This window comes from Lutra lutra, chromosome 4 (assembly GCF_902655055.1).
Source record: "Lutra lutra chromosome 4, mLutLut1.2, whole genome shotgun sequence".
In the NCBI taxonomy this organism is placed as follows: Eukaryota; Metazoa; Chordata; class Mammalia; order Carnivora; family Mustelidae; genus Lutra; species Lutra lutra.
This window is the reverse complement of record NC_062281.1, coordinates 186,615,229-186,754,863: the sequence shown is the minus strand read 5'-3', so window position 1 is coordinate 186,754,863 and position 139,635 is coordinate 186,615,229. Positions and strand designations below refer to the sequence as shown.

The 139,635-nt window shown below is 46.6% G+C and overlaps 4 protein-coding genes across 10 annotated transcripts; 2 read left to right on the top strand and 2 right to left on the bottom strand.

The window, feature by feature from the left end:
* Positions 1-3,304: 3,304 nt before the first annotated feature.
* CASP9 (caspase 9) lies at positions 3,305-18,710 on the bottom strand. 3 transcript variants are annotated; one of them, XM_047727781.1, is made up of 9 exons: positions 18,469-18,710; positions 15,522-15,919; positions 13,176-13,206; positions 12,087-12,263; positions 11,564-11,653; positions 10,219-10,366; positions 6,704-6,883; positions 5,970-6,079; positions 3,305-4,397 (listed from the first exon to the last, which is right to left on the bottom strand). In XM_047727781.1, exons 1-9 carry the CDS (start codon positions 18,598-18,600, stop codon positions 4,308-4,310), a joined length of 1,356 nt encoding a protein of 451 aa, XP_047583737.1. In that variant the 5' UTR covers positions 18,601-18,710; the 3' UTR covers positions 3,305-4,307. The 3 variants fall into 3 exon arrangements, with proteins under 3 accessions (XP_047583737.1, XP_047583736.1, XP_047583739.1); XM_047727780.1 differs by having other exon boundaries at positions 13,176-13,210; positions 15,526-15,919; XM_047727783.1 differs by having other exon boundaries at positions 13,176-13,210; positions 15,670-15,919.
* Positions 18,711-20,516: 1,806 nt separating this feature from the next.
* On the top strand, positions 20,517-62,458 carry DNAJC16 (DnaJ heat shock protein family (Hsp40) member C16). 3 transcript variants are annotated; one of them, XM_047726503.1, is made up of 15 exons: positions 20,517-20,631; positions 22,617-22,801; positions 26,734-26,800; positions 28,239-28,578; positions 39,077-39,261; positions 41,204-41,308; positions 41,980-42,138; positions 53,116-53,246; positions 54,630-54,813; positions 55,674-55,856; positions 56,011-56,087; positions 57,512-57,592; positions 57,698-57,796; positions 58,367-58,537; positions 59,027-62,458. In XM_047726503.1, exons 2-15 carry the CDS (start codon positions 22,635-22,637, stop codon positions 59,424-59,426), a joined length of 2,349 nt encoding a protein of 782 aa, XP_047582459.1. In that variant the 5' UTR covers positions 20,517-20,631; positions 22,617-22,634; the 3' UTR covers positions 59,427-62,458. The 3 variants fall into 3 exon arrangements, with proteins under 3 accessions (XP_047582459.1, XP_047582458.1, XP_047582460.1); XM_047726502.1 differs by lacking the exon at positions 20,517-20,631 and adding an exon at positions 20,684-20,791; XM_047726504.1 differs by lacking the exons at positions 20,517-20,631; positions 22,617-22,801 and adding an exon at positions 20,685-20,791.
* A 713-nt stretch (positions 62,459-63,171) lies between these two features.
* AGMAT (agmatinase) lies at positions 63,172-73,231 on the bottom strand. Its single transcript, XM_047726505.1, has 7 exons — positions 72,846-73,231; positions 71,161-71,363; positions 67,825-67,873; positions 66,580-66,775; positions 65,698-65,877; positions 64,223-64,307; positions 63,172-63,459 (listed from the first exon to the last, which is right to left on the bottom strand). The coding sequence occupies exons 1-7, from the start codon at positions 73,115-73,117 to the stop codon at positions 63,386-63,388; spliced, it is 1,059 nt and encodes a 352-aa protein (XP_047582461.1). The 5' UTR covers positions 73,118-73,231; the 3' UTR covers positions 63,172-63,385.
* An 18,898-nt stretch (positions 73,232-92,129) lies between these two features.
* DDI2 (DNA damage inducible 1 homolog 2) lies at positions 92,130-136,787 on the top strand. Of its 3 annotated transcripts, none has more exons than XM_047724312.1 (9): positions 92,130-92,476; positions 100,090-100,219; positions 102,866-103,099; positions 105,207-105,333; positions 109,546-109,673; positions 112,860-112,988; positions 120,341-120,444; positions 122,833-123,022; positions 128,251-136,787. In XM_047724312.1, exons 1-9 carry the CDS (start codon positions 92,339-92,341, stop codon positions 130,125-130,127), a joined length of 3,057 nt encoding a protein of 1,018 aa, XP_047580268.1. In that variant the 5' UTR covers positions 92,130-92,338; the 3' UTR covers positions 130,128-136,787. The 3 variants fall into 3 exon arrangements, with proteins under 3 accessions (XP_047580268.1, XP_047580271.1, XP_047580270.1); XM_047724315.1 differs by lacking the exon at positions 128,251-136,787 and adding an exon at positions 125,702-125,764 and having other exon boundaries at positions 92,132-92,476; XM_047724314.1 differs by lacking the exons at positions 92,130-92,476; positions 100,090-100,219; positions 102,866-103,099; ... (2 more) ...; positions 112,860-112,988; positions 120,341-120,444 and adding an exon at positions 125,702-125,764 and having other exon boundaries at positions 122,944-123,022.
* The last annotated feature ends 2,848 nt before the right edge of the window (positions 136,788-139,635 follow it).

The following is a 139,635-nucleotide window of genomic DNA, read 5'->3' as shown; positions in this document are numbered from 1 at the left end:
GAGGAAGCAGGCTCCCTGCCGAGCAGAGAACCCAATGCGGCACTCGATCCCAGGACCCTGGGATCATGACCTGAGCCAAAGGCAGAGGCTTAAGCCACTGAGCCACCCAGGCACCCTAGAAATTACTCCCTTTACAGGGTCCGCCAGCTACTCTGCAGTTTGCCCTGGGCTGAGAGGTTTCCCAGGATGCAGGACTTTCCATTTTAGACGGGGAGAGACCAGGCAAACCAGGACTGAGTTGGTCCCACTGCTATTATGAATGTGTCCCCAAAGAGTGGTCTCCTGTAAGCTCCACGCCAGCTGTTTCTATTTTTGTAAACAACGGACACACATTTGTGTGTAAAGAAAACCATAAAAATTATTAAAAAAAATAAAACCGCAAAACCTGGCACCAATCTGGGGAGCAGCCACAGATATAATCAGCAGCAGATGGAAGCAGCCAGAGCAGGGAGACCTCACGGGAAAGGCCGGCCTGGGAGGGGTGCCTGGGGGGGCCCGGGGAGGAAGAGCGGGCATGGGGTCTGGTGATGGCTCCTGGGAGGGACCAGGAGGGCTCCACGCTGATCAGGGCCATTTTTTTCCACCTACCTCCTGGCACGTCTACTGCCTCAGTTTGCTCTTCTGTAAAATGGACTTGAACCAGACCGGGACCCCCTCTACAATTTTACAGAAGCCTAGAACATGAAGCGAGGGAAAGCTGGCACGTGATTTCAGCCTTTTAAGTTTATTTTGCAGAGAACTGTTCAACTGAATCAAACTGATACTCTTGTTTTAAAATCCAGTGTGAGGGGCGCCTGGGTGGCTCAGTGGGTTAAGGCCTCTGCCTTCGGCTTGGGTCGTGATCCCAGGGTTCTGTGATCGAGCCCCGCGTCGGGCTCTCTGCTCAGCGAGGAGCCTGCTTCCACCTCTCTCTGCCTGCCTCTCTGCCTACTTGTGATCTCTGTCTGTCAAATAAATAAAATCTTAAAAAAAAAAAAATCCAGTGTGAAACCACAGCCATGAGCACGTGGTCGCAGGAGGGACACCGCACTGTCAAAGGAGCAGGTGCCCTCTCTGGGACTCATCACCGCACACAGGCTCTCTGTCCATTTGTCTGTCTGCTGGTGACCCTTTGCCATCAAGGGGTCACGGGCACCGGAGATTCCAGAGAAGATTGCTGGAGAAAAACGTAAAAAAAAAAGAAGGGTGTGGCTGTTAAATTTTTTGTGTGTGTTTGTGTTTGTGTTTGCTCAGTTCGGGGGGTGGGGGGGTGGGGGGATTAGGGGTGCTGGAGCCGTGATTCCCTTGGGGCAAAGCAAAATCCAAGCCCTGGACTGCAGGCTTCCACCAGGATTTCAAAGGAGCCCAGCCCAAGACCGCCTGGCGGGAAGGTGAGCTTAGGGATGCTTCCCCAGCCAAACCCGGGGGCCCTTTCCAGCACAGCTGCTGCGTGAGTCACCACCAAACAGCTGATCCTGGCAGCACCTTGGGGACCCAAAGAAGGGGCTGGGGGGCAACTGTCCTTTTTTATCCCAGCATCAGCTGTCCTGAGCCAGACAGAGGCACCACAGAGCAGGCCACAGCCGAAAGCATAGCCAGATGTCAGAGGAGATCAACGGGGAAGGCAAGCTTGGGGAGGCTGGGCAGAGGCCCCCCGAAGCTCTCGGGACAGCAGCGGGAGCAGGTACACGTGTCCAGTAATGGGCTCCAGGACTGGCACATTCGAGCAGGCAGCTGTCTTCTGGTGGAGGCGGCCCCAGCAGCTGCAGAGGCCTCGCTGAAACCTTGTCGTTCTCCCAGCCTGGGGCGTGCCATGTGCAGCCGGGAGCACCTGCCACGCACGAGCAGGGTGGGGACAGGGGACAGGTGGCCAAGGGCATTCATCCTTTCAACAGATGTTTGTGGAATGACAGCAACACTCGCATTCTCAGCAGCCACCAGCTGAATGTTTATTTTTATTTGAGAAGGTAATACACAGTCTTTGTCAGAATATTAGAATACAGGAGTGTACCCAGTAAAAGAGGAAAGTCCCCCTCATTTTACGTCTCCGATCCCATCTTCCAGAGATAATCACTGTTAAGAGCATGGTGGATGGTCTTCCGGACTTTATGTACATGCCTGTATCATATACCTGTGTACGTTCATACAGAATATCTTCCAGCCAAAAATAGCATCTCGCTCTTCACGCCGTCCCTGAACACGGTATCACATTTCACTTCTCAGTCCATCCCTCCACGTCATCCTTTGGGACAGCTTAGTAATATTCTTTATTATGACCATAACGAGTGGCGTTGTCATCTGTCCCCTATCGTCCCCTCTCCCGTGGCTGCCATGAACCCACCGGACACACACTCTCGCACGAGAGCCGAGTCCCTGCGCTGTGGAGCTCCAGCAGCAACACTGAGGCAGGGCTGGCCTGGTGAAGGGTTCCACGGACACCGCTAACCGGACACCGCTAACCGGCCTCTGAAAGCAACGCAGCACAGTGCCTTGCAAATATGTCACCGCTGGTTTAACCCTTTCGGGGCTCCCGATCCCCCTGAGAAACAAATGAAATCGAAACACCTGCCCATGCACACATTCGGCTCCTGGTGTTTGGGTGTTCATAGGCCCATGGCCCTGAGCCCCAAACAGCAACTTGGGCTAAGAAACCCCCCAGGTCTGTGAAGAGCTGTGGTAACATCCCGTTCTCCTGAAGGTCACCAGGGATCCCCAGGAGAGGGCCACCTGATTCGCCTGAATTTCAGGAGGGAGAAAGCCAGAAACTGCCAAGCCCCGCTCTGCTCTGCTGGGTCAACCGGGTTATCTGCTTGGATGTGGCCCGCAGGTGACTGCAAATAATGAACTACCACAAGTCCCGGCGACTAGTGCAGACTTGGAAGGGTCAAGGAGCTAAATAATAATGAGGTGACAACTACATGAATCCCTATCTTGGTGAGTTTCAGCAAACAAGACTCACACCCATGCCCTGAGAGCTACAAACTGGCCACGGTCTGGAGAGCTGGCAAGACCTCAGGGATGGTGCCTTACCTGTGACCTCACTGCCCTGAGGACACAGCTCCCAGCCCAGTCACCTTCCTGAGATGGGGTGGGGTTCAAATAAAGTAAGAGATGGGGAGACTTTTTTTTTAAAGATTTTATTTATTTATTTATATGACAGAGAGATCACAAGTAGGCAGACAGGCAGGTGGTGTGGGGGGTGGGGAGCAGGCTCCCTGCTGAGCAGAGAGCCCGATGCGGGGCTCGATCCCAGGACCCTGAGATCATGACCTGAGCCGAAGGTGGAAGCTTAATCCACTGAGCCACCCAGGCGCCCCGGGAGACGTTTTTTAAAAAAAGCCAAAATCTGGGGCACCTGGGTGGCACAGTCAGTTGAGAATCTGACTCCTGGTTTCGGCTCGTGATCTCAGGGTCATAGGATTGAGCCTGGAGTTGGGCTCTGCACTCAGGATGGAGTCTGTTGGGGACTTTCTCTCCGTCTGCTCTTCCCCTCTCTCTCTCTCTCACTCAAATAAATCTTTAAAAAAAATAGAAATAAAAAGGCAAAAAACTCCTTTATAAGGAAAAACAAACAGTTGGAACAAAATGAGGGGGGAAATAGGCCAAAAAAAAAAAAAAAGCTGTCCATATTCACCTAAAATTTTTTTTTAAGAATACTGGAACATAAGAAAAATTGGTAACTTAGAATTTCATTTAGGATTCACAGACTCCAGCTGTCCAGACTCCAGTAGCCCCAAACTTGCTGATCTAAGAGATGCTGGTTTGTTTGTAGCCAAAATTTCCTACAGATCAGTGGTTCTCAAGCGGGGTCCCACCAGGGGACACCTGGCAATGTCTGAAGACATTTTTGGTTGTCGCTACTCAGGGAGAGGCGTACCGGCGTCTGTGGGCAGAGACCAGGGACACCACTAAACTCCCTCCAGCACCCAGGATGGCCCCACAACAGAGGATTATCTGGCCCCAAATGTCAATAGTACTGAGGCTGAGAAGCTGTCCTCTAGTGACGACAGTGGAGTGACAGGCCCCAGCCACTGGTTGGAGAAAGGGCCGCTGGGAAGAGCCCTGTGGTGTCCTTGGCCATCTTCCGCTCCTCTTCCTCTGTCTCCCGTCATTTGTCTCCAACATGGAAGCTGCTAAGAGCCTGTCGGCCACCAGTGAGGAAAGAGTAGACCCACAACAGGCCACAAACCCCTTTAAAGAATGACAGCCGTGGCTGTAGGATAGATGCGGCCTCGGCTGCCGTGGGCCCAGGCCACTTCCTCTGTGGGCAGGAAGGTTTTGGGGTGAACGGTAAAGCAAGGTGAGCAGGGGAGGGGCCCTGGCCCTCATCACACTTTAAAAAAGAGTTTTTTCCGGAGGAAATTGAAACAACCGGGAATCTGTTTGTAAAACCCTTTCTGCGAAACAGCATTAGCGACCTGTGAAAACATGAGCACGGGAGGTCTGTGAGCGCTCTCGATGGAAGTAACATGGCCCATGGGTGGGAATGGCCACTGACCCAGCCCCGTCTCCGTGCCAGCTTGTACTCTGTGTCTAGTCTGTTTCTGTCTGTTGGTTTTATCTTTTAGATTCTATACACGAGTGAAACTATACTGTTTGTCTTTCTCTAACTTATGTCACGTTGGGGGCCTAATACCCTCTAGCTCCATCCATGCTGTCCCAAACGGAGAGCGCGCGTCCTTTTTTACGGCTGAGTAATATTCCGTTGTGTATCTATACCTCGTCTTCTTTATCCACCCATCTGTGGATGGACGCTTGGGCTGCTTCCATATCTTGGCTGTTGTAAATGATGCTCCAGGACCGGGCAGTAGGGGGATGGGCAAAATAGGCGAAGGGGATTAAGAGGTAGAAACTTCTGGGCATGAAAAGTACGGCATAGAGAATATGTCGATAATATTGTAATAACTTTGTATGATGACAGAGGGCGACTACACTTATCATGGTACACACAGCATGACATACAGAATGGCCAGCTCCTATGTTGTACGCCTGAAAACTCACAGAACATCGCTACATGTGTCAACGACACTTCAATAAATACATACGTCCATACATAAAAGCTTAAGAACTACTTAAAAAACCTGCAGTCTCCTCAAGTTGGGAGGGAAGGTGTTTAAAGAAAAATATCTCCACTGTAAGTTTAGAAAACTCAAAATTCAAAATTTCAAACTTCAAAGATTCACATAGTTCCAATCAGATCGAGGGGTTCGCTTAAGGACGAGTTGAGAGAAGGGATCAGGCCCCGAGGGACTCCAGCCTGACCCCGCACGGCCCCCCACTGCCTCTGAGGTCACCGGCCCAGAGCCACGGCACATGGGGCCCCCTCAAGTCCTTCACTTGCTTTTCCTTTGTCCTTGGCTCTGCTCTGCAAAGCATAGAGCCACAGCCTCCCCAGGAGGAAGGCATGACCCCAGCCCTTCTAGAACCTTCTCATGACACAAAACAGCTGAGCAAGTGGGAGAGGCCCACGTGAGCTCTGAGACCCGTGGAGGAGGCAGCTGTTCTGAGCAGGATTCCACGGAGGGAGGCTGGAGACCCATCAGGCCATGCTTCTGCTCTCTCACCAGGCCCCCTGCCCTGAGAAGGGCATATATTGAGGAAATCATAATTCTTGAGCGTCAAGCCTGAAAGAGTACATGGTGGGGCGAAGGGTGCAGGCCCCATGACCGCCTTCAGGAATGCCATGCTCTGGCCGCTGCGCCATCCTGCCCTGCCCTGAGGACTGGCCCTGCCATCGGGGATCCCAGCGTCAGCCTGGGACCTCTGAGGAGCCAGGAAGGCAGCCCTCTGAACGGGCGAATGTCACCATAACAGTAACACCTTGCAATTCAAAAGAAGCAGAAGCACCAACTCTCCCGGCAAGCCAAGGTGCACGAGGACCCTCTGGTGTGGGCCCGGGGCCCTGCTGGACCCTCCCGCCTGCCCCGAGGACGACTCACACGCCTCCCAGCCACCTTCCCTCTCCTCCCCCAGAGGGAGGCCACACTCACCCTGAGCAGGAGGGTCTGCAAATCTTCAGAGTGAGCCCACTGCTCAAAAACACCATCCAACGTCTCCACGTACCAGGAGCCGCTCTTGGTATCCCTCCAGGAAACAAAGCCTGCAGAAGCAGACAGGCTGAGCTTTACTGGGGAGCCCTACCCCCCCCACCATGTGCGGCCTCTGGGCTTGGGCCCATTCACACGGCCCGCAGGAGCGGCCCACATCTCTGCCTGCGGTCCGGGTCAGGACCTAACCTCACCCTCACTGCCACCTTGGGACTCTGGTCGTGATTCCTGCTTTCCTGGCAAGGAGAACAAGGCTCTGAGAAGTCACATGACTCACCCAAGGGCTGAGAAAGGAAGGAGACTAATGTGTTCACACCTGCTACATCCCAGTCACCATTCTTAGCGAGGCACTACCCACCTCGAGAATCCCCAGGACGCCCATTGAAGTGCAACTGCTATTCCCATTTTAAAGATGAGAAGACCAAGACAGGACCAAGACAAGAGAGAGGCAAGTGAGGCCTACAAATCCAAGAGCAGGTCCCCCCTTAAATTCTGCCTCCTCAGCGCCTTGCCTGCGCTGAGCTGAGGCTCAGAGAGGCCAAGGAACTTTCTTAGGGTCTCTCAGCAAGAGGGAGAGCCAAGACTCACACCCATGTCTTTCCTTCACAGCACAGCTACTTCGAGGGCAAAGCAGGGGACCCACCAGCTGGGAGGAGGTACTCTCCTGATGCACTTACCTGGGAAGGTGGAGTAAGACACAAAGATGTCACTGGGTGTGGGCAAACTAGACACGGCATCCAGCTGGTCAAAGGGGCCTGGGCCTTCCTGGAATGGGACAGCGTCTGACTCGGGGTCAGTGCCTAGGGTCCTGTCTTCGGGGGAAGCAGAGGCCACCTCAAACCCATGATCTTTCCGCTCTGCAGGAACCAAAGACAGACACACCACTCATCACTGACATCCACAGGCCAAAGCTCCTGCTCCTCGCTTCCTGGTGACATCCGGCCTGCCCCAGCCTGAGACCACCGGATCCCCTCTGGAACCAGGGTTCCAGGGCTGAGCAAACCTCAGCAAGAAACAAAAACAGAAGCTTTGCCTTTCTTTTAATTTGGGGAGGGGTAGAGGGAATGGGAGGGAATCTCAAGCAGACTCCTCACTGAGTGTGGAGCCCTATGCAGGGCTCGATCTCATGACCCTAAGATCATGACCTGAGCCAAAATCAAGAGTCAGATCTTAACTGACTGAGCCACCCGGGTGTCCCCCAACCTTTACTTTTTACTATGACAAAAGTTGTACACATTCATTAGGAAAAATGGGGGGGGGATGCAGAAACTTTTTTAAAAAGCTTTAAAAACAAGTTACAAGAGTTACACCCAAGAGAACTGAAAACGGTATTCCAACAAAACCTTGCACAGCAACCGCATTATTCACTCACTTCCCCCGTAAGAATAAACACACAGCGGGCACCTGGGTGGCTCAGTGGGTTAAAGCCTCTGCCTTTGGCTCAGGTCATCTCAGGGTCCTGGGTGCGAGCCCCACATGGGGCTCTCTGCTCAGCAGGGAGCCTGCTTCCCCCTCCCACTCTTGGCCTGCCTTTCTGCCTACTTGTGATCTCTGTCAAATAAATAAATAAAATCTTAAAAAAAAAAAAAAAAGAAAGACACACAGTGGGAGGAGGAGCTAAACCCTCCGCACGGAAAATCCACAACCCGCAGCACACTGCTCCCTTCTGCCTTCTCAGCATGAGCCCTGGAAGTCTGAAGAGGGGCGGCCCCAAAATGAACAGCTCGGCCCTGCAGAGGCCGCTTGGCTCCAGCCAAGTGCATGGGGCCAGATCAGGCTGTATCACACTACCCCCTCCTGACAGGCCACACCAGCGCCACCAACTTCGAGGCGCGTGTCTCTGCCTTGGGGCATGCGCCGAAGGGGCGCGGGACTTGTCAAAGGATTTTAAAACTCTTTGAAATTGTAACAACAGTGAATTTTGCAAAAGCAACCCAAGATTCACCAAAATCCAGGGCAGATGTTCAAATGCCTGTAAACAAGGAGACTCCCGATTGTGTCCCCAGATTGTGGGCGGGTCAGCTTTTCTGTTCTCGGTCTCCCTACCGCCCCCATGTGGCCACCGCGTTGCACACAAGGTCCACGGCCACCTGGGCAGAGAGGGACCGCAGTTCCAAAGGCAGCCTCGCAATCACGCATTCCAGCTCTGAAACCTTGCTGTTTCCACGGAGTTGGGTTTTCTTTTGTTTTTGGGGGGTTTTGTTTTTAGTGAAGGGAATCGATATTATTTAAAATTTTGCTCAAAATTTTGCTATTTCAAAATCAAATAATCAGGATCCACAGAAGATGCAACCATGCTGTGTGGGCTTTGTGCCAGGCTGGGGGGACCCGGCTGAGGGGCAGACAGGCCTGGTCCTGCCCCCAGGAGAGCTGACCAGGGGGCGAGGCCATCTCAGTACAAGGACAAAGTGCTGTGAGGGCAGAACAGAGGCTGCAGACCTCGCGGGCCGGCTAAGGAGTCCGGAGAGTGACCCTGCTGCTGAGAGGGGACAATGAGGACGCAACGAGCCTGGAGACCAGCTACCTGTGACCTTCCCAGCAAGCTGTGTCCCAGCTCAGCCTTGTCCATGGTTCCCTTGCCCACCTCACCTTTCCCTCTCTTCGGACAAGAAGGAAGAACCATTTGCTTCAGAGCAAGAACATCGGCTGACTACCTTTGGGATCGTAATAAAAACGATGAGTGGGAGCGGATTTCTACAACCCCAAGAGCAGCAGCCTTTCCACCTTCCTCTTACCATAACTCTGAGGTAACTGTGCTGGGGATAGGGGGCAGGGGGCTCCTAGGCGACACAGGGTCCTCTGGGGCCAGGGGGACGGGGAGAGTCCAGGTCTGCAGCTACAAGAATGAACCAGGGGGGCGCCTGGGTGGCTCAGTGGGTTAAGCCGCTGCCTTCGGCTCAGGTCATGATCTCGGAGTCCTGGGATCAAGCCCCCGCATCGGGCTCTCTGCTCAGCAGGGAGCCTGCTTCCTCCTCTCTCTCTGCCTGCCTCTCTGCCTGCTTGTGATCTCTCTGTCAAATAAATAAATAAAATCTATAAAAAAAATTAAAAAAAAAAAAAAAAAAAGAATGAACCAGGCACCGTGTTAAGTGCTGTAATATGCAAGATATTTCATAGCGACGCTAGGAGGTTCTGTTCTTATCCCCAGTTGCCAAGGCTTCTAGAGATAAACCAGCCCATGTTTGTGTAGGAAGCAAGGAACCACCAAGACGGAACCTGGCGTTCCCAGTCACTCATGGTCAAGTTACGAGCATGGGTCACGACCGTGACCTGATGCAATTCCAGTCAAATTATAAATTCCAGGGGGCAGAGACCCTGTCTACCCTGTATCCCCAGCACCTAACGCACAGCCGGGTATCACAGCTCACAGTAATTTTTACTCAGTAAACACTTACCAGATGTCATGTGACCAGAGCCTGCTCTCCTAGACAACCCATGCCCCATCACCTGACCCCACCAACGTGGAACAATATGGGACAGATGAAGACATTCAGAAGAATATGCTGCTGGGGCGCCCGGGGGCTCAGAGAGCTAAGCAAGCGTCCATCTCTAGGTTTCGGCTCAGGTTGTGCTCTCAGGGCCCTAGGATAGAGCCCCACGTCCAGCTCCCCATTCAGCAGGGAGTTTGCTTGTCTCCCTCTCCCTCTGCCCCTCCCCACCCCCTGCTCATGTGCTCTCTTTCTAAAAAAAAAATATATATATATATATATATATATATATATATATATTTACATATGTTCATATATATGTGTATATATGTTTATGTGTATATATATATATATACACATAATATCATGAATCTCCAATACCTGGGCCCTTGGGAATTCTAGTAATTTGGCTCTGGCCTCCCTTTCTCTGGGACAGTAGAAAGAGGGTCTAGTTGAGGCAGGTTGAAGGAATGATAAGGAAAATGAAAGAGGTTTTTTTTCTCTCCCCTGCTTTGTCATTGCCAAGTCTCTGGAATTGAAGCTGCCAGCGCTGAAGGAGCCCCAGAGGCTCTAACCTCCACAGGCCAGACAAAGCTGAGGCCTACTCGAGACAAAGGCAGGTGCAGCCGTTCGGGCAAAGGGGCCATGTCTGGGACCCTCTGACCGCCCGGATAGACCCCTTGGGCATCAGGAGGGGCTGGAGAGGAGGCGGAGGCGGCTCCTCCCACTGGAGTCATCGGCGGGGAGACTGAGGACCTGCTTACCCCCACCGCAGGCCTGGATGAAGAAGAGCTTGGGCTTCCCTCCCAAGCTGGGGCAGCCGGCTCCATTGAAGATGTTCACAATTCTCTCGATGGCCACAGGACATCCGTCCGTGCCATAAACAGCCCCTGGGAACTGGCGGTGGCTGGCCTAGGAGACCAAGAATCCTGGTTACAAAACCAAAAAGCCGGGGTAAGAATCCAACACACCTCCAGTGGCTTTGTGGGGCCAAGCGTTTAGAAGGTCCCAGCCAGGGGCACAAGCCTAACTCAGACAGAGGTTGGTTCTGGATGGGTCCAGCCAGTCTACATTCTGGAGGTCTCAGACTCACGTGCCTAAAACCGCCAAACTGGAGAGTGCAGCCCGCTTCTTCTAGATCGGTGGTTCTCAAACTGTGGTCCCTGGACCAGCGGCATCAGCATCACCCGGGAACCCATAAGGCTTCCTGAGTCCTGGGCTCCCCTGGACCAAACTCAAAACGTTGGTGGTGGGGACCAGCAACATGGTCTTTCAGGAGCCTCTGATGCAGCTAAGCATTGAGAACCACTGTTCTGTTCTTCTCAGACTTTCTGCATGTGGGGCCCTGTCAAAGTACAGGCTCTCCATGAAGAGATCTGGGGCAAGGCCTGAGAGTCTGATTTCTCGTGAGTTCCTGGTGAAGACCGCGCTGTTGGTCTGGGGGTCACACCACAAATGAAAAGGGGGCAGTCCCTGCCCAGCTACAGGCTGGAGTTTCGCTCTGTGAGGATGTGGCCTAGTAAGGCCAGACCACCGTGGTTTTCCAAGAGAGGCTGGAAAACCCTGATTTCTATGACAAAGTTCCCAATTTTGAAAACACTATGCAACCCCCTGCAGGACTACAGGCCTCCTTTCTGATCTGTCCAACCCTCACATGGAAAGATGAGTGAGGGACCTGAGGCCCAGGCACGGAGAGGGGCTGGGCCACAATGACCCAGCACATTAATGGCCAAGCCCAGAGTGGATCCCAGTGTCCTGACACCCAGCAAAGGACCTGGGACCACGGCGAGCAGGACAGAGGGAGGAGCTGGGAGCTCCTGTGTGCTATACCCGGCTCTGAACGAAATCCAGGGTGGGAGCTCTGGTGAGCTGAACCTCCTTCCCTCTCTCTCCCTGATGGCTTCTCCCAGGAACACGGCGCCCTCCCAAAGGAGATTCCAACTCCTCAGAGGGCCAGATGGCTCCCAGGAAGCCAACAGGGGAAAGACAGGGCCCCATGGCTCTTCCCACAAAGCCAGGACCCAGGAAAGACCGGGGCTCTGTCATGGCCTCTCAGCTCAGCCTCCCTCTCAGCTTGGGGGCCGCTGCCCAAGGAGCCAGCTCCTCTACCTGACAGCCGTGGGAGAGGATGACCACCACACAGCAGTCCAGGGCGCTGTGGTCCCGCCGCGCCAGCTCCACCAAAGCCTGGACCATTTGCTACGAGAGAAGGTGGCAGATAAGGCAGAGCACGGACGGATCGGGTCCCCACACCAGGTCCACCTGGGCAGAGCACTTCCCCTGCTCCCGCGGCCAACACTGCCGTAAGGACCGCCCTGACAGTCACAAGAGCCACCGTTCCTGGCGACAAGGTGCTGGGCTCGGGCATGGCTCATTCACTCCTCACAGTGACCCGAGGAGGGGATCCCCTTCCTGCTATCTGGATGAGGAAGCTAAAGTCCAGGAGACAGAGGGGAGGACCCGTCTTCAACCAGGTTGCCCGGAGGCTGTGACCCGACCTGGGACCCCCCGGAGCCACACTGCCTCTGCTGGTGCTCCAGTCTTCAGGGCTCATCTCGCTGGGCTTCGTCGGGTAGGTCGTGGGACCCTGCCCCACCCCGCCCCCACCACTCCCCATGGACCGCGACCCTACCTTGGCCGTCAGGTCGCACTTCACCTCCACCATGAAATGCAGCAAGTGGAAGCGTTGACGCAGCTTCTCACAGTCGATGTTGGAGCCGGTGCGGGCCGTGAGCCTCGAATCGAGGCAGAAGTTCACGTTGTTGATGATCAGGCAGTGGCCACAGGGGTCTGCGTTCAGGGCGTAGGCCTGCCCAAGCACAGGGACTAGTGTCAGCAGGGCGCTCGCTGACCCCCCTCAGGAGAGAAGGCGAGCCCCTGGCTTTCATGCGTGCAGCTGGCAGTCTGGAGAGAGGGGAGAGAAGAGGGGTCTGCCTGCCCTCTGACAGGGCAGCGGCATCTACACCGGGCATTCTGGGGCAAAAGCACACAGACTGCAACCCAGACGGGCGTGAGCGTGTGCAGGAGGGCACATAGAGAGCGAACCTGGGAGAGAAGACCAGTTCCCACAACGGCCCTCAGCTTAGAAATCCAACACCCAGAGGCATTCACCCTAAAAGGACCGGATAGATTGTCCATCCAGGGGAGCCCCCGAGAACTGTGTGGGTAGCCCCTGCAGCAGACAGACCCGTGGCCCGGCCTACCCTCAGGATGGACACCACTTCCCAGCCAGGCTCCCCGGGTCCTCAGGAATCCTCCCTCACAGCAGCCCGTCCTTTTTGTCACAGTTTAACACTATTTAGACAGAGGTTATTTCTTTGTGTACGTGGCCTCTGCTAGGCTGTCAGTCTAGCACGAGGACTAGAAACACAAGGGGTCCACTCCCAAGATCACGGCATGGAGCCCAGGACCGGCATGCAGGACTCACACAACAAGTGTTATGAGTGAGAGTGACTCGGTCCCACAGCCGATTATGACAGCCGCCTCACGTGAGGTCTGAGCCCCCAACTTCACAGTCAAGGGAAGAGCAGGGAGGCTTGGACAGTCGGCTCTGGGAAGAGCTGTGCCAGTGTCAGGGAGCTGTAGAGGGCCTGGGACCCTCCCGCCAGCTGGGCTCGGTTCCCTGGGCTCTCGGGACAGCTGCAGAGGGAAAGACCTGGGATGTGTAGAGCAGAAGAGCCCAAAGCCAAGGCAGCTGGCCCCAGGTCACAAGAAGACTCACCAAATCAGCATTTTGCTTGGAAATCTCCTGAGCGCCTGGAGAGAGAGAGAGAAGACATGAATGGCTGGCCCAACAGGGGCGGAGCAAGGGTCTTTGAGTATAAAAGAGCAAGAATTTGGGGAACATCAGGCAGTGCTAGTGGGAGACCAGGAGCATGGCCACCCTGCAGAACGGCTCAGAAGTCTCCAGTGAGGTTGAACACACACCTACCCTCTGACCAGCAATTCCATTCCCAGGTACAGACACAAGAGAAATGAGTGCGTGAGCAGAAAACAAATGGGCTGTGGATGATCGCCGAAGCCTCATTCCTTTTTTTCCTTAAAGATTCTATTTATTTATTGGAGAGAAAGAGGGCACGCGTGCACAGCGGGAAGGAGGAACAGCGGGAGAGGGAAAGGGAGGAGCAGACTCCCTGCCGAGTGCAGAGCCCAACACAGGGCTCGATCCCAGAACCCCAAGATCATTACCGAAGCTGAAGTAAGATGCTTAACCGACGGAGCTACCCAGGCAACCCCACTGAAGCATTACTCTTTTTTTTTTTTTTAAGATTTTATTTATTTGACAGAGAGAGAGAGAGATCACAAGTAAGCAGAGAGGCAAGCAGAGGGAGAGGGAGACGCAGGCTCCCCACTGAGCAGAGAGCCCAATGCAAGATTCGATCCCAGGACTCTGGGATCATGACCTGAGCCGAAAGCAGATGTTTGATGTTTAACTAACTGAGCCACCCAGGCGCCCCTAAAGCCTGATAGTCTTAATGCCCAGAACTAGAAATAATCCAAATGTTCCTCAACAAGTTGATGGATAGACAATTTAGGAAAAAAGCCATACACGGGAATGCTCCACAGCCTGAAAAGGAACAAGGTACAGACACATACGACGCTGTGTTGTTATGCCAAGGAAAGGAGTCAGAAGAGTATACATGACGTGATTCCATTCACATGAAATTCTAAAACAGAAAGGCATAAGGGAAGCTCTAGGAGAGTGGACACTTCCTTCTGTAGAACCCATGGAGCCCAGCACCCAGAAAGTCCTCAACAAGTATTTGCAGAATGAATATATGAGTAAAGGTGATCATTTTTCCTTCAGTGTCAAATGAGTTTTCATTTTGATTAGCAAGAAGAGCACTGACCACCAGCCTGTAAGGTAGTAGAATTTTTCTTCTTAAACAAAGAGAACTTGGTGGCTATCTCTGAGTTGCCATGCAAGGTGAGCGGTACTGGAGCCTATTCTCGTGATCCCACAGTTGTGCCATTCATTGCTCACAGAGGGCTGGGACTCCTCACTGGGAACTATTCTCTCAAGAGTTTTAAAGCCATGCCAGAAAAGCATTCACGTCCCATTTTTTTTAACTGGAAGTGGTTTTACCTGCCTGAAGAATCCTATAGTTCACAGCCTTAAATCTGGATCTATCACTCATTTCCAAATTACTGTGGCACCCCGACAATATAACTAGTAAGTATCCACAACTGAAGAATTCTCTCATTCCCCAAATTAGTAGTATCGATCCATAAAGCAAGAGAGGGACATCATCAAAATGGCACAAATAAGGGTGTTCTACTATCTTCCCCGACAATGAACACCAATTTGACTACCATCCACAAGTGAGACTGCCTTTGTGTAAGTCCGGGAATCAAGCAGAGATGTTCCAAAACACCGCTGGTACAAAATAATCCAAGATTGGGTGCACTGAAGAAGCCAGTCAGCAAGGACTCCTTCAAATGACTCCTCCTTCAAGTGCAAAGCCAACACATGACTTCAAGAAACATGAGAAATCAAGGAAATAGGACACCACCAAAGGAGCACAATAATTTTCCAGAAACTGACCCCTGAGAATAGAAACCTGCAATGTGCCTGACAAAGAATTCAAAATCACAGTCTCAAGGAAGCTCACTAAGCTACAAGAGTACACACAAAGACAATTCAACATCATCAGGAAAATAACACATGAACAAAAGAGATAGAAATCATAAAAAAGAACCAAACAGAAATTCTAGAGCTGAAGGATGCCATAAATCAAATTAAAAATGCAACAGAGCATCAATATCAGACTCGATCCTGCAGAAGAAAGAATCTGCGAAGTAGAAGACAAGTCTTTTGAAATTATCGGCAGAGAACAAAGAGAAAAGAACAGAGAAGATGAAGAAAGCCTACATGAACTATGGGTTATCTTGAAAAGAAACGTCTATGCAGTATTGGGGTCCCAGAAGAAGGAAGAGAGGGAGAAAGGGGCAATAAGCTTATTTAGAAAAATAATGGCTGAGAACTTCCCACACCTGGGGAGAGATCTGGATATCCAAGGTCACTAACCTCATAGGTCCAACTACCCACCAACCACTCTCTTGGTACTCACATACATCACTGAATCGTCCAGAGCCACTGTCCACTGGCCTGGGCATCTCTGGTCTGAGAACCTCTGGCCTGAGCTTGGCTGACCAGAGCTGCTCAGGCCCCAGCACCACTGGAGCGAGTTTTCCGGGAGTCGCCTTTGATGGGCCTTGCTTCCCTCTGAGATCCTCTGGTGTGAGGCCCATTGCTCCAACCACCACAGGCATGGGGTTCCGGGGTCTGACGACCTCTGGATTCTGCTTTTCTGCTTGTCGACGCGCTCTCAGGACTGAAGCCAGTTTGTTCTGGTCTGTGTCCTCTAAGCAGGAGATGAACAAAGGAAGGGCCTGACTCCCTCGGGTCTCTAGATCTATGACGAGCTGCCTGGCCTGATCGCTCCGAGACCCTGAGCCTGCATGCTGTTTGGAAAGAAAGACATGGCACTATTATCCACACAATGTCCTGTGACTCTCACTTTGTCCCCCCCATTTCCCATCTAGCATAAGTCTAAACAATCGGGCACGTGTACAAAACTTGTGCGTGCAATTACACTGAGTGTGTGCCACCTGCCAGCCTTTGCTCATCTATTCATTCAGTATTTTGGAGGCATCTCTGATGAGCCCAACACTGTGCTAAGTGCTGAAAATACAGCAGTGGACAGTATCAGTCCTCAAGAAGCAGACATCTAGCGGGGGTTGCAAACACATGAATCAACGGTGACACGCCAAAGAGAGAAGTGTCAGGTGGGAAAGCACGTGAGCCTAGTAGGGTCCAGGGGAATCCAACTCAGACTTGGGAAGCCAGGGAGGCCTCCACCATGGGATGTAAAGCTTTGCTGAGACCCCAGAGAACATTAGGAAGTGAAGAGTGAATTCAGAGAAATAAGAAATGTAAGCTGGAATGGGAGACAGTGGTGCGGGGTGAGGCCTTTGTGTGCGCACGCCAAGAAAGCTGTGAGGAGCCACTGGTGGCTCAGTGGGTTGAGCCTCTGCCTTCGGCTCAGGTCATGATCTCAGGGTCCTGGGATCGAGCCCCGCATCTGCTCAAGCTTATCAGACCCAGCTCTGGCCAAGTTCCTCAGGATCCACAGGAATGAGACCCACCCTGGGCTCCAATGTCCTACAGCAGCACTGTCCAAGGGAACTTTCTATGATGATGGAAATATTCTTCACCTGTGCTGACCAAGATGGCCGGCATTAACCAACATGGCTCTTAAGCACTGGGGTCCAATAACTGAGGAACAGAATTTTCTATTCTATTTAGTATTAATTACTTCAGACTTACACTTAAATAGCCACATGTGGCTAACGGCTACTATACTGAACAGCACAGACCGATAATGTCACTGAAAAAATAATCCTCACTAACAAAACAGATAGCTATGGGCCTTTCTCTCAACATTTACAGAACACTCACAGTAAGACAGATGCTGTGTTAAATGCATCATTTCATCGTCCCCCTCAACAACCTTAAGGGGTAAAATTACAATTATCCCCACTTTAAGGATGAGGGAAACTGAGTCCCAGAAAGGCACTGCAACTTGCTAATATGTGACAAAGCCAGGATGAGGACCTAGATCCATGTGGCTCAGCCAAACCAGGTGTGGCAAAATGGTGGCCTTGTCGTTCATGTGATGTTCTTTTAAAAATCTGAATTTAGGGCGCCTGGGTGGCTCAGTGGGTTAAGCCTCTGCCTTCGGCTCAGGTCATGATCTCAGGGTCCTGGGATCGAGGCCCGCATCAGGCTCTCTGCTCAGCTGGGAGCCTGCTTCCCCCCTCTCTCTCTGTCTGCCTCTCTGCCTACTTGTGATTTCTCTCTCTGTCAAATAAATAAAATCTTTTTAAAATAAATAAAATAAAAATCTAAATTTGTCGCTAACATTTAAAATCAGGGAATTTAATATCAAAATCAGGATTTTCAGCTTCTCTTTAAAAACCTGGCCACACAGGGCCAGCATTCTGGAATGACCACACTGAGCTGGAGCTGGGGGGCTGCCCACCGCAATGCCCACCCATTGGGCCTCTGTGGGCATTTGAATTTGTATCTGAAGGCACAGAGATGGTCTTCAACCATTTCCACTCTTTAATACAGGCCACAGAGCAGATGCCCATAAGACTTCTTTTAATTATTATTCACTGATAATTTTGCATATGACCCTTATCCTATTAAAGACTTCCTCACTAGGTCAGGTCAAGGTCCTGGATGATGATGGAGGAAACCAACACCCGGTCTGCAAGCAGCCCCCAGGCCAGGGGCCTCCGGAAAGCCACTCACACCTCCTGGTAGGAAATACCTCCTGGACTCCCCCTGCTTTTAAAGAGAACCTCGCATATTTATTTTCTCCATTCCCTGCATCAGGCCCCTCACCTCCAAAACCCCTTAGGAAACAAACTTAGCACAGGAGAGCCTGGCCAAAGTGGGCAGGGCACAGACAGCTAGGCCCTGGCTCTGCACCTGACCTTAGAGTTCCACATCCATTAGCTCATTTGGTTCGCACGCTACTACCGTTGTAACCCAGTTCAGAGTCCAGGAAACTAACGTTCAAAGACGATCAGTGACTTAGCCAGGGACCCAGGCAGTGTGACTCCACCCCTCCAGCTGGGTGCCCTGAACCTCCACGAAAAGGAACAACACAGGCCTCCTTCCGGGGCAGAAACACAGTGCTGCTGCAGCCGACAGGACCTGCTGGCGGGGCGGGGCGGGGAATCACTCTCTCCAACCCTGGAAAAGGCGTTTGGGATGGCACGGTTCCGCTGGACGAACCAGTGGGCTCAACGCCGCGAGGTAAAAGGGGGTTCCCACAGGATGATTCCCCAAAGGGGAATGGGTCCTGGGGGCACAAATCGGAAGGAAAGAGTGGGAGCTTGGCCTTAAAGTCATCCTGAGGTTTCAGCAACCCTCTCCGCGCGGCCCCCCTGACCCCAGCTGGGACGTGAAGTCTGCGCGCGGAGCGGGAAACTGGGCGCACCTGAATGTCCTCGATCATGGCGGGCGTGAAGAGCTGGTGGGTCAGAAGAACGTCCCAGAGCGGGGCCACCTGCAGCTCGTTGACCAGCTGCACCCGGCACCGCCGCAGGACCTGCCGGTCCGCCTCGTCCATGGCAGCCAGACGGCGGGAACCCGGGCGACCTCGGTCCGCTTCCGGGCCTCCGCCGCCGCGCCCCGCCCGCAGCCCAGGACCCGCCTTCGGACCGGCCCCCGCGTTGAGCCCCGCCCCCTCATTCCCTCGGCCCCGTGGGTCCCGCCCCCAGGCCCCGCCACCGCACCACCTCCGCCCCAGCGGCCCAGCCTCCGCGCCCCGCCCCCAGGACACACCCCCGTGCCGCCGCCCCGCCCCGAAGGCGTACCCTGCGTCTCTGCCCCGCCCCCAGAGCGCACCCCTAGTCCGCGCCGCCCACCCCCAGCCAGAAGGCACCACCACTCCGCTTTTACAAAAACTCGGGAGGCAATCACACTGCTGGTAAGCGGGACACCCATACCTGGAGCCATGGTCTGTCCCGCCCCATTCAAGCCCCTCGCGGGTACGGTGTCCTCTAGCCCCCTCCCCACCTGTGATAAAACTAATTCTCCTGCCCCAGTCCCGTGCCCAGATGTCGTCGTTTACTGTTCCAAACTCGCCTGTCTCATCCAACCAAGGTCTTAAATTCCCCCTCTGCCCTCCGTCCCACCCTAGTACCGCCTACAAAGAAAAAAAAAATTAAAAAACACCCAAAACTGGCAGAAATCTACTCTCCGAACTCCCAGTTTGTACAGCTCACTTCCACATTTCAAAAATAATTGCTCCTGTTTGGGGCGCCTGGGTGGCTCAGTGGGTCAAGCCTCTGCCTTAGGCTCAGGTCATGATCTCAGGGTCCTGGGATGGAGCCTTGCATCGGGCTCTCTGCTCAACAGGGAGCCCGCTTCCCCCACTCTCTTTGCCTGCCTCTCTACTTGTGATCTCTGTCTGTCAAACAAACAAATAAATAAATAAATAAATGCTCCTGTTTATTGAGCATTTGCTAAGTCTCAGCCACTGTGCTAGTCACTTGACGTTGCGTTATCTCACTTGACTACAATCCTACCAAAGGAATATACCAAAAAGTGTTCCTTTCACCCATCTTATAGACCAGACTCAGGGAAGTGGTCTCCGTTCAAGGTCCCAGAGGTAGTAAGAGGCATAAGGCAGTCAAAATTCAGACCTGAACCCGACTCAAGTCCGGACACCTTAGAATCCATTCTCTGAGTCTCAAAACCTCAGCCCCATTCATTCGTTTATTCCACAAATATTTGTTAAGATTTGTTAAGATGCTGTCTATGCAGGCACCGAGAAGATCTAGGTGAACACAATAAAAGGCCCTACCCTTAGAAGCTTACATTCCAGTGGGAGGAGACAGACGATGACAATATGAACAAATATAAGAAATATAAAAGATAACATAAAGAAATAAAAGATACAGTGTATTGGTGATAAACGCAAAGAAAAATGTTTTTAAATAACAGAAACAGGGCGGGGGTATATGAAATCTCTATCTTTATATCCCCAAGGAACTTATATCATTGGCTCAATGAAAGTGTACCTAATTCACCTGTGACTTCACCTCTCCCTCCCCGCCACACACACACACACATCCCTTTCCCTTGCTGAGGCCAGTCCCTGGTACATTCTAAGGCGGAGCTCGCTTTGGTAGGTAAATTTGGGAGTCCTGGATTCTAGGCGTTGGGCAAGTCCCTGCCTCTCTCTGGGCCTCAGTCTCCCCATCAGTATAAGGAGGAGTCGGACTAGAAAGGCTCCCCAAGGTCCCGTCCAACTCTGACGCTCTAGGATTCTATGAATAGGGTTAAAGAGAACAGGGACCAGCTATTGCTTCCCCACCCTAGCAACTGTTGCCAGAAGAGGGCCATCTCCTGGTAGGAGGGGAAAACTCCTCCCTGACTCGGGGATGCTTTGGGGCATCCCATCATGCATCGCGACTTTGCCTCTCTAGGAGGCACGTTTTGGCCTCTTTGGTCACGATCATCCCTTTGGATCCAGCCAAAGAGCGCGCCTCGTTTCTATGGCAACCGCGCCCGGTCCACGCGCAGACGGCGGGTAGCAAGGGTCAAAACAGATTCGCAAAGTAGAAGCCGTCGACCCGTTCAGTCCGCGCCTTCGGTGAGCCGAGCCTTTAAGTGTCACGTGACCCCTCCCGCTCGTTCCCGCCCCCCTCCCCTCCCCAGGTCCCGGCCAGCGCTGGTGCGTACCGGAGGCTCCCGGCCCGGCGGACTAACTGGAGCACCGACGCCGCAGCCGGTTGGGCCGGTGCCCTTTCCCGGTAACTCCTTCCCGGCGTGACGCGCGGAGCCGCGGACGCGGCGGGGCCGGGCAGGCTCGGGGATCTCCCGTCAGTTCCTCCTCGTTCCCGGTTCCCCCGGGCCCGGGGGAAACTGGGAGCCGACAGGGCCCTGCCCAGGGCTCTCGGTGGGCGGCGGGGGAGGCGGCCGTCTCCTGGAGGGTTGCGACCTCCGGCGGGAGCTCAGACCTGGAGCGTGCCTCCTGGAGCCGCTACCTGGACCGGGGGATACTGCCTCGGGCGGTAGCCTACCTGTTGGGCAGGTGGTTTCTGCCCCGAGGCGGGCACAGTCAGTGGAGCTCGAGACTGCCAGCCAAAGAACTTCACAGCCCCCCGCCTCGGGCTGCTCACTGGAGGCGACTGACACGGTGGAATAAGGCAGCGATTGCACTGCGTGATAGGAAAAATAATAAGTATCACTTTCTGACTGTTGACCCTATGTTCAGTAAATCCTTTACATACATTTAACTCCCTTGTTGATCCTTTCAAGGTGGTATTAATTCACCTCCGTTTATGAATGACACTGAGGCTTTGCAAGTTTAAGTAAATTGCCCAAGGTCATAAAGTGGTGGAGGACAGATCCCAATATGAGTCTGTTCCAGAGCCTGTGTGCCTAACCAATAGCTACCTCACCTTCCCGAGTTTCAGCGCTCTGTGCGGGGTTTTATAGGACAGAATCGGTTATAGGTTGCCTTAACAAGAAAGAGACTAATTTGGTTTAGGGTTTTTGCTCAGTATGCATGCAGTCCTAAAAATTGGCCATCAAATGGGTCAATTTTGTGAGCACTCCCAGGCACTATTGAGACTTCCGCTTGTCAAAATGCACCGCTGTTAACAGCTTTGCCTTCCTTAAGTCAGGTGTCACATTAGACACTTGAACCATAAAACTTGAGTAATTCATGAGAAGTCAAGATAAATATGACCCTTGAAAACTCAACGTATGATAGAACAAAGATCATACTTCTGAAGTGTAAATGTCCGTGCAATACAGCACTACCTTGTTCATTAACCAACCAGGATTCTTTCTGAACCCACAGTGAATTCAGTTATGGCACGCCCCAGACATGGATCTTTAACATTTGAAGACCCTGCCTGGTCTACAGCTTTTGCCATTAACCTCCCTTCACATGGAAAACTAAATTTTTTCTCACCAGCTTTTCCTCATCTTTGGTCTCTCTTTTTTTTTTTTTTTTTTTTGGTCCAGTGGGTGTGGTGAGAAAGAATAGATTTGGGGTACACAATGTCATAACCGTCGTCTTTTTTTAAGAGTATCTCACTTTCCTACTTGTACTTATTTAACCCCATGAATGTCACAGCTATTGAGTTTCATAGTTTTGCACCTGGCAAATCTTACGATCTCATGAATTTATTTAGCATGTACTCAGTGAAGTGTTCTTAAGCCACTTACTTTTTAAATTTAAAGTATTATTGTCAGACTAAGTGAAACAGTGTGTTTGAGATGTAGTTGCCTTGATTTTCCTATGTATGTTTTCCCACATTGGCTTATCAGTTCTTCATCTCATTCATTTTCAGTCATTTCTAAAGCTTTTCTAACCCAAGGAGTCTGGAAAGTTGCTGTTAATTCTTACTGCTCATCTTTCCATCTATAATAGTTCTTATGTATGGTATGTTCAAAAGTAGCAAGATGATTGATTTTAAAAGACCTGGTCAAACAGATTGACACGTTTCCTGCCGAAGAGCTTTTGTTGGTTTTGTTTTTCATCTCTATATCTTATTCCTTTACCTAAAAAAGCAAGACTGTCCAGGTTTCTACCACTGAAACTTATTGCCTCTTCAATCATTTCAGCTCTGGAAAGGAAGAGAAATGGAAGTGAAAAAGTTGAGCATTTCCTGGCAGTTCTTGATAGTTCTGGTTCTGATCCTGCAAATTCTGTCTGCGTTGGATTTTGACCCATACAGAGTCCTAGGGGTCAGCCGAACAGCCAGTCAGGCTGATATTAAAAAGGCTTATAAGAAGCTCGCCCGGGAATGGTAGGTGAAACAAAGAAATAGCAGTTTAATATAAACTAAGCAGTTTTAGCAGGGGAATGAAGCCGAAATTATGGCTAGCTTTTATTTGTCTCTGTTTCTATGTTCAGTAAATATGTATCTGTCTAAAATATTTTACTGGGGAGAACTAATGTTCATGTTATTCTATAATTTTTAGTGATGAGATCCAAAGCCTGTGTTGCTGGGAAACCCCCCTTTAAAAATTCTTTGGCATAAAAGATTACCCTAGATGCTGCTAGCATATTGATGTTAATGTAGAAGGGAGCTTTAGTTTTAAAATATATATGTAATCAACCATAGGTCAGGTAACCATCCCCACGCTGTGTTATTCACAAAGTAACTCTTTGTAAGTGTCATTGCGGAAGGGAACATCCTCCAATCCTGTTTTCTAAACTACTTATGTTAAGCTTTCAAGAAAATTTAGAGTAAGAGCTTTTTGCCCTCAGTTTTACAATATTCAGGAACCGAGTACGTTACTCTTAAAAATCATCATTTTGTAGAAATGTAGAAAAATCATCATTTTGCCTAGGTAGGTTTTGTATTTGCTAAAGAATATATGTATAATATGTGTATATATATGTATATATATATAAGCAATAAATTTAAAACCTACAGACAGATGTCAGCAGTTTTTTCCACCAATGCTTTGGATGTGCAAAAGGAATAGAAGTATCTGGATTGTGTAGCTGGAGGGGAACAGCAGGAGGGGAGAGGATGGGAAGGGCACAAGTGACTAGAAGCTGGGGGAGCCAGTCATAGATATAAAAGCAGGTTTGGGATGGGAATGATCATCGCATACCTACTGCATGCTAGGCTCCCAGTTCTATGTTATTTATCTAAATTATACCTTATAATTACGCTATGAGAGAGGTATGCTGTCCCTCTTACCTGGGGGTAAATCTAGGCTCACTGTTACAAAGTCTTTATTGCCTCTGGGCCCCATAGCTTGACCTGTGCCAATAGGTAGTTGATTGCTTTTTTTACTTTTTAATCCCTTACCCATCTGAGTAGACGGAAGAGTGAGTGGGTTAGTGTTGGGGCGGGCGGGAAGTTATGCGGGAGCAAAGCTGCCACGTGCAGATGACATTGCATTCTGTGTGTGCCTCTGCCTGACACCATTATTCTTCAGTGAAAGAAGGAGCTTAGTTTTAAACGGGTTGCGATAAAGGTAAAATGTAGTTTAAAATACAGTGTTTTGAATACATAAATATTTTAAACCAAACTCCAATCACAGAGAATCCAGAATTCAGTACTAAAAACACAGTCTGATTATGTGTGGCCTCTTTCCAGGGACTCTCTTTGCAACAAAATTGCTTTCCACGTTGTTTCAGACTCTCGCCTCTTTATATTTAAAGCAAAATACCTAAATCTGCAATAAATTCGAAAGGTAGCCACATTCTTTTGGACAGGGTACGGGCCTTTGGCAACATTTTAAAAGCAGAAATGATCGCTTGAGTGTGTGGGATTTATTAAAATGTACAACTTTGACTTTTCTGTCTTCCAGAGCTGAAAAGGGTGTTATGCTATTAATTAAAGGAGTCATATGCTTCTCTTCCTTAATTACATTCTCTCTAGGAGTCATTCATCACCTCAGAAGTATAGGGAGTATCATCCAGGGAAAGTCTAGCATTTTACTTCACCTTTGTATTTTCACTGTGTTACTCCTTGTTGCTGTTTTGGCAACAGCACTGTTTTATCCCTATAACCTTTGGTTTCATTTCATGACGGCTTCATGGGCACTGAAATGAGCCATTTCCCTTTCCTTGGTGAAATCATTTCAAGTCACTTTTTCCTCTCAGAAAAACTATGTTTCTCTCCTAATAATTAAGTTTTCACATAGGTGCTTTTCCTTTTATCATCTACACTGGCCCAATAAACACCCTGACACCCCAGGAAAAAGGCGTCCTAAAGTTTGATCGGAAGCAAATGAGTATTAACATGGTCAGTCACTGGAACAGTAAAACGATTTGTCTACGACTTTTCTGTATTACTTTTTCTACAGCCAGTAGATACCAAGTGCAGTATTTTCTTCACTCCCAGGTTTAAGGAACGGGTATCATATTGCGGTTGGTGACATGTTTCCTACATACTGAAAATAGTATTGGGTAGTTTCTTTCCTTCCCTACATGTTTGCCACCTTGTGGTAGTGTCCTGCAATTAGGAAAATATTCCTTATGACCTGAAACTGTCTTGTGGTTTCCTCCCTGTTCTCTGGCCTTGGTTTTGTCTGCGTCAGGATCTGTGATTCTAACCCAGCTGCCCTCACAGCCCTCTCTTTGGTTTGGTCTCCTCAAAAGCCCCTTCCAATCCTTCTTCCCCTACCACATTCTATATGTTCAATCTTCGTTTGTGTGATTGCATCATTTTTCTCTTTTCAGCCTTCAGCTTAAGTCTGAATATTTAAAACATTTTTTTTTTTTTTTATCATCCAGAAACATGCTTTGGAACCACCATCTTGTTTCCTTAAGTCATACTATTTTCATTATACCCAGCTGACATTTTTTTCCCACTAATAACCATAATAAGAACTAGATAGTTAAGGGAGGAATGATGTCTAAATTCAACAGCCAGCCATTTGCAGTTTATTTTTAGAGAAATCAGAATATGTGGTTTAATTCATTCAAACATGTTCCTGCCAGAATTAAGTTGATCAAGTTATAAGTTTTCTTTATTCCAATGTACTTGGTGCTGTTTTTAGTAGTCATTTGCTTCCCGGTGGATGGTTTCTCTTTCCTGAACCTTTGCTAGAGGAAATTTACTAAAAGTTAGCCAAAGTGATTACGTAAAGAATACACTCTGTATTAAAGTCTCTTAACAAAAAGAACATTGAAAAATCAGTTGGTATAAAACGCTGACTTAGGTCTTGGGGGATCCTAAGGAAGTAAAACCTAGCCCCTAGTTTCAGGACTTTAAAAATCTCTAAAACTGAAATTGGCATAAACACGGGTATATTACAGAATAACAGAATAATCAATGACCGCAAATGGATACAGTTGATTGCTGGCTATGGAAAATAGCAAACATTATTTCTAACAGAAATTTAAATCACCTTGCATAAACTACAGATTTTTCTCACCTCTTAAAACAGGGGGCCTGGCTGGGGCGCCTGGGTGGCTCAGTGGGTTAAGCCGCTGCCTTCAGCTCAGGTCATGATCCCAGGTCCTGGGTTCGAGCCCCACATCGGGCTTTCTGCTCAGCAGGGAGCCTGCTTCCTCCTCTCTCTCTGCCTGCCTCTCTGCCTACTTGTGATTTCTCTCTGTCAAATAAATAAATAAAATCTTTAAAAAAAAAAAAAAAAAAAAACAGGGGGCCTGGAAATCATTATCCATTTATAGGCAAAAGGCCACCTTAGGCAAAAAGGGACAAGCAGGGCAATAACGAAACTGAAACACTCTCATTTGAACATCAGGAGCCAAATGCTATTTGGAACATGGTTGTCACTAAATGAGTTCACGGTGTGTCAGAAGAGCTGTTTCCTATGTCTCCCTGACTGGTCAGAAGAAATCCCTTCCTAGATGACATTCTAACGTTGGAATGAACTGCCCCCATCCTAGGAAGAGAAGTCAGCTCTTGGGGCTCAGTGACATTAGCCTGGAGCCAGCGTCAGCAGTGTGTAGGAACCAGGTAAAGACATGCCCACAGCACACCTTTCCTCTGTGGGACGCTGCCGAACTCCCTGGCGCTTTGAAATTGTGCCCCGCTGAAGCGTTTTGGGTAGAAACAGCCGGTTCCAAAGTTTCACTTAATTATGATGGTCATGGGAAGCAACTGATTGCTTCTACCATTTATTTTTAAGAAACCGTCTTACAAAATGGCCTTGCATTCGCCTCTGATGTGGTGAACTGTGTGTACAGGATGTTAATTGTGTGTAAAACGTTGAATCCACGCTCACTGCCTGCCCATTTTTGTTTCAGGCATCCTGACAAAAACAAAAATCCTGGAGCAGAAGACAAGTTCATCCAAATTAGCAAGGCTTATGAGGTATCGTGTCAAACTTGTGATGCATCCATTAGCTTTGATAAAATACTCTTTAACTGGCCAGTTTTGTAATGACCTCTCCGAGAGGGCACACACCCCCAGTGTCCTTGACCTTGTTTCTAGATGATGGTAAAGAAAGCCTATTTAGGGGCGCCTGGGTGGCTCAGTGGGTTAAGCCTCTGCCTTCGGCTCAGGTCATGATCTCAGGGTCCTGGGATCTAGTCCCGCATCGGGCTCTCTGCTCAGCAGGGAGCCTGCTTCTTCCTCTCTCTCTCTCTGCCTGCCTCTCTGCCTACTTGTGATCTCTGTCTGTCAAATAAATAAATAAAAATCTTAAAAAAAAAAGAAAGAAAGAAAGAAAGCCTATTTAGCCACATCCAATATGTTGAAATCGGTGCCTGAATACTTCTTCAGCTCTTTAAAAAAAAAACGTGGCCTATTTTAAAGGCTTTAATTGGAATTGCAGAATTCTCAGAATTCCTCAACGTAGGTCTCTACTTCCTTTGTCGAAACTTTTTTTTTTTAAGATTTTATTTATTTGACAGAGATCACAAGTCGGCAGAGAGGCAGGCAGAGAGAGAGGAAGAGAAGCAGTCTCCCTGCTGAGCAGAGAGCCCGACGTGGGGCTGGATCCCAGGACCCTGGGATCGTGACCTAAACCAAAGGCAGAGGCTTTAACCCACTGAGCCACCCAGGCGCCCCGAAACTTTTTTATCACGTGCTCATCTCAGCAGCGTATGTACTAGAGCTTACATTAAAGAAAGACTGATGGGCCCGCATTTATTAAAGCGGCACAAGCTTCCAGGTACGCGGAAACACAAGATCTTCAACCATTTTCCAACACATCAGCTTAAGTAGCTTGGTCTGGAATGTGCACAAAAGCCAAATCCGCGGCTCCCTTGATTTGTGTCAGGTGATACTCTTCGAGATACAGCGCTTGGCTCATAGAATAGAACCTCATCCTGAAACAGCTTCTCGAATTTTAGACTTCGAAGTTGTTTCTGAGTTAAAACAAAGGTCACGTGCAAGACCCTGCACTCGGTGCTGTGGCAATGTTTTGGTGTTCGCAGCTTGTCCTGTCCTGGTTGGAGTTACTCCAACTTAAGTGGCATGACCTAGTCCATTTTTTTATGGTCAACATTATGTTAAGTTTTATTTGCTTTACTGATGTGTCGATACTTTGATAACACAAAATCTCTAAAGGCAAGACGAACACAAGGACTGAAGTCTTTTGGTCTTGAAATACTGGATGTTTCTATTGAGAGAAAAGTTTCCTGGTATGTTGGCGACTGCTCTCGGAATGTCTAACCATGCTATAGCTTTACGTTTCTTTTCTTCCCGTGTCTTCTGTGCTGCTCACAGGATAGTCCTTTGGGTGAAAATTTTTCCATTTCATAGATTTCCTTTTTTTTTTTTTTTTTTTTTTTTGCTTTCCTTATAGATTCTTTCCAATGAAGAAAAGAGATCCAACTATGATCACTATGGAGATGCCGGAGAGAACCAGGGCTACCAGAAACAGCAGCAACAGCGAGAGTATCGCTTCCGCCATTTCCATGAGAATTTTTACTTCGATGAATCCTTTTTTCATTTCCCTTTTAATTCTGAGCGGCGGGACTCCATCGACGAGAAGTATTTATTGCACTTCTCACACTACGTGAATGAAGTGGTTCCAGACAGCTTCAGGAAACCTTACCTCATCAAGATCACCTCAGACTGGTGCTTCAGCTGTATCCACATCGAGCCTGTTTGGAAAGAGGTAGTTCAAGAACTGGAAGGATTGGGTAAGATCATTTTATTGGCTGGAAGGTGTCTGTACAGAAGAAGGTAACATTTATATCTTGAATTGTATGGGCTCCTGGGAAGAAGGAACAGTGAGATTTCTCCTCAAAAGTTCACATGACTGGCGGTTTTTCCAAGGACACATTTTCAGAGAAAGAAATGTGTCCGCCATTCTCATTTTGTACTACTAATTTGAAGCCTTGACCTAGCCTTGAAGCCTCTGTATAGTTTCCTAACATCAAGTTGGGGGAGACTAATACATAGGAGAAGTTAAAGAATTATTGGTTGAACAAAGCAGCCCTCAAACATCAGTTTTGATGCTTGGAGTTGCTAGGGCTGCCTTAACAAAATACCACGAACCAACAGAAATGTATTTTCTCACAGTTCTCAAGGTTAGAAGTCCAAGATCAAGGTGTTGGCAGGTTTGTTTTTTCTCTGAGGCCTCTCTCCACGGCTTGCGGGTGGCCACCTTCTCCCTGCCTGCCCACGTGCTCCTGTCTCTCTGTGCACATTTCTCGTGTCTCTCTCTTTCTGTGTCCTCATCTCTTCTTACAAGGACACCAGTCGTACTGGATCGGGGCCCAAGCTGACTACCTCATTTTAACTTAATTACTTCCTTAAAGGCCCTATCTCTAAATACAGTCACATACCAAAGTACTGGGGGTTAGGACTTCAACAGATGGATTTGGGCAAAGAGCCACAGTTCCATCTATGACCATAATGGTCATGCCTTACCAGTCTGGATCATAGATTAGCCCTTCCTGTGTTCATAGTTACCACTTGTTCCGGGAAAATGCCAGCAATCCAGGCTGGGTATTTATTTTAATGACTCTCAAAAGTTGGAATTAAAAGTGTGTGTGTGTGTGTGTGTGTGTGTGTGTGTGTTGTGTTATAGGCATTAGCAGACCTCTTCTTGAGTAGCTAAGAAAGGCCAAACTCAATCATAGGGACCAAGGGCCGAGATGTCTCTGGAGAGAATGTACCCATGAAAACCATCAGTTCATTTATCCTAAAACAGAAATTTTCAACCTGTGGTTCAGAAGCACTCCAATTTGCCAAAATGCCTTCATGAGATTGAGTAAAGAGGAAGAGAAATCTTGGAAGAAGATGAGGAAATAAGTTTAGCACAGTGTCACGCACATGGTGGGCAGTCAGCAGATGCTTGTTGGTGGTACATAATGAGAGAACAAGAGGCTGAGATCAGCCGGAAGCCCCTGGGTTGAACAGCTTCTTCATCAGAAAGCGTAATGGCATTTTATGCCACACTAGGTGGTATACTGAAACCTCTTTAACCTCGTTCGTCTAGGCACCGACTTTCAGACCCAGGAGCAGAACAGAAACATTAAACCAAGTGCGTAAGTTAGGACGGCAGTGTGCCTACACCAAACTCAGGTCAGAGCCAACATTCTATTTTTTTTTCTAAGATTTTATTCATTTATTTGACAGACAGAGATCACAAGTAGGCAGAGAGGCAGCCATAGAGAGAGAGGGGGAAGCAGGCTCCCCGCTGAGCAGAGAGCCCGATGTAGGGCTCGATCCCAGGACCCTGAGATCATGACCTGAGCTGAAGGCAGAAGCTTAACCCACTGAGCCACCCACACGTCCCCAACGTTCTATGTTAAACGTGCCCGGTGAACAGTGTGAGGGAGCGAAGCACAGGGCTTACCTGTGTCCCATCCGTGGACTTCGGACTCACACAGACCAGCGTCAGCATACGTCCTGCTCCAGCGGGCCCCCGGCTGTGTTCATGTCCGAGCTCTGTCATTTACTGTCTTTGTGTCCTTGGACAAATTACTTGACACACGTTTCCTCATCTCTAAAACGGATATAATAATGTAATAATGTCAAACCAGATTTGATACAAAGATTAAATGAGAAAAATATCTATTAATTTCTAATTTATATTAAACACAAATATAAAGTAAGCCTTAGGGAATGGCTGACAAACCAGGTTTTCTGGTTTACCAAAGTAAAATTGTTTTAAACACTATTTTATAATTTTTTAAAAATCATTTTCAAATACATGAGTCTGCTTTCTTCAACTCACTGACTAGCAGGCACCAACTTCTGACTTATGTTTAGCGAAGTCCCACAAGGTACTTCGAAGCTGGATGGGAAACAGAGGGAACAAGGCAGCCAAAGAAACAGTGTCCATGGGAAAGGCAGTTGCAGGATGTGACTCGGGTGTAGCTGAGGGGGAGGAAGCAGGAAGAGCTCGCTGGGACCAGGGAGTAAGGAGCCTTAAAGTCCAGGCTCGAGAAGCTGGACTTTATTTTACAGTATGTAATAAGCCAAGAAAAATTGTCACATGGCGGCGTGATTTAATCACATCCATGGTTTAGGAAGCTGTTAGAGCTGCTTGAAGGATGGATTGAAGAGGGTCAGAAGAGGAGCCAGGGAGGTCACCGGCCCTGGCAGGACAGCAACCACTGGCCCAGAGTAGAAGCAGAGGCAATAGAGAGGTGGACAAGTGTAAGATACTTGAGAGGTAGGATCGTGGAAGTTGAAGGACCTGGCTCCTGGAAACCATCTGAATGTGAGAAATGAAGAAAAAGGGAGAGAGGGGGTCAAGATGGACGCTGCATTCTGACTTGAGCCAGTGGACGGGCAGACAATTCAGGGAAGAGCTGGATTTGAGAAATTGTTCTAAATAGTAACTCTGGTTGGACTGTGCGTGATGACATGAAAATAATATTAGCTCATATTTACGGAGAATTTAATGTACGCCAAGCACAATTACAAGTATCAACTCCTATGAAACAACAGCTGTTTAAGGCAGGTGCTATTGTCATCCCTCTTTTACAGACATGTAGCTCATGTTGGGGACTTTGTCAGGGTCCCACAGTTGGCGTTCAGCAAATCTGGGCTTTGAGCCCCAGTAGTCTGACTGTAAGTCCATGCATTGTGTACCATGCTGTACCTGTACCGCCTTTTAATGACCTTAAATCTTCGATGATGGAAGATCTTGCTATTCTTTTGGGTCATCGTGCTGTTTGATTGTAGTAGGTCAGGACTCAAGTGACAAGGATGGAAGAAGCTGAATTTAGATTCACAGAAGTGACATTTACGGAGGGTTCAGTCCGTTCCCCCGCTCCACCCCCAAAGTTCCCTGGAAGGCTGGTTTTGACCAAATGTATCAGATAAATTTTGTTTATAAACCACTTTCCTCTTTGGAACATTTGGATTAGTGGAAGATTCCCAACAGTCAAAGTCCACTTGGTTACAGCTGGATGGCAGCACGGTGAGATCCTTACGGCCCATGTGGCCATTTCCCTGTCCCGGTGAGGCAGCACTTCCCTTTCAGACAGATACTGCCTGAAATATTTCTTTCTTTCTTTCTTTTTTTTTTTTAAGATTTATTTATTTGAGAGAGTGAGCAGGGGAAGGGGCAGAGGAAGAGAGAGAATCTGAAGCAGACTCCACGCTGAGCCCAGAGCCCGATGCGGGGCTCAGTCTCACGACCCTGAGATCATGACCTGAGCCGAAACCAAGAGTCCGATGCTTCGCCAACTGAGCCATCCCCTGCCAAAAATGTTCCTATTCTGAGTTAATAGGAAGAGTAGACTAGGGCACCTGATGGGCCCAGTCAGTAGAGTGGGTGACTCTTGATCTCCGGGATGTGAGCTGGAGTCCCATGTTTTGTGTAGAGATTACTTTAAAATAAAATCTCTCAAAAAAAAAAAAAAAAGAGAGAGAGAAGAACAGACCATTTTAAAGATCAGCCTAGGGGTCTGGGGAAGCTCGGACCTTCTCTGAGAACAGCGTAAAGTGCCTGGATTGCCGTGGATGGATGAAATAGAACAATTCTACCCCGGGGGAAATGTGGCAGCTAGTTAGGTGGAATCCACGGCCACGCAGAGTGGTAAAGGCTAGTCTGCAGATGTAGCCCACGTGTCTGGACAGCCACCCTGGGGAGGAGGAGCAGAGTAGTCAGTGCTGCCTTCAACCTCAAGGAGTTTACTGTCTAGCTGAAGAGAAAATATGTACCCAGAGAATGCACACTTGGCATTTGCAAGTACAGAATCACATTTGCAATTACAGAATAATGGAGCGCTGCTGGAGTGAGTGGGGGATAAGAAAGAAAGCATGTTCTCATTGTACACTCTCTTCCTGATGGACCAAGTAGTGTGTTGGCTGTTAATGTATAACTTATAGTAGTTTTTATTGAGCTTCAGTTGTTCGGCATTGTGCTAGGTGCGTCGTAAGGATTGTCTCTATCCCCAGAGCAACTCAGTGTGGGAGAGACTGTTACTATCCCTGTTTTCCAGATGAGCACACCGAGGCCCAGGAAGGTTAAGGAACTAATCAAGGCCACACTATCCACAAGTAGGCGTGCTGGGATACAGACCCAAGAGCACGGCTCTAGGGGTCACAGTTAACCACCATGCCTGCACGGCTTCAGAAATCAGTAAAATGTGGCCCTTGCACCAGCAGACTCAGGTGGGAGACACAGGTGAATCATTGCAGTGCTCTACGTGCTCACCGGGAGGGGTACAGACAGCGACCAGGGTGTCAGGGAGGTTGCGAGTCTTAAAAAATCAAATACCACTTTTGGGCAACCCAGTTTGAACAACCCTGCAACATATTCACCATGACTTCTCATTGATTTTTTATAAAGATTTATTTATTTATTTTAGAGAGATAGAGAGTGTAAGTGTGAACAGGGGAAGAGGGAGGGAGAGAGTACCTCATGCAGACACCTCGCTCTGCGTGGATCCCAATATGGAGCTCGATCTCACAACCCTGAGATCATGACCTGAGCCGAAACCAAGAATCAGGTGCTCAACCGACTAAGCCACCCAGATGCCCCAGGACGACTTTTTTTTTTTGACAGAGACAGACACGGCAAGAGAGGGAAGACAAGCACAGGGAGTGGTAGAGGGAGAAGCAGGCTCCCCACTGAGCAGAGAGACTGATGTGGGGCTCAATCCCAGGACCCTGGGATCATGACCTGAGCCGAAGGCAGATGCTTAACCCACTGAGCCACCCAGGCGCCCTACGACTTCTTATTTTAAAAGAAGGAGCAATTCCTCTCTTTTTAAGGAATTGTTAAGTATGCAATGATGTTACACTGCCTAGGAAAAGGATCTACCTAGATACTAGTTTTTTAAAAACTTGCTTTAGCTTATTGTCCTTGATTTCTTTCCATTTCACATTTTTTGCCTCTTAATAATTTCTTTATCGATGGGTTTGTGTTTAGTCAGATTGAACGCTGGCCTGTTCCTCCGGTTGGCTCTGTACCACTCCTTAAGACACATGCAAAACTTGAAATAAAGATGAACGTGTCTAGAGGCACCTGGGTGGCTTGGTGGGTTAAGCGTCTGCCTTTGGCTCAGGTCATGATCCCAGGGTCCTGGGATCAAGCCCCATATCGGGCTCCCTGCTCAGCAGGGAGCCTGCTTCTTCTTCTCCCACTGCTGCTCCCCCTGCTTGTGCTCTCTCTCTCTCAGATAAATAAATAGCATCTTAAAAAAAAAAAAAAGAATGTGTCTACGTTATAGAGGAAAAAAGAAAGAATTTCCCTAAAAGGTGTGATACACATTTAGGATCATCTCATGGAAGTTAGTACAATTGGTACCTCAAAATAGAGGTGCGACGTGGACATGTTTAGTGCTGTACAGAAGGAAGACTTCTTACAACCTCAAAAAGAGAAGGAAATGCTAGAGTTTTTAATTACCCAGGATCTGCAAATTAGCCAGAAATATCAATCCGTATCAAAATCAAATGTTTCTGAAAAAGGTCCCATCTGCTTTTCCTTTCTTTTCAATTCACTGCTCATGTTTTCTGGGTCTAGGGCTTGTCCCTCTGTCCTCTAGCCAGGCTGTGCTCAATCAAGATAAGGATACGTGGACTTGACTCGCTGTCGACCTAGCGGAGCTTGCTTTATGGACCCTGAACTGTGAAGTGTAGAAAATTCGAAGGCAAAGGACAGTGGAGACTGTGTTGGTCTCTGTGACTCAGAGACCCCAAGTCGCCAGCCGTTACTGGTTACTTCCGAACCAGAGTCTCCATGGGATAACAGTGCTGCCCACTTTTCTCACTCTTCCTTCCCAGCTTGGGTGGCAAAGGTGGAGGGTTTGATCTGGATTCTTTTTTCTTAAGATTTTATTAATTTATTTTTATTAATTAATTTAGTATTTATAAATAAAATCTTAAGACTTTATTTATCATGAGAGAGAGAGTGCACGTGTGTGTGCAGCAGTGGTGGGAAGAGGCGGAAGGAGAGGGAGAAGCAGATTCTGTGCTGAGCACAGAGCCTGATGCGGGACTCTGTCTCAGGACTCTGGGATCATGACCTGAGCCCAAGGCAGATGCTTAACCAGCTGAGCCACCCAGTGCCCCGAGATCTGAATTCTTATTAAATCTTCTCAGGGGGAAGATACCACCAATTGAAACACCAAGTATTTATCATTCTTTATTCTATTCTAATCCATATGCTAGTTCACCTATAGAAGAGAGGTAAAATTCCTCCGGAATTTAGAAGTGGGATTATGATAGTAACAGTCAAAGTCCTTTGCAGAAATGATCCAAGAAAATGGCCTTTATAGATTTGGAAACACATTTAACAACGCGGTTGTATGTAAGGAGTTGACAGTAATTTAAGTAAAAGAAACGAAGCCTAACCGCTTGTATTCTGTTCTAAGCAGGAAAGAAGCTATACTGATTGGGGGCGGGGTGGGGGAGGTGGCAGGAGGACGCCAGAGAGAGTGAGGGTTTGCTGAGTGTATCCCACTGTGCAGGAGGAGATCAGCCCCTCAAGGCAAAAATCCCACCCCCACAGACACGGTCTTGGTCTCAGGTTTCACCATGGTCTGGATGAAATAATACTTAATAATAACATTTGTAATTAGTTAGGTCACTACTATATTCCAGGCTTGGGGTTTAGGTTCTGTTTTACGTTACATGATTTAGTCCCAACAGAACAACTTAACCTTCATTTTACAAATGAGGAAACAGACACAGGGAGGGGAAACGACATGCCTGAAGTCTCACAGCTCATGGGGAGCAGAACTGGGCTTGAATCTGGATCTGAGTGTGAATACTGATTTGTAATTCATTGTGGGTTTTTTTTTTTTCTAACTGAGCGCCTGCTAAGTGCCACGAACTGTTCTAGATATTAGGGATGCAGCAGTAAACAAAATAAGCAAAACTCCCCACGCTCCGAGAGCTTCTGTTCTCGTGAGTACACACCACTAAGTAAATCACAGAGCACAACAACGGGAGCTGTAGCCTGGTAAGGCAGGAAGGGCACCAGAGAATGCCAGGCCCAGGTGACAGGCTAGAGCTGGGCAGACAAGGAGGGCCTGGCTGAGGAGGCAGGGAGCCCCAGGGATATCTGGGAGAAGAGCAGCGGGAACAGCAGATCTTTTCAGTTTCCCTTGCTCTCAGGACTGCCTTCATCTCTCGATCCAACTCCAGACCCACCAGCCACCTTTCTGATTACTAATTCTGGTCTGTGTATGTCCCGAAACCTGGCAGAGGGCACCCTGAATGGCGCAGTTACTAGAAAGGTGTATGCCTGGGATCGGATAATGAATTGGCGTCAGGTCTGTGTAAGATCATTTAGGGTGAGTCAGTCTCCAAGAAATCGATCTCTCCAGTGTCCGGAACCTAGGGTGGAAGAGGTCAGTCTCTCAATCCAGGAAGGAGCCAGGCCTCGCCCTCAGATGGGCCTGGATTCAGACCTCGGTCCCACTGCGCGCTAACTGTGATGCCGGCTCAGTTGGCCTCTGCTCCCCGGCCCGGGGATCATGAAGGTAACAGCATGACCACTGGGGATGTTGGCGAGTATGAAAAGTGATCATGTCTGTAAAGCTCTTGCCGCGCTGCCTCACTTAGAAGGGGTTCGAGATGTGGTCGTTCCACCCTTGGGCCTTTGCTGTGGGGCCGCTCGACGTCCCTAGGTGATGTTCTTCTGACTTTACATAAGACCAAACCTCTCAGTGTATGTGGCTGCTCTATTGTTCTCGCCAAATTTTCACACGCACTTGCGTTCGTTGAATGGAACTATTCGTAGTTACTGGTAATACCTGTAGTGTGGTGTGATGTCATGTACTAGATCTGGCACATCCTCCAGCTTGGGTTCTGGTTCTGCAGTGCTGTTGGCTCCATGAACTGGGATCGCGTCATCTCTCCGAAGCTCACTCTTTGTCTGCAGCAGGGTGGGGTGGACCATGTGACATCCAGGGTTCCTCCTTACCTGCCCTCGAGATCCTCCAAGGGTCATAGTCGGTGCCCTGTAGATAGAATTGTTTCATCTTTCATTAATGCATTAAGCTCGTGATCCCTGCCAATTCCATTTTTGGAATTTTTTAATTTTTTTAAAGATTTTATCTATTTGACAGACAGAGATCACAAGTAGGCAGAGAGGGAGAGGAGGAAGCAGGCTCCCTGACGAGCAGAGAGCCTGATGCGGGGCTTGATTCCAGGACCCTGTGATCATGACCCGAGCCGAAGGCAGAGGCTTTAACCCACTGAGCCACCCAGGTGCCCCCATGTTTGGAATTTAATTAGGAAATCACACATGTGCACAAAGATTTGTACACAAAGATATACAAGGGTACCCATTAAAATATTCCTTGTAATTGTGAAAGCCAAAAGCGACTTCAGTATTCAGACAGACTGATGGCGCGGTTTCCGTGAGCTCCCGCTGCGTGCCACGCTCTGGCCTGGTGCTTGGGATACATCCGTGAACCGAACCAGGCTCCCTGCCTTACGTCCTAGCAGGGGCAGACAGACAACAAGCAAATGACAGAAAAAAGCAAAGTATGTGGTTTGTTAGAAGGTGGGAAGTGCTGTGGAAAAAGGGAAAGTGATCAGGTTGAGGGGGATCCCGTGGTGGTGGGGGGGGGTTTCAAACATGGGAGCCGGGTGGGCCTCATGGAGAAGGGCTTGGAGTTGGCAAAGGAGGGACTCAGCTCAAGAGATGTTGGGGAGGCACGAACTCCAGGCGGAAGGAACAGCCAGTGCCAGGCCCTGAGGCAGGAACATGCCAGCGTGTTTACAGAAGAGAAGGATGCTGGGTGCTGAAGCAGTGTAAACGAGGAGGAGGAGGAGAGGGAGGTCAGCAGGGGACCAGGGACCAAATTACAAAGGGCCTGTTGCCCTTCACGTAGATCAGCCTTTACCCTGAGTGAAATGGGAAGTCTTTTCAGGGTTTGGACAGAGGCGTCCCATGATCTGCGTTTGTGTGTTAGAGGAGACAGTGTGCTTAGTATGTTGAGAACAGGCCACGGGGAGACCAGGAGAGACAGTAACGTTGCGCGGGTGTTGCACAACCAGGGAAGAAAGATGGTGACTCAGAGAAGAATCTAAAGAAAGTGGAGACAAACAGATTCCTGGCGCGTTTTGGAAACGAAGCCAACAGCACTTGCTGACAGATTGGACGTGGGGTGTGAGCAGCGAGAGGTAGAAGATGACTCGGGTCTTCTGTGCAAGTGATAGGAGGGAAGGAGCCCTGTGGGTGACCAGGGGAGGCCTGCGTGGGGTGGGCCTGGGGGAGGAGAGCAGGAGTGGGGTTTGGGAAATGTTAAGCTTGAGAAGTCTGTTGGGCATCCAAGAGAGGACTCGTCCTTGCTGGCTAAGAATATTTCATATACCTCGGTGTTTGGCAGAGGACCTGGCTTGCCAGATACCATGGTTGGAGGAAGGAACAAGGAAGTTACTCAAGCATTAAATGAGTATCAGATGCCCCTGTTTTGTAAAGTGTGTGTGTCCACACTCGTGTTAGTGTAAGAAAAAGTGCAGGTAGATACCAAATTATTAACAGTATTATATGGGATTTGACTTCTGAGTGATTTAAATTTCTTTCTCTTTTTGAGAATGTGTACTTTCTAATATCTGTCTCTACAAATTAATTTATATAAAATGGAGAATTTCTCTGAAGAGTGAGAAGACTGACTTCTCTTCATAAATCATAGTTATTTTTCCAACCATTGCCAAACCCTTGGATTGTTTACCGGTCTTTTTCCTTGTGAGTAGACGCACCATGAGCAGATTGCTTTCTTTTCTTTTGAGGTATTTTATCACGATCTCCAAAAATTTGAAATAACAGGACTGAAGGATACAAAGATTTGTAGCTCTTTTTTTTTTTTTTTTTTTTTTTAAGATTTTATTTATTTATTTGACAGAGAGAGATCACAAGCAGGCAGAGAGAGAGGAGGAAGCAGGCTCCCTGCTGAGCAGAGAGCCCGATGCGGGGCTCGATCCCAGGACCCTGAGGTCATGACCTGAGCCGAAGGCAGCGGCTTAACCCACTGAGCCACCCAGGCGCCCCAAGATTTGTAGCTCTTAAATATTGTCAGATTATTCTGCAGTAATACAACTGAACCGATTTAGAATATCAGCAGTGAAAAAAAGATGCTCATCGGTCTCTTAGGAAAGATACCCTCCCTTCCTAGGTCAGGATTTCAACTGCACGCCAAAAAATCCCTTAGCAGCATTCCTTCGTCTACCACGGGGGCATAAAAAAGCCTCATGTAGGTCTTCCACACTTTGCAGGTGTAGGAATCGGCGTGGTCCATGCTGGGTTCGAGAGACGCCTGGCCCATCACCTGGGAGCGCACAGCACTCCCTCCATCCTGGGAATCATAAATGGGAAAATCTCCTTCTTCCATAACGCGGTCGTCCGCGAGAACCTGCGACAGTTTGTAGAGAATCTTCTTCCAGGGAACTTGGTGGAGAAAGTAAGTACCTGGCAGAGCAGTAGGTTACCAGGTGCCTGGGACCGCTGGCGGCCCTGACCTCTGTCTGTGGTCATCTCAGACCTGAGGGCAAGGTCGTGTGTTAATCACTCAGCTGAAATCGTCTCAACGAAATCTGTAGGAGACTGAAAATTGAAACAGGGCAGGAAGACTGAGAGACTCCCTCCCTGTTAGTAACCACTGGACACACTTTGACAGTGGTGGGGATCTGAGCTTGAAGTGACAGCAACTCTCATTTTCTAAACCAAAAATTAGATCACAACATGGGATGAAAGATTTCTTTCTAACTCATGTGTTTTTTCATTTGAAGGTATTTGTCTTATGAAAGGATTCAAATTAGTTACATTTCACTGTATATTTAACAGTCACATCCGTGGAAAACACAAGATTCCACGAAGTCCAACATTTTTGCAACTTTTCAGAACTTAGTGTAAGGCAAGGATGAGTCAGTTTCACAAACAAAAATTGCACTAAAGAAGCCAGGCCCAAAGAGCACACACTAGTTTATCTTTATACTTAAGAAGCATTTTTCCTCCAGGATCTCAGATTAGGGATCAAAGGAGCTAGAACAGGATTCTTGTTTGCTTTAGCAATTCATTCCTTTAACTATACCACAGAGAGCGAACATACCAACAATTCCATCTTCTTTCCACATGCACTATGCATAGACTATCCCTCCAGGATCATTATCCACAGAAGAAATACTTGTTGGAGGCTCCTAGAACGATCACAGGTTGTCTGGATGGGTCCTCAAACATTTATGAAATACCTATTCTCCGCCAGTCACTGTAATGTTGAGGACTCTTTTCAAGGAGCTCCCAGTCTAGTGGGTGCTTATTTTCATCTGATCTGCCGAGAGGCTGCCCAAGAGAGCCGGGAGAGGCTTCTTGGCAGAAACAGTCCCGGCACTAAGTTCGCCAGGTGAGCAGAGAAAGGGAATGAGTTGCAGGCGGACAGGGGTCCAGGACGTGAAACAGTTAGCTCTGTGTGAGGTAGTCACCAGTGAGCAGGAGAGGGTTTACTGGCATCTCACTGCCAGGGCCTCTGAGAGCCCAGCCGCCCTGGTCAGGAACTCGGACCTCGTTTGCAGGTGCTGGCACCACTGAAGGGGGCTGAGCTGAGAGCAAAATGACCAGATTGAGGTTTACTAGAGATCATTGTGGAAGCAGAATGGAAAGATAAACCTTCTTTAACTATGAAAAGTTTCTAGGAAAAATTTTTATTTATCCATGTTTTTTATATTCTCAGTAGGATTATTTCAGCCATAAACAGGGAAGCACAACAGTATCAATTCACGTGGTAATAAATGAAATCGTGTAACGTATAGACTGACTGGGTCCCCTTATTCTTTTAAGTCATTTTAAAAGAGGAATCACGGCATTATCTTCCACAGGTTAATAGATGAATAAGGACAGTCTGTAACAGATTAAGAAACATGTCTATAATTCAGAAGTTTGATTTTTTAAATAACATTCCCAGTAATTATCCCAGAAAAGATTGTTGATTTCAGTCTGTAGGACTGGGAACATGAAAAGATGAAATCAGTAACTATTCTTTTAAACCGTTTTAGTCAAACAAAGACAAAAAAATGGTAGTCTGCATTTTTTATTTTTTTTTTAAGATTTTATTTATTTATTTGATAGAGATCACAAGTAGGCAGAGAGACAGGCAGGTGGCGGGGGGAGCAGGCTCCCTGCTGAGCAGAGAGCCCAATGCAGGGCTCGATCCCAGGACCCTGAGACCATGACCTGAGCTGAAGGCAGAGGTTTTAACCCACTGGGCCACCCAGGCGCCCCTGCATTTTTTATTTCTTATGAAACAGTGTTTTACACTTATTTGATTTTGTTTCATTACCTCTTGACTACATTATAATGCACTTGTTGGGAACTGACTACTGAAACCAACCTCCTTTCTTCCATTTAAGGTTACAAATAAAAATTACGTCCGATTCCTCTCTGGCTGGCAGCAGGAGAATAAGCCTCACGTGCTTCTGTTTGACCAGATGCCCGTCGTACCGCTGCTGTACAAGGTATATGAGGTGCTGGGGGAATGTTTGCTCTTTTTTTGGTGGAAGGAACTTGTGGCCTGCTTGTCCTTTTTGTGAGTAAAAGCTTACTCAGAGAAATGTGTGAAGACCAGAAATTTGCCTTAACCACCATACACTTGAGCACGTCCTGATGCCATTACCGTGCGGGTGCGTTCCACACACATACCAGCCTAGAATCCTCGGAAGAGCCCAGGGGTATAGATAGCATCCCTGTTTTATAGACCCGAGATACCGAAGGTATAACCTGTGCCCACGGTGACCCTCCACAGCACTTCTAGCTCCTCCCCCAGCCCCCGTTAGCCCCGTGACATGAGATGGGAGAGCAAAGTGTCCCGCCTAACTGTTCTCACCCTCACTGCCATCTTCCATAATTGAGGTAATTCCTCAAACACTCCATGCCTCCAACCCAGTGTGTATCTCAGGAAACTGAATATTTTTCTCCATCGGTGAAAAAAAATAAAATTCACTGTGTTTAGCTTTCTGGGTACAGTTTTCAGGCGTGAAATGCTCTAGAATTCCTCCAAGTGCACTAGCAGCCCGAGTGGAGCTGTACAAGCTAGGAGTCGTCTCCACCTGTGGTGTGAACGGGTCTCTCTTGGTTTGTGTGATCCTGCCACCAATTAAATTTCTTCCTCTCTCTTACACCCTAACAGTTGACTGCTTTTGCATACAAAGATTACTTGTCATTTGGATACGTACACGTCGGTCTGAGAGGGGCCGAAGAGATGACAAGACAGTACAATGTCAACGTCTATGCCCCCACCATCTTGATCTTTAAAGAACACATAAACAAGCCTGCAGACGTTATCCAGGTACGTGGGAGTCGCCCTGGCTTGCGGTCGCCCTCACATTGTGTCTTGGGCCTTTAGAAATAAACGGCGACACTGAACAGAGCCAGTGAGAAGGAGAAATTCGTTTTTCATTTCTTCCTTCAGAGGCACAAAATTTAAAAACAAATTTGGTTTTTATCCAATTTGGGTCTGTTTTACTCAAAAAATAATCTTTTGGCAGAAAATAGGATGGTGTTGATGCCCCGGCCTGAGGGAAGAAGATAGGGGAGTTAGTGTTTCATGAAGACAGTTTCCATTTGGGAAGATAAAAAGGTTCGGAAGGTGGATGGGGGTGATAGCCGCGGAACAGTGTGAATGTACTAAATGCCACAGAATTACGCACTTGGAAAGAGTTAAAATGGTCCATTCTTATTATATATTTTGCCACAAAAGTAAAATAAATAAGAGGGGCACCCAGTTGACTTAGAGCATGTGACTCTCCTCTGTCTCGGGGTTGTAGGTTCAAGCCCCACATTAGGTATAAAGATTACTTAAAAATAAATCTTTAGGGGTGGCTGGGTGGCTCAGTCGTTAAGCGTCTGCCTTTGGCTCAGGTCATGATTCTGGAGTCCTGGGATCGAGCCCCACATCGGGGTCCCTGCTCCGTGGAAAGCCTGCTTCTCCCTCTCTCACTCCCCTGCTTGTGTTCCCTCTCTCACTGCGTCTCACTCTGTCAAACGAATAAATAAAATCTTTAAAAAAAATTTTTTAATAAAATAAGAAACAGTCATCACCTTTTATCTCTAAAGTGATCCTGTCAGAAAATCAATAATCTTATTCTAAAATAAATTTAAAAATTAAATATAAAACAACAAAAAGGAATGAAAGAAAACCATAGTAAACTAACTCAGAGAACATATAAGTGAATATCTGATCTTTAGGTAAAGAAGGGTGCAGGGCGCCTGGGTGTCTCGGTCGTTAGGCTCGGGCCATGGTCCCAGGGTCGTGGGATGGAGCCCCACGTCAGGCTCCCTGCTCAGTGGGAAGCCTCCTTCTCCCGCTTCCACGCCCCCTGCTTGTGTTCCCTCTGTCGCTGTCTCTCTCTCTCTGTCAAATAAATAAATGAAATCTTTAAAAATAAAAAAGATAAGGGCTGAAAATCTTGTTGGAAAATCTTAATTTGTGTATTAAGTTTAAAATTTGTATGTAAATACTTCAAAAATTTTAAGTTAAACAATAAGCTAAGGGAAATACTTACAACCGATCTAAAAAAGATTATCTTTAATTTCTCATGAGCTTCTTCTAATCAAAGAGATCAACACAAAACTTCCCAAAAGTGATTGCTTAATGGGTATAGAGTTTTCTTTTGGGGTGATGGAAATGTTTGGGACTAGAGAGAGGTGATTATTACACAACACTGTGAATGTACAAAATGCCACGGAGTGATATTTTAAATAGCTAATTTTATGTTATGTAAATTTCACCTCAATTTAAAAAAATTTTAATAAAATTTCCCAAGCAGGGTAGGCTGAGAATATGAATAAAATTCTGAGAAGAGACTCAGGTGACTAATAATCACTTTTAAAAATTAAATCTGGCTAATCAAGAAAAGCCAGTTTAACATTTTCTTCTCCTCCCATCATGTTGTTAAAGATTTTCAAAGAGAAGATACTCAGTTGAGAGTAGAGAGAAACAGGCAGTCTTTTACGGAGCTGGAGGAAGCTTCAGAAGTTTTCAGAAAAGCAATTAGGTGATAATAGGCCAATTGCCTGGATTCATTCTCGGAAAGAGTACTCCTGAGTACCTCGTATGGGCCAAACACTGCCCTGCGCTGGGGACAAAGCCCTGAACAAAGTCACCTAAATTCCTTGTTCCAAGGTCTACTGTGTGTTCTAGTGGTGGGACAGAAAATGGGCATAGCATCACTCCATGGTGGCCTGTCGTAAGGGGAGAAGCGCCGAGGGGAAAAATAAAGCAGGAAAAGGGAATGGGGAGTTGGGAGAGCAGGTTCACATGTTTTAAGGCAGAATGACCGAGAAAGGCCTCACTAAGAGGCGGCTTGCGTAAAGACCTAAGGGAGATGAGATTACCTTTTAGGAATCTGTCCTCAGGAAAAAGGAATTCAGGCCAAAATTACAGAGACATTATATCATTTGTAACCAGTTTCACTGGGGGAAAAATATAAGTATCCGACAGCAGGCTAATTATTGGTGAACACCAAACAGGGACTACTATATAGCTGTTGAGCCATTAAAACAGCAGTTCTAGAATACTTATTGATGGGGACAGTTTTCCTAACATAATGTTGAAAGGAGCAAGTAGGATACAAAATTGAGGCGCAAGTCTGTAGCAGGTCTGAACCCTCTCCCTGGTCATCTCAGACCCGAGTTCCACAGTAGTTAACTAATAATGCAGACAAAATCACTTAGATGAGGTCTGTAAGAGAATGAAACTTGAAGTAGACGTAGCACAGACTGAAGGATCTCAGTAGATATCAATTCTAGACACGCCTAAACACTGATCTCGATTTTGCAACGTGTGTGTGTGTGTGACGCGCACGCGTGCACGTAGGAAAAAGCCGGAAATATCTCTTGATGGCAAAATTACATATTATCCTAATACTTGGGTTTTCAAAAATCCCTTTCATGAACATGTATTACTTTTTTTTTTTTAAAGATTTTATTTATTTGACAGAGAGAAATCACAAGCAGAGAGGCAGGCAGAGAGAGAGGAGGAAGCAGGCTCCCCGCTGAGCAGTAAGCCCGATGCGGGGCTCGAACCCAGGACCTGGGACCATGACCCGAGCCGAAGGCAGCGGCCTAACCCACTGAGCCACCCAGGCGCCCCTGTATTACTTTATTTCTTTAATGTTATTTTTAGTTTTTGTTTTGGTTTTTTTTTTTTCTAAAATTTTTTTTCCACATAATCTCTATACCCATCATGGGGCTTGAACCTGCCACCCTCAGATCAGGAGTCAGCATGTGCTACCAACTGAGCCAGCCAGACACATATATATATATATATATATATATATTTTTTTTTTTTTTTTTTTTAAAGCAGTAGGAAGCCTCTGACTCATCCTCTCTTAAAGGAAGCTAGAATGAGAAGTTCTAAAAAATCGCTTATTTCCTTCACTCCGTAAACATTTTGCTTCCTGCCTGTTGTGGAGGGAATACAGAGGAGCTCTGACATCCAGAGTTAGTCTTTGTCCTCACGACTCCATCAGAGGAGAGAGGCCTGAAGGCAATTTCCATCCACCAGCCTGGGTGACTCACTCCGATGTGAACATAGGGCAAGGGCCCTTGAGGCTGGGACTTCGGGAAGGACATGGCGTGAGGCAGAACCAGATGGGGGAAGGGGACAGTGCAGCGAGAAGGGCAGGTTTAGAAGAAGGTAACGAATTCAGCTGCGGATGTACAGAACGCGAGCGGCCTACAGGAAGTCTGCGGGATGGTGTCCACCGGACGGTGGGATGTAGGGATCCAGGTCTTAGTGGGCTGGGGAGGGAGGTCTGTAGCTCCTCAGCGAGTGGGGAGAGGCAGAAGTCCCCAGGGGGAGGCCATCTCCCAGGCATTGGTAGTAGGTGAGGGGAGGAGAGAAGGGGGCCAAGGACAGATTTCTGGGCAACCGCAGGCAGTTAAAAAGACGGTGCCCTGCCCCGTGGCCGCCGAGGAGCTGGGAGAGTCCGGAAGAAAACATGCCTGCGGTGAAGATAGGAAAAGAACTTCTCAATTCAGGATTTATCTATGAAGATTTCAGAAATCGCTTTTCAGGAATAGCTTCTCCTCTTGAGAATGATTCATTTGTCCCTTGGGGGAAGTTGTAACTCAGATACATTTACAGAATTACCCGCACAGGGGCGCCTGGGGGGCTCAGTCGGTTAAGCATCCGACTCCTGATTTCGCCTCAGGTCATGATCTCAGGGTTGTGAGATCGAGCCCCACACCCAGCTTCGGTGCTGTGGGTAGAGCCTGTTGAAGACTCGCTGTAGCCCTCTGCGCCTCCGTCCTCCTGTGCACACACACGCGCCTGGTCTCTTGCTCTCTTAAAAAAAAATTACTGGCACATGGATGCTTTTCCAGTTGGCTCCTGGGGGTCTGACACCAGCGCCGCCCCACGGCAGGTCACTTAGTAGGTGACACCGGCGGCCCTGCTTGTTCCGTGACGCACTGCTGAATGTGTTGGGTTTGGTCTGCGGGGTCTACGGCCGCGCGCTGATTTCTTGACTCTTCCCTCGATGTGCATTTTGGGGCTTTAGGAGCCGTGTTTCCATGAACATGTGCATCTCAGTCTCTCTGGGTTTCTCTAGGACAGCAGTTTGTACAGGTTCACAGACCCCGGGGTGAGGGTGAGAAGTCCGCGAGATCCAAACAGTCTTCATAATAACATAAAGACGTCATTTGTCCTTTTGCTCCGTATTGACACTTGTGCTGATGGTACATGAGCCACAGTGGGTGAAACTGCCAGAGCGCGGCCCCAGGTGCGGCCCCGTGCGCAGCCCAGTGCACCAGCCAAGTCACATCCCAGTGCATAAACCCAGGCCCAGGCCCCAGACCACCAGTAAGCAGCTGTTTTTCACTCCTAAGCACTCACCATAAACCCAAACAGAAAGGGGCATCTGGGTGGCTCAGAGGGTTAAGCCTCTGCTTTCAGCTCAGGTCATGGTCTCAGGGTCCTGAGATCGAGCCCCGCACTGGGCTCTCTGCTCAGCGGAGAGCCTGCTTCCCCCTCTCTCTCTGCCTACTTGTGATCTCTGTCAAATAAATAAATAAATCTTAAAAAAAAAAAAACAGGGAACAAAAACAACAACAACAACAAAAAAATAACTTAGCGCTTAATGCCCTTGATGAGGCAGTAACAGGGATTTATTTTATTTTATTTTTTATTTATTTGACAGACAGAGATCACAAGTAGGCAGAGAGGCAGACAGAGAGAGAGGGGGAAGCAGGCTCCCTGCTGAGCAGAGAGCCTGATGCGGGGCTCGATCCCAGGACCCTGAGACGGTGACCTGAGCCGAAGGCAGAGGCTTAACCCACGGGAGCCACCCAGGCGCCCGTGATTAATTTTATTAATAGTCTGGCCCTCGAGTACTCATCTTTGGGGTGTCTTGAACATCCTGTGTGACAAAATGGGAAGTGGACAGGAAACATGCTGCCTGGGAGAGTATGAAGGCTGTTGTTTTCTGGTGGGTAAGCGTTGGTGTGATGACTTAACTCAGGAGTTCTGGGTTTTGAGCTAGCGCCTTCTTTAACGAAACGTTATTTTTACTTGAAAGAATGACCGACAACTAGGATTATTCCGACTTGGGTTTGGGGCAGATAGTTCCTAAACAGTGAGCACAGTGAGCCTAGCACTTCAAGTGAAGCAACTCACAGTATTTGTTGCCAGTGATAAAATTCAGGCTTCCAAGAACATTCGAAATTTGAAAAATTTGTATCAGCCATTGTGAGCTTCTCAAAACTTATGAGATTGGTTCATCAGTGTGGTGTGCTTTTTTTTATATGTATAATAAAATTCATCAGCATTTGGAAGATCGGTGAACCAATATTTTCCAAATGACCAAATGAGTAAAAGATCCATTTTCAGGGCAAGGTGATCAGTGAACTTGAATTTAACAAAGTACTTAAAGTTCACTGAGTCCAGGGGTGCCCGGCTGGCTCAGTTGGTAGAGCCTGTGACCCTTGATCTCAGGGTCATGAGTTCAAGCGCTATGTTGGGCATGGAGACTAAAAAACAGAGCCTAAGTGTGTTCTGGGACCAAAACGTTTTGGGAACCATTGCTTTCTGGGTATGTCTGGTTGCAAAATCTCTAGGTCCTGGGGTCTGCACATCTCCAGCTTTTCTAGGTTATGTGTTTCCCAAAGTGATGTTACCGGTTTAGAGTTCGGCCAGTCACATGTGGAAGTCTCGTTGCTGCACCTCCTCGCCTACACTAGTTCAGTGTAATTTCCCGAGTTGACTGATTCATGGTCTCTCGTTGTGATTCTGCCCTGCGTTTCTCTTCATCACAAGGAAACTAATGATGGGCCTTTTGGGTTTCCCCTTTTGTGACAGGTCAAGCGTCTTCCCCATTTTTTCCTATGGAATTGTCTGCCTTTTTGCTAATGATGTGTAGCTAGTGATTTGTACAACTAAAATCATGCAGCGTATACCTCTTGTGTCTGGCTTTTGTCAGCTTGTTTTGTGGGGTTCAGACCTGTTGTCTGTGTCTTGGCGTGGATGGGCTACTGTGTTTCTGTCCTGGCTGCTGCCGACGGACTTTGTTCTTCCCAGTTTTTAATGATTTGACCAGCGCTGCTACGACCATATTCTTGCATTTGGTGTCTTTCTCATGAAAATATGTTCTTACTTTTTTTTTTTAAGATTTTATTTATTTATTTGACAGACAGAGATCACAAGTAGGCAGAGAGGCAGGCAGAGAGAGAGCGGGGGAAGCAGGCTCCCTACCAGCAGAGAGCCCAATGCAGGGCTCGATCCCAGGACCCTGAGATCATGACCTGAGCCGAAGGCAGAGGCTTTAACCCACTGAGCCACCCAGGTGCCCCTGTTCTTACTTTTAACATATTCACTCCTCTCAACATTTTCCTTTATGATTGATTCGTTCTGTTTGTTTACTATTTAAGAAACCTTCCCCTACATCAAAGTAATAAAGATAATCCCTTCATGGAGCATCTAAAAGCTTTGTAGTTTGGCTTTTTTACTTAGGTATTAGCCATTTGGAAAAAGTCTCGATAACTCACAGAGCAAATCCTCCCACTTTGTTTTTTGGATTTTAGGAGGATGGGGAAGTTTCTTCAAAAGCATCTCGGGCTATTCTTGGTCTTTTGTACATTTTATATACACATTACATTCTGTCAAGTTCCATCAAAGCAAACAAGTGTGTTGGGATTTTACTGGTTTTGTACTGAGTCTTGAAATCAGGGTGGGGAGGGTTGCCTGTATGGCTCAGTGGTTAAAGCATCTGCCTTTGGCTCAGGTCATGATCCCAGGGTCCTGGGATCGAGCCCCACATCAGGCTCCCCGCTCAGCAGGAAGCCTGTCTCTGCCTCTCCCACTCCCACTCCCCCTGCTTTGGTTCCTCTCTTGCTGTGTTTCTGTCTGTCAAATAAGTCAATGAAATCTTTTTTTAAAATTTAATTAAATAAATACAAATAAATTTGCGGAGAATACACATCTTGACAAAATTGAGCCTTCCCACCTATGAGTGTCGTATATATGTTTTCATTTGTTTAGTGTTCTGTAATATACCACTGTAAGCTTTTGTAATTTTCTCTGTGAAGATCGTACCTTTTTTCCAGCTTATTTCTTGATACCTTGTATTTTTTATGGTATTGAAAGGGGATCTTTTTTACTACATGTTTGCTGGTATTAAGTAATACAATTAATTTTTTTTTAAGATTTTATTTACCTATTTGAGAGGCAGTGATCACAAGTAGGCAGAGAGAGGGGGAGGCAGGCTCCCTGCTGAGCAGAGAGCCCCATGTGGGGCTCGATCCCAGGACCCTGAGATCATGACCTGAGCTGAAGGCAGAGGCTTAACCCACTGAGCCACCCAGGCGCTCCATACAATTGATTTTTTAAAGATTTATTTTTAGAGTGTGCTTATGAGTGGGGGGAGGGGCAGGGGGAGAGGGAAGAGAATCACCAGCAGACTCCTGGCTGAGCACAGAGCCCTACAGGCTGGAACCTACAACCCTGAGATCATGGCCTGGGCTGAAACCAATTGTCAGATGCTCAACCAACTGAGCTACCCAGGAACCCCAAGACAACTGATTTTTAAACACTGACTTTGTGTCCAAAAACCTTGCTAAACTCTCTTCCTGATTGAAATAATTTATCTGTACCATCTTTTGGGCTTGCTAAATACACAGTCATATCATCTGAGATTAATGGCAGTTTTATTTCTTTTTTATCCAGCCCTTATTTATTTCTTTTTCTTACTTTATTGATGACCTCTGGTGTGACATGGAATAGAAAGGTAGTAGGGGTGCCTGGGTGGTTCATCAGTTAAGCGTTTACCTTCGGCTCAGGTCATCATCCCATGTGCTTGGGATCCGGCCCCGCATCGGTCTCTGTGCTCATCGGGGAGTCTGCCTCTCCCTCTGCCTCTCCCTCTGTGCTCTCTCTCATTCTCTCTCTCAAATAAATAAAATCTTGAAAGAAAGAAAAAACGAAAGAGAGAGAGAGAAAGAAAAGAAAGAAAGAAAGAAAAGGAAGAAAGAAATGTAGTGATGGAGGGAGGGCCTGGGTAGCTCAGTCGGTTGAGCATCTGACTCTTGATTTTGGCTCAGGTCATGATCCCAGGTTCCTGGGATCGAGCCCCGTGACAGGCTCCATGCTCGGCAGGGAGTCTGCTAGAGATTCTCTCTCTCCCTCTCCTTTTACTCCCCTTCCCCATCATGTGCGAGCATGCACGTTCTCTCTCTCCCCTCACCCAAATAAATAAATCAACCAACCAACCAACCAACCAACAAATAGAATCTTTAAAAAAAAAAAAGAAATGTAGCGATGAGGGCATCCTTGTTCTTTATTTCCATCCCCAGTATGATGCTTGCAAAAGGCTTTCTGTAGCCACCCTCATCAGGTTACAGAAGTTCCCTTCTATTTACTGCTGACCTGAACGGTATTAGTGTTTATCAGATGGATTTTTCCATTTCCATTTCCAGCCATTGAGGTTATCCTGATTTTTCTTCTTTCTTTATTCTTTCCTCTTCTAAAATGTGCTAAATACATTAATTCATTTTCTAAAGTTAAACCTGAGTTCATCAAGATAAGTCCAACAAGATCACGATTCGTATTATGCTCTCAGTGTATTGCTGGGTTCAGTTTGCTAATATTTTGTTGAGGATTTTTGCCTTTGTGTTCAGAAACGAGGTTGACTTCTGACTTTTCTTTCTCCTGATGCCTGTGTGAGGCTTTGCTTCCTGAAGTGAAGTGGGAGCGTTGTCCCTTTTTCTATTCTCAGGAAGACTTTATGTAAGATTGGATTGTCCTCTTGAAAGTTTCATCAAAGCCATCTGTGACACCATCTGGGCCTTGAGTTGGTGTTTAAGGAAGGATCTCTGACTGCCGCCAGTTCACCTTCTTTAACAGTTACGCAACTATTTAAGCTTTCTATTTTTTCAGATACTGCTGTATTTTTCTAGAAATTTTTCTATCTCCTCTAAATTTTTGAATTTAGGTGACTTTTTCTTTTAACTTTTACAACATAGCTGGTGATTCCTCCTTGTCACCCTTAGTAGTGGTTTTTTGTGCTTCCTCATTTGCGTGATGGCTTTTACCAGAGTTTTGTCCATTTTATTAGCTCTTCCAAAGAGCCAGCTTTGGCTTTGTTAATTCTTTATTTCTTTTCCTTTTTCTATGTTTGTTTTGCTTTGTGGATCTCTATTTTTTTTTTAAGATTTTATTTATTTATTTGACAGATCACAAGTAGGCAGAGAGGCAGGCAGAGGGAGAGGAGGACGCAGGCCACTGCTGAGCAGAGAGCCCGATGCGGGGCTCGGTCCCAGGACCCCGGGATCATGACCCGAGCTGAAGGCAGAGGCTTAACTCACTGAGCCACCCAGGCACCCCATGGATCTCTGTTTTTATCTTTATTATGTCCTTCTTTCCCCTTTCATATTTTTGCTGTTCCTTTTTTTTTTTTTAACTTCTTGATTGGGCATCTAGGTCATTAAATTCTTTTCTGTTTTATTCGTTGTAACATTACCCTCCAAGTATGGCTTTATTTGCACCCCAGGGTTTATAAACAGTACTTTCATGAGTCATTCAGATTCACAGGGCATCTGGGTGGCACAGTTGTTTAAGTGTCCGACTCTTGGTTTTGGCTCAGCTCATAATCTCAGGGTCGTGAGATTGAGGCCTACATTGGGCTCCATGCTCAGTGGGGAATCTGCTTGAGATTCTCTCTCCCTCCCTTTGTGCCCCTCCCACTCATTCTGTTTCTCTCCCTCTCTCAAATAAATAAATAAATACTTTCTTAAAAAATTCAGAGTATTTTCGTAATATCTGGTAGGCTCTTCTTAGATAAGTAGGTTATTTGAGTGTGTTCCTTAACATGTAGAGATATTCTTGTTGACATTTTATATGGATTTCTAGGTTGTGGTCAGACAACCTGCTGGATGTATAATTTCAGTCCTCCAAAATGCACAAAAATTAGTGATAACAAAGTGGCCATGATATAGTTTTATAGTCTGCCTTTTATACTTAGTCACTTTGGAGTTTATTTTTATTTGTTCAGTTTGCTCTCCATCTTAAAGCGAAGTCAGTTTGCCTGGAATTCAGAATGACCTGTTAGGGGCACGTGGCTGGCTGAGTCGGTAGAGTGTGTGACTCTGTCTCAGGGCTGTGAGTCCAAACACTGGGTGTGGAGCCTACTTAAAAATCTTTTAAAAGGGGGCGCCTGGGTGGCTCAGTGGGTTAAAGCCTCTGCCTTCGGCTCAGGTCATGATCTCAGGGTCCTGGGATCGAGCCCTGCATCGGGCTCTCTGCTCAGTGGGGAGCCTGCCTCCCCATTCCCTCTCTGCCTGTGTCTCTGCCTACTTGTGATCTCTGTCAAATTAAAAAAAAAAAAAAAAAAGGCTCTTTAAATCTGCCAGCATATAACCATATACAAAAATACTTCACTGGAAAGTGCACTTGAATTTCCTTTGACCTGAAATAGCTCAGTCGTTGTTTCCAGCCCTGAACTGTTGAAATAGATCACCAGTGTTTATTTACTCACACAGCTCTGTCTTGTTTGATGTATAATTTAGCCTGGGTCAGTTCTTTTTTTTTTTTTTTTTAATAATTGTTTTCCTTGAGTATAGTTTACATACAGTGTGACGTTAGTTTCACATATACAAGAAAGTGATTCAGCTTCTCTGTATGCTGTGCTCAGCACGAGAGCGGCTACCGTCTGTCTCCTTACGCCGCTGTCACAGTATCATGGGTCCACCACATTTTTTTTAAGCTTTGAGTAAAGCCCATTTGCAGTGCGAAAAGGGCATAAAAATCAACTGTTTCTTGGTTTTTCTGCAGGCCCGAGGTATGAAGAAACAGGTCATTGACGACTTCATCACCCAAAACAAGTATCTGCTGGCAGCCAGGCTCACCAGCCAGAAGTTCTTCCATGAGCTCTGCCCCGTGAAGCGGTCTCACCGACAAAGGAAGTAAGGATGCCAGGCTCTGCCTCTGCTTGTCGCCGCAGGAGAGGGGACATGTCACACTTCTCTACCGGGCAATTAAACCTCTGCCTGTGATGTCAGAACTTAACTCTTTATGTTAGTAGTGGGGTGTACAAGTATCCAGGGTGCCAGCCTGGCCCCAGGGGGGGGTCAGAGAAGATCTCCCTCATTCATATCCCTTTAGCTAAGGCCAGAAGGATGAGTAGACTTTAGCCAGCTGTCAGGGAGAGCCTGGGTCCCTCTGAAGAAGTCTGGATATGAACATGTCGCTGTTTCCAGTAGAAGGTTCCATGCAGAGCGAGCCTTTGGAGGCCTAGGGTAGGGGGCTGGGAAAACACTAACTTTTGGAAAGTGTAGGACACTGAGGAAATGTCTGAGGAAATGTTGAGAGAATTAGCTGGGAATGGGAAGGCTGAGGCATACTTATTCATACAGAGTATCTAAAAAGTCTAGAAACACAAAGGAAATATTTATTAGACCCCTTTCAGATTAATCAGTCAGTGGCTTTAAATGTAGAACTTTTTCATCGTGCAACGTGTCTAGGTATGGAAGGAAGGAAAACATTCTAGTCCTCGTATTCAAAAATATAACTCCAATATTGTTTAAAATGGGAAAACTTCCCTATGTTTCCAGATATTTCTGATTCCTTTATAAGACTAAGGGAGAAGAAAGACTTGAATTCGATATAAAGAAGAATTTCATGGACTCAAAGATTGTGTACACGGCTTTCAGAAACTATCCCAGATCCATGCACTTCTCACCTTTTTTACTACCGCCACCTCTGGAGACCCCCATGCTAGCCTCCCAGCCAGGCTCTGCTTCCGTTCCGTTCTCTTCCCCCTTGTGCCGTCCAGGCGGTTCTCCACACAGCAGCCAGTGATCTTCCTGGAACTGTGTGCTGGGTCCAGTCTCTCCCCATCCAGGGCTCTTTGCACTTGAGGTTCTCTCTGCCTGGAATGCTCTGACCCCTTTTCACCATATGGCACAGCCCGTTCAGGTCTTTGCTCACCTCTGAGAGGTGACGTGTTCCTGTGCAATCCGGCTAATGGCCCAAGACAGATCTGACCAGCTCTGCCTGTTGTGGAGACACTTGAACAGCCAGCTTCTGGAAGGATTCAGAGGCCTTTGCCACAAAAGAAATTCCCAAGTGTGATAACGTTTGGTTTGGGGAAGCTGTCACCAGTCTAGAAGAGAAGCAGGTCACTGATGACTTGGAAATCGTCTCTCGTCAGAGACTTCTGACGTACAGCTTCCATTAGTAAAATGTATTCGCTTCTGTAAAACGGGCGAGCCTCTTCTTCACCTTCTCTTGTTCTAGCCTCAGCCTTGGAGATGGATTATAAAGTCTTCTCTTCTGTCGTTGTGCAGGTACTGTGTGGTTTTACTGACCCCCGAGGCTACCAAGCTGAGTAAACCCTTTGAGGCTTTCCTGTCCTTTGCCTTGGCAAACACACAAGACACAGTGAGATTCGTGCACGTCTACAGCAATCGGCAGCAGGAGTTTGCCAACACCTTACTACCAGACAGTGATATGTTTCAAGGAAAATCAGCGGTGAGTCATGGATTCTCTTCTTAGTCCAAGCTCTTGACACACTTGTGGCACCTGACCTCTGTTTCTCCCTTCTTTGACAGTTTTGAATACAGATTGCAAGAAATCCAGAAAACTCTGAACCTATTTTGAAGACCTCCTCTTGAAACAATCTTTTACCCTAGTGATTTCACCTCCTAGATTTTCAGCATTCGATCTTCCCAAAAAGCGTCTTTCTTATGAGTAAAGGTTCAAGAGCAATCAGTTCTTTTCAACAATTTTTTTTCCCCATGGCAGGTGTAGTCTTAGAATACCTAGTTTGTAAGGGACACCTGGGTATCTCAGTTGATTAAGTGTCTAACTCTTGATCTCGGGGTCTTGAGTTCAAGCCCCATGTTGGGGTCCACGTCCACTACTTGAAAAAAAAAAATAGAATACCTCATTTGTAAAATCTTCCTTAGGCTTCCTTAGGCAGTAAAATCTCCTTCCTTCTGCCTCTTTCACTTCATTTTAATTGATCTCTCTTCCCTTCCCCTCCTTTGTCATCACTCTACAGAAGCATTAAATTCTTCCCTGTCTTTGTCGTCATTTTGGTAATAATGGAAAATCGTTCTAAAAAACTCAAAGTTCCTTATTACACTTTTAAGTCAGAAGTTACAGGAAAAAGTCTACTCACAAGAAAGAGCTTTAACTTTTAGTAGAAACTTTGGAAAGTCACCATGAACATGGTGTCCTTTGTCAGAAAGAACTTAAATCTCATGCACATACTTTATACCCATCCATATTCCTGTTCGAGCTTATTGGTGCCTTCACTGGATCCTTTTTACCATCCTCCTTGAGAAAAAAAAAAAAAACTTGTAACGGTTTCCGGTCTTTTCCCCCAGGTGTCTATCTTGGAGAGGCGCACCACGGGAGGAAGGGTGGTATATAAAACGCTGGAGGCTCCCTGGACAGGGAGTGAGAGCGATAAGTTCACACTTTTGGGCTACCTCGACCAGCTGCGCAGAGACCCGGCTCTGCTGTCCTCGGAAGCTGTACTCCCGGACCTGACGGACGAACTTGCACCTGTAAGCATGTGGCCCAGGAGAGGGGGCACCGGGCAGGGCTGGCAAGCTCCCAGAGCCGGAGCAGAGGCAGGCAGCACGCTGTGCTGGGTGAGGACCTCTCTGCCCCAGGCTCCGGGGCTCAGCCCTCACCATCCCACATTTTCTCTGTCCCTAGATCTTTCTCCTCCGGTGGGTCTACTCTGCTTCTGACTACATCTCAGACTGCTGGGACAGCATATTTCACAACAACTGGTAGGAGTATTGCTAGATGGAATTTCTTTTTCTCCATCAGTAGCAGAACCACTGTTTTTCTCTTGAATCTGTCTTTCTTTGATTCCAGTGTATACTCAATACAGGCAAGTGGAAGAATGTTTACATGTTTTCAACGACTGTTCCCTTTATCTTTTTTATTTTTTTTTAAGATTTTATTTATTGGGGACGCCTGGGGGGATCAGTTATTAAGCATCTGCCTTCGGCTCACATCATGATCCCAGAGTCCTGGGATTGAGTCCCATATCCGGCTCCCACTCCCCTTGATAGTGTGCTCTCTCTCTGTCAAACAAATAAAGTCTTTTTAAAGATAAATAAAGATTTTGGAGCGGCTGGGTGGCTCAGTGGGTTAAAGCCTCTGCCTTTGGCTCAGGTCATGATCCCAGAGTCTTGGGATCGGGCCCCGCATCGGGCTCTGCTCCGCAGGGAGCCCGCTTCCCCCCTCTCTCTCTCTGCCTGCCTCTCTACCTACTTGTGATCTCTGTCTGTCAAATAAATAAATAAAATCTTAAAAAAAAAAAAGATAAAGATTTCATTTATTCATTTGACAGAGAGCAGCAAGCAGAGGGATACGTATTTGCCGATTGCCCCCTCTTATTTTTTGTGTGTGTTTGCTGATTGCCCCTTAACCACTGGGCCTGTCTTCTACATCGCTGCACCCCTGGTGCCCAGCCCAGGGCCTGACACACATGGAGGCCCGTGTAGAGATGTACATGCCAGTCAGTGAGTTAACCAGAGAACGAAGGGCTCTCCCACTCCCACCCCCAATGATACCGTGAGCTCCTGAAGGGCAGAACCGCATCTCATTCATGTTTGTGATTCCTGGCACCCGGCACAGCTCCTGAAAAATGGCAGGCCTTTGAGGAGTGTTTGTGGGTGAATAAAATTTTAGAGCACCAGTCCTAGAGAACGTCGAAAGGTCAACATTTTCTTCCTCCTCCACCCCTCTGGGCCACGGCTGAATTATTCCAGCCGGGGGGGAAAAAAATAACAATAATCAAAGTAAGGGAAACATTTCCACAGACTTTCTGGTCACCACCCTTGATATCAGAATGTTCTTCCACGTTCACAGCATAAATCCTGTCATTTCCTTCTGCAGAACTTACCAAGCACACCTTATTCTATTGAGACAAGATAATCAGACTCTTAGAATAAGCAATCTGAATTAAAACGGTGAGGGAAAATCTCGTTTTCCCCACCCCCATGCTCACCCTCCCAAAAAAAAAAAACAAAAAACAAAAAACCTTACTTGTATAAAACCATAACCGTGTTTATTGATATGAAAGCCTTTTGGTTTGGGGTTTTTTTGGTTTTGCCTGAGCCACGGAAAAGAAACCCAGTATCATTCACGGGCAGAGCTCAGCAGCCCATCTGGGGCTGACCAGAGTTTGTTAACTCCATTTCAGGCGGGAAATGATGCCTCTCCTGTCCCTGGTCTTCTCTGCCCTCTTCATCCTCTTCGGCACCGTCATCGTTCAGGCTTTCAGGTAAATGGCTCCGTGGCTTCCCAGCCCGGTTTCTCAAGGGTGGGCCCCAAACCTCGGGGTTGTGTGTACTGTTTCTTTCCTAAAACTCCTTGTTTCTTACTTTAGTGACTCGAACGATGAGCGAGAATCCAACCCTCCAGACAAAGAGGAGGCCCATGAGAAGGCCGGGAAGACCGAGCCAAGCTTCACCAAAGAAAACAGCAGGTTTCTCTTAACAGGACACTAAACCCCCCCGCCAGGCAGGAGAGCCACAGGCCGCAGAGTCCGAGAGCGCAGTGTTCGAGTACCTAGTGTCTGTCGGCTCTCTAGGTCCCCTCCTCGTGTGTGAGATGGGAATTTAGGGAAGAGTCAGCTGCTGGGTAGTGTTTACTGAAACCCCCGAGGCCTTTAGACACAGGACCTACTTAGATGCTGCTCAGTGCCTCCAGGCCCGCAATCTCAACCATGGTAATGGGGACAGGAGGCAAAGCAGGTCCGAGTTGCTAGATGACCCAAAAGCAGAGAAGCCTGTGTCACCATAACCATGCGGCTCCCCTTCACCCTGTCCTAAAGCCACTTCTCCACCAGCCACACCGCGGCATCCGAACGGCCCTCTGTAGGCCCAGCACCACCAAGAGGGGACCGTCCCCATCCTGCCGACGTGTCAGGCTCCAGAACATTAAATGACATCCCTTGTCTGGTTGGAACGTAGCATTTTCTTCCTCTTGTTTCTTTTCAAAGTAATGGCATTCCCCTGTCCTGAGACTGTCTTAATTCCTCGCTGTTTCTCCACAGCAAGATTCCTAAAAAAGGCTTCGTGGAGGTAACTGAGCTCACAGATGTAACCTACACCAGTAACCTGGTCCGCCTGAGGCCAGGCCACATGAACGTGGTCCTCATCCTGTCCAATTCCACCAAGACCAGCCTCCTGCAGAAATTCGCTTTGGAAGTCTACACGTTCACTGGGTAAGCGCGTGTGGGAGAGAGGGAGAGGCAGAGGGAGGAGGGGACCGAGGAGAAGGTCATCCTTTCCTCTTTGACCATGAGGGGCTTCATGCATGCGATGAGATGTTGGCTGTGACCTTTCGAGCCCAGAAACCAGAGCCATCACGAGGGGTCCTTTCTCCCCTCGACTTCGTGTCCTGGTGCTTCCGAACAAAGGAGGTTGACTTCTTCCCTGAGTCTTCTTCCCTGAGCATTTCAGGGAACTCTGTCCTCTAGCTCTCGTGTGTTTTCCTGAAGCCAGGCACTGAGAGTCATGCAGTGGCACCCAGCACGGGGTCCGGAGCGGACTCTGACAGCTGTCGTAGAACCCCTCAGGTCCCACAGGAATCCTCCATTCTTCCTGATTGGGGCCCCGACCCCTCCTAGTATTTGAGATCTGAAGAGATCTTTGTGTTCCCCGCGGTTCAGGGTGCCGGGCTGTGCGCTAAACGTGCTGTGTCCTTCCACCAGGAGCAGCTGCCTGCACTTCTCCTTCCTGAGTCTGGATAAACACAGAGAGTGGCTGGAGTACTTGCTCGAGTTTGCGCAGGACGCAGCCCCGATCCCCAACCAGTACGACAAGCATTTCATGGAGCGCGACTACACGGGTTACGTGCTGGCTCTGAACGGCCACAAGAAGTACTTCTGCCTCTTCAAGCCCCAGAAAGCAGTGGAAGAGGAGGAGGCCATGGGGTCCTGCAGCGACCTTGACTCTTCCCTCCACCTGGGAGAATCTCGAGGGAAATCTTCCTGTGGCCTTGGACCCAGGCCCATCAAAGGGAAATTGAGCAAGTTGTCCTTATGGATGGAGCGCCTGCTTGAAGGCTCCTTACAGAGGTTTTATATCCCATCGTGGCCTGAGCTAGACTGAGGGAGCTCAAGAGAGACTTTAACTCTTCAGGCTTTTTAATAGGCCCTTGGGAACAGGTCTTTTCAGGACTCCACCTATCACCACGGACAGAGAATAGATTCTAGATTATTCTTCCAGAACAATGGCTAGAAGAATCTTTCCTTTGTCCTGTTCTAACCTAGGAGTGAAAAAACACCTCAACTTGAATTCCCTAGATCAAAATATTTTGCTTTGGGTTTTTTTCCCCTTCATTTGAATGCCGCACTATTTAAAGTAGACTGCTCATCCCCTCTTCCTTTGTCATCCCTGTCCTGTGCTCACACCGCCCTCCCCTGTCCTGTCTCTGTGCTCGGGGAGAAGCACAGGGCTCCAGGCAGCAGCAGCGCCTGATGGAACCCCTCCAGCCTGGAGCGCTGGTCGGGTCCCCACCCCCACCCCCGCTGTGCTTCCGCCCCGGCGCATGCTGGTATCGGTGGGACCGACAGCCCACACAGCAGCTTCTAGGCCCTGCATCCTGAAAGAGGCCTGGTTCCAAGCAATCTCACATTTGGTCCTTTTTCCGGTAGTCAGTGGCTAAAAGTGTATTTGGGGGGTATCCCCCTGCAGCAGCTTGTCAGCCACGGTTTTACAAGGCTAGGGGCAATTGGGGGTCCTGCATGTGAGTTTGGTTTTCTTCCTGAGACAGGAGAAGGGAGGGCTGAGCAGTGACAGAAGTGACCCCTTGGGGTGTCCCCATCGGCCGCCTCCCCGGCACTCAGCGTAGCCAGGGAGGGATCCGCATGGCAAGAAATACTGTAATGACTTTGAGCCATTTACGTGTCTGTCTCACAAGCCTTTCTGCCTCTGTCAGTTTTAGGGTATGAATCTTAGGAGCCATAATTTGTAGTCTCGTTCTCTGGACGTAGAGATAAGCTGCTCTAAGCCAGTAGATGTTAAACTCAAGACACCTACCTTATGCCCGCCTGACAGGCGTCAGGCTCCAGGAACCTCTTCCCTCCGAGGGTGTCTCTTTAGTAAAATACCAGACATGTCTTTGTATCAAGGAACTTAAAGATTTCTCAACAATGTATTTTGAACACTGTTACCCCCAAAGTCCTGTAACTTTGAGCCCTCTTTTGTGACAAGTAAGCAAAGACTTGTTCTAGAATCCTGTTTGGCAAAAGGCTTCCTTTGAGTTTCTGGCCTATATTGTGGTTTCTCAGTTGCTTTCGCTCTTAACTCACAACTGCTTCACCGGTAACAGGGTGCGCCCTCCCGCCAGCACCCCGGCTTCCAGAGCCCCAATGTGCCGTGGACCACACCCGCCAGTTAGAGAGTTTGCATTTTGGGGGGTGTGGGGTGCCAAAACCACCAGTGGAGTTTGAACAGCCTTAGAGAGCGACCAGTTCAGATGTCAAAGCAAATTGCCCTTTTGTAAAGCGAAGTGTCAGAATCAGTGATGGAACGTTGACTCAGTTAGTATTTCTTTAATCATCAGTGCTAATTTAAACTAAGCCATTTAGATCCTTAATAGTTCAAACACTGAGCTACAGTAGCAAGTAATAAATTATTGAAGCCCAGGAATTCCTGTCGTTTCCATGGAGTCTATAGCTTTATTTTAAAAAAAAAGAAAAAGAAAAAAAATCACTGCCAGGCTTTCCCCGCCCTCCCAGATGCTTACTCTGGTCGCTGTGTCTCCTGGCACCTGGCCCAGGCAGGCATGATGAAGGGATTCATTTGGTTCCTTGATGCACCAGCCTCAAAATATTTTCTGGGTCTTTTAGGGCCAAGTCGCTGGTGTGAGTTGTGTTCTGGTTCAGTGGTGGGTTTTTAATTTCTGGTACCAATGGGAGGGATCCATGACCTTAATTTCTGAAAACCAAAATCTCCCCAGATTTGTTCCTTTTTAAAATGTTTCTCATTAAAATAAAAAGCACCTTTAGACAGAAAGCTGCACCCTCCATTTGTATGAAGAAAGGAAAGTGAGAATAGAGAGGATTAAAAATATTCGTGAATTTTGCAGTCCAAAAATTATCTCACAGGTCTGTTTGGGGTTGGAAGACACGTCCCCTGAGAGGATGCTAGGAAGGTTCTACTTTAAAGTGAATTTTGCCCTTGACCACCCAAGCCTTTCCTCATGAATGTTTCCATGAATCTTTTTACTTCTGTGTCAAATGTATGAGCCATTGACATGCTCAGCCAATGCCACCATTTCTCCTTCTCTCATGTGTAATCACACAGACGTAATTTTGGTTTTAAGTTCATTTCTTGGTCTTTGAATATCTTGAGACTGACAATTCATTGTTTTATTTTTAGAAGTAGGCTTTTCTGGTTGATATCACCTATGTATCATGTTTGGCAGCTGGGGGTGAAAACGGACCTAAAACAAGTCTTTGTAGAATATACACCTACTTAACAAATTTTTTTTATCATTCAGGTGCAGGTGGCATAATTTGTCTAAGAGATTGTCAGCTCTGAGTTAGCAGCATTTCAGTGAACAGGACTGCCCTGACTCCTGCTGGGCACCACGGTTTCTCTCTCTCTCTCTCTGCCATCACTTACTGACCATGAAAATTTGGTCGTAGTTTTCAAATCAATAGGTTGATTTCCTCCTCACTCAGTACATGAACGCTTTCCTGATTTAAAAAGAAATGAAATGTGAATTTTTTTTAAGTGATTTGCTCTGTTTGGGAAAAAGATTAGAAGCAAACAAACTTTTTTCCTAAGTAAAATTCTTTAAAAGCTGATGCAGAATATCTTTGCAGATGAAATATCGCTCCCGTCCAAATGCCTGACCTTAACCCTTGAGAACAAAGGCAGTGTGGCAGCTGCTGAATCTGTCTGTTCCGTTTGTCAAGGAGAAGGATGGAACTTCAGAGACCGATCTGAAAAGAAGGTGAATATTTTGCACTTTTGATACTCTTAGGAACAAATAACTTATTTGGCAAATGGTGTCTTTTTTTATGTTGTTTTTGTTTTGTATTGTGAACAGGCACTGAAGCTGATGTTATTTTTGTTTTGAGAATATTACAGACTGGAAAACAGAAATAAACTATTTTAATGTGTGATGATTATGTGTCGCTCTTGCATTGGGAGACGATGATCTGCTCGCGGACACATTACCGACACAAACCGAATTTGCGCGTAACTCAACCCACGCGTGAATCTTCGCAGCCAATTTTGGGAGTTACTGTCACGGCGCATCAGCTCCAAGAGTAGATAACGCAAAACTGAGGCAGGGAGAGTGTTAAGGAAATGTCCCCGAGGGCTCTCTGGACGCCACCCGATGTCTGGCTGAAAAGACATTCGGTGCATCCCATGGGCTTTTGAGCAGGAAGTTTCTTTATTAGGATCTGCATGTTACTTTCATTCAAACTTCTTGTTTATGTTCATGGTGGTCCTAAAACCCAGATACAGCCCTAAGTCCCTCAGGAGGACCACCGTGTAAGGGAAGAAACTGGAGAAATACAGGGTTGTATACAGTAATATGTCATAGGGCATTTTTTATTTCATTTATGCAATTTTTAGATCATCTTGAACCAGAGGCTCCTTGGCTCCCTTTTCCCCTTACTCCTCCAACATCTTTCATCAAAACAGTACAGTGCTTCTCTAGTTTTAGTTGTTCAAACTCCACAGAAATATTAGCTGTTGGATGAGGCCTTTACTGAATGCCCTGATCTTATAACCTCCAGGGACAAAGGTTTTTTTTTTTTTAAGATTTTTATTTCTTTATTTGACAGACAAAGATCACAAGTAGGCAGAGAGGCAGGAAGGGGTGGGGAAGCAGGCTCCCCGCTGAGCAGGAGCCCGATGCGGGACTTGATCCCAGGACCCTGAGACCATGACCCCAGCCAAAGGCAGAGGCTTTAACCCACTGAGCCACCCAGGCGCCCCAGGGACAAAGTTCTAGTGGTATGGACTCTCCAGTACTCAGATCCCTTGCGCATAAATTCTTAAGAACTGTCATCAGCACAACCGTTATATCTTGAGGAGCACAAGGTTCAGACGACTGTCACTTTGGGGAGAGCACACAGCATCTCAAAGAGCAGGTTAGCGGCCACCAGGGCCGTGTTGCCTACAAAGAGACAGAACTGAAGGTGAACATGAGGCAGGCCGCTCCCAAGGCCAAAACTCTCGGTACTCAACCCTTTTCCCTTTGCGCTGCCTTTCCAGATTCGCCCCCTCTTCCACCCTCTTCTCCGGGCTGCCCAGCCACCCTGTGGACACGCTTTCCCTGGTACTCGGCTCCATCAAGCATCATTCAGAAAGAGCCTTCTGAAATTTACACGGTTCGTTGTTTACCCTGAGAACAGAATCCCGCCACCGCCTCCCTCCAGCCCCCACCCCACCCCGCCGCCCAAGGAGAACCTGTAATAATGGTGTCTATCGTATTTATCACCTACCCTCTGAGGCTAACAAGCCTGAGTCTGGAAGCTTCTCTAAGTCAAAATTATTGGAATGGCATCTGCTTCAAATTTCTCTCCTAAGCCACCCAACCTCCCACTTCTTTAATATTAATAAATATTACTTATGCCTCGACAATTCGCTTCTCAATGAACTATCAAAGAAAGGTAGAACGGTGCTACCCTATTAATAAACTATCGGCTGGTTTCTTTCTCTTCTGCTGTCCGGGCCAGTAATAGCCACCTCCCCGGGGATTTGTTAATTAGCTCGTGTTTGTAGGGTGTGCAGTAATAGGTTTATTTTCTTCGTTGCAAAACATACTCAGCAGGTCCCCAAATTACACAAAAGGGCCCATCCATCTTCTACTTATCAAGCACATTAATATCATTTAAACCAGCAGCTGCCTACAGATCACAGTATTCTCGCTTACTCACCAAAAGGATCATAGGGTGGCGAAACTTCCACAAGATCACAACCCACCACGTTCAGGCCTTGACAACCCCGGATGATCTCCAGCGCCTGTCCCAAGACCAAGCCTGAGTTGTCCACAGCAGTAACCGCTCACAACGAAAAGCAACCACAGAGCTCCCAGTGCCTCTCTCCCAACGCACGCCCACCCTTTGACTTGGAACTATCTCTTTCTCACAATAAGCATCTATCGATGGCCAGGCACACTGCTGGGCATCACAGAGACACAAATGACCAAGACACAGCCCCCGCTCCCAAGGGGTCCACTGTGGGACAGAATACACACAAGCAGACCAATCACTTCAATGTCATGCATTAAAGGCTTCAAGAAAAGCCAGTGTAGGGACCCCTGGCAGGCTGAGTCAGTAGAGCGTGTAACCCTTGATCTTAGGGTTGAGAGTTCGAGCCCCGTATTAGGCGTAGAGATTACTTTAAAAAATTAAATTGTAAAAAAAAAAAAAAGGCAAGCATAGGAAAGTGTAACACGAAACAGCCCCAAACGCTGGGGTAAGGCATCCCCAGCAGTGGAAGCACTTAGCGCAAGGAATTGGCCAAGCAGCTAGGTAGGAGCAGTGCAGCCCAGACTGAGAGACATATGCAAAGACATGGAGATGGAAAGAAATACCAGTAGTTAGATGCAGCCAGCAGACAGGATAAGTGAGGGCAATGGTGGGAAGAGGTCGCTTTGTCTAAAAGAGTTTCCGTTCTGCCGGTGAAAAGCCCAGAATGAGAAGCTGAGGAATGAGGGTTGAGTTTTAGAAATCTCTGAGGGGAACTGATGGAGAATGGCTTTGAGAGGTAGTTGCTCACAGGCCCCCCTTTCTTAGAGGAGATAAGGTCATGGCTCAGGTGTGAGCGGTCTTCCCTCAGGAGCCCAGATATCTACGAATGCCTCCTCTTTATGTCAGGCACCGTTCTAGACTCTAAGGACAGGGGAGCACATGCAGCAAGAGCCTGATCCTCCTGGAGCTCACCTTCGAATTAAAACCACACTCCGACTCTGCCTCCATTTCCTGACACTCAGCCCACCTTCAGAGAGCTTTATTTGAGTGTTTCTAAAAGGTCTGAGCATCCATGGTAGGCGGTTAATCCCACTGTGAGCACTTCTTAAATGGAACCCCAGAAAGAGAAACTTAGCGTTTTTAAGCGGGGATACTGGCATATGTCCCCCCGAGCCAACCATACGTGGATCAGAGGCAGAAGGCTCAAGGAACAGACTATCCAATCCCAGAGAGGAAAGGAAGGCCCTTGCCAAAGTCGGTCCACTCCTCACTCAACAAGAGGGTCCAACTTTCAAGCAGCCCTGAGAACAAATGTCTAACCCCTCAGCTTTTAAAATCCTGTCCTGATCCCGAAGACTCACCCACCGAAAGTCCCAGGGAAGTGGGGAGTTAAGAACCCTCCCCCCCAGACACTGTTCCTGATGGAAGAAGCTGCTTACCTGACTCGGGGTGAGACCGGCAATCTCAGGGGTGCCTGTCCCTGGGGCATAGGCAGGGTCCAAGCTGTCAATGTCAAAGCTGATATAGATGGGTTTGCCTCCCATCTGCTGCCTCACCTCCCCCATCAGAGGAACCAGGGACTTCATCCAACAGTCTTCGGCCGGGACCACCCGGAAGCCCTGAGGAAGTCAAGAGCAGGACGTCAAGCCTCCCGCATGGCGTCATTTACTGAGCATTTCATATGTGCCAGCCCCACACGAAGCGCTTCTTACACACGACATCAGACCCCCAGTCTTCACGAAGAGGGAACTGCCATCTCCACTTTACTGGTGAGGAAGGGAGGAGCGACGCCCCTGAGGAAGCAGGAAGTAAGTCATAGCTGACCTGGGGAGATGGGATCACAGAGAGGCTGGGCTAGAGCTTGAGTGAGGGAGGAACTTAGCACCCCCTCAAGGGCTCGGTCCAGGAAAAGGGCCCTTTCACGCTCTAAAAGCAGGTGACTTGGGTCTTTCCTGTTGGCCTCTTGTCATTCGTGTTTACCTCTGGCCAGTGCGGGGGGAGGATGAGAACTAGAAAGATGGCCCCTGGCCTTGGGTTCGGACCTCCTCTGCTCTCTCTGAAGCCAGCCACAGTGCCGAGGTTGGTGTGTTTCTGCTCCTCTCCCCACCCCGGCAATGAGAGGCCCCCTGTGCCTCATGCACTCACATCCTCTCTCCTCTCTGTTCCACGTGCCCCTCTTGGTGCAAACTCGGCCTTCCTTCCTGTTTTTCTGAACTGGGTTATTAAAACCCCTGTGCAATCCAGAGCCACCACCAAATGGGCACCACAGAGCAATGTGCTCTGCAGGCTGGGGGCAGAGGAAGGGGCATTTGGTTTGTCACCTGGCTCCGGCTGTATCTGTAAGGATCCAAGGTCATGGCGGAGCCCCGGATGCCGATCTGTACCACGCGCTTACAGTCCAGGAGACCCTCGTCCACGCAGCGGCGGAAGGGCGACCCGTGATAGAGCTTCTCTCCGAGGGCCGTGTCAGCCGTGTCCATGTGAGCATCCACGTGCAGCAGCCCCACGGGGCCATGCCTGATGACAACAGGCAGCTCAGAGGCCAGGCCTCCTTCTGGGGCTAGAGCACCGCCCCCCTCCAGGCTCCCCACACTTCCACACTTGACCTTTCATAGCCACAGGCGACCTGGCATCAATGACCAGCCTTGCAGCTGGTTCCTGTCTTTAAATCACTTAGCGGCTCAGAATAATCAGCTCAGAGAAGTCCGGCAGAAGACAGACACATACACTGCTTTAGCTGTAACCAACTACCTACCTATCACCCAGAATATTCTTCACTTAGAGCCAGAGAGGCCCAGACGGATAAGAATGAAGGATGGAGGCTCAGGTGAGCTTGGCAGAGCTCATCAGAGCCACCCTTTCTCCAACCTTGGCACCAAGAAGCAGCTTCAACCCAACCCTCTCTCCATCATCTCCAACAGCCCCGCCAGCCACCGGAAAGCAACATACAACCTGAATCAATGCCAGGCAACCAGAGCTTCCAGAAAAGACTTGCACCCGCCCACCACCGACGAAGATGCTACCCACATATCCTTCCCGTGTATGAATTCTGGAGCTGCGCCGCTTTGGCCCTTCTGCCTCTTTTTCAAACTAATTAACCCAAGTTAGTTCGTCCCTGGTAGACCTGCAGGACCGGAAAATCCATTTTCTCATTCTCTGGGGAAGGGGCCCTCTCAGGGCCTCTCCTCAAAAAGCAATACCCCTGTGTATTGGGCCTTGAAGCCAAACAGAAAGTGAAGTTAACAGGGTTTGTGGATTTCACGAGGGGCCCATCTTCCAAAGACAGAGACACACGCTGAGCACGCGCACCAGAGCAGATCTAGGGCAAGCAAGGGTAGCCACAAGTGTTAATAAGAAATTGTCTTGGCTCCCAGCTGGTGACTGACAGAGACACGGGGAGCTCGACCTTCATTTTGATCCACAGAAGCAACTCAGTCGGGAATTTCCCATCACCCCAAATAACCTGAGCCAGCAGAGGTCACGTGATACCATCTAGCGGCAAAACACTCATTCCCCAGCTCCTGAATCTCGAAACCCTTGTGCGCGCCCAGACGCTCAGGACTTACTTTTTTGCCATCGCTTGCAGAATCGGATATGTGATTGTGTGATCTCCACCTGCAAAGAGGAAGAAGAAAACATCTGGAACGTGGGTAAGAGGAGAGGACCATGTATTACTGACAGCAGTCTTCCGTTTGCCCAGTTGTGCCACTCTTTTGATTAGACCAAAGAGCTATAACCTCAGCTAATGTGAGATCTTATTCAGCTGTGGGAAGATGGCCACTGGATGTTTGGGATTACATAGTCCTTTAAAAGAGGAAACGGAGAGCCTGGGTGGCTCAGTCCGTTAGACGTCTGCCTTCTGCTCCGTTCATGATCCCAGGGTCCTGGGATCGAGCCCCATGCTGGGCTCCCTTTTCAGGGGGGAGCCTGCTTCTCCCTCTCCCTCTGCCTGCCGCTCTGCTTACTTGTGCTCTCTCTCTCTGTGTGTCAAATAAATAAACAAAATCTTTAAAATTAAATTAATTAATTAATTAAAAAAATAAAATAAGGGGCACCTGGGCGGTTCAGTTGTTAAGCATCTGCCTTCGGCTCAGGTCATGATCCCAGGGTCCTGGGATCGAGCCCCGTATTGGGCTCCCTGCTTGGCGGGAAGCCTGCTTCTCCCTCTCCCACTCCCCCTGCATGTGTTCCCTGTCTCGCTGTGTCTCTGGCAAATAAATAAAAATCTTTTAAATAAATAAATAGAATAAAAGAGGAAACAGATGAAAGCATACAGGTACGATGTCTGGAACAGGTCTGTCCAATAGAACTCTGCAGCGATGGGCATGTTCTCCGTCTGCACTGGACACTGGACATGACGGTCACTAACCACAAGGGCCTACTGGAATACAGCTCATGCCAGAAGGATCCGCATTTCCTATTTTATCTCATTATAATCAACTGTAACTTGAATAACCATCTGTGGCTAGTGGTTGCTGTACAGGACAGCTCAGGCCTAGAAAAGCATCACCGTGGACCACTACTAATAACAACAATAGCTAACATTTATTGAAGCTTAAAATACGCCAGTCATGATGCCAGACACGTTGTAGGCACTTTCACTATACGCCCCTCGTGCTAAACAATGAGGAGATGCTGGTAATGTTATATTCCCGTTTTACAAGTGAGGAAATGAAGCATAAATAGCCCATGAGAGGTGAGCTGAGATTTTCAAACCGAGCCATCCAGAAACCGCACTCCGCACCACCAGGTTCTGCAGGCTCAGCCCTCTCGTCGGGCAAAAATACATTTGGAGATTTAGAAAAAGGCCTGTGTCATTTAACTACTTGTGAACTGGAGGAGAAAGAAATGTAAGTGGGAGCAGAGGGAAAGATGCTCTATAGGCTGACAGAGACCCTGATGAGAAAGAAAAACCCCCCAGCAGCATTCTCTCAAATAAAGTCATTAAAAGTATGTCCCTGAGGGGCACCAGGGTGGCTCAGTCATTAAGCAGCTGCCTTCAGCTCAGGTCGAGATCCCAGGGTCCTGGGATGGAGCCCCACATCAGGCTCCCTGCTCAGAGGGATGCCTGCTTCTCCCTCTCCCACTCCCCCTGCTTGTGGTCCCTCTCTCACTGTCTCTGTCTGTCTCTGCCAAATAAATAAATAAAATCTTTAAAAAAAAAAAAAAAAAGTATGTCCCTGAGAGGGGCCTGGGGTGGCTCCGTTGGGTCGGCGCCCGCTCCTGATTTCAGCTCAGGTTGCAATCTCAGGGCTGTGCCCTGAGTGGGGTCTGTGCTCAGTGTAGAGCCCACCGAAGAGTCTCTCTTGTTCCCCTCTGCCCCTTCCACCCCTACCCCTGCGCAGGGGCGTGCACACTCTATTGTGCTCTCCTCTCTCTTTCAAAGAAAGAAGGAAAGAGAGAGAGAAAGAAAGGAAGAAAGAAAAAGAAAGGAAAAAGAAAAGCATGTCCTTGAAATGGTTAAAAAAGCCACAGCTGAGTGAGGTTCTGTTGTGAGCCTTCCCGAGGCCTGGAATCATGGGTAGGACAAAGCTGAGGTGGGGAGAGGAACTTGCTGGGATGCAAAATTTAAGGGACACCAAAAAACTGAGTCATTAAGATAAATGCTATTTTGATGTAATTTTTTTGATGTAACTATTTTGATTTTTATAAATCAAGGTCAAGGCCAAAAAAAAAATCTAGGATAAGAAATATTTTTTAGATTTAGTTATTTATTTGAGAGAGAGCACAGATGGAGAAGGGAAGGAGCAGAGGAAGAGGGACAAGCAGACTTTGCACTGAGCCCAGAGCCAGACACGGGGCTCAGTCCCAGGACCCTGAGATCATGACTTGAACAGAAACCGAGAGTTGGACGCCCAACCGACTGAGCCACCCAGGTGCCCCTCCATGTTACATTTTTAAGGGGCGCCTGAGTGGCTCAGTGGGTTAAGGCCTCTGCCTTCGGCTCAGGTCATGACCTCAGGGTCCTGAGATTGAGCCCCGAATCAGGCTCTCTGCTCAGCAGGGAGCCTGCTTCCCTCCCACCCCTCTCTCTGCCTGCCTCTCTGCCTACTTGTGATCTCTCTCTCTCTCTGTCAAATTAAAAAAAAGAAAATCTTAAAAGAAATAAAATAAAAAAATTTTTTAAAAGACAGGATCAGGGGCGCCTGGGTGGCTCAGTGGGTTAAGCCACTGCCTTCGGCTCAGGTCATGATCCCAGGTCCTGGGTTCGAGCCCCACATCGGGCTTTCTGCTCAGCGGGGAGCCTGCTTCCTCCTCTCTCTCTGCCTGCCTCTCTGCTTACTTGTGATTTCTCTCTGTCAAATAAATAAATAAAATCTTTAACAAAAAAAAAAAAAAAAAAAAGACAGGATCAGTAACAGTGCTATTCCGAACCATATTGGAGCCTCAAAAGGGTGAAGTCGATCATATCTATTGTTGACTTTTTGCCAAGCCCCCAAGGTGAATGCCTCACTTGCCTCACCCTAGTCCATCCCTGTCAGTCATGAGTCCAAAAATGTAAACGGCCTCTCCCCAGGGGTTAAAACACATGAATCAAAAACATTCTCTTTCTGGGGCGCCTGGGTGGCTCAGTGGGTTAAAGCCTCTGCCTTCGGCTCAGGTCATGATCCCAGGGTCCTGGGATGGAGCCCCGCATCGGGCTCTCTGGTCAGTGGCAAGCCTGCTTCCCCCCACCCCCAGCCCCCCGCCTGCCTCTCTGCCTGCTTGTGATCTCTGTCTGTCAAATAAATAAATAAATAAAATCTTTAAAAAAAAAAGAAAATTAAAAAACAAAAAAACATTCTCTTTCCAGCTGTCTCCATGTTCACAGTGGCTTCCCCTGAAGGAGCAGCTACACCCAAGCCTGAGATAAATGAACTCCCAGCCCAGAGAGCTGCACTTGTCCCCACAGATGCCATTACCCAAGGTCAGGGGAATACAGCCAGCTGTTACAATTTTCTCATAGGCCTCTCGAATTAAACGGCAGCTATCCTGAAGGTTGTAAAGATTGACGTTCACGTCGCCTAGGTCTGCAACCATGAGGGACTGGAAGGGGAGGGCCCCCGTGCTAGGGTTGACTGTCCGAAGCATCACCGATTCTTCCCGGATCCGCCGGGGTCCAAATCTGGAGAAGGAAAAATCATCCTGTGAACCACCCCAGAAAGGTCAGAGGTCCTGCCTCCGCCAGGATTTCTTAACCTCTACACTGCTGACATTTGGGGCTGCATGAGTCTTTGGTGTGGGGGGGGGGGGGGCAACCAATCCTTGTAGGATGTCTCCCCTGATCTGTAACCCACTAGATGCCAGTAGCAAGTGGGATAATCAAAAAGGCCTCCCGACACTACCAAATGTCCCCTGGTTGAGAACCACTGATCCAGGCTATATACTCTTTTTTTTTAAGATTTTATTTATTTGACAGAGAGAAGCACCAAGAGAGCGAACACAAGCAGAGGAAGTGGGAAGAGAAAAGTGGGCTTCCCGCTGAGCAGGGAGCCCAATGCGGGACTCAATCTCAGGACCCTGGGATCATGACCTGAGCCTAAGGTAGATGCTTAAGGACTGAGCCACTCAGGCGCCCCCCAGGCTGCATACTTGAAGACATCAAAGGCACGAATTTAGGGACCCACCCATCAACAATTTACTAAATGACATTAGATAATTTCTTAATCTCCATGAGCCTCAATTTCCTAATCTGTAAAATCATGTACTGTGTTGTTGGAGGAATGGAGCAAGGTCATCTCTGCAAAGGGCCTTGCATTTAGGAGACATTTAATAAATGGCAGCATCCATGTTCGCGGTAAGGGGGCGAGCTGAGCAGAAATTAGCTGATGCTCACTCACTAGGAAAACAGACTTTACTTTCACTGCCTCCATCTTAGAAAAAATGCCTCGGGGTTCCTGGCTGGCTCAATTGATGGAGGTAGAGGGTGGGACTCTTGATCTCGGGGTTTCAAATTCCAGCCACACACTGTGTATAGAAATTAAAAATAATAAAATGAGGGGCACCTGGGTGGCTCAGTGGGTTAAGCCTCTGCCTTCAGCTCAGGTCATGATCTCAGGGTCCTGGGATCGAGCCCCGCATCCAACTACCTGCTCAGGAGAGAGCCTGCTTCCCCCCTCTCTCTCTGCTTACTTGTGATCTCTGTCAAATAAATAAAATCTTTTAAAATAATAAAATGGAAAAAAAATTTCATAGTAAAATGTTTTTTGTTTTTTTTTTTAAATCCTTGTATTTGAGCAATTCTTGATCAGGTGACATCTAGAGGTTTGGGGAAGGGACATTCAGTTTCCCTTCTTCTCAGAAATAATGTCCCCTGCCTCCCCCCCACCCCAACCCCCAGCCCCACAGCCACCCAGCAAGGCTCAGGAATCAGTGTGTGGAGAAGGCTCCGGTCACCAACAGATGACACCCGTGACCAGCCCTCACCATTGCTCGATGCGAGAGGAGGGAAATCAACGGTCTTTCTAACAACGATTGGGAGCTTCCCGGAGCGAGCACCAGCTTCCAACCCCACCCTGGGTGAGAGGAGGCGCCCGTCCCTTTGTCTTGCGCGCCCAGTGGCCATCGGGAGGTCCAGCCACCTGTCCCCTAATCCTTCGGACCTCACCTCGCCCCGGGCCGGTTGGAGGTCCCAATGTCCAGCGGCACCCCGACGAAGGCGGCGTCCAGCCCCTCGGGAGAGGCCTGCACCGGCAGCCGCATCATGGAGCAGACGCCCACCGTCCGGGCCACGAACTCGGAGCTAGGGGGCTGGTTTCGGGGCGCATCGGAAGACCGGCTGCTGGAGCTGCGGCCCGGGTGGCAGAGCCCCACGGCAGGATGCGCGCCCCCGCCGACCCCCAGACCCCGGGCGCCCCGGGACGCAATCCACCGAAGCATACCGCCTGCCGGGTCCGCACAGCGCCAGGCCCGCGGGCTGTGCCGGCGCCGAGCAGCGCGCGCTCAATGAGCGGGCGGCCTGGGGAACTGGGCGGGCGAGGGGCCGCTCTCTCCCCGCCCCCTCTCTGGACTCTGGCCTCTGGCTCGCTCGGTAAACAAAGCCAGGCAGGGGCCTCCCCACTCCCGGCCAGGGCACCGCCCCGGTGTCTGTGCCCCCCACCCCAAAACTGGCCCTTGGTCCCTGCTTCTCCCTATCAGAGTAATGTTTTTAAAAGTGAAAAGATTTAAAGGAAAAAAAAAAAAAAACTTTTTTCTAAAGAAGAGAAATAGGCGATGCACTTTTTAAAAGATTTATTTATTTATTTATTTTTAAGATTTATTTATTTTAGAAAGAGTTAGAAAGAGCGAGGGCGCCAACGAGGGAGGAGGGACAGAAGGAGAGAGAAGCGGGCTCTGCATTGAGCCCGGAACCCATAGCGGGGATCCTTCTCACGACCCTGAGAACGTAACAGGACCTGAGCTGAAATCAAGAGTAGGAGACTTAAGGGACTGAGCCACCAGGCACCCCTGGAAATGCATTTTTTAAAAATAATTTATTAAGAAATGTTGGGTAAGGGGCGCCTGGGTGGCTCAGTGGGTTAAGCCGCTGCCTTCGGCTCGGGTCATGATCTCAGGGTCCTGGGATCGAGCCCCGCATTGGGCTCTCTGCTCAGCGGGGAGCCTGCTTCCTCCTCTCTCTCTCTGCCTGCCTCTCTGCCTACTTGTGATCTCTCTCTCTCTCTGTCAAATAAATAAATAAAATCTTTAAAAAAAAAAAAAAAGAAAGAAATGTTGGGTAAGATTCTTAGGAAGTGGAGTCTTTCTAAATAATCTTCTTGGATTTAGAGACACACACACAGCCCCCCCCCCTCCCCCAGTGAAGGTCACACTACCGGGAAGTCCCTAATCTGCAATCCTCTTTATTTCTAAGAGGAAAGGGGGAGAAACCACCAGCAAAAGGAAAAAGTGATTTGTAATGAAGTCACGTGAGCCAGGCAGTGGAACTACACATTTTCAATCTCTGGAAGCTGAGATGGAATGGAAAAGGCCTGCGTTGGCTTTAAATTGCAAACTTCATACCCAAGTCATACCTTAAACCCCGCACCACCTACGGCCTCCACTCTGCAGGCTGGGGGCAAAGTCTTCTAAGAGCCAGTGTTGAAAGAGCCTGAAAAGTATTTTCCAGGAAAAAAAGAAGCAACAATCCCTTAACAGCCCTAGGGGCAGATTCTATCACCATTTCTTTCATCTGGTTTGTCCTGGATGTATCATTTTCTCACCCCTGGTTTATTCTTTCATTCTTCTCACAAATATTTGAGTGCCTTCTGCATGCCAGACTGTGTGATGATAACACCAACCCGGTCCCATCTTTCGCTACTGCTGAACTCGTCCTTCCTTTAAACCTCCCATCAGGTGTGCCCTCCTGCTCTCCGAATGGCTCCGTCTCTGAGGGCGGTCTCTTTCAATATCAAGGTGACATTTTTGACCTGGACGCAGGTAATTCACAGACCAAATCCCAGCCACAGGCTCCAGTTGCCTTCTTTTTGTCCTTTTTTTTTTTTTTTTAAAGATTTTATTTATTTATTTATTTGACAGAGAGACAGACAGCGAGAGATGGAACACAAGCGCAGGCAGAGGGAGAGGGAGAAGCAAGCTTCCCACTGAGCAGGGAGCCCAATGCAGGGCTCAATCCCAGGACCCTGGGATCACGACCTGAGCTGAAGGCAGCCACTTAACAACTGAGCCACCCAGGCGCCCCCCCCAGGTGCCCATTTTCTAACTCCCCACCCAGATGCTCTGACAGCAGCTCAAGTGGCCTGTGGCTCAGCAGGCGAAGTTCCACCTCCTTCTGTTGATCCTGCTATCTGTGCCATCCTTTAGTGAGTCCCCGTGGTTTCCTGCAGGCAAGCCCCCCACTCGCTCTCTCTACTGTTGCTGTGGTCCCAGCCTCCCACCTCTACCTTTCCACCTGGTGTCTCCACTCTCCCATCAGACCGATAATGCTTCCTGAAGCCAATCCACGTTTCTTTTTTTTTTTTTTTAAGATTTTATTTATTTATTTGACAGAGAGAAATCACAAGTAGGCAGAGAGGCAGGCAGAGAGAGAGGAGGAAGCAGGCTCCCTGCTGAGCAGAAAGCCCGATGTGGGGCTCGAACCCAGGACCTGGGATCATGACCTGAGCCGAAGGCAGCAGCTCAACCCACTGAGCCACCCAGGCGCCCCCCAATCCACGTTTCTAATCCGGCTTCCCATCATACCTTTGCGTGTGATTGTCCCTTGAGCCATCGTTCACCTTACACAGCCCTCACTTTCTTGCCTCCAGTCCTTTGCTCACACCATCTCCTTGCCTGGAATGTTCTCTCTCCCATGACCCCCACCTCCACCTTCCCCATGTTCTGCTGAAGCCCAGGTTCAAACTGCTCTCTCTGGAACTCTTAAAACTTAAAATTCTCACTGTTTTCATTGGGGAACAAGTAGAGGAATTGGGATCAGAATAAAAGTTAAATCCTAGCTCCACCCTCCGTGTATCTCAATGACGTATAACAGGAGAAAACCGCTGTGGGTTTGGGGCAACAGCTCAAAGTGGCTCCCCACCCAGCACAATGTCTCTTTGATGTTTCATGCCTGACTTGCAAATTTGTGACATTTCATTCTGTTTCATAACACACATTTATATTAGTATAAAAACATTTGATCTTGTTTACCAGTTTGCTCCCTTCTCCAATTTTTTTTTACGATTTTTATTTATTTATTTATTTGACAGACAGAGATCACAAGTAGGCAGAGAGGCAGGCGGGGTGGGGGGGAAGCAGGCTCCCTGCTGAGCATTGACGACCGCCCCCCCCATGCAGGCCTCAATCCCAGGACCCTGGGATCATGACCTGAGCAGAAGGCAGAGGCTTTTTAACCCACTGAGGCACCCAGGTGTCCCTGCTTCCCCCAAATTTTTAAGTGAAGCTGTCACTCCAATAACTGACATTATTGAAACCGGCACACCCATGTGTACATCCCCGAGGTATCGGGTCAGGAAAGCATGAACTTAGCATGTCAACCTGAGCAATTCACCCTTCTGAACCCATTTCCTATTCTGCCAAATGGAATGATAAACCTTTCTGATTGTTCTGATCAGGATTGAACGAGGTCCACCGTGAAGAGCTCTGTGAAACCAACAGTTGGTAAATACCAGGTCGTGTCGTCATTGTATGTTTTATTTTTTTCTACTGTTGAGTTTCCTAACTAGTGGTCATAGGGCACTAATGTTTGTAGGGGTTATGGGCAGGTGGGAAGGAGGTGTACATAACATAAAGATCCCATGGTCCTTGTGGCCACCAGCAAGGCCAGTCACCTCTGGGTACATGCAGGCCACGCAGAGCCCCTCAGAGTCTGACGTCCTGCTCTGTGACCCCCGCAAGGAGGCAGCAGGATCAGCAGCATTTGCAGCTTGCCGGGCATTACCTGGGCATCGACTTCCGAGGCCAGCTGCAGAGTGCACTGCTGTCCGTTGCAGAGGAGGGTTCATGGCCCCGCTAGAGGAGTTGGGTGTTAGGGACCCAAGGAGGACGAGCAGCAATGCTGGGTGGTTTGGGCCAGAGCAGCCCCAGACAGCTGACCCAGATCCGTCTTTACTTAACATCAGATCTCTGTCCAGTTTGGGCTGTTGTCCAAAAAGGGTCCAAGCTAACTTCGGAGCGACTGCTTGAACAATGCTGATGGCGGGGTGGTATTAAAAATATTTAACCTCTGAGATGGCACAGGCATCGACCAATCAGAACAGAGGCCAGCTAGCCACAATAACACATGCCAGCTCATACCAGGTGGATATTTTAAGTATTTGTTCTGAAGGAATGTGCTTTAAATCAGAGCTGTCATTCGTTTGAAATGCTTGCCTGGAAAGCATTTGATTGGATTAAAAACTGGTTGTTATTGCGAGAAATTTCAATCGTACAACTGTTAATGAAAGAAAAATAAGACACTTCTATAAATCTAAATTTTGTAAACATTTAATATTAAAATTTTAAATTTTTATTACTTACTTGAGTTTCCAATTGTTCATGGCTATCAAGAACTTGAAGAGATCCTTCTTTTTTTTTTTTAAGATTTATTTATTGGGGCGGCTGTGTGGCTCAGTCAGTTAAGTGTCTGCCCGCGGCTCAGGTTATGATCCCAGGGTCCTGGGATCGAGCCCCATGTCAAGCTCCCTACTCAGTGGGGAGTCTGCTTCTCCCTCTCCCTCTGTCCCCCAGCTCGTGCTCTCACTCACTCAAATAAATAAATAAAATCTTTAAAAATAAAAAAATAAAGATTTATTTATTTTTAGAGAGAGAGAGCACACGAGTGAGGGGAGGGGCAGAAGGAGACCGAGAGACTCTCAAGGAGACTCCCCGCCAGCGCCAGGCCAGCACAGGGCTCAATCTCATGACCCCAAGATCATGACCCAAGCAGAAATCAAGAGTTGGATGTTTTACTGACTGAGCCCTGCAGGGGCCCCTTGAAGGGATCCTTCTTTTTTTCTTTTTTTTTTTTTTTTTTTTTTTATTTCTTTGACAGGCAGAGATCACAAGTAGGTGGAGAGGCAGGCAGAGAGAGAGGAGGAAGCAGACTCCCTGCGGAGCAAAGAGCCAGATGCGGGGCTCGATTCCAGGACCCTGGGATCATGACCTGAGCTGAAGGCAGAGGCTTTAACCCGCTGAGCCACCCAGGTGCCCCTGAAGGGATCCATCTTGAAAAGTCTTGGTAGTTATTGCATCTAGCCAATTCAAACATAAAACCTGATCTAAAAAGTCACATTCACAGAGAGAGCTAAAATTTGAAAATATTTTATTTGGAAATTTTATGTCAGTTCAATATTTAATGCTAATACTTTCATTTTATTTTCCAAATCATAATTACATAATATATAAAATATATATATATATATATGTATATATGTGTGTGTGTATATATATATATATATATATATTTTTTTTTTTTTTACCAAATCCCATACAGATCCCTAAATCCACTCCCCACCATCAACATTTACCTCAATGCGACATACAAATTGTACAATTTTTCTGTGTGTGCCCTGACAGGAAGAAGATTCCAAAACACCATTCTAGTAAACTCTAAGTTCCAACATGAGCTTCGTCCTTTTGGCCAGCCTCTAATCGCCGTGCCTCAGAAAACAAGTAACAGGATACATGTTTGGTGGATGAGTGAATGGATCTTCTGGAAGCTGTAGAGGGCAGCTCTAGGCTGATTGCTGTTTCAGCCAAAAACTGCGACAGCCAGAGAACATGGGAAGACATTGTGTACGTTTCAGCTGTCTGCATGGATTCCCTTTGGCCTAAAGAACGGTATAAGGGTTCCACAGAAGGAGTCAACAAACTGGTCTGTGCTTGCAGATGCTTAGAAATGATCCTGCCTCAACTCCAGCCTCCCCGAGACACCTGGCCGGGGGCTTTCGGGGACACTCTACTCACTGTCACACAGTTACACTGTTACACTTCCTTGTCCCCTGGCTTTAAAGAAAAATAGATCTTTTTTAGCAGGTTCAGAATACTTTCTCCCAAGTTTGTCAGACTCCCCACTCTTTATTTTACCTACAAAGTTATACACTCAACAATGGTTCTGAGAATACTTCACACACTCACATGGAGTTACTCCCATTAATGGCATCATTTTCTTTTGAAATTGTTTATTTATTTATTTGACAGAGAGAGAGAGAGAGTACAAGCAGGGGGAGAAGCAGGTAGAGGAAGAGGGAGAAGCAGGCTCCCCACCTAGCAGGGAACCTGATGCAGGACAAGGCCTCAGGACCCTGGGATCATAACCCAAGCCAAAGGCAGACGCTTAACTGACTGAGCCACCCAGGCGCCCCATGGCATCATTTTTGAACCTCGAAAATATGTACTATTTGAACATGAGATTGTTGTTTGATGGTCTATTCGCCTGTTGGACGGACATCTGGAGCCTGATTGATCGGACCACTTTTATCCGGATGCCAAATAAGTGGCCGGCTGGGCCTCTCCCTGGTCCGAATAAGCCTCTTGGGGCAAGAGAAAGGGAGGGGAGAGCATGAATTTATGTAAGGAAAGACCCACCCGATGAAGTTTAAAGATCACCCTCATGCAGTTTCCAAGTCAAGCCAGGAGAGGGCACAGAAAACTTCTGCCTGATGGTCTCATAAGGAAGAGGAACTTCAGGAAATGGACAGAGCACTCCTTCACTCTTCCATCCGGCGACAGGCAGAGTCATTTAGTCGCCCTGATTTCAATCAGACCACAATTTTTTAAAAACGATTTTATTTATTTAGAGAGAGCACAAGTGTAGGGGAGGGGCAGACGCAGAGGGAGAGAGAACCTCCAGCCGACTCTGCGGTGAGGACACAGCTGGTCTTGGGGCTGGATCTCATAATCCCAAGACCATGACCTGAACTGAAATCAAGAGTTGGACGCTCAACCAACTGAGCCACCCAGGCGTCCAAGCCCACAATTTTATTACACAGTAAGCTAGCTTCCTGTGATCTTTGCACCATTTAATTCTTTCTTAAAGAAAATGTTGAGATTTCTTCAATCCCGAGCCAGTTTTCCCCTGAGTTTCTTTTAGATGGCAGTCCTCTTTGCCTCCCTCAGGAAGTCAGCTGCTTCTGAGTAGCTCTCCTTCGCCTGCAGAGCGGAGGCTGGAGGAGCTAACCTCTCCTGACTTCTGGTGATGACGCATAGCTAAAAGCACATGGTCAATCCAGTCCTTGGTGGGAATGGCATTAGATAAATGCAGGGGCCGATTATTAACTGTAAACTATATACTCTGGGTAATAGATCTGACTCGTTACAAGTGAAACTGAATACTCAGTAATCGAGGACCAAAGCAACTGTAGCTAAAAACCAAGGTTCCAGACTGACACAAAGCTCAGGGACACGTGGGGAAATGCTGTTTAGACAAAGCCATCTGTAAGCCAACTCATCCTGGGCAATTCAAACCAAGAAAACATCGTTATACATGCTTGGAGGATAAGGACCAATTCTTGAAGTACAGAGAAAGTTCTCATACAATAAAGCAGGTATGATACAATGTTTCCTGCAGTATCATAAAGTCAATGGGATGATAAAGTATTTGTTCTGTTTCATTATGACTTACTCTTCCATCCTAGTTTCTTTCTATATTCAACACTTGATGTATTTTACTTCATTTGTCTTTTCAACTATCCTATAAATAAAACATTAATACTTGATAAGGAAACTGGAGTGTTAAGACAGTAATGTCAATGTATCTTGCAAGGCCACTTCCTCCCCAGGATCCAGGATGAGAGATGGTCTTACCTGTTAAAGGTTTCAGTCAGAGTGGTAGGAAGGGAGTAAGTCTCATCATTTATTGGACAGTTAAGAGAATTTTTGACATCCTTCCTATAGCTGCTATCAAAATTGTTTCAGAGTTCCACTCTTGACACTTAAGATCCACACTTCAAATACTCACTTCATTACTCAAACTTGGTCTCTGGAACAATAGCCAACAGCTATATAATTTGTCTTAGCTCAGAGTTCAAAGACCAGAACGAGAACAGAATTCAGACCTTCTGCTTTCTAATCGAATATCCTGTTCACTGCCTTGTGGATGGGTCAAATCGACCTTTTTTCTCTTGGTGTCACCCTTGACTTGATTTTCTCTTTTAAATTTTGATCTTCCTTTTAAAATCTTTATTTTCTTCTGATTACAAAAGTGATACATGTGTATTGTACAAAGTGACAGTCCATTGTTGTATACCCCCACCTAATCAAGGTTGTATTTCAATGCATAGAAGGCTTTTGAAAAAAATCAAAACTCGGTTTAGCTTATATAAAGTGGTTGGCAACTTTTTCACCTTAAAATGCCTTGGAAATAGACAAACCATAAGAGACTCTTAATCTCACAAAACAGAGGGTTGTCAGGGGGAGGGTGGGAGGGAGAGGGTGGTGGGGTTATGGATATTGGGGGAGGTTATGTGCTATGGTGAGTGCTGTGAAGTGTGTAAACCTGGTGATTCACAGACCTGTACCCCTAGGGCTAATAATACATTATATGTTTATTCAAGGGGAGTTTTTTTTTTTTATTTATTTGACAGATAGAGATCACAAGTAGGCAGAGAGGCAGGCAGAGAGAGAGGAGGAAGCAGGCTCCCCGCTGAGCAGAGAGCCCGATTCGGGGCTTGATCCCAGAACCCTGAGATCATGACCTGAGCTGAAGGCAGAGGCTTAACCCACTGAGCCACCCAGGTGCCCCTTATAGGTTTATTTTAAAAATGCCTTGGAAATCTTCAAGATAAGCTTTTTTAAAAACTGATTTAGGGGTACCTGGGTGGCTCAGTGAGTTTAGCACATGACTCTTGACTTCAGCTCAGGTCATAATCTCAGGGTCATGAGATTGAGCCCTGAGTCTGGCTCTGCCCTCAGGGGAAGTCTGCTTCTCTCCTTTTCCCTCTCCTTCTGCCCCTCCCCCTGCTTGCAAACATGAGTGCTCACACACTCTCTCTCTCTAAAATAATCCTTAAAAAAATAAAATGTTTTTAAAAAAATGCTTTGTTTAGGTGTAATTTATTTACCATAAAATTCACCTATTTTTAAGTGTACAATCCAATGACTTTTTGTAAGCTTGTGAAACCATCACCACAACCCAGTTTTAGAACATATTCCTCATACCTAAAGTTTCCTCATGCCTGCAAATAAACTTTTTTAAAAGGTGCATTTTTGTGGATAATTACAGTCATGAATAAAAAGTCCCAGAAATTTCCATTCTGCCTAGCTTTCACTTGCTGCTGGCGGGCAAGAAGAAAATTGCAAAAGCCCATCAACAAATGTTGGAAGAAAACACCATAAGCTGACCGACAGCTGTTTGCTCAAAATAGTTTATTCAAGCACTCCAGCTTCCACTGAGTGTCAGCCAAGTAGAGGCTGTTGGTTAAGTCTGTAGGGATAGGAAGATAGATAATATCGGTCTTCTTCTGGAATAAATTGATTGTGAGCCCAACAGTATGCAACCTAAGAGTTTCAAGATTCAATAGTTTTTTTTGTTTTGTTTTAAAGATTTTATTTATTTATTTGACAAAGATCACAAGTAGGCAGAGAGGCAGGCAGAGGAGGGGGTGGGAAGCAGGCTCCCACTGAGCAGAGAGCCCAACTCGGGGCTTGACCCCAGGGCCCTGAGATCATGACCTGAGCTGAAGACAGAGGCTTAACCCACTGAGCCACCCAGGCACCCCAAGATTCAAATGTTTTGAGACACAAACGTTTTCCAGATGGGTGTGATATTTGGACTTCAACTTCCAGAAGTCATGATAAAGAAACAGCAACCAGATTTCCTTTCCCACCTAAAACAGCCAACAAAGGACAAAAAATATGAAACAATGGCTTTCAATACACTGGACATAAAGCCACAATGGATAAAAATCCCCAATAAAGGACAATAAACAGGGTGAGCCCTAATACTTGCCGTGGTTTACTACCTTGAGCTTACAGGCTACAGTGCAAGGAAGGAAAGCTGAGGCAGAGCTCAGTGGAGTCCCTGAGTTGTGAAGACAGAGTCCAGAGTGATCAAGGTGGCTAGAGTTTACAGGACAGAGTATCAGAGAGAACACACACAGGGAGAGAGAGAACCCCAGAGACCTATAGAGGGCCCTATTCTGCTATTTACCAAGTCCTGGATAAGGCATTCAAGTAAGAAAACTACCTGAGCCTGGGAAAAAGAACCACTTGAAAGGATTAGAGAGAAAGGTGCTTCATGCACCCGCCAGGCTGGGCGTGGTGCCTAGTCCCACTAGCCAGATTAGAAAAGCTCATAATTTATGGGGCATTGGGAAGAACGTTCATAAAGGTGTTGCATCAGGGGGAATAAGGAGCCCTACAGCTGGCACGGCTGTGGCCCTAACAAATCTTAAAAGCAAGACCCCAAAGAACCAAACTATTTCCAAGTAACTTACGGCACCTCAGAACCAAGTTCCAGATTTACAGAAGCACAAAAATATCCGGCACTAAAACGAGGTAAAAGTCACAATATCTGGCATCCCCTCATAAAATTACCAGGCAATTCTGCCTTCCGCTCGGGCTCTCTGCTCAGTAGGGAGCCTGCCTCTCTGCCTGCTTGTGATCTCTGTCAAATAAATAAATAAAATCTAAGTAAATAAATAAATAAAATACTCTTCCTTTAAAAAAAATAAAATTACCAGGCGAGTAGAGAGACACGTAAATGGGACCCAGGAGGACACAAACCAACCAGTACGAACGGACCCGGAAGTGACACAGATGGGAGAATTAGCAAAGACATTAAAACGATTATTATAACTGTATTCTCTATCTTTAAAATATTGAGTAGCGTCATGGGAAATACAGAAAAGATTACAGTTAAACTTTTAGAACCGAGCCACATACAATTTCCAAGCCCACCACAAGTATCTGCACTGAAAATGCTGAACAGCTTGACTGCCACTGTTATTAGAAATCTCAAAGACAAAGCCTTTAAAAGAAAGGCAAATGTATAAACTTTTCTTTTTATAAAAAGTAATTTCTACACCCAGTGTGGGGCTGGAAGTCAGGACCCACCCGAGATCAAGAGTTGCTTGCTCCCCGCGACCGAGCTAGTCAGGGGCCCCACAAACTTTTCTTAAATAAGTATTTGGCTCTTTTGCGATTTTTTTTTTTTCTTTTTAATGGAAATCTGTTATCCTCCGGTCTACCACTATTCAAGGCACCATCTTTTCGGTCAAGACGCATTAGCAGTGCACAGAGTCCACCGCCCATTTCCTTTCTCTGGTCCAGGACAAGCCTAAGCCCCGACAGAGGCCACCCACGCCTGGGACTTCACCAGGCACCAGTTTCTCCCAACGCCATTGCCTCAAGCACACCTCCGCCCCAGCTGGAGGCTGAGCCGGTTCTCCCGAGCGGAGCAGGCCGAGGCGGGGAGCCTGCGAGAGGACCGGGCTTAGCCCGCGCGGCCCTGCAGCCCCTCGGCCGCCCGCTCGGGCCCAGAGGACCGCGGACGCCGGGATGCCCGGGCTGGAGCCCCGAAGGGCGCACGGGACTGGACACCGCCAGCCGGCCTTCCGCCACACAGAGGGCGGAAGCCGCGAAACGCCCCCGCAGCCTGCAGCACTTCCAAAAGTCCGGACCCGCCTGCGGCGTCCGCCGTTACCTCCGTGCTAAATCCAGGTCGCGAGAGCTGGGCGGGGGTCGCCTAGCAACCAGGAGCCCCAGAGTGCGGACGCCAGGCATTGGCCTGGCTGCGTCACGTGACGACGCCCCCGCTCCCTGGAAGGTTACGCTACCGTCACGTGATACGGCGCAGGCGCGTTTCCGCCCGGCTGTGGGACAGCGGTGGTGGTGCGGCCAGAGCACTGTTTACCTGGGGTTTCGGCTGGGGCCTCAGATGGGGTGGTCAGAGGGTGACCAAAGGGGCAGCTGGGGCCTTTCCGCACTAGTGACAGTGAAGTGATAAAACGGTTCCAGAGGCGGTCGTGAGGCTTGTCTGGTCGTGCAGGAGCCTTTCCTGAAAATAAGACTTGGTCAGATGCTGAAGTCTGCCTCCTGCGGGCACAGAAAAAGTTGTGTGAAATTTGTGATATTTAATAAGGGGTGAAATTTAGGGATATTAAGGTTATTATATTCATTATCCATTATTTAAGGCTGTCATACTCAGCACTGGCTAGAAGAGAGATCCTGCATCTCGGGTAAGAGGCATCACTTCGGGAGTCGAGGGTAGAGTCTCTCCGAGATAGTTATTGGAAAGGTACAAGGCCACTGTGAGTTCAGAGAATTGAGCAGCTTCTCAGAGCCTAGTTACCTCCATGTCAGTTCATAAATCCTAGGTCCCCGCGCGCAGGCCAGGGTTCGGGGGATCCCGCGACAAGCCTGTGAGCCCTGACCGAAAAAAATGTCCCATATGAAAGGGATTTGAGGGGCGCCTGGGTGGCTCAGTGGGTTAAAGCCTCTGCCTTCAGCTCGGGTCATGGTCCCAGGATCCTGGGATCGAGCCCCGCATCGGGCTCTCTGCTCGGAGGGGAGCCTGCTTCCTCCTCTCTCTCTGCCTGCCTCTCTGCCCACTTGTGATCTCTGTCAAATAAATAAATAAAGCCTTAAAAAGAAAAAAGAAAGAAAGGGGTTTGAGATAATTGGGATGGCCCAGCTCTTTTTTAAAAACTGCCAGGAGGCTGCTGGCAATACTGTTCTTTCCTTCTAATAAATTTCACACTAGCCCGCAAAGGAGTTTAAAATACTATGTATACTCTGGAATATTGACACCTACACACCTGTGGCCATCCTTGATTCCTCTTTCTTTCCACACCTTGTGTTCAGTGCGTCAGCAAGTCATGTAGATTCTGCCTTCAAAATGAATTCAGAATCTGACAGCTTCTCACTACCTGCACCCTGGTCAGATTCCCCAAGGTCTGTAACGTGGGTTATTGCTTGTTCTATCGCTGGTTCTAACTAGCCCACCAACACCTTCCTCTGCAAGTCAGCCAAAGTGACTTTGTTTTTCTTTTCGGTAAGTTCTGCACCCAACCTGGGTCTTGAACTCAAAACACGAAGATTAACAGTCACATGCTCCGAGGGCCCTGCCAACCAGGTGCCCCAGCCAAAGTGATCTATTGACACACGCGTTACATCATGTCACTTCTCTGCTCAAAATTCTCCAGTGGCTTCCTATTTCAGTCAGTGAAAGCCAAGTCCTTAGGATCACTTGCCACATAATCTGGTCCCATGGGTTCCTATCTACTGTCCTCCTCATTCACTGATTTCCAGAAATGCTGTTCTTCATTCTCTTTCTGGAACAAGGCAGGTATAGTTCCATATTTAGGTCTATGGACCTGCTATTACCTGTGCTGAGTATTCGTGGATGTCCACATGATTTACTCCTTTGTTCTGCTTCATCCTGCTCAGATGTCACCTTATAAGACAGACTTTTTCTGACCACCCTCCGTGAAGTAACAACCACTGCATGCCCAAATTCCTCACCCTTCTCCCAACACTCCCTGTCATCTGCTTGTTCTTTTCCCCTCTCAAGCATTTATCACCCCCTGACAAATTTTGTATGTTCTCGGTGACCCCCTTACTAGAATGTAAGCTCTTACTAGAACGTAAGCTCCGTGTGGATAGGCTTTTTGTCTTGTTCCCTGTTGTGCCTAGAACAATATCTGGCATTCAGTAGATGTTAAGAATGGTTGAAGAAATTAATGAATGGTCTATGTCTAATATGGTTCTATTCCTGATTATGGCGGGTAGATCAAAGTTGTTCCAAGAGGCTAAAAGACTTTGAACATATCCCTGCTATTGTAATGATTCTCACATTGGCAGTGCCCAATGAGAATGTTTTGTTTCCACTTTATATCTTAAAAGCTGGCTCTGTACTCTCAGCCATGATACCTGAGATTTCTCCACAACTATGATGTGGTGTTCCAAGAAGAAAGACACACGTTTTTCATGGGGAAAAAAAAAAACAAACAAACAGGAGCTTCCTGAAGGGAAAAAATAGGAAAGCAATTTAACTATCAAGGTGGGTATTAAACCAGGTATATCAAGGGTAGATCAATAAAATCCTGGTCAGATGTCAACAAAATAGTGAACTAGGCTTGTGTCAATCCAGAGGTTCTTGGGAAAATTTGCCTTCCCTACCAAAAATCTCTGCTGAAGCCTAGAAATCTGTAGCTGATGATTGATACCTTTATCCCTATTAAAATGCAACTACCTAAAGAGAGACCAGACAGAGTTTCAGCAGTCATTAGTACCTTAGTGTGAGTTGGTCCAGCTCCTTTCTTGAGAGCAGGTTTTAAAAAGGCAAGTGAAGAAAGTAGGACCCATGAGAATGAAGAGGAACAGGTGGAGAGAAAGGGAGCCAAAGAAGGAGCATCACGTTGAGTTTGCCAAGGACAAAGTTTGGCCTGTTTTGTACTTTTGCCCGGGCTGACTCTGGTAATCAAAGTACATTTTGATCTCTAGCTACAAACTTCTGAGTAGGCAAATTATGGTGCTTGAAATTACAACCATAATTACCTGCGATATTTTGATAACCCAATGAGTACACGGTACACTGGAAATGAAGAGGAAGAATTGACCTAGAATTTAGTGGAACTGAAATGCTACCAGACTTTAGGAACGATAAGCAGGAAAGGGAAGAGGCATTGCATTATATATCTGCACATGATCCTGGCCTCAGAAATAGGAAACCAAATGAGAAGAGTTTTTGTGTTAAGGTAAAATGAGTAAAATGGAGCACTGTCTGCTATCAGTTGACATGCCAGGAACAGCACGGTAGGAGAGACTTCTTTGAGCAACCACAAACTGATGATAAGGGGGAAATTCAAAGAACAATATCTACCTGCTTAAAAAAAAAAAAGAAAAATGAGTACTTAGAGTGGGGATTTAGTCCCTGTTATAGGAGGTTTTTTTTTTTTTTTTAGATTTTATTTATTCATTTTTGCATGCGTGAGAGAGAGAGTGAGCATGAGAAGGGCAGGGAGGAGCAGAGGGAGAAGCAGATTCCCTGCTGAGCAGGGAGCCCAATGTGGGACTCGATTCCAGGACCCTGGGATCACGACCCAAGCCAAAGGCAGACACCTAACTAACTGAACCACCCAGGCACCCACCAACTGTAGGAGTTTTAAAAATCAAATAGGGTAAATGCCTTTACCCATCTGTTCTTCCTAGTAGAGAAGAATTAGGCAAGAACCTAGAAGTAGGCAGAAACTTTGCTGGTGGTGACCATATGGTGTTGAAAGGGTTTTGGAACACAACCAGGTGTCTTCAAGTGTAGTGTGCCAGCAGAATGCTGGTGCTCTAAAGGTTGAAAATAGATGTTTTTTGTTCTTAAAGGTTGGGTTTTTTGTTTTGTTTTGTTTTTGTTTTGTTTTGTTTTTTTACAACTTGGAGAACCTGCTATTCACTAGCTGTGTGAACCTGGGCAAGTTGGTTAAAATTCCCACACCTCAATTTCCTTATCCTTGAAATGGGAATGAATACAAATACAGGATTCCCCTTCCATCCAAAAGTTTGGTTTATGAAACTTCAGTTTTACGAAAGACCTACATTAGTACTTGTTTTCACTAACCAACAGAAATCTAAGGAGGATCTTCGGTTTGAAAATGGTAGTCACTTCTTTGTTTTGCACCATTTCAATTTACAAAAGGTTTCGTAGGAACCATCTACTTTCAGAGAGCAAGGGAAACCTGTAGTTCCTATCTCTGTGGGCTTTTAGAAGCATGAAATGAGGACTTACATGTAGCCATATAAAGTAGTGGTTAAGATTGTGGACTTGTGGGGTCACTGGCTGGCTTATCGAGAAGAGCATGCGACCCTCCATCTCTGAGTTCGAGCTCCACGGTGGGTGTACAGATTACTTAAATAAATAAGTAAACTTAAAAAAAAAAAAGTGTGGACTCAAGTCAGATTGCCTGGTTTGAATCCTAGAATGACCATTTGCTACTTGTATGTTGGAGATGCAAAGTCTACCTCATAGAGTGATGAGAGAAGTGAGAGTCCACACTCTGAACCAGATCTCAAGAAGCATTTGAGCGGAGTCCAAAAGGGGTAAGGCCCATACCTTGACATAAGAGTTGTATATGAAAAAACTATAGCCGGGGCGCCTGGGTGGCTCAGTGGGTTAAAGCCTCTGCCTTCGGCTCAGGTCATGGTCCCAGGGTCCTGGGATCCAGCCCAGCATTGGGCTCTCTGCACAGCGGGGAGCCTGCTCCCGCCCCCACCTGCCTCTCTGCCTACTTGTAATCTCTCTCTCTCTGTGTCCAATAAATAAATAAAATCTTTTTAAAAAATTATTTATTTGTTTGAGGGAACACGTGTGGAGGGAGAGCGAGAAGCAGGATCCCTGCTGAGCAGGGAGCCTGACATGGGGCTCGATCTCAGGACCCGGAGACTATAACCTGAGCCGAAGGCAGACACTTAACCGACTGAGCCGCCCAGGCACCCTTCTCTCTTATCACTTTTTTTTTTTCATTTGTGTAAGTAATGTCTGCAAATGACCTATCTGATAAAGGGTTAGTATCCAAAATATATAAAGGACTGATACAGCTCAACACCCAAAAAACAAATAACCTAATTAAAAAATGAGCAGAAGGCAAGTCTCCAAAGAAGACATACACATGGCCAATAAGACACATGAAAAGAGGCTCAACATCACTCATCATTGAGGAATTGCAAATCAAAGCTACAATGAGATACAACCTCATATTTGTCAGAATGGCTGGAAGCAAAAACCCAAGAAACAAGGGTTAGCAAGGATGTGGAGGAAAAGGAAACTTCTTGCACTGTTGGTGGGAATGCAAACTGGTGCAGCCACTGTGGAAAATGGTGAGGAGGTTTCTCAAAAAGAAAATAGAACAACCCTACAATCCAGTAATCACACACCTGGGTGTTTACCTCCAAAATACAAAAACACTAATTCAAAGGGCTACATGCCCCCTGTGTTTGTTGCACCTGGGTGGCACAGTCGGTTAAGCATCTAACTCTTGGTTTCAGCTCAGGTCATGATCGCAGGTCATGATCTCCTGGGATTAAGCCCCATGTTGGGCTCCACAGTCAGTGGGAAATCTGCTTGAGATTCTCTCCCACTTCCGCCCCTCCTGCTTATGCTCTCTTTCTCTCTCTCAAATATATAAAATCTTAAAAAAAAAAAAAACCATAACAACCAAACTATGGAAGCAGCCCACGTGTCCATTGATAGATGAATGGATAAAGAAGATGTGGTAGGTATGTGTGTGTGTGTGTGTGTGTGTGCGCACGCGTGTACATATACATATACTTGTGTGTATACATATATATGTTTATATATATATAAAGAGAGACTGTATTCAGTGTACCATTTATTGTTGCTTTGTAACAAACCACCTCAAACTTAATCAAGCAAAATAATCATTGTATTATGCTCACAGATTTGTGGGTCGGGGATTCAAAAAGAGTACAGTGGAGATGGCCCCATGGCATCTGAGACCTCTGCTGGAAAGACCCACATGGTGGAGACGGCTCAATGTCTGGGGTTGAAACCAACTGCAAGTGTCTTTGGTGGTGTTCCTAGGAATTGACTTTGATCTCAGCTGGGTTGTTGCCTGGAATATCCACACATGTTCTCTCCATGTGGTTTGGGTTTCCTCACAGCATGGTTGCTGGGTTCTAAGACCAAGTGTTCCCAGAAAACCAGGCAGGAGCTATTTGCCATTTATAACCTAGCCTCAGAAGGCACACAATGACATTTATACCAGAGTCAGTCAGCCATGATTCAAATGGGGGAACATACACCCCATCTCTTAATAGGAGGAATGTTACGGTCACATTGTAAGAACATGTAAGATGGGAGATATTATCGTCGCCATCTTTGGAAAATAAAATCTGTCACACCTGGGCACCTGAGCACCACTAGAAAAAAGATGTAACACAGAAAAATTAATCAAACCTCAGTTTGATCCTTGACACCACCTGACAATTCTACATCATTTCTCTGTTCAACTTGCTTCAATTTGCAATGGATATTTCAAATATCCTCTGTCAAAGGTCTATGTAGATAGTAGCAGACTATTTAGGTCTCACCTAACACATGTTCCAAAAACCTTTTTCTCCTGTCCATGTCCTTTAAAGAGGTGAAAGACACTAAACACCTACTTTCCTACCCTTGCTTGCATCTGTGTGGCATAATGGTGGCCAGTGAGGTGTAACAGAAACTTGCTGCAGGACTTCTGGCCAAGTTCTTGCCTTAAACAAGAAAATGCTGCATGGGGTGGAGGCCGCCAGCCATATCATGACCCTCCAGGAAAGGCCAAAATATTTACAGAAATAGAGGCCCCAATATTACTGAGTCACTGAACAGATGCAGTTTTCTACCTCCTGGCTTCCTATCCTGTGAGAAAAATAAACCTTTATTTGCTTAAATCGCTGATAGGCGTTCTGCAGCTGATACAACCACTCTTCTCCACCCCCCTGCCCCTGCAGTTTTTCTCTTTATTCTCCACAGATGAACTTCCATCCTTCACAGAGGGAAGTCTTCCGATGGTCATTGACATTCTTGCCACCAAACCTACCTACTTAACCTGCATCCACAGCCATCCTGTTTCTATCTTCCCTCCTGTTACAACAGAAGAGGGGTCCCTACTCCACAGATGGGGAATTGGGCGGTGTTAAGTAGGGAGATGCCACTGTTGGATCGGTTTTTGTGACCTTACCCTCATGTTCTGGGCCTCTATCCAGTCATCAGCCATGTGGCCATCAACAGGCCATTAAAGTAGCAAATACTTTATCGAGTAGATTCTGAGCTGTGCCCAATAAAGGCTCTGCAGTAGGCGCTGGGGGCGATGCTAGGTGTAGGAAGGAGACAGTCCCGAGTAGAGAGAAAACTTTGCCAGACAGGGGAATGGAGCCTTGGAGGAACCAAAGGTCCCAGTGTGGCTGGGTGGGCAGAGTGCAGGAAGGACTCAGTAGGCAGGTCTGGAGAAGAAGGCAGGGACCAGAGTAAGCTCGGTTCTGTACACTAGACAGGGTCATGATTTCGGTTTTAACTCTAAATCATTGGGACAGGAAGTGAATAATCTTTCTAAGCCTCAATTTCTACTTGGTAAAATACATTTTAGAACTCTCTGCTTAGTGGCGTGAGAGTTCCACAAGGGCAAAGAAAGACCTGTGTTTTTACCCATTTTTGTATCCACCTGGTCGGCGCTTAATAAATGTCTCATTTGGGTGAATGAGATCGCGGACTCCACCACCGACCTCAACTCTTTAAAAATCACTCTTCGATTTCCCTCATTCCCTTCCTTCCCGCCCCTTTTCTCGCCCTTCCTTTCCCTAGCTTCCCAAGCCTTCCCTTCCCTCCAATCCTCTCCTAGCTTCCCGCTTCCTCTTCCCGGCCCGCCCCTTCTCTGCGTCGCGAAGGCAGAGAGGGCGAGGCGGGCTTTACGGCAGCCGCGTTGCGGCGGGGCGGGGCGCCGGCGGCTGGCGCGCTTGGCGGCAGCGGTGGGAGGCAGGCCGGCAAACAGGCAGACGGAGTCGCAGGCGGGTGGCGGCGGCCGTGCTTGGTAGTGAGGGCGGGAGGGAGTGAGTCACTGAGCGTGTGTGAGGGAGGGAAGGAGCAAGCGGGCGAGCGAGCAGCTCGCGCCGTTCGCCCGCAGCACCAGCCAGGCCCCGCTGCCGCCCCGCAGCCCAGCGCCGAGGCCGGGCCGAGCCGAGCTGGGTCGGGCCCGGGCCATGCTGCTCACCGTGTACTGTGTGCGGAGGGACCTCTCCGAGGTGACCTTTTCCCTCCAGGTCGACGCAGACTTCGAGCTGCACAACTTCCGCGCGCTGTGCGAGCTCGAGTCCGGCATCCCCGCAGCGGAGAGCCAGGTATGCCGGGCAGCGAGCAGAGACTCCCTACGGGGCTAACCCTCCTGCCTCCGGGTCTCACGCCCTCCCTTTGCTACTGGTGAGAATTTGGGGGTGGCGGGAGCAGGATGGCCTCTCCCAGCCCGCCCTCGCGTCCGGGAGGGAGCTGGAATCGCTGGCTGCCCCCACACACGCCGAGCGTGGGGTGGGGTGCCATGGGAGGGAGCGGAGAACCTGACCGCAGACGCACCCACTGCAGCCCCAGGGGCGCGTGGACAGTTGGGCGGCCCGCCCCACCTTCTGGCTCTCTGGCCCTTTCTCCCCTAATAATCCCTCGTTTGGGGTGGTGTGGACCTACGTACATTATGAACAGCGTAGAATAGAAGCAGCAGCTCGAGGTTTGCAGGAATTCGTACATCCTGCCTCCCCAACCAGAAATACCAGTTTGGATCACTGTGGTAGGTTGTTGTGCATCTGCTTTTTTGGAGCGGGCTCCTGCTTAAGCAAACGTAATTTACCTTTAAATGTAGAGGTTTGCATTCTAAGTGAAGGAAAAAGTTTTGAGACTTCCATTACCTTGTTTTGAGGCATTTGGAAATGCCCTGTTCCCTTTTCCCTACCACATGGCATTTCTGGTTAAATTCTTAAAAAAAAAAAAGGCAATTTCCCCCCTTCCCCCCCCCCCCCAAAGGGAGGGCAGTTATTAGTTCAATTCAAGTTGTTTGTTGCTCTGGTTTCTTCGCTGGGAGCAGGCCAGAATCTCTCTTTATTTCAGGCCATAACTCAGAGTTTGGCTGGGTTCAAAGTTCATTGCTTTATGAGGATATTTTTGTAAAAACGGCCTAGTGTATTCTGGGTGTGATTCGCCTGTTTCATTTCCCTACCCTGCTGGAAGGAAGTTCAGCTGCTCTGACATTTCAAATAAGCAAAGTAATTTATTCTCAAAATGCCTTGAGGCTGCCCCCAAACAGAATTGGTGACGATAACTCTGGCCTTCACGCTAAAACGTTTAAATCTTAACTTGATAAGTGGACCTTGGAGGACATGGTCTGAACATTAAGAAAATTATAGAAGTCCTGCAAGGCCCCAGAATGTAAATCTTGATTTCCTACTGCAGTTATGAAATAGTTCCCAAAACTGTTGCCTAACTACAGCGTGTTCTGCCCTGTGTTATGGTAAACAGATGTGTCAGTATTTTGTTCAGAAGCGAGTATGATTCCTTTACAGTATGTGAACTTTGGAACCTTGGCATAAAACTGAGTATCAAGAAAGATTTTGTTTCAAGGTGCAAAGTGTCACTCAAATAGGCTGACTGATGAAAGTTACAAAGAACTTGGTAAAAGGGATTCTTTGAGCCTTTTTCAGTAAACAGCTAATCCACAAAAACTGAGGAACCAGTTCCTGTCAGTGAATCCCTCAAGTGGAGAGCTAGGAAAGGACAGTTTAATTAGAGAGGGACACCCAACTCTTAAAATATTTGAAGGTGGCTTTTCTCTCACCCTGGTTAAAATCACCAGCTGGTGGGGGAAATAAAAAAATTAAGATGTAAGTTGATTTTGTTGTTATTAGGACTTGGAAGAAGATGAAGGTTGGCGCTGCCTCAAATCCTGCTGGTTTTGAGTGAAGAGTGTGTCAGATTGGCACAGCGCAGGGTGGGAGGAGTACCTCAGTCACTGAACAGTTAGGCTGACTCCAGATTTCTTTCTTATCCCTTAGGTCACCTTTGGGCATTTACTTCCTTCCCAAGCCAGATTAGCATATGCAAACCTGGGATCCCAGTACTGTGAACCTTGTATTACTGAGCGGTAAACAGCTCCTGTGTTTCAAGTCCGTTCCTGTTGGCTCCATTGTAACCTAACACATCTATTTTAAGATGTCTGGTGGTCCGTTGTCTTTTCAGTTGTTTGCCCATCGGGCAGGAACAGGATCCACCCCAGACACTTGAGTCATTTCCCTTCACCAAATCATAATAGTAAGCATCGTTATAGTTCTTACCTACAAAAATGTCACTTACGCGAGGCCCCCCTCCCACCTCTTTACCTCCCAGATTCTCCCCTATTACTCATTTTCCCTTTCTTCCTTTCACAGTTCTCTTGGTCTCTTGACCTCTCTCCTCTTAGTTACCTTCTCCATTCTCATTCCTTCTCCTCCATTTTTAAAGGGATTTTTTTTCGTTTTAATGTTCCTGACTATTCCTTTCCCTTCAAGAGCTCCACCACTGACCTCCAAACTTTTTTGGTGACGTATCCCTCTGAGTGAAATGTTTTGGAACATACATCTTTGTGATATATAAAAAGTTACAAACATTATGAACTCATGTGATACGCATTGTATATATATGCACATATATATACATAACTGGACACATCGTTATGTAATACACAGGAAGGAATACCTTGTGTCCGTTATAAACAACCATAAGATAGAATTTAAGGAAGGATGAACTCAAATAAATGGAAATGAAAATTCCAATACTGTTCTGTTCCTTCATATTTAAAGAATTGCTTTGCCTTCCCTGCATTGAGGATCACTGGTTTTGAATTCAGTCTTCCACATCAGCCTCAGTAGTCCCTAAGTATGCACTTAGAAAAGGTGTTAATTTTTAACAGCTCTGGTCTGATTATAGTAGTTATAATGTGACGATAACAAATTTAGACTAGAAACGATCTCTGCTCGTACATGTGATTAAAGCTGGGCATGTTCCGTCTCTTAATACAAGTGTGGGCTTGGAAGCCCGTCATGGCTCTGTTTGATACTTTGATGCAGACTTGGCTGGGCAAACTTCAAAGAATTATCAGAACTCAGCTTCACTTTAAATTAACGTCTTTGTATTTTTGAAACATCATTATAATTTACCCCTGTAGGTGGCATGTGGTAAAGACGTGTGCGGAATGTGTAAGGACTCTCAAATGAAAGGCATATTTAAATACCAAATAATAGCAGTGACTGTATGATCCTGGAAAAGCAGCTCTGTACACAGCATGACTTGTGGTTTGTAAAACACTGTTTTAAATCTGTGGAAACTGAAATTTTCTGTTGTAGCTGATTTGGACATGTTTATTTTCGCAGGTAATTTTCATGTTTTTTTTTTTTTTCCCCCTGATAAATACTACATAGTCATTGTAGAGAATTTGTAACTTACAGGAAAAGATAAGGACAGTAAGTTACTACCTCATAACCCCCGAATAACTGCAGTTTGCTTAAGATTTTATTTATTTGAGAGAGAGGAAGCGAGAGAGAGCATGAGCATGGGGGAGAGGGGGAAGCAGGCTCCCCACTGAGCAGAGATCCCAATGTGGGACTCAATCCCAGAACCCTGGGATCATGACCTGAGCTGAAGGCAGACGGTTTACCCTCTGAGCCACCTGGGCGCCCCTGCAGTTTACTTTTTAGTGTATTTTTTTTTTTCTGTGCTTACTTCCTTTTACATATGTATCTTTTTTTTTTAACATATGTATCTTTTAAACACAATGGCCTGAACTACACTAACAGTTTCAACTTTCTTTGTTTCCTCAACACTACATTGTCAGCATTTCCCATCGCATATCAAATTCTTCAAATTTATCATTTTAATGGCTATATCATATACCATCCTATCGAAGTACCACAATTTATTTAACAATTTCCTTATTGCTGAGCATTTGAGTTGGGGAAAATTGGAAGCAGTTATGAGTATCATTTTCATGGATATCTATATACTTAAGGCTTTGTCCCCATTTCTGATTATTTTCTCAGGATATATTCTTAGATATGGAATTGCCAGGTCTTTTGAAAGGCTCTTGGTAACTGTTGCCAAATTGTTTTCCAGCAGGGCAGTAAAAGTCAAGCTGTTGCATGAAATAGTTTATGTAGATCACTTGACATACAATGGGCTTTCTGTTACTGGTAGATACTATTATGTAGCCATTCAGATGTGAGTCCAAAGATTTTGTGGCCAGTGTCTGGTCCTTACTGCTAGAAACATATTGTGATTTCTGCTGATTGAAGGCTCTCATTCAGAGATGGGGAAATATTTGATATCATGCTTACAGGTCCTAGAGTTGTTTTAATCATACTGTTGTTGGATGTTCATTGAGAGGAGAATTCCATCTCGAGGGTGACCCCGCTGGAGTAAGTCCTCGCAGGTGGGCCATTTCCACAGCTAGAGACTCGAAGCAGTATCAGTTTTCCTGTTTGATGTTCTCATTACTGGCAAAACTAGAATTTTTAGCTTTGTGGCCTTTGAGTTGAGTGTTCGGGTAGGAAGCATCACCAGTGCCATTACTGACACTCATTTTGTTTTGACTGGTAGAAATTTGAAACCATTGGTCTGATATTCTCCTATTAAGCTAGAAAATCATTCAGACTTATTCTAGGACTTAAGCTATAAAAAGATTGTCTTTCTTAGACTTTTAAACCTGTCTTAACAAAAAGAAATCAGTTCTTTGTGGCAGTTACAATTTCAACTAAGCTTTTGTTTATCTCATTTGTGTCCTTGACTCAAATGGAATACGCCTGCTGCTCTGTCAGTGTGAAGGGTCTTTGTTCCTCACCCACATTCTCCAGTCGAGTATTTTTAGGAAGTGGGGCAGATAGCATTATTCCACACTTCCTATATGTGTTTGGTGCTGGTTATTACCTGGATCTTATTGTTAGATGAGGCTGTCTTACTTTGTAAAAAAATTATATTGTCTGCTGAGCAAAGACTGTGTTAAAGGGACACTGTGGAGTGATGTACGGGGTCTATAAGGTGGGAGGCCAAAGAGGGAGGAGTTGTGAGCGGTCTTTCTTGAGTTCAGGTCAGGGGATGCAGTGAGCAGTGGACAGGGTTTAGATCCCTCTGGTGAGGATAGGCCCTTAGTGGATGGCTTGCTAGCTCTTGTTCAGGTCACCTGGTGATTCCCCAGGCCACTTTAGACTTAGGTTTGGGGAAGCTGTATGTGGTCCTTAGAGAAGATTATGGGCTCTATAGTCAGGCAGACATGATTCCAGTCCTAGTTCTCTTCTTAATAGCTGTGTAGTCTCAGGTCACTGAACTCTGTATCCGTTTCCCTGTCCATAAAATGGGACCAATAAGGCCCACCTCATAAAACGACACTTTCATGAAAGGACGTTGGTAAGTGGGAGACCTCAGGAAGCCGTTCTGATAGCAGTGCACGCGGCAGTAGTGATTGTGGTTCCTCAGGCTGAAGAGACTCCAGTGACCTGGTGGCCCGGAGCATTCTGATGCTGCTGAGTTCGATTTCCTGTTGTTGATAAATGTTCTTTTATAAGTCCAGTTAGAATGTGTCCACTGACTGTATCTCTGAATATACGGATAGTTGAGTTTCTGTACCCGGAAAATTAAGGAGTGGGCTGTGGACCACTTGGTCCCTTCCTTGTGGTGGCTTCACAGTGTCGCTGCCACCTTGTAAGAGCTGCCTGCGTGGCGTTTCTCTTGGCAAGCCTCTTCTTGCTGCACATCCTGACCCGTGACACTTGTCCCTTCAGACTTCTGGTAGTTTTCCCAGCAATCCCACACGTTACGATAGGATTTTCAGGTTATATTGCAAACAGTCTGTGTTGATTCTGTTGTACCTTTACCGTGTGGCGCTTAAATAAGGGAGAAGCAGAGAGTGTGACTGGATTGGTGGAATGATACCTGCGGTCTCTTGTAACATGTTTGAACTCTGTAGGTTGAGGGTAAGAAAGAACATTATGTTTTCTAGTCTATACCTATACATGAATTTATAAAGTATCGGCATCCCTACAAACTCTGAAATCAGTTTCTTGTGCATCCTCAGAAGTATTCGGTTTTGGAAATTTGGTTTCCCATTCGTTCTGTTCCTCACGTCAGTGCAGATTCTGTGAACAGATATGACAGCTCGTTTTTCCCTGTACAAATCCTGTACTTTTCAGGTTCCGTGTCAGGTGGTCTGACTGTGAAAGCTTTGAGGACACAAGAGGAAATGCTATAAAATGGTAATGGGACAGAAAGACCTGGAAGGGACAGCTGTAGTGATTCTCGAGCCCCACCTGCTTGCTTGACAAATGGGGACTGTGAAACCTGGACCAGCTGAGGGACGTGGCCCCTCTCAGAGCCAGGACAGGACTCGGGCTCCTCCGTTGGCCTGTGGCCTGGTGCAGAGCCAGTTGTTAGGGAGAAAGCCTTTCGAAGCCTGAATTTGCTCTGAATGCCCCTCTGGAGCATGTGACAGTGTGGGGTAGGTTTCATGTGCCTTCGTGGCGAAAGCACCCTGTGCCCTCCGTACCCGTGCTTCCTGCACGCGGTGCTTTGTCTGCGTTTCTGCTCTTAGGTTTTCTTCAGTGTTTGGTCGCACCTCATAAAAATGTTTTTATTAGTAGTACATCCCTGATCCTTTTTGCCATCTGTGTTTAGTTGTTCTTTTCTGAATTTCTTCCCCTTTCATCTTCCAGTCGTAAGTGTGACCGAGCTTTGTGAATGGTAGGAGGGATGCAGAGCAGGTGGTGTTTGGAAAACTCGTGGACGTGCCGGTGTCATGCAGGATCCTGTCATGCAGGATCATTTAGAAGTGGACACACTGGGTGTCATGTCCAGCTTGGTGACTATAATTAACAGTGCCTTATCATGTACTTGAAAGCTGCTAGGCGAGTCCATGTTTGAAATTCTCATGACACGCGCGTGCACACACACATATACACACACACGACATTTGAGATATGGCGAGCAAAACAAAATCCTGTCCTCAAGTAGCTTACGTTTTAGTGGGGGCAGAAAGACAATAAAGAAATAGATTTATAGGGGCGCCTGGGTGGCTCACTGGGTTAAAGCCTCTGCCTTCGGCTCAGGTCATGGTCCCAGGGTCTTGGGATTGAGCCCCGCATCGGGCTCTCTGCTCAGCGGGGAGCCTACTTCCCTTCCTCTCTCTCTGCCTGCTTGTGGATCTCTGTCCAATAAATAAATAAAAAATCTTTAGGAACTAGATTTATAGCATGAGAGGTGAGGGTACATTTTATTTTATTTTTATTTTTTTTAGATTTTATTTATTTATTTGACAGAGATCACAAGTAGGCAGAGGTGGGGGAAGCAGGATCCCCACCGAGTGGAGAGCCTGATGTGGGGCTCAGTGCCAGGACCCTGAGATCTGGACCTGTGCTGAAGGCAAAGGCTTAACCACTGAGCCACCCAGGCACCCTGAGGGTACTTTTTAAATAGACTGATGAATGAAGGGCTCTGAAAAGGTAATGTTTGATCAGAGACCTTAAGAGAGAATGACTGGGGAGCACCTGGCTGGCTCAGTCGGCAGAGCATGCAACTCTTGATCTCAGGGTCGTGAGTTCAATTTTCACATTGGGCATAGAGCCTACTTTAAAAGGAGATGACTGGGAAAAGAACATTCCTTAGGTAGAGAGAAGAGCAAGAGAAACAGTCCCAGAGGGAAATTGATCGTGTTATTTGGGGAACGGCAATTACAGTATGAGATGAAGTCAGAAGGAGAGCCAGGGACCAAATGGTTTGGGCCTAGTTGGTAACGGGAAGGACTTGGGCTTTTGTTCCAGGTGTGATTGGAAACCACTGGGGGGTTTTGAGCACGGACTGACGTCTGATGAAAAGGGACGCTGGACGTAGTCTTCCTGCTTTGTGCCGTGTTACTTCTCAATGCTTTCTACTGTACAATCTTTTCTGGTCGTAGATTGTCTATGCTGAAAGACCTCTCACAGACAACCACAGATCGCTGGCTTCCTACGGCTTGAAAGATGGGGACGTTGTGATTTTACGACAGAAGGAGAACGCCGACCCTCGACCTCCAGTGCAGTTCCCAAGTAAGACATCCCTGACACCAGCATCAGGAGAGAGTGTGACATGGGCCGGAGCAGTGGACTGCCTTTGGGTTCAGAGTGCAGGGTACAGGCTCTGACTGCCCCTTGGTTGCTGTGTAACCTCGGACGGGTTAACTTTCCTACGTCCGTTTCATCACCAGCTGTGAGATAGGCTGTGAGAATAGTGCACTCGCAACCTTTGGCACACAGCACGTCCGCGATAAACCTTCGCTTCTACTGTTATCAATAATAACTTTATCCTTGCAAGGGACTTAGGAGGCACCTCTGCCCGTGATTCCTGACTGACTTTTGCTACTTTGTGCCTGGCCTGCTGCTGGCAGTCAGCCAGGCACGTGGCCCTCCGTTACGTGGGCTCATCACTGTTGTGGGGGAAGAGATTCCTCTTTATAATTTGTTATCACTAGTAGATGAAGCTCTGATTTTAAGTAATGTCTTCAGTGTTACGCAGCTAATAAATGAAGACGTGGGAACAAAATGTGGTATTTTTTCCCATTATACTGACCTTTATGAGCATTAAGCCGCCAGACCACCAAATTCTGTTCCTTCCCTGCCAGCCATGTTAATCCTGTGAAGGGAAACTGTTGTCTATCTTGATGTTCCATCCAGATTAGGGGTTTATAATCTGGAGTCTGTGCATTGGGATTTAGAGTGATTCTGTGTCCCTGAAAGAGTCACAGAATTGGGTAGCTTCGAGCATGTGTGCATTTGATGGAGAAAGCGTCCGTAGCTTTCTTCAGATGCTCAAAGGGGTTCCTGATCTGTAGAAAGTTGATAGGGTTATGAGAGGGAACTGTTTGATGAAATGTAATAGTGTTTTCCATTCCCTGTTATCTTTGGATAGATTTCTTTCAACAGATTTTAGTCATTAGGATGGCTGGTTTTATAGTTTGTGGTAACAGCTGATGGGTGTCTGGGTGATGATGACAAACCCCAGCTCAGAACACAGTGCTTCCATTCAGCCTGAAACTGGGGCTGTGAGAGACCATGATGCACTGTTCTCCCGGATCGGGGTTACAGGAGTCCCTCAGGGCTACTGTTAAACTTTAGAAAGAGCTGGGATTCAAACGTGCCGGTCAACAAAAACCATGTCTGCCTTTGGTTAATTTGGTGAGATGGTTAGTTCTGGAAAGTGACTGGTTTTGTTTTTTTGTTTTTTTTTTTTTCCCCTGCACTGTCCCATGTGGACCAGACAGCCAGTAGGTGGGGGTGGGGAGAGGATCTTGGTCTATCAGGTAAACAGGTTTTTCAGAATTACTCTGAAGCGAATGGACTCTCAAGATAAGTATAACAGGGTTAGAGATAAAATTTCTTGACCCACAGAGAAGGCCCGCCCCTCTGTTTTGCCGGTTAGTATAGATTAACTCCCTCAAACGTGTACACGCACACATAAACATTTACTAGCTGCCCGCTGAGGTCTGTTTGGAGAAAGTGTCTAGTTGAACCCGTGCTAAGAGGCAGAAACTGACGCTGGAATTTAAGGATTCCCTCCTTCTGTTGATGTCCCGTACGCTTCAGGACGGCCTCAGACTTGGGACAGGAGTGACCCTCAGATACATTTTTGGGATTGAGGAGATGCAGATCCACTCAGTTCTAGCGCCCCATTCTCGCTCTGCTCTACTTTTTCTTTGCTAAGGTAAAAACTCCTTTTTAAGTAACAGCTTTATTGAGATACCATTCATATACCATAAGTTCACTCATTTAAAGGGTACAGTTCATTGATTTTGAGTATATTCCGAGTTGTGCAGCCGTCACTACAGTCAACTGTAGCACATTCTCATCACCTTAAAAATAAACTGTACCCATTAGCAGTCATTCCCCATCTGCCTCCAAGCCTCCTGGTCCTGGGCAACCATCAGTCTACCTTCCGTCTCTGTGTATTTTCCTATTCTGGACATTTCATATAAATGGAATCATATAATATGTGGGTCCTTTGTGTAAGACTCCCTTTTATTTTCCTTTCATTTTAATAAGGTCAGCCCAGCCTGGATTTTAGAACCTGGGAGTTGTAGCGTTTAACTCTGTTCTATCTTTTGGTGACCTAAGCACTGAGAGAGAACCTGAGCATGTTCCTTTTCTTATGTTTGTCTCTCCTGTAAAACAGTTGGACCTGCTCGCTCCCCAGGGTGTAAGAGTTAGCAGTGATGCACAGATGAAAGCATAAGTTCCGACGACGAATGTGTTCAGCAGAAGCTTGTCGAATTTTACATCTAAAATGGATTCAGGTCCCTTGGATTGTATAGTGTTCTTTCCCCAGGGTGTGCAGGCTCTTTGAAACATGTCAAAGCAGACTGGGATTTTTCTCAAGAATTACATTCAGAATTATGTGGTTATGTTTATTGAGGCTGGCTTTAATGTTTTAAAAGCACAAATAAGTAAAAACTTGTCATCTCTCCTGGGGGACTGTATAAGCCAAAAACCTAGGGTTACTACCACTGTCGGCACCCCCTTTTCTGTTCTTGCCTGTGGGTTCACCCAGACTGCGGTCAGTTGAGAGCGGGAGCAGGGCCAAGGTCAGATGTCTACAGTTAGCATTTACTACATGCCATGTACCAGCAAGTGCTGTTCCCTTCAAATGCTTGTTTTCATGGAGTCCCTGGAAGTAAACTTTGAACCGATTTTCCCCAACAGACTTACCCCGCATAGACTTCCGTAGTATAGCCGTGCCCGGCACGTCAGGCTCCCGTCAGCGCCAGCCATCAGCACAGCATTCCCACTCATCTCCTGGAGACATAGCTTCATCTCCTCAGGGCTTGGACAATCCGGCCTTGCTCCGAGACATGTTGCTGGCCAACCCCCATGAGCTGTCCTTGCTGAAGGAACGCAACCCGCCCTTGGCAGATGCTCTGCTCAGTGGAGACCTTGGTAAGCTTACACGTACGGAAGACTGGCAAGCTGACCCAAGCGGAAGTAGTTCCGTCGAGCACGTGTGGAGAAACTCAGGCAGCTGGTGTGTCCAAGCCTCTGCGTCATGCGATTGCTTGAACCTACCAGGTGCTCTCTGAGAGGTAGATCCGGGCTAGTGTCAAAGGCTGAGTTTACTGGCAGTAGCGAGAGAATTTGACATCTGCATGGAGTTCTGAAATCCAGCTTGACCAGCCTCCTCCGTTGACCTTTTTTTCAAATGGTTTTCGCAGCGCATGACCTAGGCGCTCCTATTTTAACCTGTTCAGTTAGACTCTCAGTTTGAGAGCACCCCGGTAACCCAGCTTGCTGCCAGGTGAAGTGCTTTTAGTTATAGAAAACATGTCTGGTGCCATCAGCCTGTATGGTAAAAGGGAACGAACCCTTTTATTTTCTCCCGCCCCAAGTTTAATGGGAGCAGGGTTGTTGCCAACAGCTTGTTTGGAACTGCATTTGATCCATTCTTATATTAAATAGAACATTTATTTTTAGTTAGCTTCATGAATAAAGTTTTTCTCTGTAAATTTCTCTAGTTTTATTCTTGGGATTATGAAACGGTACTGATTAAATTTTAAAACATGACAGACACTTAATAGCTCATTCTTCAGTTGACCATCTTTTAAATCGAGGTAATACTTAACCTAACAGAAATGCACAGATTTTTTTTTAATAGTTTTTTTTTTTTAAGATTTTATTTATTTATTTGACAGAGAGCGATCACAAGCAGGCAGAGAGGCAGGCAGAGAGAGAGGAGGAAGCAGGCTCCCCGCCGAGCAGAGAGCCCGATGCGGGGCCTGATCCCAGGACCCCGAGATCATGACCTGAGCCGAAGGCAGCGGCCCAACCCACTGAGCCACCCAGGCGCCCCTGAAATGCACAGATTTTTTTAAGTATACAGTTCATTGAGTTTTTGCAAACTCAATGTAACCACCCTAGTCAAGAAACAGAACGTTTTTCTCCAGAAGTTCCAATATATTCTCTGCGGCAAGTCAGTTTCCTCCCCTGATGGGCTGCTGCCATTCTGATAATTGTGGTTTCGATCTTCATGTAAATGGAATCGTACGCTGTGTCCCCTCTCATGTCAGGCTTCTTTTGCTCAGCTTAATGTGTTTTAGATTCATTCATGTTGTGTGTGTTAATAGTTCATATGACCATTATTCTGACCATTATTCTTTAATTTCTTATGTAGCAGATCTAGTCGCCAAAGACCATGATGATGGCAAGTTGAAGTTTATACATTTTTATGCATCCTCATTTAAGAAATAGCAAAATTAAGGTGGTTCTTGTAACATACATTTTCTAGCAAGCAATATTTCCTCTTCACTCATTTTGCTGCCTATTATTCACCAGGTCAGATAGGTAGGCTAACAGTAGTTTGCATTTAACTTACCTGGCTTAAGGCAGAGGATGCTATAAAGGGAATGAAACTAGAGGAAAAACAGGGTTGTGGCACATGGTTTTCAGTGGTGGTGGTGGTGATGGTGATGGGTTTTTTGTTTTTTAATTGAAATATAGTTGACACACAACGTTACCATAGTTCACGTGTACAACACCGTGATTCAAGTCTGTGCCTTACGTTGTGCTCACTGCAGACACACTGCTTGTCACCACACAAACACTTTTACAATACCACGGACAGTATCCCCTGTTGTCATGATGTTTTATCTCTACGTAATAGGTTCATAAGGGCAGCCGGGGAGGAAAGCAACGCAGCCATTATCTGCCACACAGATAGTCATTTCCATTCATTTCAACTGAAATATTGTTATCTCTGGGTAAAGACACTACAATGGATAACTTCTTACAGGAAGAAATGATTTTTGCAAAGATTTAATTTCTTCATATTAAATTTAGGTGACGTACTTCATATTAAATTTAGGTGACGTAGGTAGTCTTGCCTCAGAAAATAGCAATGTATTTGTAATGTAATTGCTCATTTAAAATAATTCTTAGGCATCCTTTCTGCATCTCTTTACAGTTGTATCTTGAGAAACTGTTTGATCTGGAAGAGTACTAATGAAGAATGGAAATAGAGCGGTACTCAAGATTTTCTCCCTTATTTTTGTAGAGAAATTTTCTAGGGTCCTGGTGGAGCAGCAGCAGGACCGAGCCCGGAGAGAGCAAGAAAGGATTCGTCTCTTTTCTGCTGACCCTTTTGATCTTGAAGCTCAGGCAAAAATAGAAGAAGATATAAGGTAATGACCCTTTTCCTAAAGAGCAAGCTTTAGAGAATCCAGAGTTCCCAAATCACAGGTGACCCGGTGTCAGTCGGGTATCTGCTCTGAAGCAGCCTCCTTGTTTTTGTATTTGAGAGAGCAGTTCCGCCTTTTAGGTCTTCTTTCCTCTTCCGTTTTCCTCACGCGTTGATTCAACATATGACAGTGGTACATGTACCTAACTTAATGACGTTCTCTTCTAAAAGTTGAGTGAAGACTCCGGGACTGGCCCACAGTGTGTCAGCAGAGCAGCTGCAGGTAGGTGACTCCGGGACTGAGCAGTGGTCCCTTCTTGGTGAGACTGTTTGGGCGGCTCTACGGGCTGCCTGACCGCAGTCTCCGTCCTTAGACATAATGCGTGAGCCCTAGTTAAATTAAACCCAGGCTTGGGTGCAATCTTGGATCAGAGAGCGATCTCTGGACAGATGGAACTCTGTGGTCCTAGGTCTGTTTGCCTCCTGCAGCTCTTACACTGGCCTCAGTGGGGCTCTAGCTTCCCTAATGCTGTGGTTCTCACCTGAGGCTGCATTAAAATCACATAAAAGGCTTTAAAACTGTAGGTGCTTGTGCTCTACCCTCAAATCTGATGGATCAGAATCTTAAGAGGTAGGGCCAGAGCAGGTACAGTGATGCTGATGCCAGCCTTGGTCACATTACTAGTCATGAGCTAGATGCTCTTCAGCCCCTTAGAATGGAAGGACAGCTGCCCCCCCACCCCCATTCCGTTTTTGTTGCAAACGGTGAAGGCCTTAGTATAGTCTTCCCTGCCTTTTCCGTGTTCTTGGTTTTCTGTGGTTAACTATAGTCTCCAAGCAGATAGATCAGAAGATCAGTAGGAGCTTCATACCATGTCACAAAACCTATGCCATTCATCTCACTTCATCTTACCACGTAGGCATTTTATCATCCCACATCATCGTGAGAAGCATGAGTACAGTACATTAAGGTATTTTGAGAGAAATGCATTCATAGAATGTTTACTACAGAATATAACAATTTTTCTATTTTATTATTAGTTATTGTTGCTTCTCACTGTACTTCACTGATGAACGAAGCTTTATCGTAGGTGTACGTACACAGGAAGAAACAAAGTATATGTGTAGGATTTGGTACTCTTTGTGGTATCGGGTGTCCACTGGGGGTCATGGACTCTATCCCTTGCAGACAAGGGGGGACTGCCGTATATGAAGAACTACGTTCTTTGCAGTCATAGTCTTTTGTTACTCGAATGAAGCCCAACTTGGTCATTATATTATACTGTCGGCTTGGAAGTCAAATAATGGTTATTTTATTTTTTGTTTCTCTGACTACATCTGAAATCAGGGAAATTTAAGTTATTTGTCAGAATCAGTTGACAGCCCCAAGCCATTCTTGTTCTTTTTGATGAAGTGCCCACATTAATTGCATCAGTATATTAGTATATGAATATCTTTGAAAAAAACATCTCAATAGTTAAATCTACCCAGAGAAATAGAAAGACATTTGTGTTCTCTGAACTAGACTCCATTGCAGCTCTAAGGGAACTTGACATAATTCTGAAGAACAGACCTGTTCAATCCAGGAAGCAGGAGCGGTGGGAAGGAAAGTGGGGAGGCGTCATAGCCAGACCCTGACACTGCCCTGTTGGCAGAGTAGCAGTGAGAGGGGGCATGTTTGTGTGTCTTGTGGGGGGGTGGGGGAAGATTAAGGAACTGGGGTAATGTGTACACTCTTTTTTTTTTATTATTTTTTAAAAAGATTTTATTTATTTATTTGACAGAGATCACAAGTAGGCAGAGAGGCAGGCGGGGGGTGGGGAAGCAGACTCCCCACTGAGCAGAGAGCCTGATGCAGGGCTTGATCCCAGGACCCTGAGATCATGACCTGAGCTGAAGGCAGAGGCTTAACCCACTGAGCCACCCAGGCGCCCCGTGTACACTCTTTTAAAGAATACCTTGTGCTTCTCAAGAGATTCTCCACATATAGAACCCAGAATAGCCAAAATGACTGGTATTATCTCAGAATCTGATTTTGCTGAACCTTAACTTGGTTGGAGTCAGTGCAAGGTCAGGAGTATACAACTAATTTTAGTTCATTTCTAAATTTAAGAATGTGGCATCAGAGAAGAGCTGTGTAATTCTGTCAAGTGCTTCCTGCAGTTTTCTTTGGTACGCTGCACCAGTAATTACCCAGGGCGCAACTGCACTGGGGTACGCGAGCTTGCGTATTTCCCTAGATTAAATAAGCGTGCCTTCGATTTCCTGAAAAATTTCGTGTATTATTACAGAATGGCTGATAAAATGATCAGTTCAGTTGAGGGGGAGTATTACTATGAAAAGGACAGGCACCGCAGTTTAGAGCAGAGGTTGGCAAGCTTCCCATGGAGTGCCAGGCAGGAAATACTTTAGGGTTTGCAGGCCCTGCTGTCTCTGTCGCAAGGGCTCATTTGTGCCAGTGCGGTGCCAGCGCGGACCTACCTGACATGACCGCTCGGAGACCAGCAGTGCGGCTGCGCTTCCATGGGGGTGTTTTGTTTTTTTCTTTTTTTTAAAGGTTTTTATTTATTTGACAGAGAGTACAAGTAGGCAGAGCAACAGGCGGAGGGAGAGTGAGAAGCAGGCTGTCTGCTGAGCAGGGAGCCGGATGCGGGGCTCGATCCCAGGACCCTGGGATCATGACCTGAGGTGAAGGCAGCGGCTTAACCCGCTGAGCCAGCCAGGCCCCCCATCCCATGGGGGTTTGTTCACATAAACGGATGGTGGTCCAAACTGGTATAAATTATCCCCAGTCTGGGGCCCCATTCTGTTTGTGCCTCAGTCTTCAGGTACGTGGCCCAGCCCCCGCCCTTGTTCTCATTTATGTTGGTAGCATTTGGTGTTTGTTTGTTTGTTTGTTTGTTTGTTTTTGCGTTTGGTGTTTTTAAAAGGAGGTTGGGAATGAAGGTACGGGAGGTTGGAGAAAGCTAGAACCCCCTTTTATATCCTTATGTGGGACTAGAATATGTCTGGTGTTTGGAGGAATGGTTTGACAGACAGGTGAACTGTGTGCTCTGTGTTTGTGTGTGTGTGTGTGTGGTTTTCTGAGCGATAGCAGGTAACTAGAGAGACATTTGCTCAGCATCTGCTCAGCATCTGCTCTTCTGTCAACACTGTGTTCTAGATGTTCTCCACCTCTTAGCCACACTACAATCGGAGCTGCTACGCTCACGTACAGGTAGAAAACCCAGTCTCGGGGATTAAGCAGAGACACAGTACAGACCGTTAACACCCATATATTATATTTGCTAACTATTTCTAACGCACCTGACATGGAAATGTACCCACATGTCCAGTAAATCCTCTGTTAAAATTGAAGCAGTCATGAAATTCTCACATTCTACAGAATTAAAATGTTGTGACCCTTATACTCCGGAGGTTTATTCCTGTTTCTGAGCTCAGAAAGGGAGCAGAACTGTTTGGTGTGAGAAAGCCATGTGCAGGCCTTCAGATTTGCTGCCAGCTTCATCTCACCGCCTCACCTGTTCCAAGAGAGAGCACCGGTTCCCATTTCCATGACTCAGCTACTATAATAGCGGCGAAAGAGGTGTACAGGTGTTGGGTTGTTTTTTTTTCCCCCAGTGAGTTTAGTGAAAGGAAAGCTGTGGAGGTTCCAAGGCCTTGGGGCTCGGGCAGGAGGCTGCCCTGCAGGCAAAGGAAGAGCCGGCGGGGCGGCCTTATTTGACCTCCTCCTTGGGGCGCAGGGGGCTGGCGTGGCCACAGTTCTTGCGGCGGTGGACAGCGTGGGGGCGTGGGCAGGCAACGGCTGGCGGCCGATGATCTCGCCACGGGTGTGTGTCTGGGCCAGCCGGCGGGGGGGAGGCTCGACGGCGCCGCCCCGCAGACAGAGCACCAGGCGCAGGCTGGACTCTGCGGCTGCTATCGTCAGAGCGTTCGTCCGTCAGTGCTTTGCACGTAAAATCAGACCCTGCTCTCAGGTGGGATGCTCCCCTTGACTTGGATTTTGGCTTTGATGCTCTCACTGGTGTCACTGGGCTCAATCTCGAGGGTGATGATCTTGCCCGCCAGGGTCTTCTCGAAGTTCAGCGTCTCTGCGTCTGCCGCTCAGCCACTCGTTGAAGAGAAAGCCAAGTCTGTTTTGAATGTTGTGACTTTGAAACAGATTCCCCTTCCTGGAAATAATGATCTTACTGTGCTTGGTTTTGGTGTGTTACAGGCAACAGAACATTGAGGAAAACATGACGATAGCTATGGAAGAGGCTCCTGAAAGTTTTGGCCAAGTAGTGATGCTTTATATTAACTGCAAAGTGAACGGACACCCTGTGAAAGCCTTCGTTGACTCAGGTGACATCTTGGTCTTTGTCTCTCTGCTGTCTGTCCGACATTCTGACCTGACACGGGGAGAAGGGGGGTCTGGTGCCTGTGAAAGCGGGCAGGAGCCTGGACTGCTAACGAGCCTGGGGGTCACTTCACTTGCCCACCTTTTGTTTGTAACAGGTTTATTTCTTAATCATTTCTTCATTGGTTTTGTATCATGCAGTATGTCCTTTATCTTCCTACCGCCTGGTTGGGCATCCTGAATTTTTGGGATACCTCTGTAAGAAGTTTGCGAGTACATGGGTTTAGAAGAAGGAGCCGTGAGAGGCAGCTATGTGGGGTGTAGGTCAGACCAGTACCTCAGCATGGTCTGTATGGCAGCCCTTGCTGGGAGCTGCGAGAAGTCGAAGCATGTTTGAATCAGGGCTCTTGCCCTGAGAGAACTTGACCGCTAGGTCAGCAGACAGCAGGGAGTTCCCCACCTGAGATTGTGAATAGTGCCTGTACCAGCTGGTACCTTTTCTCGCAGTAGTAACTGCTTTTCAGTCAGACCATGCAGAGCACCTCATGGGTGTGGCTCATTGGTCTCCTGTGTCTTAATCCTGGGTAGCTCGCTCAGCCTGTGAGGTGGTGGGATGAGCTCCTGGAGCAGTGAAAGGCCCTGTTCAAGTACAACTTTCCTGCATTCGTTCATCCACAGCTATCTGAGCTCATGCTAGGTGTTTGTGTCTTGAGATACATACGTTCCTGAGAGAACGTATCAGCACATTTGCTGATTAGTCAGTTTAAAAAGTGTCTGTTGAATGCCGTAGGCGGGGCACTTGCGGGGAGTGTTTGGGAGGAAGACTCACCAACTGGAGCTTCATGGGGCTCGTATGAGTGGGAGAGACAAATGCGTACATAAGAGACCCTAAGGGTAACATTCACCGTTTACTGAGCCCTTACCATGTGCCAGGCAGCACACTCGGTGCTTAAAATAGATCATCTTAATTTCACTTAACCTTCAGGTTATCCCAGGGAGCTGTGTTCAGCTATTAACCCTGTTTTGTAGATGAGAAAACTTAGGTGATGTCGCTCTTCAGGTAGACAGAGCCCGTGAGTCGTGGACTTCGGATTCAGCCCCAGATCTGTTTGATACCACAGCTCAGTGACCACAAAAATCAGATGCATGTTGGCTAGCCGTCTGGGCCGCTCAGGAGTGGCTTCCCCCCAGAGCGGGCATCGGAACTGCCTTGTGTCCACGGGCAGAGGAAGGGGCTTGGGGCCGAGGCTTGAGAAAAGGCAGGAGAGTGTTGAAAGGGGCCCTTCTTGTCTTGGGCTCGCTTACTCTACAACAGTAAGTAGCTTTTGTGCAGTAGAAAGGGGAGAGAGGAAGAAAAGAGAGATCGCTTTCTCCAGTTTTCTTTTCCTTCCTTTTTGCTGGACCTTCTTGACTCTAACCTTCCTTAAATGCCAAGAGCTTTTAGTGCCCATAAAGTGTCAGGTGCCTGGTGAATAAAGTGAGTGAGAAGTGATGGGATTGAGTGAGAGGGGAGAGCACTGGGCAAGGCCGGTCAGCTGCAGAGGAGGCGCGGTTTGACCTGGGCCTTGAGCATGAGTGGGATTCAGAGAAAGTGGGGGGGGGGGGGCACTCTCTGTAGGAGGGTCAGCGGGAGTGAGAGGCAGAGGGAACAGCTGGCTCCTGTCGAAGTGAGGGGTTTAGGACAGAGTGAAAGGCTGATAGCTGCATCTTTTTGGACTGCTATAAAAAAATACCATCAACTTGGGGGCGGGGGGGCTTATACACAACAGATTTCCTTCTTATAGTTCTGGAGGCTGGGGAGTTCCGGACGAAGGTACAGGCAGGTTCAGTGTCTGCTGAGGACCCACTTCAAGGTCGCAGACGTTCACCTTCTCGCTGTGTCCTCACATGGCAAAAGGGTGAGGGCGCTCTCTGGGGTCTCTTGCACAAGGACTCATCGAATTCCGGAGAGTTTCACCTCCATGACCTGATCCCCTCCCACACGCCCCACCTGCTAATGCAGTCACATTAGGAACGTGATGGTTTCAACGTAGGAGTTTTGGGGGGGACACAGACATCGGTCTGTAGCAGCCAGAAGCACTTCGGCCGGGATGAGGTGGACTGTGCAGCTGTGGCGAGGGGGTGTGAGGCTGATCTCACAAAGAGGAGGAGCCGTTGAGGATTTTTTAAGACTAAAAACAGTGACAGATCTGGAAATTCTGTATCCCTGAGGGTCAGCTTTAAATTTTACCTCTGCAGAGTGGTTTGGAAACCAGAGAAATTGTCCACTAGTGAGGGGAATAGGGGGTGAGCTGCGCTGGTTGCTATAATTAGAAGAAGGAAGGTCAGAAATAGAAATTGCATAAAACTTACTCACAGGGTTGGAGCAGAGTCTGAGAGTGGGGAGAAGGCTGAAAGACAGGGAGTCACACGTGAACAGTGCCGAGTTTTATGTTGCAGGAAAGTAATTTCATTGGTAAGAGAAATCCGAGGTGAACACTACTTGGGGGAGAAAGGGCTTTATACCTGTTAGCTTCGAGAAGGAAATGTCCAGCACACGGCGATAGACTAGAGTCCGTGGGAGACTAGGACTACATGTAGGGGAAACAGAGACTGTCTGTCTCCTGCCCAGTCCCCTCTGGCCGCACCGGTGAACACACTCAGGAAAGGACCCTGACTGCCCTCTTGCCCTGGGGCATGCTTGTTGGTGCAGAGATGGGGAGTTCAGCTCTTCCTTGTTCGAGAGATGGCAGGTTTCACCTGGTAAGTTACACTGTCCCAGAGTTTGAAGTAAAAATAATCTGATAAGAGGTTTAGAGATACTTGGTGAAGACGGATCTGAGCGTGAAGTGGCGCTTACCTTAGCATTCCCTATCTGTAGACACTGGTTCGACTTTCTGGAAGTCCCCTTCAGGTGGTTTTGCTTTCTGTCTCTAAAGTTTTAAAATGTCATCCAATTATTACATTTCAACAAAGTATTCTTTCGCTCCCTGCCAGGTTTCTACACTGTTTCAGATTCCAGCCTGGAATTGAAAGTTGAATTCAGTGTGGTGGGAACAGCTAAGGGCTAGCTTAAGCTAGGTGTGAGTAATTGTACTCAGACAAAAACCTGGGGGTGTATTTGCTCTCTGCCCTATTTCAGGCTGCATTTTTTAATCTTAACACAAGTGTGGGCTTTGTTTTTATTCTCTGATGTTTCCCTCCACCTCCAGGTGCCCAGATGACTATTATGAGCCAAGCTTGTGCAGAAAGGTGTAACATAATGAGGCTGGTGGACCGTCGGTGGGCAGGGATCGCCAAAGGAGTGGGCACCCAGAAGATTATTGGAAGGGTACATCTAGGTGAGCAAAGGCACTGCGGGAGTCTTTTCAGAGTAGCAGATTCTTAAAAATTTATTCTACATAGGTATATCTGCTCTGGCAAGCCTAATCCCCAGAAATGTTAAATCCTCTGTTCTGTCTGTATTACACGTGTACATGTTCTAGCTGGTTATAAGAAGATCAGTCACTGTGTACTTCCGTGTTCCTGCTCCTTAGAATCCCTTTCAACTATTATTGCTCATTTCTTTTGGTGCCTGCCTCCATATTTCAAAATAACGTGTGTGTTGTGCTGTTACTGATATGTAAATACTGTAGAGAGCTGAGCCATCTAATTGAAAGTGATTGTTTTTCCGTTTGTGTCTAGTATTGTGTTTCTTGTAATAATTCTTTTGTTTCAGTCATTTGGGATTTGGTCATTTGGGATTCTATGTGTTACTCAATCCCCAAACACTTACCTAGTTGTGTAAATCTTCCTTATGCATTTCGTCCTGTTGACGGTTCTTCTGGAGACTGGACGGGTGTCCAGAGCTGCACCACAGCTGCTGTCACAGAAGCTGCCTTCCTGGGTCTCCAAGGCCGCTTTCCCTTTGCTGTTAGATCAGATCACGCACATCCCTTCTCTCACTCTTTGTACTCTTGCTCCTAAGTCTGTTAGAGTACAGCTTCCAGTAGCTTCCCAAGAGAAAGTAAGGGAGGAAACTGAGTCCTTAAATATCAGAGCTTGTCTTTTTTTTCCTTGTATTCTACCAGTCTGGCTAAGTTGGAAATCATCTTTGTTTTCCACAGTTTTTGTCAGTGTTGCTGTAGAGAAGCTGGCTGCTGTCCCAATTCTTAATCCTTTATGTGAAAGATTTCTTTTCCATTTCTGAAGCTTGCAGACTCTTCTCTGACCTCAGTGTTCTGAAATTTTGCAGGGTTGTACTCAGGTGTAGATCTCTCTTCCGCTGTGCTGCGTCCTTTTCATTCCTTGCACCCTCCCACCTCCCGGATGTCTGTTGCTTGGGTGGAATAACCCATCTATCCTGGGCTTGTCTTCTCGTTTTCTTTCTTTTCCTCTTTCTCTCTTCATGTGTCCTGGGTGTGTTAATTGTTTGCCAGATTTCCTCAACCTTGCCTTCCAACCTTTCTATTACATTTTGCATTTATTTGACTTCTGTGTTAAATGCTTTTCTCAAACGTCTGGTGATCCTTGGCATCTGCTCGTAGTGAAGACTGGGACACCAGAAGGCTATTTGGAAGATGACGTGGGTGGGCAGTCATGGTGGTTGGTGGGGGATCTGGAAGTTGAAAGGGAGAAGAGGGCTAGAAGCTCAGTAAACTTACACTTCATCCCCCTGGGTTTCAGTTACCTGCTTGCTGTATCTCTGTCTCCCTCCGTGCCCACCTCTGTATTGCCCTCTTGAGAAAATAAACCCCTGGTCTGCTGTGGGTGAAGGGAGGAAGTCACCTGACTGAGCAGAGAGAACCCCAAATTCTAACTGTGCCTCCCATAGAGACTTTGACCAGTCTTCCTGCTCTGGACCCACCTCTACCCCTGTTTGCACAGGTCCTTATTCATCGCCTCTGGGGAGTTCTGAGATATGAACTGGCTTGCTTCCCTGTTTTCCTTACTGTCCTCTGCTTTCTGTTCCAAAATTATGTTTCAGTTGTTGTGTCCATGCTTTTTGTCCTTAGTGATCTTTACCTTAAAAAAACAATTTTATTGTAAATTTTTAAGGAGTAAATGGAGGTAAATACATGTGTTCAGTCCTTCATCTCTAACCAAAATTTTTTTTTTCTTAATAATTTAAATCCTTTTGGAGCGCCTGGGTGGCTCAGTGGGTTAAAGCCTCTGCCTTCGGCTCGGGTCATGATCCCAGGGTCCTAGGATCGAGCCCCACATCGTGTTCTCTGCTCGGCGGGGAGCCTGCTTCCCTTCCTCTCTCTGCCTGCCTCTCTGCCTACTCGTGATCTGTCTGTCAAATAAATAAATAAAATCTTTAAAAATAATAATAATAATAATTTAAATCCTTTTGAGTGAGACTCAACCACTAGGTACCATTTGGACTTAATCTCCTTCTGGCCTATTTTCCATGCATTTTGTTCTTGAAAAAAAAAGTGGTCATATATGGGGCACCTGGGTTAAAGCCTCTGCCTTCACCTCGGGTCATGATATCAGGGTCCTGGGATCCAGCCCCGCATTGGGCTCTCTGCTCAGCGGGGAGCCTGCTTCCCCCTCTCTCTCTCTGCCTGCTGCTTTGCCTACTTGAAATCTCTCTCTCTATGTCCAATAAATAAAAAATCTTAAAAAAAAAGAAAAAAGTGGTCGTATAGGGGCACCTGGGTGGCTCAGTGGTTTAAGCCTCTGCTTTTGGCTCATGTCATGATCTCAAGGTCTTGGGATGGAGCCCTGCATCAGGCTCTCTGTTCAGCAGGGAGCCTGCTTCTCCCCACCCCTCTTCTCTGCCTACTTGTGATATCTGTCTCTCTGTCAAATGGATAAATAAAAATCTTTAAAAAAAAAAAAAGTTCAGCTTACAGTCACAGTTGTGCTGAGAAAAGAGTTCATTAAAAAAAAAAGTGGTCATATAACATAGAAACTTACACCATTTTATGAAAAAATAACATTTTCTCACTGTGTATTTGCACTGTGTATTACTGTGTATTTCATAAGCATCATTCAGATGCATAGCATTCTGTTGTATGGGTTTAATGGTCAACTTTTAGGATAAAATTATCCCCCAATATTTTATTATTGTAATATGGCATTGGATTTTTGTGTAGTTTTATGCACATTTTAATTTTTTCTTAGTCAAGATTCCCATAAGTGAAGCTACTGAATCAAAGGTTATGAATCCTTAAAGGCCCTTGATGTATTTCTAACCCGTACCAGAGTGGCTTTCCCAGTGCTGAATCACGTGTTCATCTTGAGGTCCTTATACAATCAAGGATTCTTAGTTTTTACTCCCTTACTGTACAGATTAAAAAAGGCTGTTGTTTTTTTTTTCATTGTAAGTTTCTTTTCTTTTATTGCAAGTGGTAGTTTCTGCTCATTTCTCTCTTTCTTTTGTAATATATTTGTCTATTAGAGTTTCTGGGTTTTCTTTTGTTGATTTGTATAGACTAAGAATAGTTTAAAAACACCTTCCTTGCATATACGTCCCTACACGTGGTAGACCTGTACTGTCACGCAGTGGTTGCTTCCGAGTCTGAATTCTCAGAATTTCTGTGGTTTTTAAGTAGGAAGGTGATAGGAGGAAGTAAAGTAAGTATCAGTCCCTCGTCTCCTCCTTCCTTGTGGATGGGCAAGCTGTGGCGTTTGCAGCTGTGGCTATGATAGGAAGAAAACCTCCAATTATAAAGGAAATCTAAGTAAAGGGGAGCTATGTCACAGATAAGAGGACTCAGGATGTCAAAAGTGGTAATTCTCCCACATTTGTCAGGAGCAGAATCATTGTAATACCCTTAAGATCTCAGCAGGTTTTTTGTTTTTTGTTTTTTTTGTGAGACATGATGTGCTAACTTAAAATTTTATATGGACTGTTTATTATAGGAATAGGCAAGATACTCTGGAGTAATTTCCCCTTCTAGATGTCAAGACCAAAGTACTAGAACAGAAACAGACCCACGTTTACATGAGCCTTGATAAATGAGAGAGGCAATCTTACACAACAGAGGGAAGTTTTCAGGAAAGGTGCTGGGTATCATACAGCTGGGTATCCATGTGGAAAAAATGAATCAGAACTTGGACCCTGTCTCTCACACACACAAATAAATGTCAGTTCAGGGTTGATGAAAGACCTTGATGTGAAAGGCAAAGTCAGAGCTTTTAGAAGAAAATATAAGAGAATATCTTGCTTGGGGAAGGGGTTCCTTAAAGGTTAAGAAGGAAATTACTTGACAGATTTGGCCATATTAAGATTAAGAACTTTTATCAAAAGGCATAAAGGAAGTGAACAAACATAAAGTAGGAAGGAATTTTTATAGCACATAGGACTAATAAAGGATTTAGATTCAGAATATGTACATTCTGTGTGTGTTTTCTGTCCTCCATCTCAGTGAAAAAGACAGTATAGGGGTGCCTGGGTGGCTCAGTTAAGTGTCCACCTCTTGATCTCAACTCAGGTCTTATCTCAGGGTCGTGAGTTCAAGCCCTGCTTTGGGCTTCACACTAGGCATGGAGCCTGCTTTAAAAAAAAAGAAAAAACAACTTTATAAAAAAATTACAGAAAGGACTGAACAGGCACTACTTTTTTTTTTTTCCCCCTAATTAGAAAGTGAACAGGAGCAGAGGGGAGGGGCAGAGGGAGAAGCAGACTATGCTCCAAGCCGGAGCCTGATGTGGGACTCCATGCGAGGACCCTGGGATCATGACCTGAGCCAAAGTCAGATGCTTAACCGACTGAGCCACCCAGATGCCCCAGGCTGCTATTGAACAGGAAACCCAAATGGTTAAATATATGAAAATTTGTTCATTATTAGTCAGGGAAATAGAAAATTACTTGCCAGATTAGCAAGATTTTAAATCTGATAATACCAAATGTTGATGAGAATGTGGGGCAGTGGAAGTTTTATACACTGCTAAAAACATTGTAGAAAATAATTCAGCGTCACCCAGCAAAGTTGAGCCTAATGTCCCCTAGAATTCTCTGATTCCATTTTCTTTGATATGTATATGTACTGTCAGAGAAACTGAATACACACCAGGAGACAAGTACCAGAATATTCAGGGGACATTGCTTATGACAGCATAAACCTGAAAGCAATCCAGAAAGTCCCAGAGCAATAGAATCAATAAATCAGTTGTGGTCTCTTAGACATTATAGTACTCTAAGGGGTGATTTGTAGAGAAAGAAACAGAGTCATATGTACAGGGATAGATCTCAAAATACTTTCTGAGTAAAGAAGCAAGTAGTAGTTTAAAAACACAAAGTTAAACAGTAATGCTGCTTAGAAATCATACAGAACTGGTAAGGATTATTTATTTATCATTTATTTTTTTTTATTAACTTATAATGTATTATTAGTAGTATTAGGGTACAGGTCTGTGAATCATCAGGCTTACACACTTCACAGCACTCACCATAGCACAGACCCTCCCCAATGTCCATAACCCAGCCACCCTCTCCCTACCCGCCACCCATCAACCCCCAGTTTGTTTTTTGTTTTTTGTTTTTTGTTTTTTGTTTTTATTTGACAGAGATCACAGGTAGGCAGAGAGGCAGGCAGAGAGAGGAAGGGAAGCAGGCTCCCTGCTGAGCAGAGAGCCCGATGTGGGGCTCGATCCCAGGACCCTGGGATCATGACCTGAGCCGAAGGCAGAGGCCTTAACCCGCTGAGCCACCCAGGCGCCCCAACCCCCAGTTTGTTTTGTGAGATTAAGCGTCTCTTATGGTTTGTCTCCCTCCCGATCCCATCTTGTTTCATTTTTTCCTTCCCTACCCCTCCAAACCTCCTACATTGCCTCTCAGATTCCTCATATCAGGGAGATCAGATGATAATTGTCTTTCTCTGATTGACTTATTTCACTCAGCATAACACCCTCTAGTTCCATCCATGTCATCGCAGATGGCAAGATTTCATTTCTATTGATGGCTGCATAGTATTCCATTGTATAGATATACCACATCTTTATCCATTTATCTGTTGATGGACATCTAGGTTCTTTCCATAGTTTGGCTATTGTGGACCTTGCTGCTATAAACATTCGGGTGCACGTGCCCCTTCGGATCACTACATTTGTATCTAAATACCCAGTAGTGCGATTGCTGGGTTGTAGGGTAGCTCTATTTTCAACTTTTTGAGGAACCTCCATGCTGTTTTCCAGAGAGGCTGCACCAGCTTGCATTCCCACCAACAGTGTAGGAGGGTTCCCCTTTTTCCGTATCCTCGCCAACATCTGTCATTTCCTGACTTATTAATTTTAGCCATTCTGACTGGTGTGAGGTGGTATCTCATTGTGGTTTTGATTTGTATTTCCCCGATGCCGAGTGATGTGGAGCACTTTTTCATGTGTCTGTTGGCCATCTGGATGTCTTCTTTGCAGAAATGTCTGTTCATGTTCTCTGCCCATTTCTTGATTGGGTTATTTGTTCTTTGGGTGTTGAGTTTGCTAAGTTCTTCACAGATTTTGGATACTAGCCCTTTATCTGATATGTCGTTTGCAAATATCTTCTTGGTAAGGATTATTTAAAAAGCTGGGAATGAGGAAAACAAAAACCAGGATAGTAGGGAAGGTTGGAGAAGTCACTTAGTTGTGATCAGTGGAAGATATAGGGGACTTCTGCTCTTTGTGTTTCCTAACCTGGGAAATAAATATATCGATCTTTGTTCTATTATGCTTTATACTGTACACATTTCATATACTCTTCTGTTTGTAAGATACACGTAAGAACAAGGGCACATGGGTGGCTCAGTCAGTTGAGAGCTTGCCTTTGGCTCAGGTTGTGATCCCAGGGTGCTAGGTTCGAGTCCCAAGTTGGCTCCCTGCTCAGCGGGGTGCCTGCTTCTCCCTTTGTCCCTCTCCCAGCATGTGTACTGGCACGCTCTCTCTCAAAAAATAAATAGACCTTTTTTAAAAAGATATACTTAATAACAAAGTAATTATGTGTGTGTATGCATATATTTGTATATAAAGTAAGAGAACTAGTAAAGAGGCAAAAGCAAGAGACTCCAGGCAAAGACAGGCATTGTTTTGTCTCAACTTTTGCAAATACAGACTTGATTATAACAGGCAGTAATAAACATTTTGCTTTTTGGAGGTTAACTTGTGTACAGATTTTATTTCCCTTTTAATTCTTTTTTTTTTTTTAATTTATTTATTTGACAGAGTCACAAGTAGGCAGAGCGGCAGGCAGAGAGAGGGAGGGGGAAGCAGACTCCCCACTGAGCAGGGATTCCCAACTCGGGGCTCGATCCCAGAACCCTGAGATCATGACCTGAGCTGAAGGCAGAGGCTTAACCCACTGAGCCACCCAGATGCCCCTTATTTCCCTTTTAGAAAGCCTTTTGTAAGTGTGTAGGAAGCAGGCAGTTAATATTGGAGGAACTGATTCCCGTCGCCATCCTTAGTGCCAGCTGTCCTTACCAGCCGACCACGTGTCCTGATGATATCCTGCATCAAAGGATATTCTCGGTGGTTCTACTCTATCCACTTTACAAGCTGGTGCCTTCACTGGCTTTCAAACTGATGGTTGCACTTACTGGATTTTCATACTTAACTCACCTGTTCCGTGCTTTGCCGTGGCTGTGACTGATTACAGGACACAAGGCCCAGAATGGTAGATACATTTCCAAAAGCTTGTGCGAGGCTTTTGAAGCAAAAATCAGTGACAATAAATAAGTAAGTCAGATTAAAATAAAAATCCATAATCTCTTTTCTTAATGTGCTTTAGCTCAGGTTCAGATTGAAGGCGATTTCCTGGCGTGTTCGTTCTCTATACTTGAGGAGCAGCCCATGGACATGCTTCTGGGACTGGACATGCTAAAGCGGCATCAGGTAATCAAGGCTTTGCTTCCGTCTCGGGGTCGGCATTTCGTGTGTTACACGGTTATCAGCGCGTTGTCTCCCTCGGTTGTGTATCCTGGAAAACTGAAAAGCCGTGGCTTCTCCAGTCTGAAAAGGTCCTGAGTGGAGGATGTCATCATGCATGGTTTGAAATTATGTATCAGTGGAAATAGAATATCTTCTTGTGAAATCTCTCTGAATCTTTTTTATTTTTTCCCCTCTGAATCTTTTTAATCTTGCCATCTGTTTGAGATTATTTGGGCAACTTTATTCTCGTGTGTTATTTTTAGTTCCTGATAGGAACTCAGGTAATTTTTGTTGGGTTCGTAGGGATCTGGACAACACATGATGGTAATTTTTTTTGAGAGGTGGGGGAGGGGCCAAAGGACAAGAGGAGAGACTCTTGAGCTGACCCGACGCCCAGCACAGAGCCTGATGCAGGGCTTGATCTCACATCCCTGAGATCATGACCTGAGCCAAAGTCAAGAGTGAGACACTTAACTCACTGAGCCACAAAGGCTGCCACGATGGTGATGTTTCTGCTGCAAGTATACATTTAGTCCCTACTCGCTAGGCAGAAGAGCTGTGGGATTGAGGAAGGTGTACGTGAGATGTTGGGAATGGAAATGCTTCTTTAGTACAGGGAGAATGATTTGTAAATACATTAGCTTGCAGTGATATTTGTATTTCCACTCTGAAGCCTAACAATTTGTATAAAGATAACCTCTTCTGATTGAAGATGCAATTAGTGTCCACTGGGTAGTAAGATTTTTCACAGCAAAATTTCACATCTAGTCAATATTTTTATGTCACTAATACTCTTTAAAAAGATTTTTCTTACTAAATTCCTATAAAACATTGCATGAATAGTCTAATTAAGGTGCAGAATTTTAAGTGGAAGGGATGAGTGAATGCATGTGTTAATAAAAACCAGTTTTTAAACTCGTCACTGTTTTTCTCTGCTTGTTAGTCATGGTGTAGACGAGTATTCTCCAACTTGATTGATATGAAACATGTATGTGTGTACTGTGCTATGTCAAATACACAGATATACAGACCAAAAAAAAGGGTAGCATAAGTATGAAATAAAGAACAGTTGGGGCACCTGGGTGGCTCAGTGGGTTAAAGCCTCTGCCTCCAGCTCAGGTCATGATCGCAGGGTCCTGTGATCGAGCCCCGCATCGGGCTCTCTGCTCCGCAGGGAGCCTGCTTCCCCCCTCTCTCTCTATCCCTGTCTCTCTGCCTACTTGTGATCTATGTCTGTCAAATAAATAAATAGATAATCTTAAAAAAGAAAAAGAATACTTTTGTAGAGATGGCTTTGTCCAGATACCACTTTTGAGACCATTGGTATAGAGTTTAAATATAAGTTGTACTTTATGCAATAAGCCAACTGTAAATAGTAAATGTAAATGTGAATGTACAAATAGTATGTCTCAGTTTTATAAGAAAATCACTTAAGTGTTTCTTTTCTTTCTTTCTTTTTTTTTTTTAAAGATTTTATTTATTGGGCGCCTGGGTGGCTCAGTGGGTTAAAGCCTCTGCCTTCAGCTCAGGTCATGATCCCAGGGTCCTGGGATCAAGCCCCGCATCGGGCTCTCTGCTCAGCGGGAAGCCTGCTTCTCCCTCTCTCTCTCTCTGCCGGCCTCTCTGCCTACTTGTGATTTCTGTCTGTCAAATAAATAAATAAATAAAATCTTAAAAAAAAAAAAAAAAAAAAGATTTTATTTATTTATTTATTTATTTAAGATTTATTTATTTATTTATTTGACAGAGATCACAAGTAGATGGAGAGGCAGGCAGAGAGAGAGAGAGAGAGAGAGGGAAGCAGGCTCCCTGCTGAGCAGAGAGCCCGATGCGGGCCTCGATCCCAGGACCCTGAGATCATGACCTGAGCCGAAGGCAGCGGCTTAACCCACTGAGCCACCCAGGCGCCCGAGATTTTATTTATTTATTTGACAGAAATCACAAGTAGCCAGAGAGAGTGGAGGAAGCAGGCTCCCCACTGAGCAGAGAGCCAGATGCAGGGCTCGATCCCAGGACCCTGGGATCATGACCTGAGCCGAAGGCAGAGGCTTTAACCCACTGAGCCACCCGGGCACCCCTCACTTACATGTTTCTAAAACTTGGGGCCACTTATTATGCCTGGCATGTTTCCAAATTTTTACAATGAACATGTATTACATTTAAGTTCAGAAATGAATAGAGGTTGGGTTAGATGAATAAGTAAACTGTGTCCTATGAAGATGATTCTGCTATGAACTTTTTAAATGCTTAAAGTATTTCAAGATGAAATAAAACTTAAATATTTAAATTCATGGTAATTTTTTTGCATGGCGTTTTATCCACTGTCCTCAGTCTTTGGTTTCTTCTTCTAAGTGTTCCATTGACCTCAAGAAAAATGTGCTCGTGATCGGCACCACCGGCTCTCAGACCACCTTCCTCCCCGAGGGAGAGTTACCGGAGTGTGCCCGGTTGGCATACGGGGCTGGGCGAGAGGACGTGCGGCCGGAGGACATTGCGGACCAGGAACTAGCAGAAGCTCTTCAAAAGTCCGTAGAGGACGCAGGTATCTTCAGTGGCCAAGCTCTCGAATGACTTTTCTTGTTACTGGTCCGTGGGCAGGGGAGGGTGGAGCTTCAGAGGGATGGGGGCCTTTTCCGTTTCTAATCCGTGTCATCGTCCTGTCATGGATGTGTTCCTTGTCCTCTCACCACCTCCTCCTATCTCTGAATCCAGTAAAGGAAACCTCGGTGTTTAGACAGACCCATTGCTGTGTCACTAGGTACGTGCATCAGGGAGTTACTTGCTTAGGCACATTTTGGTAGGCTTCCTAAAAAAATCTTGTTTCTTTTTTTTTTTTAAGATTTTATTTATTTATGTGATAGAGACATAGCAAAAGAGGAAACACAATCGGGGGAGTGGGAGAGGGAGAAGCAGGTTTCCCGCTGAGCAGGGAGCCCGATGCGGGGCTCGATCTCAGGACCCTGGGATCATGCCCTGAGCTGAAGGCAGATTCTTAATGACTGAGCCACCCAGGCGCCCCTTGTTTGTTTTTTCCTGACAAAAATTACTACAGGAGCACCTGGCTGGCTCAGTCAGTCGGGGGTCCAACTCTTGATCTCAGTGCAGGTCTTGATCTCAGGGTTGTGAGTTAAGCCCCACATTGGTCTTCATGCTGGGTATGGAGTCTACTTTAAAAAAGAAAAAAATACAGTAAGCAGACCATTTCCTTTTGAGTTTTACAGTTCCCCTGAAAATTATTTTTCCTTTTCTTGGGCCCACTTCCTTTGAAGTGTAGCATTGTCCTGGTGACTGAGCAGTCCTGGCCTCTTTAATACCTACTGAAAGTGCTGCCACCATAGAGGAACCGACGACAAAGACGCATAATTGAGCACTAATCAAACTACAGTGTTTATGCTGTTAATGAGATTGCATAGTGCGTTCTTGGGCCAAATTAGAACAGTGGGTCAGCCGTTGACATGGGGATACATAATCATGTTTTCATCAGTCTCAATTGTCGTGGCTTGTTTAAAGACCAAGCCAAGTTTTCTGGGCTAAATGGAAGAACACATTTTTGCTGAAATCTACCTCCATGGCATAATTCTTCCCCATCTGTTATAAAACAGTGACTCTGGATACATTTTCTAGAAGTTGAAGAGAACTAACTTTCAAGGTGGGGTTATTTTAAAGTCTTGAGCTGTAATCATTCATCAGTGACTAATACCATGTGCTGTTTTCTGGTATAGTAAAATGTATTAGAGCTACAAGTCGGGGAAATAGCTGTCCTCTAACGACAAAAAAAGATAGGATCTTTACAAAATAAACAACCAGATTTTGCCAGTGTTTTCACTTAGAGAACACCCAGAGGTCTAGACCTGAGCCTCTTTAAAATGGGTGTGGATTGCAGACAGTTTTCCAAGCCGGCCTTGTTCTTAATACACTCCACTAAACCTTTTGGCACCTTTGAGTCTTATATGTAAAGTACAGCTTTGGTTGTGACTTGACTTTTGCAGGAAGGGGAGAATTCTGAACGAGACAGAGACTAAATTAATAGTTTTAGTCTTCCCTGCAAGGCAAGCTTGACTGAGTTTGACATACCCACTTAGAAGGTTTTACCTGTTTTCGTAACTTTGTCAGCTTAGTCATAATACTGGGTATTCATAAAATGAAGGTGTATTACCATCTTGTGAAATCTCTCTTTTCCCCCCACAGTTTGGTGTTTTTATTTGAGAAGCACTAGCTGATGATAGCAATGCTTTCTAACCTACTAACAGTTACCCTCTTTGGGTAATTACCTTCTTAAAATAAAAAGTTTAGGAAATTAAAATAGAAACCACGGGTATTTTCAGGCATAGTGAAGGGAATGTACCAATTGAAAAGACTAAAAGGAGGAGTGCCTGGCTGGCTCAGTCAGTAGACTGTGAGACTCCTGATCTCAGGGTCATGAGTTTGAGACCCATGTTGGGCTTAGAGATTACTTTAAGGATATTAAAAGCAAAATAAAAAAATAAAAACATTTTTAAAAAGGATTTAAAAAATGGGTTTTGTGCCCATGTACTGTTTTTGTTACTGACGATATGTGGCTCGTGCTAATTTTTGTAATGTTTAAATAGTGAAATAATTCTACATCAGGTCCTGTTTGTTTGGAACACCGACTTCCCGGTATCCTCAAAATCAAAACTCTGGACATAGTAGGTGAAAGTATTTTTGTTAAAAACTGTTTCTTTCGTGGGTACTTAGACCAGAGTGTCTTTATCTTTTCTATCAATGGGACAATAGACCCGGATAGGAGCTATATCTAATACATCTTCTAAAAACTGGCTGCAGGATAGCCCAAGGTAATCCATTTTGAGTTGTTTTTCTTCTAAAAATAAATCTCATCTGAGAAGGAAATTTGGGAAGTGACAGTTACAAATGTTCGCTCACCTTTTAAGATTTCCATGCCGTGTGATCCCATCTCTGAGTCTGTTCTCCACCCATCCCACATGTCTGCCCATGAATTCCATGTGTGTGGGTGTGTGAAGTTCATTTCTTTCCAAGTTCTATTGAAAAATCTGTTGAAGTTGACACATTGCTTTATGTATTGTGAGAGAATTAAACCAGCCAGACTACGGAAACATTCCCCAAGCTTGACTCTACCAGTTCCTGATTGTAAAGGTGGCGGAGGAATGGAGACAAAACCCTGCATGCTGTGTGGTTTGCATTGTTAACCCAAGTTTGCTTGTCTGTTTCCTAATTCAAACAGAGCGTCAGAAGCCATGATGCATGTAGTGTGTGTGTACTGCAGCTGGAGTGGGCCCCAGACCAGGTATTTATAGACCCCACGTTAAGCCTTCCATCCAGTTATCGTCTGTGGTCTGAAAGTCTCTGTATCTGCAGCAGTTTTGGAATTTAGCTTCTGCCATCCATTTCACCTTGTTTAATCTGGTTACAACTAGCCTGTATATGCATCTGTGTGTTGGCACACGTACATATCCGAGCACAATTTCCTATGCAAAGTCTTCTCAGCCATTGGAACAGCCCAGGGAGGGGAGGGAGATCCCAGGAAAAACAGGGCCCATCTGGCCGTGGTGAATATATCAGATCAAGAATGTCAGCACCGCAGCGCATTGTAGTTGGGGATGACTACACCATCGGGTTTCATGAGTCTGTTTCTTCGGAAAACCTGAAAAGTTCCTTTTTTTTTTTTTCCCTAGCACTGCACACGGCCACCTAGAGGTAGAGACAGGTAGAAATTGCCAGTCTACTGTGGAAGAAATGGAAGCCTAGACCAGCTGACTTGTCTAGCGACACAGGCTCACTGATGCGGGCAGGATTGAGGTTTTATTCTCCCAGAAAGAAGAGCTGACACTTGGCTCTTCTGTCTCTCCCTAGCCTGACAGATTCTCTCCCGGAGGCGCTGTGCCCCCTGTTTCCCTGCAGAGTAAATCTGGGAGACGGCAGCCTGGGCATCCCGGGTGATTTCTCAAGAGGAAGAAAGACAGTCTTTCTTTAAACTCCCAACCTGGGACTTCATAGGGGTTTGCAGGCTGGTTGTAATTAGATACCTAGCACTCAATTTCTTCTTTTTTTTCCTTTTTCCTTACAAAGGTGGGGTAAAGTAGGCATGGTTTAATTCGTCTTAATATCCATTGTCCTCATCCCCTTCTACCCTGTAGTACTGACCCAGTGCTCCCCTACAGTTAGGACTTAGGCCAGTGAGACCGACCATCTCGGCTACAGGAGGACTGTGTGCTGCTTTCCTAGTGAGTACCAGACACCTGGAGGCCATGTTCTCCTGACCTCACGCAGTTGTCCTCGCTGGCATGCCAGTGCCCGGAGGCCGGTATCATATCCCCCATGCCACTCACACGGACACTGGGCAGTAACGCATCTTCTCTGTCAGCATTAACTCACAATTGAACCTCCTTCAGTCAGCCTTAGAGATTGAGAAATAAAACTAATCGCCATTTACCTTTAAGCTAGAAGATTGTTTTGTAAGAAGTCAGTAACTTCTGACTATGTAGCGAGTGCTTTATCTGCTCGTGCTGTGAACCATTGTCATGATTTAGAGCTGTGTGAATCCTAACTGGATTACTTCATGACCTCCGAAGATCAGGCCCCCCATATTGGATGTTAATCAGCATGAAGCATTTGAGTCACATCTGCCCTGATAGATTGTATTGTGGAAGTAATTTTTGTTACCAGCCTTTGACATTGAATTAAAGATCTTAGAGTAATTGCATGGAGGTGGATGTTTAACTGGATCGGTGGCAAAGGCGGTTAGAGTTCATGATTAATGGTGTCCTGAGGTGGTTGAGCCTGCCTTCCTGGGAGCACTCGGTCCGTTGCAGTCTGTCTAAATTGTCCTTGCCTTGTGAAAATGGTGAAAAACTGTTCCCACCTATCTCCCTCCACTGCCAGGCCCACCCCCTACCGTGCCCTTAAACTACTTAAATGTTCTCACTTAGTTGTACTTTGCTAACCTGATAAAGTAACTGATAATCCTTTCTAAAGTTGCCCTATTTGGTAAGGTGATGATTGGACTTAATATGCTTGACCTTTAGTTTTATTTTTGTTCTTTGCCTCTACACTGACGTAGTTGTATCCTGATTTTCAGGAAGTTTGGATAGAAATAAATTAAATAGAATGTTTCTCTTTCTTTTGGAGAGCCCCAAGCATATTCTCCTTTCTCGTTATAATTCCTGCTCTGTTCCAGATACACCTGGACTTAGACTTGTTATTTAGAACCTTCCTGTTCGCATTGGGAACACCGGAAGTGCATTGACGTGAGAATCATTCCAGTGTAGAGATCCTCAAAATTTGTAATATGCTTAAGAATCACCTGAGAAGCTTATTGAAAGTGCAGATTCATGAGAATGCAATAAACCTTGGGTGCCCCAGAATGTGCACGCTTAGCGGACAGCCCAGGTGATTCCAGGGCAAGTGATAGAACACACTTGGAAAAACTCTAGAAGTTCTAGAGTTCTGAACTCTCCGAGAATAAAGACGTATCAATATCCCTCAGTCTTGCACTAACCCAGCTACTATGTGAACGTTTATTAATGGTACTTAAAGAAAAATACTGAATTCAAGTGCACATGTTTTATTAAGAACGTACCTACCTCTTACTCTGATGCTGTGATGTTCAGTTGTCTACCGCAGTGAGAATGGTTTTTGTATAAGTCTGTGAATATAAGGCAGACCCAGCTTTAAGGACCTGATTTTGTTCTGTCCCGTTTAGATTTGTATCATCCGATAATTCAGTGGCCTTTGTAACTGGCTGATTAATCTCCTTTCCTTTGTTCCATATAGAGAAAAGCGGTAAAGAAACTACCTCACTGGGAATGTCATCATTACCAACTTCAGATGGATGTAACCATCCAGCCCATCCTTTAGGACAGAGTCCTGAGAATGGTAATCCTATGAGTCTTGCTCACTCTGTCTCTGCTTCAGTCTGCCCTATCAAGCCCAGTGACCCGGACAGCATCGAACCTAAAGCTGTGAAGGCTTTGAAGGATTCCGCTGAATTCCAGATAACCTCTGAAAAGAAAGAACATCTTCCTCTCCAGGATCTTCCTGATCGTGCTTCTTCAGCAGACCACAGTCCAGCCCTGCCTTTGCAGAATTCCTCCGAAGAAGCCGTCGTTGCTGATAACATGGAGAAATCTGCTGAAAGAAGCACCCAGGGCCCGAGATCTCATCCTCACACAAGACAGCAAGGCAGTGTGCCTGTCACAGCCACTAGGGTACGAGAACCACCGGGGCTTCTAGGTGGGAAGGGTCGGCGTCCAGAAAGTCAGAACCTGCCTCAGGTGAGTGGCCTTCGGTGGCACAAGGAACCAGGGAATGAACAGCACGGGGTTGGACAACAGAATGCTCTAAATGACCAAGAGCATCTCTGTGACACAGAGGACTCTGAGCATTTTGGAGAAAGGCAACAGAATCAGCAAAGAAGTGTTGATTTGGAAACGGCAATGAAAGGAGACGGGCTACAACAGAACGTGGACCTTCCGGGTACAGAAGAAAATACTCTACCTTCAGGGTGCTTTGGCTGCTCGAATTCAGAAACACTCATGGAAGTAGATACGGTTGAAGAATCCCTCGTCGCTCTCTGTAATTCCGCACCTGGTCAGCAGGCCAGTGTCAGGGACGTCGGGGCATCTGCTCTCAGCTTTGATAATCCCTTGATGGAAGTGGAACCATCAAAATGTAACCCTTCGTCTGAAATTTTGAGTAATTCCATTTGCACTCAGGATTTACAGCTCCCAGACAGTAACGTTGAAATGTCTGGAACAGGTAAAGAAGATGGGGATTGCTCCCCCTCTTTAAGTCTTTGTGGCAGTTGTCAGCCCTCTGTGGAATCAGCGGAGGAATCCTGCTCATCTCTAACAGTAGCCTTGAAGGAACTCCATGAACTTCTGGTCATTAGTAATAAACCAGCTTCAGAAAATACATCTGGGGAAGTTATCTGTCAGTCTGAAATGGTAACCGAGGGCCAAACAGTTATTAAGGATCTTTCTGAAAGATGGACCCAACGTGAGCATCTTATAGTTACCCAGAATGAAGAGAGTTCACAAGTCACCTTTCATCAGACCATATCTGTATCGGTGAGGGCAGAGAAGTTACCAGATGCTTCAGATGGTGCTGGAGTAGATGCAGTTGAAAGTAGTACCGTTGGGGATCCGGGTGATGGCCTAGTAACGGATAAGGAAAGTGACCCCGAGTCTAGGGAATCTAGAAGGGAGAGCAGCTCTGCCACTCTGGCCTCCACTAAAACGTCACATCAGTCACACTGCACCGTAGGTGTGGACATTGCCCCCAAACTCGTAGCAGGTGAGGAGGATGCAGTCAGTCACACTTGCGAGCAAATGAAGTATGAAACCAGTTTCATACTGGCTGAAGATTTGGGTCAGGGCGCACAGAAGCCAGTGCCAGACAGGCCAGAGACCAGAGAAGACGTCTGTCCCGAAGCTGCAGAGCCACGTCTTGAATTTGAACAACCTCCCAGCCAGCCATCAGCAAGTCCCTCCATCCTTTCACCATTAATTTTTCCTGCCGCAGACATTGACCGCATTCTCCGCGCCGGCTTCACTTTGCAGGAAGCTCTTGGGGCTTTGCATCGAGTTGGTGGAAATGCAGACCTTGCACTTCTTGTTTTGCTAGCAAAGAACATTGTAGTTCCTACATAACCATGGAGCAGGGGGCTAGATCGTACTCCATTCCCTTCAGAAAAGCTATACACACACGTACACACTCGCCACATATACCGTATGTGTAGAAACCTGCAAGCAAAATGTTGAGCCAGATTTTTTTTAAAGATTTTTTTCGGCCAAAGTAACTTATCTCTTGTCTGATGAATTTGTCTATTCTCTTTGTTAAAATTTGGGCCTTTTTAAATGTATTGGCAGTATGTGCATACAGAAGCTTTTTATTATCATTAAGATGATGTATTCTGGAATAAAATTGATGGTTTTGTGTATAGCATACCATTTTAGAATGAGAGTGAATGCTTTAAAAAGCAGAAGCCATGAGAAATCCCACCACCCGTGCAGCTAAAAGCAGATCAACTTCCCGTTTTGGCTGTGTCTGTGCTGTAGGCAAGGTATGGCTTGTCTCAGTTGTCCATTTGCAAACTGGATCACATGGTTTGGTGTTTGGAATTACACTTAGTGCTCTGTGTATTGATGATTCATCAGTTATGACAGGAAATTGAAGGATAATTGAATAGTATTTCCTAGAGTGGTATGTTTTTATTCGTGTGATTAGGATTTGACCTTTTTATGGAATGACGTGGGAGGGTTTAGAACTTGGGCTGCTTTGTGCATCATAGGCTGCTGCATGGATTGCCAAGTGTTTGGGGTGGGACACTGCGGGGGGTGGGGACGTCCGCATCAGAGTGAAACATGGTGCTACCCAGACAGGAAAGGGACGAGTCTGTAATTCCATTTGCAAATGTCTTGGTGATGCTTCAGGAATCACGAGTGAAAAATGGCCGAGAAACACTGGAATTGACTAGAGAGAGGGTCTGTTAGCATCTTAACTGCTCACCCCTCAACCCTTAGTGATGATGATGAACTTAAAGATAGCTAGTGGGTTGATCGCCAGGAGTTGATTTCCTTTCGAAGCTCATCTACTAGGAACTTCTTCTAAAGCTCAGGTTGAGCTGTGATCTGAGTGGAATATTGCGAAGCGGGATAACCTTGTCACTGGTTCACCTTGGTGCTTGGAATGGTCAGTCTCTGTGTTAATGTCCTTCATGGCACCGGAAATAGTAACTGCAGTTTCTGACTGAAGTGGCCTTGGTAGAGATTTCCATCCCTTTCCTTCCTCAGGAGTTTCTTTTTTAAAGCAAGACGCGTCATATTTGTGTTTACCATGTCAAGGTAGAGTGGGGCATAGTATATAGATGTATTTATTGTGGCCTTTTTTTATATGAGGACTAGCCCTCGGAAACCATTGTCCTGTGGGCCCCACTGTGCAATAATCCTACTGGATAGATTTTAGGTAGTTTTTCCTGGAAAATAAACTCTCTTATGTACCTAGCAGGAATCTGAAATCTTGGTTTTACTGAAAAAAATTTTGAGAACGACTCCCGATTCCAAGTTGTAGTTCGTAATGTGTTCAGAACAGATGTTTTGAAAGGGTGATTCGTGAACTCAGTGTTAAATGATTTTGTCTAAAGTCTTACTCTCTTTGGAAGTTTATTCTTTCCCTCAAAATTCGAGTCATTGAGCACAATCAGAATGGAGGCTCATATCTCAGGAGTTTTTGAAATTTTAATTTGGGGGGGCACTTAGAGACGTTTCTCTTCTACCCTATTCCATCTTCTTTTCCTTTGCTGCGATGTATGTGTGTGTGTGTGATGAGACTTTAGTGATGTGATGGAAAGTCACAGAGATTCATCATGACCCTCTGAGTTGAGATGGTTGACAGAAGGAGTTGTGGTTTTACTGTTTTCCAGAGGGCGCTTAGAACAGGGGGTCAGCCAGGTGATCTTTGACGTGTTCTTTTAGACAATTACATGTTGCAGACCCTTTTGCCTGCCCCACACCAAAGACATAAGATGCACTAGGAAACTGCATATAGGATTTCTGTCAACCGACTCTTAGAGCTGTGATTGTAATTAAGTAGTTGGTGCTATGATTGAAGCAAAATCTAGTAGCAATGCAACAGCCCCTGTATTTGCTTTATGGGTGGTAATTGGGAATTTACTCTAAGCTTATAAATCTTTAAGTGGGATTGGTGAGAGGTAGGGGAAGTTATTCGGTGACAACAGACTCCTCCTAAAAGGCCTCTGTGTGAAGCTGGGCCTCCTCGTCTTCTGTCTGGGCAGTGGTGCACTGCTCAGAGGTAAGGCCACTCCGTTTTTACAGTGCAGAGATTTGGGTGGGATATAGAATATCAGCCCAGAAAAGGTTTTATTATAATAGCTTTTTACATATGTATATTTATTTTTAGGAGAAAATTGAATAGGCCTATAGTTGTACACGTATTCTTGTTAGGAGTCCTTTGAATGAATGAACTGAACCCACTTGCCAAATATCCTTGTCCTTTGTCATCATTTATTTTTCAACGTATAATTGCTTTTGATTTTTCAAAACCGTATTTCCTGCTCCATTATTTGTATGAAAGTGAAGTCGTCGACATTGTTAGGATTTTGAATCATTTTTAAATTTTGCAGTTCTTAAAACACAAAGGGAATTAAGGAACATGACACTAGTGAACCTTCATGGTCAGTTTTACTGAAAGTGCAGAAATTCAGGGCACCCGCCTGGCTCAGTCGGAAGAATGTGCAACTCTCAATCTCACGGTCGTGAGTTAGAGCCTCACGTTGGGTGTAGAGATGACTTTAAAAAAAAAAAAAAAGTTAGACTTATTTTAAAAAGTGAATAAATTCAAGATTAACTTCTCTTAAAATAAGATAAAATCATCGTGAGCTCCTCTGGTTGCCAACAAAACTGATACTGGTCAGCCTTAGACAGTAATGGGCCGCTTTACTGGACAGCTGCTTTGCCACGACCAGTCATGGACGCTTCTGTGGTCAGCACTCACCTTCGACGGTGGTCTCTGTTTATTCACCAAAGAGAGAAGAAGATCGTCCTATATGACTTCCTGCGGTTTACCCTAAGTCGATTCTGGTGTGTAGCAGTGGGCTTGGTGACCAGATAGCTAATGGCTAGCCTGTAGGTTTTGCCCACTGGAACTGATAAAAATGATTTCCAAACTTGTACCTGTGTAGGCCTCCTGACATCAGCCAGTTGCCTTCATCCTACGTGTAGGGCCTTAGCCATTAACATATAAAGATAACCAGTTGCTTGGCAAAGAGAACTGGATAGATGGTGGGTGGGTGGGTGGGTGTTAAAAATTGTTTTACCTTGGAGCCTCTGAAACCTCCCAGAGCTCCTTGTCTCCATGTGTACTAAAGGAAGACACAACCCATGTGTTTTTTCCCCCCAAAGCATTTCTCCAGCGAGAGAAGGTTGCGTAAAAATGGAAAGATACATGAGACTCTGTGTCACCGATTTTATGATAACTAGTTAAAATGGAACCTGCCTGTTCTTCCTTAGCACAGACAGCTTTCTATCTCTAGTAAAAGCCATAAAAACTTGGTTGGTTTAACCATCAGCTCATGTGTATATAGACATGTGTGACTGACAAATATTCTACAGTTAATTTTACATAGACTGAAAAGCAAACAATTTTTGTATCTACAGATATATTCTCCACTTACGGTGGCTTTTATCCCACCATGTATATAAAAACAACCTTGCAAATAACCGGCCAGGAAAGTTCCAGTGCGTTCTGACTTCCTTCTCCTATCTGTTTGCCGCCTGTAATGAGCGCAAGCAGGATAACTGAACTGCAGTGTATTTCAAACTTGTTATCACTGGTGACATAGCCTAAGAAAAGCTGATTAGATTATGCATTCTTCCATTCTCTAGCACAAATACCAAAAAGCCAAATTTCTCCTTTGAATTTGGTGACTTAGTATAGTCTGTGGCTGAACTAGAAAGAAACAGGTTATTAGGAGTTTCCCTTCCCAGATGACGGAATGTTAACCTTTTGTGTGAGACGTTCCATAAAATAAAAATAGCTTTTTTTCCCAAAAGAATTAAAAACTCCAGTTCCTCTGAACAACAAAGTAAATTCAAAGTGTGTCCTTGAGAACTAGAAATGTAAAATCATGGCTTCAGTTCTATACATTAGAGGCCTCTCAGTGTTAGGTGTTCCTAGGAGTTCAGTGAATAAATAATTTAGGGGTAAGCCTTTGATGTACTTGATTTTCTCTTGTGCCTTAGTTTCTCCAAATAGCAGAAGCATCACATTTTGGTGGGAAGTAAAAGTGAAAGTATTGGGGGCAACGTTTGCAAATGGCCTTCCTAGAGGTAGAGGCCATGCATGGAGGGGTCCTAAGATTCACCCTCATTGTTAATTCAGAATTACCCTGCACCAAATCTTTACAGACTTCCCTATATAGAAGAATGATAATAGGGCTTTTTTGCATTGGGAGTACCAAAAAATGGTTTCTAGATGTTTATCATGTTCTTCGTTGCACTGTCTGTATTGGGGTGGTTAAGACAGAGTTCGAGAAAATCTAGCTGGTACTCTTGAAGGCTGTACAGTGTCAGTCTTTGAATACGACTTCATTGATTCATGGGGAGCCTGGCTGGCTCATTCATTAGAACATGCAACTCTTGATCTTGGAATTGTGAGTTTGAGCCCCATGTTGGGGGTTGAGTTAACGTTAAAAAAAAAAAAAAAAAGTATATTGATTTATTCATCAAACATTAAGTGCCTGTGTGCCCAGTACTGGGGAGCATGGGAATACAGGGGTGACTGAATTAGATTGGAAGCCTGCCCTCGTGAAGTTGTGTGTAGTAAGGAGACATGAAACAAATTTTAGCTCTAAGAGCAAGATCTGTTTTTGCCTATTAGCATGGTTTTATTTTCAAAGTCATATTAGAATGATTGGGTTCAAAGTCAGAGATTGGGGAAATTGGGCTCAAATGGAATTAGATGCTGTGATCCTAAAACTGCTTTAAAAATTTTTTTTATTATTATTTTTAATTATATCAGAAACCAACAACAAATGTTCTAACGTTTGATAGAAATATTTGAAGAGATGAGCATAAATGCTGCTCAGGGTTAGGATAGATGTGCAAGTAAATGCGAGATGATCCCCAAATACGTACCAGGGACAGTCCTCTTTTCCTCCGTCAGAACATCCTTCCACGCAGGGTAGAAATACAGAATCCCCACTCCCCCTTGGAGCACGGCTGCCCTGGGATGCTGACCATCTGGGCCAACAGGACTTAGCAGAGGATCCTGGAGGATTTGCTGTTTTAAAGCAGCTGAGTGCAAGGTGTGGCGGTAGGAGTCCAGAGCGGAAGATGTAGTTAGCAGTGGGACCCGATGGTGGGCAGGATTGTTGACAAGAGGATTCCAGGCTCTACCGAATCTTTGACAGGCTAGCTCCATTAAAAGGACGCTCTTCAACCCATTATTTAAAATGTCACCACATATGTTGTCATCCTGAGGCATACAAGTAGAAGTTCTGGGCCTGCCTACTAGTGACTTCTGAGGCTTAAAATTAGAGAACTCACAAGTTTATCAGCTCCATATTGGTGATTGGTAATCGAGACCCCGGGGGCTGTAAAAGACGAGAGGGATCTAGCTGGTAAGCTTCAGGGTACAATCTTAAGGAATGAAATCTACGGAGAAAATGGTTCAAGGGTGAAAGAGTTAGACAATGTTTCTTTTACCGAAAAAAGGCAGATGACAGAAGACCCGGGGTGGGGGGCGTAGAACACAAAATTAGAACTTCTGCAGAACGTATTTCTTTAAATGTGTGCCGTACGAAGGTTTTCATTAGTTGACTCGGGGAAGGGCTGTGCTGGATGGTTTTTTCCCCCTGGGAAAATCGGTGTCCATTGGGAAAAGATCGTATTTACCAGGGGCTTGCTTTACACACAACCTCGAATGAATGCGTCTGTGGCTTAAAGGAGGAGACCTCTCTCACTCTCCTGCCCCAGGCAGTCAGATCAGCCCGTTGGTTTCCAGATTCCTTCAGCCTGAGATGGATGACCTGACGCTGTCTGGAATTCTTTTCTTTTCCCCAAAGGCCCCGCAGCTTTCTGAGTTTCTGCCTCCTGTCTGAGATCTCTGTCTCTCTGAACGACTGTCTTCCGTTCTCTGTTCTCTCCATCATCCTTTTGAGATATGATGCACTCAGAGCAGTTCAACATACTGATCATACTGCTTTCTTCACTGTGTACCTGCAATGAACATTGATTTGCTCATTTTTATTCAAAATCTCGTCGTCCTGGCAAGTTGGGCTAATGACCTTCGCTCTCGAGTAAGGTTTGTTTACCAGTTTTGTAGCCATATTTGGCAAATCCTAGCAAATAGAAACCCTTCTTCGCCCCCCCCCTTTGTTCTTGGAATTGCTCATGTATGGCTTTTCTGACTTTTCTTTAAGCTTTGAGACTACTGCATCTTTAAGAAACTAGGCAGGTCGGCAAAATAGGCTTGCCAGTAGCTTAGTCACTCCCATAGTGCTTTGGTTTTGAGAGTTGGGAAAACTCTGAGAACTTAAGAGAACCAAACTCAGGAATCCCACTGTTGGCTGCACTGTGCCCTTGGTTTAGGCGCTGGACATACATAGGACCTGTCTGCAGCTGAGTGAACTAGATGCATTTGGGTTTGAGTTTTTGTCACATACTGAAATGTTAAGTCAGCCCTAAATAATCGAAACACTTTATTTTTCTTTTTTTAATAGGAACTTTCTGAAGAAAAAAGTGATGTGTAAAACATTTGATATTTAAGACAATAAAGTTTTTATCATAAGACTCTCGTTTGATCAGTTTCTTTTGAGATGGTTACTTTAGTCCTTGGCTGTCTCCCTGCCCCTTTATGTCACCTGTACCTAGGCACCGTGATCTGTCGTCATCTGCCTGTACCTCATGAGAAATGGGTATCTCTAAGCCATGAAAGTTGACATCCAGATGACCGGTGCGGGGGCATGGCCACCTGCTCCTGTCAGAGATGCGCGTCCGTGACTGTGTGGGCAGCCGGTGCCCAGTGACAGACGTGGTTGGGTGTTGTGGTTAGACCAGCGTCTGGAGCCGGGCCGCTTTGCCACTTGCTGGCTATGTGACTGGGTAAGTTTCCTAACCTTTCCGGGCCTCCGTCTCCTCTACAAAATGGGGACCGTCTGGCTGGTTGTAGGGATGACAGTTAACAAACTAATACATGGAAAGTGCTTAGTACAGTACCTGGCACCATGCTAAGTGCTCATTAGACTTTAGTATCATCGTGTCACACAAAGGATTTGAGAATGCTGAATGCGGTTATTCTGGAAGTTAGGCAGTCCCAGCCGTGAGATGTGACTCTGCCCCGTGCATTCATTCGGGGTCCTAGGCTGCCAGGGCTCTGCTTGCTTCCACACGGGGTTTCCAAGATGACCCTGGACACCAGCATCCCATTGACATACCAGAAGAGAATGAGGGCTGTTCCTGGAAGTTTCTCTACCAGGCCTGGAAGTGGTGTATGTCGCTTTCCTACCCACGTTCCCATGGCTGCACTCAGCCACACGGCCAGACCGAAGTGCAAGGGAGGCTGGGAAACCTCATCTCGCCGTGTGCTCGGGGTGAGTGGTGCAGTGACGTGTCACCTAGCAGTGCTTCAGCCGCCCCGCCCAAGGAGATGGCCCCATATCCCATCCCGGCACTCAGCCGACCAGTCCAGAAGCTCCTGGGATGCCCTGTCCTTCAGGTCTTGGTTGTGGCTCTTGACAGAGATCAGTTCTGTGCTCCTGCCCCATACGCGGTGTCAACGCAGGGAGAATAGCCACAACAGCAAATCCCATCCAGAAAAAAGAGTGGGAAATGCCGCCATCGTGAAGGGGCTGAGAAGTTCCTCTGCTTGAAATCCTAATCACCTTCTGTGGAAGAAGTCCCTTGTCTGGTGTTCACGGCCCCACCTGAAGCAGGTGTTGGCGTGCCTTCTTCCGGAGTTGCGCAGCTCTCTTAGCTTGTCGCTGGCACAGGTCTGGGAACTGGGGGTTGTCTAAAGGTGTGGAAAGGGGTCCATGGCGTTTGAACTCTGGCTTTGTAGTTTCTTGGGCAAAACAATTTGCTTAACACTTAAGGGGCTTCTGATCATTTGCTGCCGCCCGGTCATTGCCAGTCACCGCTCTCGAGTTCCCTCATGTACACAGTCCTCAAGCATGATTCATTGCTTTGCTTTCCCACTTCCAGTCTGCCCTGGGGGCATCTACGGCTTATCCGACATAGGTTTGAATGGGAAAAACTTAGTATGGCTTTTACTACCGGGCCGATTCTTACTGGGCCTTGGTACTCAAAGCCAATTTCAAGCTTAGCTCTCACTATCTGAAGTGCAGAACAAGGAACTTGAACAACCCCAAACTCAAAGCCCCAAGTTCCTTGGCCCCATTCCTTCTCACTTCTGCTGGCAACAAGCCAGTTCCTTCCTAATCTTGGGTCTTTCTCATAATGTAAAAGTCAACACACTAACCTGACTTTTCAGGCTTTCCTTGTAGACCCGAGTTTTAGGCTATGTAGTTAATGTAGTCGAAGATGCAAGGAGCCACAGGAGAGGTTGTACCCCTGGGTGAGAGGCACCTCCATTTTTCCAGCCTCTACATATCAGTTCCCCTCCTGACCGCCAAGACAGGGCCGCCTTTGAGGTTTGCTTAACAGAACCTTATTTTGGGGTGCCTGGGTGGCTCAGTGGGTTAAGCCTCTGCCTTCAGCTCAGGTCATGATCTCAGGGTCCTGGGATCGAGCCCCGCATCGGGCTCTCTGCTCAGCAGGGAGCCTGCTTCCTCCTCTCTCTCTGCCTGCCTGTTTGCCTACTTGTGATCTCTATCTGTCAAATAAATAAATAAAATATTAAAAAAAAAAAAAAAGAACCTTATTTCTCCTTCTCTAACAGCCCGCTGTGTGTCCAAGTCCGTGGAGGTAGGAGGCCTCTTCAGGCTGTCATTCAGGAGACAGGCTTGGATACAGCTCTGCCATTTTCCCCCGGCTTCCAAACTTGCTCTGGCCTTCAACATTCAACTAGAAAATAAAGGAAGAGAGAATCAAACTCAAGGGGTTCTTACAGGCCAGACCTGGAAAAAGTACCTTTCTCTTCCCACATAAAATCAATGAAAATCACAATGGGCCACACCTAGCTGAAAGAGAGGCCAAGAAATGTAGACCAGCTCTGTGCTCAGTAAGAGGAGATCAAGTAACCCAGTTTTTGTCTGAGAAAGAGACAAAATGTCTGTTTTCTAATGTTTAGTGGAGACAGTGCCTTGTGTTGACTCCCAGTTCATACATGTTCACAAATTTAGACCCCTCGTTCTGAACTACTGAGAGCGGGTTTCTTGTTGAGGGTAGCGAGACTTACCTCTTTTCTATCCTAAAGCTTGGAAATACTGTGTTCCATTTAAAAAAATTTTTTTTTTTTTTTTTTTTAATTTAAGTGACTTGGAGTACCTAGGTGGCTCAGTCTTTTGAGTGTCTGACTCTTGATTTCGGGTCAGGTCATGATCTCATGGGATGGAGCTCCATGTTGGGCTCCAAGCTCAGCAGGGCATCTGCTTCTCTCCTCCCTCTCCCTCTCAGCACATGCTCGTGCTCTCTCTCTCTCTCAATCTTAAGCTTAAAAAAATTTTAAGTGACTTAAAGT

Excerpts from the sequence above, each read along its gene's own strand:
- AGMAT (XM_047726505.1), bottom strand. The coding sequence starts at position 73,117 with ATGCTTCGGTGGATTGCGTCCCGGGGCGCCCGGGGTCTGGGGGTCGGC. Across the intron at positions 71,364-72,845 it reads TCCAACCGGCCCGGGGCGAG|ATTTGGACCCCGGCGGATCC; the intron begins GTGAGGTCCGAA and ends TTCCTTCTCCAG. Across the intron at positions 65,878-66,579 it reads ACAGATACAGCCGGAGCCAG|GGCTTCCGGGTGGTCCCGGC; the intron begins GTGACAAACCAA and ends TGACTTCCTCAG.
- DNAJC16 (XM_047726503.1), top strand. The coding sequence starts at position 22,635 with ATGGAAGTGAAAAAGTTGAGCATTTCCTGGCAGTTCTTGATAGTTCTG. Across the intron at positions 57,593-57,697 it reads GTCATCGTTCAGGCTTTCAG|TGACTCGAACGATGAGCGAG; the intron begins GTAAATGGCTCC and ends TTCTTACTTTAG. Across the intron at positions 57,797-58,366 it reads TTCACCAAAGAAAACAGCAG|CAAGATTCCTAAAAAAGGCT; the intron begins GTTTCTCTTAAC and ends GTTTCTCCACAG.
- DDI2 (XM_047724312.1), top strand. The coding sequence starts at position 92,339 with ATGCTGCTCACCGTGTACTGTGTGCGGAGGGACCTCTCCGAGGTGACC. Across the intron at positions 109,674-112,859 it reads GAAAGCCTTCGTTGACTCAG|GTGCCCAGATGACTATTATG; the intron begins GTGACATCTTGG and ends CTCCACCTCCAG. Across the intron at positions 123,023-128,250 it reads AAAGTCCGTAGAGGACGCAG|AGAAAAGCGGTAAAGAAACT; the intron begins GTATCTTCAGTG and ends TGTTCCATATAG.
- CASP9 (XM_047727781.1), bottom strand. The coding sequence starts at position 18,600 with ATGGACGAGGCGGACCGGCAGGTCCTGCGGCGGTGCCGGGTGCAGCTG. Across the intron at positions 13,207-15,521 it reads CGATTCAGTGATGTATGTGA|TCAGGAGATTTCCAAGCAAA; the intron begins GTACCAAGAGAG and ends CTCTCCAGGCGC. Across the intron at positions 11,654-12,086 it reads AGTGCGACCTGACGGCCAAG|CAAATGGTCCAGGCTTTGGT; the intron begins GTAGGGTCGCGG and ends CTTCTCTCGTAG.